A 144,179-nucleotide genomic window follows, 5' to 3' on the forward strand; every position below is an offset into this window, starting at 1 on the left:
ATTTTATTTTTATATGTTTAGTCTTTCGATGTAGTATTGGATTCTTAGCAATAGCAATAGCAGATTTACTATCACAATATATCTTCGTTGGTTGTTTTTGCTCTTCTCCCATTTCTGCTAAAATTCTTCGTAGCCAAATAGTTTGATTTGCAGCAGCACATACGGCAATATACTCTGCTTCCGCTGTTGATTGGGCCACGGTATCTTGCTTTCGACTTAGCCAAGAAAATACTCCATTTCCAAGTAAAAATACATATCCCGATGTACTTCTCATATCATCTATGGATCCAACCCAATCGCTGTCTGAATATCCAATTAGTTCAGACTTTTTAATGGGCTTGTACCATATTCCATAATCTGAGGTTCCTTTTAGATAGCGAAGAACTCTCTTGATTGCTTGTAAGTGTATTTGGCTTGGTTCCTGCGTAAACCTTGCTAACATGCTTACAGCATACATCATATCTGGTCTTGTAGCTGTAAGATATAATAAACTCCCAATTATGCTTCTATATTGTTTAACATCAGCATCTTCGGAATCATCTTCCTTGCTTAACTTTTCATTCTGAGCTAACGGAGTGGAAACCGGTTTGCAATTTTCCATCTTAAACTTTTTCAAGATGTTTTCTGCATATTTCTTTTGACTTATGAAAATCCCTTCTTTGGTTTGTTCAATCTCCATACCAAGAAAATAATTCATTAGACCAAGATCAGTCATTTCAAATTGCTTCATCATGTCTTGCTTAAATGCTTCTATCATTGTTGGATTATTCCAGTAATGATTAGATCATCCACTAAAGTGATAAGATTATGACATTAGTCCATCCATTTTTAGGTATAATGTTGCTTCATTAGGACTCCTCTTGAATCCTTGTTGAATAAAGTAACCATCAATTCGACTATACCAAGCACGTGGAGCTTGTTTGAGCCCATATAGAGCTTTCTTTAGCTTCAGTACTTTATCTTCCTTTCCTTTCACTATGAGGTTGTTCAATATAGATCTCTTCCTCGAGAAATCCATTTAAAAAAGCAGACTTGACATCAAGTTGATAAATTTTCCATTTTCGTTGTGCAGCTAGAGCAAGAATTACTCTAACTGTATCTTGTCTTGACACCGGAGCAAATGTCTCATTATAGTCAATGTCAAATTGTTATGAATATCCTTTTACTACCAGTCTGGCTTTGTGCTTTTGAATTGAGCCATTTGGATTGAATTTTGTCTTGAATATCCATTTTACACCAATGACATCTTTGTTTGGTGGCTTATCTTGCAATTCCCATGTTTGATTTTTCTCAATCATGCGAATTTCTTCTTTCATAGCAACTCTCCATTCTTCATATTGAAAAGCTTGCTCATAGTTTATGGTTCATGAGTAGTAAGACAACAAAATTCACATTGTTCAAGAAAGATTGGATCTTTCAGTAGTGTCATATATGTCAGAGATTCTCGAGTCCTTCTTGGAGGTGATTCTGTAGAGCTACCAAACTCAAATCCATGAGAATCAGATTCATTATTGTCGATCTCCTCCTGCGAGCGTTGACCCGTCTGATTAACAGGAATAGATATTTGTGGTGTAGGATAGTTTTGTTGTTGTTGTGGTACTGATGGTGTTGTCACATATCATTTATCAATGTCATTTTGCTCCCAATTCCATGACGCACCTTCGTCGAACACTACATCCCTGCTAACTTGAATTTTATGAGTATATGGGTTATATACTCTATATCCTTTAGATTGAGAGCTATAGCCAAGGAAAATTCCCTTTTCAGCTTTATCATCAAGTTTGTGACGCTTTTGATCAGGTATATGAGCATAACATATGCATCCAAATACCCTTAAATGACTTACACATGGTTTATATCCAGTCCATGCTTCAATTGGTGTTCGACCTTCTATTGCTTTTGTAGAGAGTCGATTTTGAAGATACACGGATGTATAGACTGCTTCTGCCCAAAATTATCCTTGAGCATTGATCTTGCCATATCCATTACAGTTCTGTTCTTTCTTTCAGTCACGCCATTTTGTTGTGGTGTGTATGGAACAGTAAGTTGATGATGTATACCTTCCACGCACATCACAAAATTTGTTGATTCTGATGAGGTATACTCTGTGCCGTTGTCGCTTCTGAGATTCATGATTTGTGAAGACCTTTCTTTCTCAACATAATTCTTGAATTTATTAAATGTTTAAAGACCTCAGAACGATCTTTCATGAAGTAAACCCATGTCATTCGAGAATAATCATCAATGAATAAGATGAAATACCTGCTATCATCAAGAGAAGGAGTTCTCATTGGACCACATACATCTGTATGTACGAGCTGTAATTTCTTTGTCGCTCTTCGTGCAAGTCCTTTTGGAAAAGGTTGTCTTGTCATTTTTCCCAATTGACAACCACTGCAAACACCAATTATATTTGACATAAATGGTATACCCTTCACCATTTTCCTCTGTGAAAGAAGTTTTAGATTCTGAAAATTACTATGGCCAAAGCGTTTGTGCCATAGCCATGTAGCTTCATCTCCTTGAGCTTGCATTACCTTTTCTTTCCCTTCATATTGCCAATTTAAAGGAAAACATTTATGTTGCATTTTAACATTAGCAACTTAATTTTTTTTTTGGTCCAATATTGCACATGATTCATCCTTAAAATAGACAGAATATCCATTTTGAATCATTTGAGGAACACTAAGTAAATTTTGATTTAAGCTAGGGACATAAAGAACATCTTTAATAAACCTTGTCCCCAGTTTTGTCTGAACAGCAATTGTGCCTTTGCCTTCAGACTTCACCATTGATCCGTTACCCATTTTGATAGAGATTTTAACAGATGTGTAAATGTTGGTGAAAATATCAGATTGCTTTGTCATATGATTTGTGCATCCGCTATCTATAAGCCAATCATCCTTTTTGTTACTATTATTTTGATTAGCATAAAATAGATAACCTTCTTCATCAATTGTCTCTAAAACGCTTGCTTGTTGTTTCTTAAATCTGCATACATTTTCAGTATGACCAAATTTCTCGCAATAATTGCATTGTTGTTTTCCCTTGTGCCAACAATTATTTTCTTCATGATTTGTATTTTTACAAATTTTGCAAGGAGGAAATTTACCCTTTTGATTTCTCTCTCTATTGTTGTATGAATTCTTGTGCTTGAAATTTCCTCTTGAATTATTATGAGGTTTCGACGATGAGGGTTTATGCCTTGATTGGAAAGCTCCCTCTGGACCTTCTGACGATGTTTCATCCTCCCTGATATTCATTCTCTGTTCATGTATTTGTAGAGAACGAAGAAAATCCACAAGAGATAATTTTGTAATATCTTTCGACTTTTCAATTTTTTGTGCTACTAATTTAAATTTTTTTGATAAGGATAATAACATTTTCTGCACAACTCGTTGATCAGTTATATCTTCACCCATGGCTTTTAACTGATTCACAATTTCTATTACTCTTGCAGAGTAATCTTTTATACATTCATCTTTTTTCATCTTCAAATTATCAAACTCAAGTTGAAGAGATTGTAATTTGATAGCCTTCATTTTCCCGGTTCCTTGATAGCATTCATTATTCGAGGAAATACCGAGTCTGTAGTAGCTAAGTGAATTTTGGCTAATGCTTCCGCATCCTTTTTTTGCCAATCAACTCCTCCTACAGCAGATTCTCCTTCATTTGGTGTAGTTGTTGGTATACCTGACTCAACAACTTCCCATACTCCAAAAGCACGTAAAACAGTCTTCATTCGAATGCTCCAATATTCGTAATTGCAACCGTTGAAAAGTGGAACGTGTTGTTGGTTTATTGTGCTTGTCAATGCCATTCTTTTTTTTTTTTTGTAGATAATATTGTATTTTATGAAATATTTCTAACTTTGCGGAAATCGTGCTAGAGCCTTCTTGATCGTTCTAGCTCTGATACCACTGTTAGGATATAGTGCTTATAGTGCATAAATAATATAAGATATATAAATATAAATGTGTAATGAATATTATTCTTAATAATGTTGTTATATCTCTTGAATGATTACAATGCTTATATAGTAGTGTGATTACAACAATAGTATAGTTATATGCTAAATAATTAAAGGTTGTTCTTATTATTCTAACAATAACATAGTAATTAATAGTTATCAAATGCTAAAGATAGATGAGATGAGGAAGGCCTTCAATATTTTTACAGCTCTCTCGATTGTAGCTTGAACCGTTCTTAAAGAAGTTTAACATGAAGCTTCAATTTATTGAGATCTTTCGTCTTATTTATTTCCTTTGATTATATTTTAATTTCTACGATTATATTCTATGATTTTTGCATAATTATGTTAGTAACGTTACTAGTTTAATTGTGTAATTAATCTACTGCTACATCTAAGAATAGAATCGGATTGTTTAATTCTTTAATAAATTTGTTGCAAACTAGGGAGTGACTTGGATGCAAATCATCTCAGTTATTTCTTTGGGAAATTACGTCAATTGTTGAATGTTTAACGTGTGTATGACATTAGAGGGTTTATTGTTCTTTGTGTTTATTGCTGCTATTGGATTGAACTTAGACGTTGATCGAACTAGGTTGTCCTTTAGTTAGGGTTTCATAGTTACGCTGATCGTACTATTCAACTCAGAACATGAGAAAACGAGATTAATTCTCAACAATATGTAATCATGGAAATAATTAAGTTGAGATTCAATGATCGAGAAATAAATCGAAGTGGATGTTAACCGGACTCAAGATCATTCCATTATATTATTGATTTCTCATTTTATTTATTTGCTAATTAGATTTAGTTTAACTATAAATTATTTAAAATTCCCCTGAACTGGTCACTCGACATTTAGAGTATCTATATATTGAACCAAGCTAAATATATAACTGGTCCCCATTTTCCTATGGATATGAACCTTACTTCCTTTTCGTATTTAGTTGTAAAAGAGAGTAAGAGAAATTATTTTTGGATAGGTGCATACGACTAAACACCTTTCCCAGTAGCCTTGATCCTAGTGTTTTGCATATGGATTTATTTTCTCTAATTTATAATTTGACTTCATCCCCGTTTAGCTCATAGTATGTGCCAACAATTTAAAGAAAATCCCCCAAATACCCTTCAACTAGGTAATTAATTTAACTTTGTTTACACTTTAAATAATCAAAATTTTCTTGTGCATGGAATCTCTTGACTTGTCTTTACTATCTTATGAGTATCGGTTTGTTTGGGATTTAAAAATATAGTTTAAAAAGTATTTTTTTTTTTGGTGTCTTAACGACACACCTAAAAGCTCTTGTAAATTGCGAAAATTGGAGAGTCCAATCATGTCATGTTCAAACTAATCACACTTGACTGTACTGAAAATTTTTGGATTGGACATGGACTCAATTTTTGACTCGAAGGGTTTTTAGACTGAACTGAACTGAACTGAGCATAAAGTTTCTCTATTGTAAATATCTCTAATCACTAGTGGAAAAATCTTAAATGACAAAACAAAACTGATCCGATTCTCCCAAAATCGAATCAGTAAATTCGTGTTTTTTTTTCCGCATTTTTTTGGGGTCTTTGAACTGATCCGATTTGGAAAACTGATCCGGTTTTCCTCCAAATCGGGCCAGCTTAAAGGGGGAAAAAAATGTAAAAGCCCAACTAATTCACCACTTAAGCCCAACTCCCTCATAAACCAACCTTCAGCGCTGGCCCAACATCCCCAATAAAACCAGCGCTTCTAATCTCTCTCCCCCCACTTCTCTGTCTCTCTCTTAAATCTAACCGTAAGCCCCCACCTCCCCCCCCCCCACTTCCCACCCTTTTCTCTCCTCACCATCAGACAACCTGCCAGCACCACCATTAATCTTCGTTGCTCTCATCCTCCCTCCTTTCGAATACAACCACCACAAAATCGAAAGAAATTAACGCTCCTCTGACCATCCCTTCATTCGAAAACCCAAGCACCAACCACCAACAAGTACGACGAAGGACTCGTTGCCCAACTTGAAGCCCTCGTCTCCAACCTCGAAGCGCTCGTATCGAAGCTCACATCACCACCAACAAGCTCTCCCAGATCTGATATGATTTTAGGTTTCTTTTTTAGTTTTGTTTTTCCATTTTATTTCTTGGAAAAACTTTGATGTTAGGTTTCCATTTTATTTGTAATTAGGAATAATTTGAGTTGTATTTTTTCGTTTTTAGATTAAATTTTTATTTTCATTAGTTTTAGATCTTGGGTTCTTGTAATAAAATTTAGTTGTTGATTTTTTATTTGATTTTGGAATTTGGTTTTTTATTTGTGTTGGAATTTCTTGCTTTTTTCCATTCTGAATTTCGTAATACGTTTGCGTTTGGAATTCGTACATTCTGAAGTATTTTATTGCATTTGGAATTTCTGGCGTTTTCTTTCCTCTACTTAATTCGAATATCTTCCGTTTTTTGATTTTGTCAAAAGCTAGTTCTTTTTTTTAATACATTTTACCCCATCTGATTAACTGGTTCGGTCATTAGATAAAATCGGACCAGTAAATCAATGAAATCCAGTGAGTAAGTTGGCCTAGATGAGAAACTGATCTGGTTTTGAACAAAATCTGGATCAGTTAATTGGATTAACTGATTTGGTTTTCAAGGAAAACTGGATCGGTTAGTGATTAACTGATCCGGTTTAGGACCGGATTAGCTAATTATTGTTAACTGTTGCTAGCCCATACTATCCAGACCAAAATCGGAGCGGTGTGCCTGGTTTTGACAGGATTAGATGGGTTTTTTTTCACTAGTGAATAATCTACCCTAACAATGAATTATAATCATTTATAAGTTGATGAAACCAGCCTCTTTCATCACTTTACCATTTTTCACTCAGCTGAGCTCTTACCTTGGAAAACATTTCACTTTAATACATTTAATTATGATAGAATTTGTGGCGCATACGGGAGTTTTGATGGACCCGAATAGTATCATAAAATTGAATTTTCATTGATAATTAATTGTACAAGTGTGTTTGTGAGAGCTCATGTCTCTCATTCACCTTGGTAGAATCTCTTGTTTCTACCTTTTCTAATATTTTGTGTGGAGCTCACTTTGTTTGGCTCCCCATCATTTGAGCTCTCTTGCTCACTCTCATTTGAGCTCATCTTGCTCACTCTCATTTGAGCTCATCTTGCTCACTCTCATTTGAGCTCATCTTTCATCTCATACAACTATTACATATTTATACTAGTTACATACTTAACTCTAGAATTTTCTATAAGAATCTAATGCTAGATACTTCTACCTACAAACATCTCTAGATATTTCTACAATTTGATATCTCTAGACTTTTCCACATCATTCTTCCATCTTAATCTAACTTAGAATTTTAACAAGATTTTTCTAGACAATTTAAGACATGCATATAATATTTTTCCTTACATTACATGACCTATCTAGAATTTTCTAGATTAACTTTCATCACTCCCCCTTAATCTTGAAAATTCTTGTACTTCAAAATATTTTTTGTTGATGCCCTTGTCATCAACAGTCTCCGATCTTGATCTTTCTTTCTGTCTTTGTGTTGGTACTCTTGTTACCAACCATCCTACCTTTATTTCTTAGCTTCATCACATTTTCTTCATCTTTATTGTTTTGTGTTGGTACCCATGTTACCAACTCACTCCCCTTAATCTGAACTTTTTCATTTTTCTTCTTCACATATCTTTCTCCAATATCATTCTTTTATTGATGCTCATGTCACCAATCATCTCTGCTAATGCCCATGTCATTAGCAAATTCCAAAATCTTTCTCTTAAACTTCTTTTTCTTCCTTTTCTTTTCATTTTTTTTTTTCAACTATTGGTGCTCTTGTCACCAATATCCTCCCATTTTTTTCATTCTTTCCTTTTCTTCCAATGTTTATTTCATTTGTTGATGTTCATGTCATCAACCTCCCCCATCATTTTTTTTTTGTTAGTGCGCATGTCACTAACTAAACTATTTCTCAATTCTTTTTAATCTTTCTTTCACATATCTTTTCATTTTTAATTTCTCCTCAAGCTTTTATCCTTAATGCATCTTCACAATTTCTTTTTATCTTCACCTTTAATTTAAATTCTTCCACATATTTTAAATTTGACACTTACCTCAACTTCTTTCATCTTGTTTCAAACTTCAACTTGATAATTTGCATCTTCTATCAACTTGATAATTTGCATCTTCTATCTTCTTCTTGCTACTCGGATGTTGGCGTTATTACGTTCCGGCTCTGATACCATGATAGAATTTGTGGCGCATACGGGAGTTTTGATGGACCCGAATAGTATCATAAAATTGAATTTTCATTGATAATTAATTGTACAAGTGTGTTTGTGAGAGCTCATGTCTCTCATTCACCTTGGTAGAATCTCTTGTTTCTACCTTTTCTAATATTTTGTGTGGAGCTCACTTTGTTTGGCTCCCCATCATTTGAGCTCTCTTGCTCACTCTCATTTGAGCTCATCTTGCTCACTCTCATTTGAGCTCATCTTGCTCACTCTCATTTAGCTCATCTTTCATCTCATACAACTATTACATATTTATACTAGTTACATACTTAACTCTAGAATTTTCTATAAGAATCTAATGCTAGATACTTCTACCTACAAACATCTCTAGATATTTCTACAATTTGATATCTCTAGACTTTTCCACATCATTCTTCCATCTTAATCTAACTTAGAATTTTAACAAGATTTTTCTAGACAATTTAAGACATGCATATAAGATTTTTCCTTACATTACATGACCTATCTAGAATTTTCTAGATTAACTTTCATCAAATTATAGTACTTGGTCTGATACTATGTACTTCCATAGAGCGTTGTTCCTTGCCGTCAACACATGGTAGATAGTAGCAGCTAAGGCAACATAACAAACTTTATGCTTCTTCTTGCTCCTATACTTTCTACCCCATTTTTTTCAACAAGTGTAATTCATCAACAGCTATACGAATGCCATTCCATAACAGTAATACAAACATGCATCCTTGCTGAAATAACATATGAAAAAGAAATGGTGACATGAGTCCGGTCCCTAACAACAAATAAGACATTAAACATCACTATACACTTCAGCTGCAACCAATCTTTCTCTCGTTCTCAGTTTACCAAGTGCAACAAGCCAAGCTATAAAGGAATGTTTAAGCACATTAAAGGTGTTCCAAACCCAATGATGCCATCTCACCTTTTCCCCTTCCACTTTAAGCGATTTATACCCCTCTTCTATATTATCAGGATGTCTTATGTCAAGCCACTGCTTGCCATTTCTGTATCCTCCTCTCACAACTTCCTTTATTTTACAAATATTCTACTAGCCAAACTTGCATTCGCAAGAGCATTGTACTCCCACCAGTTTGTGTCTCTAATATAAACTGTGTGCACCCACTTAATCTACAATATGTCTTCCTTCTGTGAGATATGCGAAACATATTTGCCTATTGTGTTCCAGTATTGGCAACCCCTAACACCATGCCCACTACTTTTTGGCCAACAAACTTATCTCCAAGCTATAGAGGGGGGTTTTAAAGTAAATACTTCCCCCCCCCCCCCCCCCCCCCCCCCCCCCCCCTTAAGTATGCTCCGCAGATTTGATTGATCTTAGCAAGCACACCTTTAGGAATAAGGAAAACTTGAGCCCAATAAGTGTGCATACTCATCCAAATTGCTTTAACCATAGTAACTCTAGCCGCATATGATAAATGCCTAGAGCTGCAAATGTTATATGTGTTGTACTTAGCAGGCCCATTCGTATAACATGTGGATAGGGTTGTATACTTATATAGTTATATTGTATTGACTAAAGGCTAATGACAAGGATTAACAATCACTTCAGCCTAATCATACACCCACCGTAGCATAATATCATAGCCTCATCTTGGAACAACGGTTGTTTGAGTTTTCCGTTAGTCGTACAGACCACCCTAGCACCACCCGTGTGACCAGCCAGGGAGGACATAAATCATGGCGAAGAAAAGGAAGATATTTTTGGAGGGAAAGGTGAGTGGAGTGTTAACATCTGTTCTCCCTATTGTCTATGTTCCTGTGATCACCCGAAAATGTCATAACCTACGTGATTTTTCTCCAACGACAATTACATGGGGTGGGTGAGGGAAATGACTTTCTCTCTGTGCTTGCCGCAATTACGGGTTTATTGATGGGTCTATTCGCAAACCCACTAAGCCAAATGCTTTGTTTGATTGGGACACAATTCATTCGATGATCGTGTCGTGGATGTTACGTATTAGTACGGAGTCAAAAATTATTGGTACCATACCTCTTCATGATAATGCTAAGGAGTTGTGGGAATGTCTTGAATGGCGGTTTTGTGTGTGGCGAATGGGCCATGTATCCAACAAATAAAGGCTTCCATTACCAATTTAAAGTAGACCGAATCCATTTTCATTGATGAATATTACACAAAACTCATGGGGCTTTATGATGAACTGACTATCTTGAAGCCACTGCCCTCGTATGAATGCAAAAAATGTGAATGTGAGCTTGCTTTGAAGTCGTCGAAGGATTGGGCTTAAGAAATATTTCACCAGTTATTGATTATCTTGGATAGTAAAGCCTATAGAGAAATGATGAATATCCTCTCACAACAACCCTTGGGGGACCACAACATGGAGTATCAACCCTTGTTCAAGAAGAACAATCTAGAGCACTTGTTCGAGGCAAAACAATCCATGAAAGTGTCTAAGATTTTCTCGTCCAATCAAAACGTGGGATGTGTCTGTTTGATCATGGTTACAAATCAAAAATTGTGTGCTCCTATTGCAAGCAAAGGGGGCATGGGGTAAGTGCGTGCTTTAAAAATTATGGCAATCCCACAATGGTACGAAGAGAGGATTCGTGCGCGGAATGTGGCCCGTGCTAGGGCTTGTTTTTCGAGTGCTAATGATCGATGTATCTCGAGAACTGCTGGGTACACCACTACTGCTGCTAGAGCAGCACATGGTTCAGAAGGGGCGAGAGCCCATTCTATCATTGACGGGAACTTTAGTACTCCTTAGGGAAGTGGAACACCTCTTGAAAGTCTCACGCCTGAGCAAGCGCAAGTCCTAATGAACTTGATCTATTATGAGGAGAGTAATACTAATAGCAATCGTATGACACGTGATTCACTTTGTATGGAGTAATTATTATTAAAGGCGCCTCATATCATACACAAGAACTTTATCATGCTTATATAATATGTAGAGTATTGGTGAATGTCATGTTGGTCTCCCTAATGGGTGCACTGCCCTTGCCACTAAGCAGGGGGCAGTCTAGCTCACTGATATTCTTGTTTTGTGTGATGTTTTGTTTGTTCATGAGTTTCAGTGTAATTTAATTTCTTTATTTGGTAAGTAAGTAAGTTTTATCGCTCAAAAGTACAAATACAACCAAAGGCTACAAACAGCACCAACCCACAACACAACACCACACAACACAACACTAAACCATCAAACCAACAACCTCCAAACACCAGATTACATACTATACAGCCATTGAAGATCTTTATCTATCATATGCCTAGGCAATATAGCCTTAATTCTATGCTTTACAATATATTAATATTTTTAGCAGCTATATCTATAGTATGTACACCTTGATTCCATAACGCATTATTTCTTTCATGCCATACTTTGTACACAGTTGCTAAAATGCTAGCAACTACCACTTGGTTCTTGAATTTGCTTCCTCTCTATCTTCTCTGAAGTCAGCCTAGTAATTGATAGTCAATGCTGGTGATAGCTTTGATCCCTAACTAATTCTTGATTCTATGCAAGCATTGTTTGTTGTAATGACAACCAAAAAATAAGTGTGATTGATCCTCCACCTTAGTAACACATAGGAGGTACATCTGACTTTCACAAATCCCCAAAGCTGCTAGTTTACTCCTGGTCTACAGCCTTTGCTTCATCACTAGTCACCCAACAAAGCTATGTTTAGGAAGACTATGAGCATCCCATATATATATATATATATATATATATATATATATATATATATATATATATATATATATATATATATATATATATATATCTACTCCATTCCAACTTGTCCCCAAGATTTAAAATCTTTTTATTAGTGTAAGCAGTAGTATATTTTAGTTTGTCAAACCAATCATTACCACAAGTGTAGAGGATCACTTGTTTAGCTCTACAAATGAACTTAACCACCCAACTGACACTCCGAGGAGCAAAATAAGATTTACAGTCATGATCCTTGATATATCTATCATTGGACCATTTCACCCACAGGTTATTAACCTTCATGGCTACATCCCAAACAAGCTTACCCACTATAGCCATATTCCAATAAGCCATGGCTCTGAAATCCAAACCCTCATGACCCTTAGGTATGCAGGTGTCTTCCCAGCTACATACCTAAGCTTAGGACTATTGCAAGTGCCTATCCATAAGAATGCTCTATAGATAGAATTAACTTGTTCAAAAGAAGAAGGAAAATTTGAGACCAGTATACACTGATACTCATCTAGAATGAATTTAGTAATTGCTTTCTGCATGCATAAGAATCTTTTTAGAGCTCCATATTCTTATTTTAATAACAATTTTCTCAACAACTTTTCACAATGAGTACCAGAAAGTTTTTTGGTGTTGATTGGAACACCTAAATTCCTAAAGGGTAGAATGCCATGCTTGAAACCAGAATTGACCTTTATTCTCACATTCTCATGCTTAGACAAGCCATAACTATAAAAATCAAACATGGTATGATTGACCTTCAGCCCAGAAGTGTCAGCAAATAGATTGATCCCTTGAAGCATCATTTGAATTGACTTGAAATCTCCCTTGCAAAAAAGGATGACATCATTTGCAAAACACAAGTGGTTGAGGCCAAGTGATTTGCATCTACGATGGAAGGTAAACTCAGGCTGCTTACCAACATATGTCATAAGCCTGGAAAAATATTCCATACATAAGATAAATAGTAGAGGTGACATTGGGTCACCCTCCCTGATCCCTTGTTTTTATATAAAGAATCCAGTTGAAGCTCCATTGATCATCAAGGTGAATGTGGGGCTGTTGACACAAGTCATAACCATATCAACAAATGTTCTTGGAAATTTTAAAGCCAACATCATATCTTCTATGAATTCCCAACTGACTATATCATAGGCCTTCTGAATGTCTATCTTCATAAGACAACACTTTTGAGCTTGTCTACTCTTGTACATCTTCATTATATCTTGGCATAACTGAATATTATGCAAGATACTTCTACCTTCCATAAAAGCTCCTTCAGTTTTTGAAACTAAGCTAGGTAATACTAGTTTTAACTTCTCACACAAGAGTTTAGTTATACACCTATATATAACTGAATAATAGGAGATAGGTCTGAAGTCAATTACACGGGAAGGACTTTTGACCTTTGGGATCAAGGTGATGGAGGTAACATTGACTGATTTAAGTCATTTCCCTGTCTGAAAAAAAAATCAATTACAACAGCAGAGATCTCCTCACCTACAATTTCCCGAGTATACTTGAAAAATAAGCTATTGAATCAATCACTTCCTGGTGCTTTTTCATTAGGAATTGAGAACATAACCTTTTTAACATCTTCAATAGTGAAGTTGCATTGAAAGTGAAAGAGGCTTTGCTGCTCTTTTGTAATCACAAACCCTTCATTAATGACCTACTGCTTCACATTGCATATCTTAGTCATATTTATACCCAACAAGCCTTGATAATAACTAACAAAAGCCTCTTTGATCTGCTGCTCTTCATGCATCCATACACCAGCAGTGTCCTGAATAACATATATCTTATTCATTTGCCTTCTAGCTTTTATGGATTGGTGGAATAGTTTTGTATTATCATCACCTTTCTCTATCGACCCTTCCTTTGTCTTCTGTTTCAAGAAACTCACAAATCTTTCTTAAGCCTTTTTCTAATCTTCAGTGGCTCTCTTCTCAGCATCAATGCAAGCTTCATCTTTCACTTGCACATCAACATTGTCCTGCATTTAAATGATCATAATATAAGCCTTGTTGAGCTTGAGCTTGAATGCCGGAGAAGCCATCTTGGTTGTATTTCTTGAAATCTGTAATTTGATTTATGTCTCACATATGCTCTCTAATAACTCATGTTCTATTCAATTCACTACTTCTATGTGTTCTTTACAGGACTGACCTTCGAGGACACTGATTGGAGCTGGTGAACAAAGAGGGGTCTCTACTATTTCAGCAAGGTGGTTGTGATGCAGGAAGTTGGTGTTCCTGGTTTGAGTGCATATTTTATGTGGCATCAACGGTTAGGTCAACAATCGAAAAGAGTTATGAAGATGCTCCCTGCTATTCGTTCTAGTACGGATAAGAAGAAATTAAATAAAGTATGATGTTTGTCCTATGGCAATACAAACGCGTGACAATTTTATTGCTAGGACTCACAAAGCTAGTCGTTTGTTTGATATAGTTCCTTGTGACTTGTTGGGGGCCTTATACTACTCTTTCCTCTTGTGGAGCTATTTATTTCTTGACTATGGTTCATGATTATTCCCATGGTGTATGCATGTATTTGGTGCATAATAAAATGGTTCACAAATATTTGTCTTCTTTCTTTACGATGGTGGAGCGTTTATTTGAGACTACTGTCAAAATGGTTAGGAGTGATAATGGCTTAATGGGATTAAGTTTAATTTCATGCTTTATTTCTATAAAAAGAGGGGTATCTTGTTTCAAACTTCTTGTACCAGGATGCCTCAACAAAATGGGTGGGTTGAGCGTAAACACCAACATATTTTGAATATGAGTCGTGCTTTGATGTTCCACGCCAACTTGCTTGACCATTTTTGAGGAGAATGTGTATTTATTGATGTGCATTTGATCAACTGCGCTCCTTCTCGAGTGTTGGATAATAAAACACCTTATGACATGATTTATGGTCATGCTCTTGATTTTGATGCTTTGAGTATACGTTTGAGTGTTTATGTTTTTCTCATAATCAAAAGGCGGAAGGAAATATATAAGTTTTCCCTTAGAAGTCGCAAATGCATTTTGGTAGGGTATCTCACAGGGAAAAAGGGGTGGAAGTTGTATGAATTGGGAAAAAGGGGTGGAGATATTTTTGTGTTTTGGGATGTGAAATTTTTTTTGGACTACTTTCCCTTATGTTACCTCATCTACTCACACCTCTACTAAAATTTGTGATTTGGGTGCCTCTGATCCTTTGTCTCATGATGAAGACTTTCCATCTCCTTTTCCTCTTCCTTCTAACAAATGAACTAAACTTTCTCGTCCTTCGGCGCAGTCCAGTGCTCCCTCCTCGGTTTTGCCTCCAAATTTACCTCCAAACTCTCCAGGCCCAACCTTACTTACCTCCACTCTTCCTATTATTCATGGCCCAGACAACACTCTGTTTGTGATGCTATTAAAGCTGGCCTTGTCGTTATTGCACAATTTCCTACTATAGTGCACCTTACAGATACCTTCACCAAAGCTATGGGCGTTCGCTAGTTTTTGTATTTGCATGGAAAGTTGGACATTAGTGATCCCCTTGCTCCAACTTGAGAGAGGGGGGGGGGGGGAGTGTTGGACTATTTATATTAGTTTGGGATCTTGTTTATAAGTTAGTTTGGGCTAATGTTATATGTGTTGTAGTTAGCAGGCCCATTCGTATAACATGTGTGTAGGGTTATATACTTATGTCGTATGACTGAAGGCTAATGACAAGGATTTATAATCACTTCAGCCTAATCATACACCTGTAGAGTCCTTTGTTGGATAGATCACAAAATTGAAGTTTGGTTTCATGAATTTTGGGTTCCTTTGCTTAATTTCATATTAAGAATGACCTGTTGTCTGAATCTTTAGAATCCTAAGTTTTTTCGACAAGGAGAGAGAGACAGAGGAGAAGGAAGTGTGGAAGTGCCTATTGATGAGGCAAGCTACAGTACAGTGCTACGATGAGTTATGTACTGATAACAACAAACAGCCGACGCCAACATAACATTGAGGACTAGCATAGCTACGAAAAGTGAAGCAAAGAAGAACGAGTATAGCGAGCGATGAACATGAGCAAAAAATGACTCCAAGCATAGCAACCCGGGCAGGAGACCCAGGTGCCAAGCGGCAAGTCTTTGGCTAGGGCGAGAAGTTAGTGTTGCAAAGTTTTTGGCCTTGACAATGTTCTGTGCTCGGGCGGGAGCTCGTTCCTTATGCAGGATATTCCTTGGACCGGGCGCGGTAACATGTTAGATCTAGTTTTGTTACACGAATTCTTCGTTTAATTTGGATTATATTTGTGCCCTATTATAAATATATTGACGCATGGATATTCATTATATTAACTAAAATTCGTAAACTGAGAATGCAATTAATCTGGAGAGAATATTGAACTTTAGAGAAAGGTTAGAGAGTCTAGAGAGATCGAATTATCTCCTTGTATCATCATGTTCTCATATTCCAAATTCTAGTGTAGAATTTGTGGTTTTCTCCGTGTGCAAGAGTTTTCACGTAAAATCTTGTGTATTATTTATTTCTTAATTTTTAACTCTGGTTTGTTGAAATCCACACATTATAATTTGATTGCATATTTTGCTGGTGCATATTAATAAGTTTCTTCAACGGGACCATGTAAGTAGAAAACATGCCTTGTGGTTTATACTGCTATAAAATATTCAATAGTTAACACTTTTTACAATACGACAACCATAGTTTGGACAATTATCTATCAAATTGCCCTTTTTATAAAGTTAGTTGAAACAAAGGTAAAACTAGCTATCATGCATTTTGAAATAAACCAAAAACTTACTTGGATAGAGAAGCTGGAAAAAAAACCGTTTCTTTTCCCAATCTGTTGTCAATCAAACAAGGAATTTTGGTTAGTTAACAATATCATATTCTTGAAACAACAAGTTTTTTTAAATATGATAAAGAAAATCTTTGTTTCACCTTTTGTTCTCGCTAACTAAATAAATTTTCTTTTTATTTTGGCTGTTCATGAAATAATATGTTTTGAAATAATATTTATTTTTCTAGACACAATACTACCAGTATATATATTATCAATGAAATTCATAATAGAAAATTGGCAAGCACCACTGCATATATATCATGCATGGATAAATATAAAGTTTAGGTTAAAGGCTAAAAGGATTGAGATATTATTATTAAGACAAGAATATTTATAGTAGATAAAGATACCTAATTATTTATGTAGAACTGTAGATTAGGAAATGACACTCCTAAACTAAATACATACTTTCGAAAATATAACTCAACAGTGAAAACTGTTCATCAAATTTTATTAAGATTTGACCACTAAAAGCTCTGCAAAATCATTTCATTAGCGCCAATAAAGTACAAAGATGCAATACATGTATCAAAACATCCATAATACTTCTGGTAACACTTAGATGAAGGCTAGAATTAGCACTTCCTCCCATATATTTTGGTCATCTTATATCTGCATATTTTACGTTTTACTCTTTTGATAAAAGTATGTGACAACTATGAAAAAAAAATGAAAATTAGTTATGAGGTTAGTTTTGTTTCTTTTTCTTTGATCTTTTGAAAGGTAATAGGTGACATAAGGTGGAGGAAGATAATTAAGGAATTCTAACCCACCCAAAACGACTGGAAGCATTAACCATTCATAACTTAACTATCGACGTAACTTGGGTTTGACTGTGTTAATGTGTGAATTCTTAACAACCCAACTTTTTTTTTAAAAGTGAATATTCATTCAAATACGATATCTAGATATAAGTCAGAAACTGAAAAAATACAAATTAAATTGAAAGAATTTAATTATAATATGGCAAAACCACGATTGTTGAGCGGAAATAATCCTTATAAATACCCTTTTCCATATCATTGTCTGATGCAGCCTTCTACGAGCGGTATAACTATGAGATATAGTTTTGATGTAGAATTAGAGTTAATCCAACCGATTGTATGCGAAACACTAACCACCGTTGCAATCCCACACAAAATCATATCAACAAATCAACCTTCAACTGGAGACGGGGTCCAAACCCCACTAAAAACAAAGAAACCAACCTATTTGGGCCCATTTCGTGGACCGGCCTATCTATGACGAAATTACTAAAATACCCCTACTTCTAGGGGAGATAATCCTCCACCATATGAAGCTGCTCAAATACCCTCATTTATTGGAAATTCCAGCCTCTATAAATAGGGGTTGTCTCATCAATCAAAAGATATTCAATTCTCACCTACAAAAAACTAGAGCATCTCTTTCTACATTTACTCACTTTCTCTCTCTACCTCAGTCACATTTGACTTGAGTGTTGTAGGGGTTTCCGAGGAACACTCCCGGGTCAGTTTTTCATTGTGTTTTGTAGGATTGTCGGAGAACTCTTGCTCTGCACTTCAGACCTTCTTGGAATTTCAAGACTCTTAACACTATACTCATCTTTAACAGTTTCTTGGTAGAAAAAAATTTGGCGCCATATATGGGATGTTACATCTCAAAGTCACATACTGAGAGTAACTTGACAACCGATTGAAGAAAGATAAGAGCTCCTCTCCTGGGTTGAAGAGCTCCCAACTTGTCCTTCACACCACGCTCAGTGTGAAATCAACTCATCAGGAGCATGAGGGGTTTACCTCTCGGGATGAGCAGATTAATCTCAACCTCTTAACTAATTTCCTCTAGTGTACCTACACCTTATCCATCTACAAATCGAAGTCACTGTTCCACCTTTCCATCTGATCCCCCACCACTCCATCATAGTCTGCATACATCTTTTGCTAAAATGACATTCAAAGAAAAGGTGATATATGTTTTCTGGCTGCATTTGGCAAATTAAGTAGATGTCACTATCACATAAGTTCAGGCTCTTCAATCTAGCTCTAGTTTTCAATTTATCTTGGACAACAAGCCAAAAGATATATATGTGTTTTGTCATATTGTATGTATTACGCACACAAGCACTCCACTACTAATGTTGTGAATCCTCCATGAGAATCTTGTAATATTTATTGATAGTGAATGAGCTACAATTCATCCACTGATCATTTTTCATTTGAGCAGTTAGATCATGTTATGCTGCACAAACAAATTTTCAAACCCATCTTGCATAAGAAGAAGCTTCATAGTTGCTCCAATTAGTATCCTTTATATAGATGTAGTTCACCCATTTAACCAAATGATTATCCTTCTTCGAATCAATGCACCAAGCCAATTTGAAGACTACTATTACATTCCATTTCAGTATATTCCTAAAACCTAGTCCACCTGTGCTCTTGGATTTGCAAAGGTCATCCCATGCTATTGCTCCAAATTTGCAGTCATTTGAGGTCCTAGTCCAAAGAAAACTTATGCAAATGTTGTTAACCTCCTTTAGGACACTCTTAGGGAGGATAAAGAGTTGTCACAAGTACACATGAATACTCATGAGTACACTGTTAACAAGCTCGCCTCTAGCTGCAAACAAAAGATTCATAGAGCTCCAGACATTAATCTTGTTCACCATTTTAATGATAAGCGGTTGCCAATCCTTCTTCTTCAGCTTGGTTGTGGAGATCCACACACCGAGATAATTAAATGGAATGCTCCCAATAGAAAAACCACTAACATATATCACTCTTTGGATCTCATTATCCATCATACCAGCAAAATACACCTTTGACTTCTATTTATTAAATTCCAACCCATAAGCATTGGAAAACATCTGAAAGCCTTGGAGTAAGGTATAAATTGATATGAAATCTCAATGGCAAAAACATCAGTAAATCGCCGGCAAAGCAGAGGTGGGAGAGTTTCATCTCTTTACATTTCACATGAAATTTAAATCCCTCTCTTTCACAAGAAAATCTAAGAGTCCTATCCAAGTAATACACATGGCAAAAAGAAGTGGAGACATCGGGTCTCTATCTCAAACCTCCTTGAGCACTATAGAAACAAGTCAAAAAGCCATTTATCATGAAAGAAATTTTTGGAGTGGTGACATAGGTCATAATCATCTCAACGTAAGATTGAGGAAACTCTATACCTTCCAGCATTTGTCTCAAGAAACTCCAGCTAACAGTGTCATATGCTTTCTTAAGATCTAGTTTCATCATACAACAAGGATTAGAGAATTTCCTCTTGCACATTTTAATTAGATCTTAGCAGATTAAAACATTATGGAGGATGCTTCTACAAGTAGGCTTTTTGAAATAATCTCGGGAAGGATTTTATTCAGCCTTTCACTAATAAGTTTAGTGATGCATTTATAAAGAGTGTTGCATCAAGCAATGGGCCTGAACTCAGACATAATTTCAAGGCATTTAACTTTTGGATTCAATGTTAAAGCTGTAACATTCACCATTTTTAGTAGTTTTCAAGTTTTGAAGAAGTAAAGGATTGTATCTGTAACCTCCTCTCCAATGATGTCCCAATGACGTCTACACTTTGTGCCTTGCCATTAGGAGTGCTAAAAATTATTGTCTTCACATCATCTCTAGTGTAATAAGCTTGAAGCAATTAGATGTGCTCATCAGTGAATAGCTTCGCTTTGTTCACTAGAGTAGCAAGAACAACTTCGTTTTGAGGCTAATGGGAGAACATATTAGTGTAAAAAATTGAGAAAAGCCTCATCAACTCTCTCCTTTCGAGTAATCCAAACACCACTCCGATCATGAATAGGATGAATCTTGTAATGATGTCTCCTAGCCTTTATAGCTTGATAGAAGACGTTAGTATTTTTATTTCCACATCTAAGCCAATTCAACTTAGATTTTTTTTGTAACATAGCATATTGATTTTTTAGCCCTTCTCAAATCAGCTTTAGTTTCCTTCTCTCTAGTTATCGGATCAGCATCATCTGTGTGTTTACGTATAGCTCTTTGGGCATTCATGAGGTTATTCTGAGCCTTGATAACACTAGCTTCTACATCACTAAATCCCACCTTGTTCATTTCTCTAAGAGCATCTTTAACTTTTTTTTAGTTTCTGCATAATTTTGTAAATTGCACAACCAGTAATAGCAGTACGCCATGCTCGTGTGATAGTATTCAGTAAAGACTGGTAGTTACACCACATGGTCATAAGGTATGTGCTTTGTCTTTTATGAGTTCACGTCCTCATAGTTTGCTTTCGGCCCATATAGGTGTCTGCTAGCAAACTTTGGTAGTACCCATACAACTAGCCCCTAGCATTTTTTACGGTTGAGACCGTCATGGATGTTGTGATGACGTGGACGAATTTGACATGCTCTCTGGTTGGGCTTTTATTGCCACCACGTGTCAACCCGGGGTGAGTCCTTGATTTTCGAAAAGTGTAATCATTACTTCACTCTGGAATCCCGCTCGTTTTTTCTTTTGTTTTTTAGCGTATGCTGTGCAGGTGACATTTGTCATCAATCTGTAAGAGTAGTTGGTTCGTTTTTAATCTCAACCTCTCGTTTTAGCATTTAAAAGCGAAATCCCTTTTTCTTCTCACTTTTCTCAACTTCTTCTCTTTCCTTCAGACTCTTTAACTGGTTTTCTTCACTTTCCTACGAGCCTTGGGCCCAGATTATTTCTTTTGCTTTAAAACTGCCAAAGCTTGTTACTTTTCTTCATCCCCTTCACAATTTCCGAAAAAGTTCTTTCGTCTTTCGGCGCTTCTCCTGGGTTTGCTTTTGGAAGTTTCTTCGGCTCTGTTGCGACATTTTTTCCGGCGAGCACTTGCTTGAAGGGCGCTTTTTGGGACACTTATTCTGGGCTCTTAACTTTCGCGTGTGTTTCTACTCAGGTACCCTTTCTCATAACTTTTAGCTTTTCTTGCCATCTTTTCTTCCTTGAGATCATGTCGGACCAGTCAGATAGTCAAAACTCTCTAGGCACTAATTTCATGACTGAGAGTGAACCCTCTTCCCCTTCTCTTCATGGCAGACCTAGTTTGTCGGATTCTAGCCCCCTAGATGGGAGAACTCGCCTTTTAGCTAATCTTCCTCTTACCGCCGACAGGGATAGAGAACTTAGATCTTAATTTTTAAATGACCGTTTTTCCCCTGAGCGAGCCAACTTGACTACCCAGTTCTTGACTGCTAGGATGAGTGGGGATAATCAAACACTTAAGGAACTGAGACACCAAATTCTGGCCCGTAGGACCCTTAGGCACCCTCCCCCTGATGCTGTTCCCGGTCTGGATGTTCAACCCTTGAGGGAGCATGCCTGGTTGGAAAGTTTGGCTGATGCTGGCGTCGTGACTGACCCCAGTGTTTTTGATCGCCTTGCCCGAGATTCAACTCCTTCTCATCCTTGTCACCCTCCTGTTGTCAATTTAGGTTCTGATAGTGACTCTATCGCCAGCATGGAGACTGATGCTTCCCCTTCATTCTCCATTCTGGGAGATGGCTGCCTTTGGATTGTAGTGACGGTCCCAAGAAGACTGTCATCTGCAAAAGCTGGCGGGCAGCAGTTTTGGAGCTGAACTATTGTGAGGTTGCTAGGAAACTTTATGGGTTTCCACCCGAGTATAGTCTAGTGATTCCGGCTGAGGGAGCAAAGGTGATCGACTGTCCTGCCGGTCATGTAGCTATGTATGCCCATCACTTTGATTTTGGGCTACGATTTCCGCTAGACCTAGTGTTAGCGAAGATCCTTCAGGCCTTCAATGTCTGCCTTGCTCAGCTGACACCCTTGGCCATGAGGAATATAGTTGCTTACGTCTGGGTTTGCCGCTACCTGGGCTTTCCTGAGACCTTGAACTTGTTCCGGCATTTGCAGTGGCTGAGGCGGAACGGCTCTGCCGAGAAAGGTTGGTGGTCTCTGATGACGTACAAGGACAAAATGACTGTTTATCCGAAGATGAGTAGTCTGAAGAGTTGGCAGGGAGCTTTCTACTGGCTCAAGGTCCCGGATGATTTTCCTCTTCGCTGCCACTATACCAAGCCTTATCCATGGATGGATGACATACCTAAGTATGACTTGTCTGAGGCCGAGAAAGAAGCTTTTAAATACTTTGACTCAGTGGACGTGGCCGTTGAGGGGGAGGAGACTGAGATGAGAATTCCTTGTACTTGGCTTCCTCATGCCAAGTATATTCTTGGTAACGAGCCTTTGTCTGTCGTTTTTCTATGCCGGACTCATCTAGAAGGTGTGTAACATGAATTCTGGTCCGACAAGATCCTTTGGAATTCATGCATGCTTATAGATATATATTTTCTTGATACGCTGACGTACTAGTTGACTTGCGCCTCACTTGTGATTTCCTTTTCAGGTGACGTCAGCTTGGATTTGGAAGACTTGGGTTTAGACGACCAATTGCGTCCAATTACTCAAGCTCCAGAAGAGCCTATTTTTTACTACGACACCATCCATGGGCTTACTGGAAGCCCACGTGGTGCTGACAGGAATCCCGGTCGCGGCGGCCGAGTTGGGAGAACGGTTCGTCGTGCCGGAGGAACTCAAGGCCGGGCTCCCGGTCGAGGGGAGTCAACCCCAACTCGCTCCACCATCCAAGTCCCTATTAACAGAGGTGGTGGTAGCACTTCCCGTCGGCGTCCCAGGGATCCTGAGGTTGAGACCCCTCAGAAGCGTCAGTCTGTAGAAGTTGATTCTATGGACGTGACCATCAATGAAAATCAGGGGCTCTCTATCTCCCCTATACGGGATCCTGTGCCGGAGGTTCAACGGTCATCGGATTCTTTGGCTCGCAGCAAGGAAGCTGCCTTTGGGTCTAGCTCTTCCACCCGCCAGAGGGTGTACGAGATGCTCAGCAGGCCGAGCTTTCTCTCGGACTTAGGTCTGGGAATTTACTGCCGGGCCCAGGAGTGGATAGGGACGAACATCGTCCCTCTTTGCGCCTCTGTCAAACCTGCCCTCTTTCATCCTCCTTCTACTGTCGGCCAGCCGTTCAGACCAGCTCTGGATGTGAGGGAAGATGAATCTATCTTCGCGGACATCCCTACTAATGGCGGTACTCTGGGGTACCGTCTTCTGAAGGGGCTTCAGCTGCCATTTGACCGCCCTGCTGATAAGTTGGTGGCACCTGCTGCTCAATTGGCTCACGACCTTGTTGTGGTAAGTACATATTATTTATTTTATATATATATATATATATATATATATATATATATATATATATATATATAATATATATATATATATATATATATATATATATATATATATATATATATATATATTATATATATATATATATATATATATATATATATATATATATATATATATATATATATATATATAACCCTTTCTCTTGTTGTGTTTTATAGGCCGGGAACTCTGCTGTGGAGCTTATATCTCAATATCTGGAGTACCAGCGCGTAGCTGAGAGCGCCAGTGGGGTCATCAAGGGCTTGGAGGCTGACCGGGACGGTCTTCATTCTCAAATTACTCAGCTGAAGACCGACCTGAAGTCCGAAAAGCGAGCCAAAACTGAAGCCGACAAGGAGCTGGAGGGATTGCGGCAGAAGGCTAAGGACCTGGAGGATCTCAGAGTCAAACATTCTAATTTGGAAACCGCTCTCCAAGCTGCCAAGGACGAGACGAAGAGTGCAGTAGAAGCTGCTGTGGCTGAAGCCCGCCAAACTGCTGTGGCCGGTTTCAAGAAGTCCGACGAATTCGTCGGGCTTCTGGGCGAGCGATATGATGGCGGATGGGTGGCCGCCAAGAGGTGTGTCTGCCATTCTTATCCTGATTTCGATTCGGAGCGAATGGAGACCACTTTTGGTGAAGGCGTCCATCAGCGTCCCTTGGTGGATGAGCCCTACATCTGCCCTGAGGACGTTATTGCCAACATCCTACCCACTATTGAAGATGAGGCGCCTCCTTCCTGAAGACTTTGGCGGTCATGTTCAACCTCTTCTGTAGCGTCAAATAGTTTGTAATAGTTTTTAGTTGTCAGCCTTTAAATGGCATGTAAACTTTTGAACTAAATTTTTGCTACTGAATTCATAAATGTCGTGTTTTGAATGGCTGCCTAATTTTGTTTGTAGTTGGCCGCCATGCCAGTAATTTATGATTCACCTTTTGTGTTCGAAGCACATTGCCTTTTGACATTTATGAACTTTCTTAATTTCTTCAACTTTTGCTTGTTCAGGGCCTGTTATTTAGCCGTTTGTAATTATTTTGCCTATCTGCTGGTTGTTAACAACTATTTTGCTATCCTTTGTTTTGCCTGTCATTTGGATAATATTTGTTTCGCCTGTCATGTGGCCGTTAATGTTTATTACGCCTGTCATGTGGCAGTTAACAATTATTTTGCCTGTCATATGGCTGTTAACCTTTATTGCGCCTGTCATGTGGCAGTTAACAATTATTTTGCCTGTCATATGGCCGCTAACCTTTATTGCGCCTGTCATGTGGCAGTTAATAATTATTTTGCCTGTCATATGGCCGTTAACCTTTATTGCGCCTGTCATGTGGCAGTTAACAATTACTTTGCCTGTCATATGGCCGTTAACCTTTATTATGGCTGTTAATCAGTTAATATTTTGCAATTAAGATGTAGGGAACAACAGAAAGTAAAAAAAAAAACAAAATATATCGGAATGCTGACATAGTGTTATTTATATAATGCAATCAAAGGCTCTCGGCCCATTACATCATTTCTTGACTACACATAGTACTTTTTAAGGACATAAGCATTCCAACAGTTCTTGAGCTCCTTCCCATCCATTCCTTTTAGGATGAAGGATACGGGACCTATCTTCCGAGCTAGGATGTATGGGCCTTCCCAGTTAGCAGTTAGCTTACCCTCAGCATGCGCTTTTCCGGTAGCGGCCGTCCTTCGCGGAACCAGTTCACCCTTAGCTAGCGGCCTTTCCATTACCCTTTTGTTATATGCTTTGCTGATTCAGTCCTTGTATATTGTTGCTCTCAGCTCTGCCTTCAGTCTTATCTCGGGCAAGAAGTCCATATCCTACCTTAATGCATGATCATTCTTCTCTAGGATTTGATGTTTTACTCGGTAAGTGGGCAGCCCTACTTCTACTGGCAGCACTGCTTCTGCTCCAAAGGCTAACTTGAAAGGACTTTCTCCCGTCGCTTCTTTTTCAGTTGTCCTATTTGCCCACAGAACGGCAGGCACCATTTCAACCCATTTTCATTTGAATTCATCTAACTTCTTCTTCAAGGCGTTCAGAATTTGTTTGTTCGCGCTTCTGCTTGGCCATTGCTTTGGGGATGACATACTGCTGAGTACGCAAATTTGACCCGGAAATCCGAGAGGAAAGATCGGATGGGCCGGCAACCAAACTGAACCCTGTGATCAAACACGATTGCGACCGGGATGCCAAACCTAGTCATGATATTTTGCCAGATGAATTTTTTTACTTAATTTGCCTTTATCTTTGATGTCGGCTCTGCCTATATCCACTTTGTAAAATAATCGATTCCCACAATTAGGAAACGTCTTCCTCCTGATGCGGTAGTGAATGGTCCCAAGATATCCATTCCCCACTATGCAAATGGTATCGGACACAGGATTGGTTGCAAATCATTTGGGGGCCTATTTATCACCGGAGCGAATCTCTGGCACTTATCGCATTTTCTCACATAGTTCTGTGCATCTGCTAGCATACTAGGCCAATAAAATCCAGCTCTGAGTTCCTTTAGGGCCAATGCTTTTCCTCCAATGTGATTCCCACAAAATCCTTCGTGAATTTCTTCCATATCTTCATGGCCTCAGCGGCTGTTGTGCATTTTAGTATTGGCAAACTAAACAACTTCTTGTACAACTCATTTTGGTATATTACATACCAATTAGCCTGCTTTTGCAGCTTCTTAGCAGACATGGGATCCGCCGGGAGCGCTCCTGTCAGCTTATATTCTACCAGTTCTGTGAACCATTCTCCTTGCTGATCAATGCTATTTATTACGGCCACCCTCGGGGTGATGCTTTTTTATTTGAGTATATCAATAACTACCATCCCCTCAATATGAACAGAGTCTGAACTGGCAAGCTTGGATAACGCGTCCGCCTTCCTGTTCTCGGCCCTAGGGATTGCCTCAACCTCAAATTGCTCAAGCTGGGCTATTACCTCTTTCGCTTTCTCTACATACTTGACCATATTGGCCTCTCGGACCTCGAACTCTCCTCTAAGCTGGCCGATGACTAGCTGTGAATCTGTTTTCAAGAGGACATTATTGGCTCATGCCGCGATGCACATTCTCAATCCGGCAATGGCCGCCTCATACTTCGATTCGTTCTTTGAGGCTGGGAACGTGAATTTAATCGCATACTCAAAGACATTTCCCTCTGGGCCTGTGATCACAATCCCGACCCCTGCTCCACTCGCGGCCGAAGATCCATCGACTTCCAACAACCACGACTCCTTTTATTTTACTTCATCCTCTTCGTATGCTTCAGTTATGAAGTCTGCCAATGCTTGGGCTTTTATGGCTGTTCGCGGCTTGTATTGGATATCATATTATGACAACTCCACGGCCCATTTCAGCAAACCTCCGGAAGTATCCATCCTTTGCAGTGCTTTTTCCAATGGCTGATTTGTTAACACTTGTATTGGATGACAGTCGAAATAGGGTCTAAGCAATCTGGCCGCTATGACGACTGGTAGCGCCATTTTTTCAATCAGCTAGTAACGGTTCTCATGCCCATTGAGGATGTGACTGACAAAGTATATTGGATGCTTCTCCTTCTCTGTTATCAATACCGCGGCCACGGTCTTGGGAGAGGTCGAGATATATAACTGTAATGTATCTCCTGCTCCGGCCTTGATATTGTTAGCAGTTTTGCGAGGTGCTCTTTGACGGCCGAGAAAGCTTTACTCTGCTCCTCTCCCCATTCAAACTTCTTGTTCCCTCTCAGCAGCGTAAAAAATGGGAGGGCCTTATCGGCCGATTTTGAGATAAATCTTGTTAAGGCTGCCATCCTTCCCGTCAGTCTCTGGATGTCCTTGACTCCTTTCGGCTCGGGGAGACTCAAAATCGCCTGGACTTTGTCCGGGTTCGCATCAATGCCTCTCTTACTCACCATAAACCCCAAGAATTTTCTTGCTCTTACACCAAAGACACACTTTTTTGGGTTCAACTTCATGTTGTACTCTCTTGATGTATTGAACGTTTCCTCCAAATCCGCCAAGTGCTCCCGGTCAGTTTTACTTTTCACTATGGAGTCATCTACGTATACTTCTATATTTCGCCCTTTTTGGTTTGCAAAGACTTTGTCGACCAGCTTTTGATAGGTTGCGCCAGCGTTTCTCAAGCCAAATGGCATTGCCTTATAATTGTATACACCTCCATTCGTAATGAATGTTGTTTTCTTTCGGTCTTCTTTTAACAGACTGATCTGGTGATATCCTGAAAATGCATCCATGAAGCTCAGTAAAGCATGTCCGCTAGTGGAGTCTACTAGCTGGTCTATCCTTGGCAGAGGATAGCAAGCCTTAGGGCATGCCCTATTCAGATTTGTAAAGTCCACGCACATACGCCATTGGCCATTAGCCTTTTATACCATCACTACATTTGCCAGCCATTCTAGATAATCACAAGGTTCGATGAAATCGGCTGTCATCAGTTTTTCTACTTCCTCTTAATGGCTTTGTTCTTCTCAGCTGAAAAAGCCCTTTTCTTCTGCTTTACTGGTCGGACTGCACTATCGACGTTTAGACGATGGACCATCACGGCTGGGTCTATGCCCGGCATCTCATCCGCCGAGAATGTGAATATGTCAGCATTTTCTCTTAGGAGAGTCACCAGGTTGACCCTGACCTCTAGGTCCATGTCCATCCCGACAGCGACCGACCTGGCAGGATCATCCGCTAGCGCTTCTTGTCTGGTTTCTCTGTCTGGCTTTGGTCTCGACTCATCCTCCGGTCGGGACTCCAATTCTTCCAATGGTACTTCCTTACTCAACCTGACGGTATCTACCTCCTCTGCTTCATTATCCTCATGTCCTTCAATTTGGGCTCTCCTCTGGGCCCTCCTCTGCTTTCTTGATGGCGGGTGAGGGTTTTCTATTGGGAATCTCCTGGCAGGCTGCTTCAGTGTTGTTAAATACCATGACCTTGCCATCTCTTGGTTACCCTTTAACCTTGATGTTGATCCGCCATTGGAAACATACAGCATTGTTTGATGGTAAGTTGAGACGACACCTTGGACGTCATGAATGAAAGGACGGCCGATGATGGCGTTATATGCTCCCGGAACATCCACCACTAGGAACTCGGTCATGACATCTCTGGTTGTATCATTTTCCCCAATACGCACTTGGAGGGAAATTAGTCCTTCCGGCACCACTGATGCTCCCGTGAATCCGATGACCGGATATCTGACCGGCTTAAAGTACTTTCGGCCAATCATGAGTTTTTCAAATGTTGACAAGTATAGAATGTTTGCAAAACTGCCTCCGTCCACTAAAACTCGGTGAACCAGGCAGTTTGAGATTTTCATTGTTACTACCAATGGATCGTCATGAGGATAAACGACATGTTTAGTGTCCTCAAGCGTGAATGACATCACTGGCATTGCTGGCGGATTTTTCCATGGCAGACTTGCATTGAAATTGACATGATGCCTGAACTCCTTCAAGCTCGCCTTCGCACCATTAACACTTCCTTCATGGATGGGACCTCCGCTAATAACATGAATCTCGCTGATCCGAGACTGAACATTTCGATTCGCTGGCTTTACCAAATCGCCCTCTTTGGTTTGAGCTTTATACTGACTGAAGTAACCTCTTCTTATCAAATCCTCCAGTTTATCCTTTAGGTGCCAGCAATCTTCAGTTAGATGACCGTGATCCCCATGGAAATCACACCACTTACTCCTGTCACGACTCTTATGAAACATCTGCCTTGGACGCTGCCACTTGTCACTATCTTTGTTCATCAGAAAAATCTGGCTTCTTGAGGTGGTAAGCTGGGTGTACGCATCAAATCTTTCCTTGCGTTCACCTCCCTCTCGGCTGCTTATTTCACGATCTCTGCGATCGCGATCATACTTCTCATTCTCCCTTTCCCGGTCATTTCCTCTTTTGATCATGTTCGATTCTTGCTTTCTTTCATCTCGACCTCGATCCATTTCACGACCTTTCTCCTTTTTCTGCTTATCATCCTTCTTTTCTGACTCTCGGTTGCTTACGGCCTTATCAAACTCTTCCCCTCTTACATAATCGTTGGCCTTGCCAAGGACGGGACCCAGAGATGTATAGGATTTTCGACCCAAGTAGTTCCGGAAGGGTGATCCCTCCTTAAGTCCTGTCATTAAAGCTAAAACGGCCACATCCTGCTCCAATCGAGGTATCGAGACCGCCTCGACATTGAAACGGCCAATACAATCCCTCAAGCTTTCATTGGCACATTGCTTGACCGAGAGCAATTCCCCAGTAGTGCCCTCACGACGCCCGTTACATACAAAATGCGTACTAAACATAGACGATAGCTGAGAGAAATTGGAGATGCTACCTGGTTTGAGGCTTTTAAACCACGTCTGAGCTATTCCCGTCAGAGTTGATGGGAAAACTTTGCACCATATGGCGTCCACCTGAGTATAAAGGAACATGTGTCCCTCATAGGCTGCAACATGATCATCAGGATATGAAGTGCCATCGTACTTGGAGGACGGCATCTTGATTCTCATCATAGGATGATTTAATATCTCCAAAGTGAAGGGGGAGAGCTTGGGCTTGATCAAGAGGTGACCCCCGGGCGAATAGTTACTAGCACCGGCGGTGTTGTACTCACGGCGAGAGTAACCCTGCGTTTCTTCTTCAAAGTGGTATAGCTCCTCCGTTTCTAGAACCTCTTCATCATAGTCAGATCAGTCTATCTTCCTCTCCATCTCACGCCCCTCCCTTCCCAATGATTGCATCTTTCGAAGCGAGGTACCGTCCGCATTTCTACCAGCCATAGCCAGTGGTCGCTTACGGGTGCCGCCAGATGGTTGGGGAGGAATATTTTGTTGAGGATTACCTGTCAGCATCTGGATGAATGACGCTACGATTTGCAATTGTTCGGGAGAGAATTGACTTAGCTGAGCCAGATTGAATGGCACATTGTTGTTTGGGGTTTGCTCTTCGTTCCCCGGTGTCCGGTAATGGAACTGTGGATTTCCCATCTCTCCAGTGATAACTGGCTGCGAGGAAGTCTGACCCTGCTCGAGCTCGGGCTGACCGTGGGTAGTATTGTTTGCATCCTCCATGACTGATACCTTAGAAGGGTGAGAGTCCCCCTCCTTTTAGCGCCAGTTGTTTCGGTATCGAAAACGATGTCGGACTTTAGCAGTGTCCGACAATGAAGTGACTGTCCATGAGGGATGATCTGCAAAGATAACAAACGTGAGCTACCCTCGGGGGTGTTTCGAGGAAACCCCCTCCGACGCTCAAGTCAGCTAATGCCCAAAAGGATTTAAGAGAGAGAGAGATAAACTATTTTTAGTATGAGAGAATGTACCTGCAAGAATAGTACTGATTCGCTATCTATAGGCGTACTATTCACTTAACAGGGTGCGTAATCCTGCAACACTTGTACTGCCGAAGATTCCCTTTGCTTTGTCATTTTCTGCGGATGCGACGGCAGTCTCGGCCAATGGTCAGAAGGTATGTGCTTTGTCTTTTATGAGTTCACGTCCTCATAGTTTGCTTTCGGCCCATATAGGTGTCCGCTAGCAAACTTTGGTAGTACCCATACACTAACCGTCAGGATACACTCTCATAAATACAGGGGTATGATCAAAGTTTCCCTCTGGAAGGAAATTGGCTTCAGCCATATCATAAGTATTAATCCTTTCATGATTAGTAATAATCCTATCAATCCTAGAAAAAACTCTCTGATTTTCCTCATATTTATTATTCCTAGTAAAATGTCTACCTGAGGCTTTCACATCAACCAAATTGCAAAAAGTCATACAATCCACCATAGGCTTAATTTCAGCAATCTTCACCATTGAACCAATGCTTTCTTCAACACTACCTGAGGCATTAATGTCACCAAGTAGAACCCAAGGCTCCTTATTATTCATTGCAATGTGTTTCATCCCATTCTAGAGATCCATCGTAATATTCATGTCATTAAAATGTTTACTGGCCTTGACATATAATTTTGAGGAGAGGCCAAAGTCCCCTTAGGATTATGTTGGATTGGATATTAGAATCGCCTAATTCAAAAGGGAACTAAGTGTATATCTTTTATTATTTCTTTTAAAAAGTTTTAAATCCTTAATTCAAAAATATTATGATAAACATGATAAATTTTACAAACTTTCTATTGTAGAAATCATGTATCGAAACAACGACAACAACAACAACATCAGTTCAGTTTTTAACTTACTTTCACTCCTTGAGAAGGATAAACTAAGAGGTAACAATTTCCTTAATAGGGAGCGAAACCTAAGAATCGTTCTCAGGTATGAAGGTCGAGAGATTTCCTTGAAACCCCAATCTTAACATTATCCTCTACTTCTACTAATAATGTTGAGAAAGCTAAGCAGATCAGAAAAGGTTGGTACTAGCCTTATGCTAGCTTTAATGGAACCAAACCTTCAAAAGAAGTTTTGAGAACATGGATGCTTATAGCATCACCCAACAACATATAATCCATGTTTTAACAAGAAGTTCGGATGGAGAGCTATGAGACTCACATGACTAGCTTTTTTAAGTGTGCATTAGAGGAGGGTAAGCCCTTGTATGGAGATATCATGGCGGTTGATTCTAATGTTCCGATTTCCGTGCATCCTATTTAGCTCCACTAAAGAACCCTCTTACCCCAACTTTAAGTGAATTTGGTGCCTCATTTCCTAGTGCTATGCATGAGAAAGCTTACAACATGATGTTTGCTACTTTGTAAGGGTCCAAATCATTTACAACAAGATTTAAGGGAAGTAGAGGAAAGGTCGTTATCATCATGTTCCACATAAGTTCTAATTGCAAGTTTAAAAGGAAAGGTCGTTATCATCAATGGTTCCAATGACGTCAGCAAAACGGAAAGAAGGACACAATGATGAAAGCGCTAAGGATCGCCAGGTCTAACATGCAAAAATCATATTGCCTAGTGTAAGCTCAAATCCAATCAGAAGTCTGCCAAAGAATCTAAGGTTTTTAGTCGTCGCCACCGTAAATATTCAAGGCCTTGTCCCTCTCCCCTGGTACGGTGTTGATGCAAGCGCAAGTTAGAAGGTTTTATCCCCTCTTATGTGATCTCCTCCCCGTTTAAAAAATTTATTACTAGTATGTGTCTTGTAAAATATGTGGTACGCTTAAGGTGTTGTTAATTTTCAGATTATATGAAAATGGGCCTGGGTAACCCAATAAGGAGGAGGAGAGTTTAGCCCAAGGTCAGAGCAATAATCCTCTTAGGGGCTGGACATCCTGTCGAGGTAAATCCTTATCCAGTAGCTATTAAACACCCATTTTAGACAAGACCCGCAACCCGGGCTCTGATACCATGTTAATTTTCAGATTATATGAAAATGGGCCTGGGTAACCCAATAAGGAGGAGGAGAGTTTAGCCCACTTATAAGTTAGGAGGTTCCATCCTAAAACCAATTGGTGATAGGTGGAGTAACTCCTTATCTTATAAAGTGGTTTATTCTCTCCTCTTTCTCCAATGTGGGACACTCACAAGTGGGCACTTAATGGGTTTCAACAGGTGTAGGCCCAAGGAATGACTTGTTTCCACTCGTCAGCAGTCATGAGTTAGCTTTTATTGTTGTTTGAAATAAATGAGGAGAATTTTGAAATTCGTAAGATGTGATGAATAAATATTTGCTTTAGTTATATTAAATTTCAATTTGGTCCATTCAACATATACTGGAAAAGCAGTTTCACTAAAAAAAAGTCGTTTTTAAGAACTAAATATCATTAATTCCGTGCATAAAAACAATGATGGAGAAAAAATAACACTCTCTTCATATTCAAATAACTGTTTTTGTTTGATTTTCATGGTCCCCAAAGTCAAATGCACTACCTTTAACAATTCACATCATTAATTACATGTATTACTAAAATTGACAATTTTTGTTATGTTGATATTATACATTAATCAAATCTAGTAAGCTTTAAGTACTACGCAATTTTTTATAATTGGTGAGAATTCCCAATGATAAAATTACAAGTTTAACCCAAAGAGTCAAAGAGAAAATTTGAGGATGGATGAAGTCAAGTTTGAGTTTGAATCCTTATAGGATATCGATGTTATAAAAATCAGCTGAAAATAACGATACTTAACTCTTAACTCGATTACTAATTGTGAGACTACTGATCAAAAACAATAACAATCATGCTACTATACCTGAAAACATGTCCTTATTAATCCAATGAAGTACCACCGGGACAGCAGGCATAGGAGCTACAGCTGATTCAAGTGTTGCCAAATAATCCTGACTTATCAAATAAGCCGATCTGCAGTGCTTTAATCCGTTGTGGACGCTCACGCTAATTCTATATTGATCAGACACCATCATGTCTGATATTAGGCAGCAATTGTTAAAGCCATAACATAGGTCCATCCTATCTGGTGTTGAAAGCGAATCCTTGTTATCTGGAGTACAAACTGAGGTGCATCCCCACGAGTCACCATATTGATTGTAGAACAAGGCATATCCATGGCATCCTACAGATACAAAGACATTCTTACTAGGGATCATCAATGAGTCTTGGGAGTAAAATGAAAAGATAGAGTTGCCCAAGTTAGGACCGTTCCATCGAATCTCAGTATCATTACAAGCAGTGACTGATGGGATCTTAACAAATACTGTTCCATAGAACTTTGGGAAATCACTGTTTCGCACCTCGAAAATCTCGAGGTTGAGTTTCTTTAAGAAAGGTATTTGTGATGATGATGAGAAAGAAATACAAGAGACAGCAAAGTCTGGGCTTAAGGAGCAGTAGTCAGGTCCGATTCCAAAAGGATAGGGGATTGCTCTTTCGCCGCATTGATGTATGCAATCTTTATGATTATGCTGGTCAGATAGTTTCCATAAACAAGACGAGATGATTAGTGATACAAGCAATGTCGATGAGTTCAGGATTTTCATTTTGACTATTCATCACATTTCTGAGGATAGAGCTCCACACAAGCTAAGGTCTACCGTTATACTCCTCTTGAGTGCTGTGATTCTTTTCTTTTTCTTTTTCTTTTTCTTTTTCTTTTTCTTTTTCTTTTTGGTACCAATGACATTGACGTTAATTGCTCCGTATACTCACTTTCTTCTACTATCGCTCAAGTCTCAAATTAATTGGGGTGTTCATTATTGGGTACCGGTTTTTCGGATACCCGCTTTTGCGGGTAATCAAAAGGGCCGTGACCCGACCCGCGAAAACCGGGTATCCGACTTTTTCAGGTCGGGTCACAGTGTACCCGGATTCATTTTTGTTCTTTTAGTCTTCCAACTTCATGTGTATAAATGCAGGTTAGATAAGAAGACCAATCAATGTATACAAAAAAATTTCTAACAAATAAATCAACTGAGTCCTAAAAATCTCAATAATTAGTACAAATTTGAACATCATTCAACCAAAACATTGCACAAAGTACCTACTGCTACCTACTGACAAGTGACATCGAATAGGCAAAAAAAAGTTGATTGTTTCATATGAAGAAGACCAACAGTATATAGCAGAGTTGCTTGGACGTTTTGGTCATTGCGACGCCATGTGGGAGCAGAGAACTAGAGAAAGTCAAGGAGATAAAGGAAGGGGTCTTGTAAAGAAATACTTCCTCCGTTTAGAAATAGTTGCACCATTTCTATTTTGTGCACTATTCACATCTTACACTTAGATTGTCTTTAGTGATTTATATTTTAGGAAAAACATAGTCATGTGGGATCTTGTTAGATTCGTCTCGATGTAAATTTTTTTAATATAAACTTTTTATAATTTTTACTTGTTGATAATTAAAAATATTAATGGTTGAAATCATACATCGGCATGCGTGAAAAGTAGAAATGGTGCAACTATTTCTAAACAGAGGAAGTATGTTTTAGGTTGAATTGTTTTGTGTCCTTCTCATTACCGTTTTCGAAGTATATAATACAATACAACCTTGTCAAACAAGGACTCTCTCAAATAAGGAAATACATCAAAGCATATTATATGTTGTCTAATATATGAGATATCTCAATACCCCCTCAGGTTGGAGCATGGGATCGTTAATGCCACTACTACAAAAAGCATCATCAACGACCAAATATTACAACCACACGCGAATCTGGTCGTAAAAAAGTTCATATTACGACCAGATTCTAATTTTGGTCGTAATTGATCACTTCTTTTTACAAGGAGGAAAATTTCTCGTCGTAACTGTTAAAATCTCATGGTAAATGAACCAAAAAAATTCGCCAAAACTTTAGCGGGATTTTTTCCCGGCTTTGTAGTGAAATTACAGTAAGTTAAAATCTATTTACGATAATTATCTGGTCGTAGTTGCTATGTTAGTAAATAAGAAAATGTAAAATTAAATTAAATCCCAAAAAGTACCCAAAAAGCAACCTAAAACCCTAATTTCACGTTTCACCTTCCATTCTCCCACTGACTACCATTTCTTCACTTACTAAGCTCTTCAACCATGTCCATGTCTCAAAACCTAGATTATTTTCTCAAAAATATACAAAAAGCAGTATAATTGAATATACCTAGATTAGTTTCGCCATAATTGAACGAGTTGAAGCTTTGGGTCAATTTTCGCCATAATTGAACAAACCACAATAGCTGACGATTTCAAGCCAACTGTCAAGTGCTTTTTTACAGATTGCAATTTCAGATCCCTCTTTTTCTTCTAAACTTTGCTCTTAGGTATGGGTTGCCTTAATTTTGTTTTAAATCTACTTTTAAATGAGTCAGTTTAGTTTGTTTTTCATTTTTTGTTCTGGGCTTTGAATTTATGCTTGGGATTTGCTCAAATTTCCATAATTTAGTAAAGTAGATTTGTTGTGCAAGTGACTACCTTTGTTTATGTTTGATAATGTTGCTTATACTATTGCTGCTGGTTTCAATGGTGTTTTTTTCTCTTTAGATGTACAATTCTCATTTGCAACCACTTGAATATATAAACCAACCTATTTTTATTTTTTATATCATGATTTGTTTTGATGTTGATTATGGAAAGCAAAGTGTGTTAGTATAATGTTGGCCTTCTACTTCTGCATTCTCCCAATACGGAGGAGGAGAGTTCGGTCCACATACAAGCCCAAAGGAGGTTCCATACTAAAAGCAATTGGCAATAGTAGGAGTAGCTCCTCTAGCTTATATTGTGGTACTTTCTCTCCTCTTTCTCCAATGTGGGACAACTCACATGTGCACAACATACATGGGGTTCAACAGGTAGGTCTACACCCAGGAAAAAGAAAAAGAGCCTGAAAGCAAATTAAACACATACACTAGTAATCATATAACAGAACGAGCTTCATTCGGCACACCAAAAAGCTAAGGGGTTTTCGGGTAACCGATAACAAGACAATACCGACCCATGACACGACCCGGCTTACCTCGGGTCAGATATCCGACCCGGAAATATATGTTTTTTTCCTTTAAATAACTCGACTATTTTAGATCGGGTCACCGAATCGGGTACTTTTGAACACCCCTACTCAAATCTCTCATTTTATTTTTTGAAAATTAATTCTAATAATCCAGCATTGTTCAGTTTGCTAAATCTAATCTTATTGATTATTTTTTCATGATCCCAACAATTCAGAATAGTGTTGGGCCCAAAAATTGCACATTGGCGGCAAGAGGTATTATTTGAAATTGGAAAAGATAAGTTACTTCGGTTATCATGATCACATGAGGGAATAAAGGGAAGCAGTTGTAAAGAAGGTGTGATATGTCCTATTATCAAGGAAACTGTGGCAACGGCTACAGAAGATTTTTTATCATGGTTATATTGTATAAATAGGAAAGTAGTAACCTAATTTACTCTCTCTAGCTACTACATACTCTCAGTACTCCCTAGATGATATTCTATCTCTCCATTAGTATTCTACAAAGCATGTGAGCTAATTGTATCGACACATTTGGATCAACGACGACATCATTATTGTGGATTGGTAATCAAGAGCATCACCCGCGGTTTTTCCCATTCCTTGGGTTTTCCGCATCAACAATTGTTTGCATGTTTCTTCCTTTATTTAAATTCTCGTTAATTGCTATTTATTTCATAGTCATTGATATATTGTTCTTGTTGTTGGCTCTCCAATACCTTTTGCATCATACTTGGTACAAAATCGGCATAAACAATTTGACGCCCACTGTGAGACCCTCAACAAGATCGTTATACATTAATCATCACTTTCTTTTTATCTATTAGTTCGTCTGTGCCTTTTCTTTTTTGGTAAACGCAATGGCAGGAGAATGGGTAACTACTTGAGAGGTTATCAATGAGCTCAATAGTCGCGTCAAGGTTGCTATGGTCGAATTGCAGATTAGCTAATTCGTGTCATGCAAGGAGAATCAGATCTGAAATCTACTCTAAAGTTCAAAGGACCTAAGGGTCGCAACATATATAGGTGATGTCTCTAGAATGCCTAGCTTAGACGGAAGACCATTCGAGGCTCCTGTGGGCCACAACATCCCCATGCATGATGATGATTCAAATGGAGATGTCGATGTCGACGTTGAGCTTAACGTCGACGTGAAGCTCAACGTCGATCGACCCTGTTGGAGAACAGGCTAAGGCGCAGCAGTATTTCATCATTGATGATCCTATCCAGCAGTTTCTTCAACAGATAGAAGACATAATCGCCAGGATCCCGACGTCCCACGCCCTACGGAAAAAGCGACACCAAATAGCTACACAGACTCACCATTTCCTGATGCCAATGCCATGATCGATGTCCCGAAGCGATTTTCAGTCCCTTACATGAAGTTGTACGATGGCACAACAGATCTGAATGATACATGTCACAAATATAAGAAGCAGATGATCACCATCTCATTTCCTCGGAACATGTGCGAAGCATGCATGTGTAAAGGTTTCGAGTCAACGTTGACTGGACCAACCCTTACAATGGTTTATCCACCTTGCCAATGGTACCATCTCTTGCTTTGCTCAATTGATTAATAATTTTTTTGCAATTCGCTAGTAGTCGTGAAAAAGGGAAAATAGGCTAGTGATTTACATAGAATCGTGTAAAAGTCTGATGAATCCTTGAAAGAATTTATCCACAGGTTCAACAAGGAAAATGTGTCGATTCCAAACTGTGATCTCAAGAAGGCGATCGAAGCTTTTCGACAAGGATTGGAAGAGGATTCAGATTTAAATGAGCTTACCAAGTATCCCTATCCAACGTTTGAGGATGCTCAAGCCAAAGCCTTGACCCAGATCTGGTTGTAGGAAGAGATGCAGTCAAGAAAGGAATTCCATGACGTCGACAGCAGGAAGTCGACGCCTAATAAGAAAATTTTGTGGCGTCCAAAGCCTTACGACCATTCATAACAAGTAGTTCATAGCGTCCGTCAGACTCATCTTGCCAACGATTGGTAAAGCAATCCCAGCCTACACCCTACATTCTCTTGGTAACGTTGTCAAATGGTCTTAAGAAGCAAAGGCCCAGATGGACAGTTGACCATTTATTATGTAAGTAAGTCACTTGTTGACACCGAAACAAGGTATTCATCTTTAGAAAACTTGTCTTGGCACTAGTCACCGCTAGCAAAAAGTTGAAATAGTATTTCGAAGCTCATGCAATACATGTCAAAACTAACTATCCTATTAAGTCTAGCTTGAGCCGTCCACAATTGACAGGAAGGATGCGCAAGTGGGCTATTACCCTTAGCAGTTATGATATCACATATCAACTAAGGATGGCGATAAAATAACAGGCGTTAGCAGATTTTGTGGTTGCCTGAAGCCCAAGACTAGAAGCGTCGGCGCAAGGCGAAATGAGTAGGTTAGATATTAACACAGTTAATACTAAATGGGTGCTACATGTAGATGAATCTTGAAACTTTCAAGGAGCCGAACTGGGTATCTTGTTGAAGTCGCCACAAGGAGATATCATTCCCCGAGCCATTAGCTGTGATTTTAAAGCGATAGACGTTGAAGTATATAGAGACTCATCACTGTTAATAGTCAGCCGAATCAAAGGAGAATTCGCCACCAAAGACTCCAAAATGATAGCATACCTAGAAGTAGTCCGTTGGAAGGTAAAAAAATTCAAGTTTCGATATTCATCAAATTCCCATGGACCAAAATACGTAGGCAGACGCACTAGCCATCATTGGATCAGCCATGAGAACATCAGGATTCAAAAGAATACCTATAATTCACTTGGTGACGCTGGCGATTGATCAACCAAAGAACGAGAGAATTTGGGTTAGGGTTTAATCTGCGGGGTGGTTAGGGTTTAATCTGCGGGGTGCAGTGGCGGAGCCAGGATTTCAAAATCGGGAGTCACAAAAAAGATAAAAGATATTCACTATTAAAAATTTTACCACACAAAGAAACATTGTTGAAGACCGGATTGTTTTCCCGTTACTTTTGATTTTTTTATCTAGGTGTATCACTCATAGTTTCCTATATTCATTATTTAATATAAATTACCACATTTCATACCAAAAATATGCATTGAGTCACAGAACAATGCACTCATAAAAATGCAAAATATGCATAGAACAGCTCCACAAGCATCTCTAATCTAATTGAACAACTTATTCACATGAACTGATGAAAGAACAGTATATACCAAAACATCAATTCAATACAGAACTTCACCATATGAGATTCTCAATAATCAATAATCTGCCATAATTTCAGTTCTCCAAATTCAAACAATAAAGCTGCACACAAAACTTCACCATATGAGATTCTCTTCTAAAACACTAAAATAAAGAAATCATGAGATAAACTGCAAAAGATTAGAAATTTAGAATACATTACCTCCTTTAGTCATTCCAACTGTCAATAATAGACAGGGTCTTGTTCACCTTGTCACGCACAAGCTTGATGAACAACTCAGGCATGAGGCATCGAGCTTACTCTTATCCGTCAAACTCTCAAACCTAAATTTATCCAACGACTAATAAAATAGAGCAAAAAAAATCGTCAACCAAACGCAGGAAAAAGAGAAAAAAAACAGAGAGAAAAAGAGCGAAATTGAGAAATTTGACATACATCTGAAGAGTTAGAGATGATTTGTCGAAGAAAAATCTCTTTGTTAGAGTAGAAAGTGTTGATGATGAGACTCAGAAGTTTATTAATTTCTGCCTGAAATGCGAAAGTCTCAGCTTCACGGCTTCACCTATTGTTAGTCCGCCATTGATGCACCTTCAGAAAAAACCCTAGAAATTTCGCAATGAGAGAGGAGAGAGAATGTGGATTGATTGCTTTGGTGTACTGAGGTGTATTGGGAAAGGAAGGAGCGCTAAACTCCTCTTTTCTAGCGCTGACTGTTCACTGTTGTACTTGTTACTGTTTAAATTTTTTTTCCCCCGAAAAATCTTTCAATTTTTTTTTTCAATTCGCGGGGTCACGTGACCCCACGTGACCCAAACTAGCTCCGCCACTAGCGGGGTGTAAGGAAGGAGTAGAAAGGACAGAGATACGAGATATTATTAGGGTTTGATTTTGTAATGAGGGAGGAGAGAGATTAGGATGGGTTGTTTGGTCTGGGGGGCGGTAAATGAGGACTGATCAAATGCATTGGGCCTTAATCAATGCGTTGGGCCTTCATCAACGCGCCGGGCATACAAAGACCGCGTTATTTTGGGCTTGTACAAAGAAGCTCGTTTTTGTTTTTAAAAAAATATAAGAAAATCTGATGCAGTTCTAGAAACCGCATCACTTTTTTAATCTGATGCGGTCCACAAGAGGAATGCATCAGAGTTTCCTCCCAGCTTTCCTTCCCATTTTTTAAATTGATTTTCTAATGCGATTTTGTAAAACCGCATCTGTTACTAAGTGATAGATAAGGTTCTTTCCACTAGTGTAGGCTTCTTCTCATGGAGTGGTTGATAAATTTTGTTTTGGTACAAGTATTCCTCCATTTGCATCTTCCAAAAGACGAAATATTTCCCACAAAACTTCTTCATCTTCGCATCGTCCTCCATGGTTAATTGCTCCAGATCTAGACAATACCCCAACTAAGCTCTTGATGCCAATTGCACATTCTTAGGTATGTCTATAAATCTAGAAATCAGTCTCAAACAATAATAGAATAACGAATTAAAGAAAGCGATAAAAGAGATTACGTAGAAACCGTAGAAAACACATCAACCACGAACTATGCACTAGGAATCAAGATGTTCTTTAATGGTGATTACAAGATCTCGAGATTTCTCTAAAGCTCTCTCTTCTTTCTTATTTTAGAAAAATAATAATCATGATAAGCCAAAACAACTTCTAAACATATTTATGCTTTAGGGTTGAAAGGAATCCGAATGTAGTAAGGAAAACTGCAAAAAAAAAAAAAAAAAAAAAAAAAAAAAAAAAAACAAGCCCAAAATAAGCATCATGTAGTGATCATTGAACACCACGGCCATGTTATGGTCTTTCTCCAACAGCACGGTCAGGTCATGATCTTTCTCCAACACCACGCTTGGCTTCATCGACGCTCTTTCAATGACTGAACAACAAATTCTGTTGAAGGTAGATATGTAGGTCAGGTAAAAAAGAGGTTGAGTTAAAAATGGGTGATGCTAGTAAGGGTCGGGTAAAATATATTTCGTGTTAAATTCAAGTCATATTGGGTTAAATCACGTTTTTAGTCATCACAATATGTTGGGTACAAGTTTTGCTTGAATTTTTACTTATTGATCAAACCAGTGGCGGATTTAGGGGGGTACAGTGGCTACAACCATACCCCCATTCCTTAAAAAGATATGAAGAAAGTAAAGTTGGTATGTGAAAAAAAGAAAAAAAAAAGAAAACAAAGTTGTACTTTAATTACTGAAGTCACTCTCATTTCTCTCTCTTTCTCTCTCCTATGTGAATCCGTCAGTTCACTTTTTTGTTTCTTTTTTTTTTTCACATTTCTCTGTTTTTAACTCTCTTTCTCTCTCTACTTTTTTTTTTCTATTTTCTCAAGTCCTTTATAATCGATTTTCGATAGCCAGAAAATAGGAGGTAAAGTTCTTTTTTCTCGAAAAATATTATTACTTTGTGCCAATTTATGGACCTTTACCTATTGAAAAATATAATTATTTGTTTTCGTAGAAATATGAAGGTATAATCTTGATCTATAGAGCTCTATTTTTAATAGATATTTGTTATTATGAATTGAAATTAGTTTAAGTGAAATTTGAAATTCGAAGTTGTGAAATTAAATTAGATGTTATAAACTAGAATATTTAATTAGAAGTTGCGATATTGAAATTAGATGAATCTAATTCAGATGTTGTGCATCGAAAATAGGTGAATTGAAATAAATTATAGGTTGTGAATGTAAATCAGAGACCTTAGAATGAATCTCTAATGATGTATTTATGTTCTTATAGATGCTAGAATTGGAAGATGAAGAAAAAAAGGTTTAGATCCTTTTGCAAGGAAGCTGGAGGAAAATCACAAAAATCTATAACTTTATCTTCTCCCATCAAAACATCCTCCAATTGAAGATAATAACTTGGAGGTTCCAATAATCAATAAAAAATCATCGGATGTACTTGTAATTTCTATTTATTTATTTGAATCGTTTATTGAATTTTGATATTATTTTTTGTTGAATTGTGAGTCGTAAATTAAACCTAACATCATATTTTGTTTCATTTGATTTTATGTTATCGGTACTCCATCTCAAAAATTTTGGATCCACCTCAGACAAATTATAATGTCACGTCATTTTTGCGGTGGGTGCAGTTTGGTTTTAGATCTCAAATTCTTGAACCAATTCGAATGTCAGGATGATTTTGGATTGGGTCGAGTGATCAGTGTTTCTAGTCCAATCAAATCAAGTCATTTTCGCTTTGTAATAGATTTCTCATATCGGGTCATCTTTTAACAGCGGTAATTGAGCAACAAATTGAAAAGAAATTAACAGTACAAACGGAGCTGGCTGCGTCGTTATTACATATTAATGATATTTGAAACGAAGAAAAGAAACACGGCACGCAATGTAGAACAAAACGGTTGACCATTATATCAATGGTGAAGCTCTAGAAATTGATGAATAGCCAAAATGACAATCCTGAACCCATTCACATTTCTTGTATCAATACTCTTCTCATCTTGTTTATGGAAACTATCTGAGCAACGTAATGAGACAGAATGCATATACCAATGTGGAAAAATTGCAATACCCTACCCATTTGGAATCGGGCCTGACCACTACTCCTTCGAACCAAACTTTGCCGTCTCTTGTAATTCATCCTCTCCAGCATCACCTATACCTTTTCTAAAGAAATTCAATCTGGAGATTCTCAACATAGATTTTGTAGTTAAATTCAAGGACTCAAACGATGATGGTGGTTATGTAACTGTAAAAATTCCATCAATTGTTGCATGCGGTAGTACAAAAGAAATGTGGACGAGCCCCAACCTCAATAATTCGCCCTTCAGATACTTTGCTCGTGGAAATAGTATGGTATCAGTTGGATGCTATGGACACGCCATGTTATACAATGAAACGGGTGGAATCTTAGGAGGATGCACCTCAGTTTGTAGCATAAATCCACCTTCAGCGGTTGTCAGAGAAAACAAATGCTCCGGATATCGATGTTGCTACGTACCCTTCCCTGAATCAGCCGTAATCAAACAATATGGTATAAGCGCAATAAGCACCAACAGTTCGTCGGGAAATTGCAGGTCTGCCTTCTTGACGGCTCATCCCCGGTATGAAACTGGAGCACCATCAATGCCAGGAATCTCTGCCGCCGTACCTGTTGTAATTGAATGGGGATATCATTCACTTACTTTCAGTAAGCACACTAGCCTTATTGTTAATTTGTCTCATCACACTGCTTGTAGATAAAATTACTATTCCTCCCTTCCTCAAATTAAACTTAAATCGAAGTCTACTATAAAATTTAAGTAGGACAGTCTTAAACATATTAAAGGCCCTGTTCTAATCTCAAAATTGGATCCTAATTTTTAAAATGATGTGTAATTATCCTTTAAATGTGAAAAGAATGTGTAATTTTGACAATAAGAAATTATTTTTAAAATATTATGACATTACAATTATATTATCTAAATTGTACATGACAACCCAATACAAGTATACATATAAATATATGATAGTAGAAAAGTATGTACTCACTTAATCTATTAATGAAAGATAAAGAACCTTTAAATAGGCTTTACACCTAACAAAAAAAGCAAATAAAGTTGAGTACATGGACCCACGTTGAAAACACAAAAAACAGAACCTCTAAACTTATGCTAACGAACTAATGACCACTAAACACTTATTCCTAAATATAATGAAAAGTCAACACAAAAACTTTGAAACATAACTGATTTATCCAACATGCTCCCTTGATTCAAAGTTACACACTCCCATTTGCAATCTGAAGTATTCATGGTTTGCTGATGCAAGTGACTTGGTTAGTATATCAGCTACTTGTTGGTGTGTGTTACAATGCTTCACTTCAAGCAATTTCTTTGCCACTAAGTCTCGAATAAAATGATGACGAATGTCAATGTGCTTTGTACGACTATGGAAAACAACATTCTTTGTAAGCTCAATTGCAGACATGTTATCACAATATATCTTGAAGAAAGTATGCCAGTAACCTTCTTATTCATATAACAGGAAGCTGAAGTAATTGTTGTATATTCAGCTTCGGAAGAGGATAGAGCCACAATGCTTTGTTTTTTAGAGGACCAAGAGATGATACTGGAGGCAAGAGTAAAAAGATACCCGGAAGTGCTTTTCCTATCATCATGAGAGCCAGCCCAATCACTGTCACAATAGCCAACCAACTTAATTTCTCGAACAATGCTATATCAAAGACCATTGTCTGTCGTTCCAGCCACATACTGTAGAATTCTCTTCACTGCTCCAAGATGGTGCTTTGTAGGATTCTGCATAAACCTTGAAACAATGCCCACCAAGAGTGCGATGTCTGGTCTAGTGTGTGAGAGATAGTTGAGTCCTCCCACCATGCTTCTATAATATCGTGCATGTGCTACTCCACTGCCATCATTTTCTACCAGCTTCTCATTCACATTCATCGGAGTACACGCAGATTTGTACCTCGTCAAATTAAACCTTTTCACAAGGTCCATTGCAAACTTACGTTGAGAGAGGAAGATACCATCAGGTCCTTGCTTCACCTCTAATCCAAGAAAATAGTGCAACAATCCCAAATCAGACATCTCAAATTTCTTCATCATACATGACTTAAATTCAGATATAATTGACTCACTACACCCCATGTATATTATATCATCAACATATAAGCAAACAACTAAGAACTCGTTCTCACCCTTCTTTTTCAAATAAATATTTGACTCATTATCGCTCCTCTTAAAGCCATTTTCAAGAAAATAAGAGTCAATTTTATTATACCATGCACGCGGGACTTGCTTAAGGCCATACAAAGCGTTGCACAACTTATAGACTTTGTTTTCCTGTCCCGAAACAACAAAGCCTTCAGGTTGTTCAACAAACACTTCCTCATTCAATTCTCCATTCAAAAACGCTGATTTCACATCAAACTGAAAAACAGTCCAGCCAAGTTGAGCAGCTAAAGCTAAAAAAGTTCTCACCGTTTCAAAGCGAGCCACGGGCGAGAAAGTCTCATCATAGTCCACACCGTGCTCTTGTGCATAACCTTTAGCCACCAACCGAGCTTTAAACTTTTAGACACTTCCATCAGCATGATACTTTGTGCGGAACACCCACTTTAGCCCGATTACATTTTTGTCTGCTGGAAGATCAACTAGCTGCCATGTGTTGTTCTTCTCAATGGAGTTTATTTCTTGTGTCATTGCATTCTGCCACATCTGTTCTTTTGCAGCGTCAGAATACAAAACAGGATCAGAAATAGAGAGCGCGAAATCACAGGTTTCATAAATTTCCTTCAATGATCGGAACTTCTTTGGAGGTGTTTCATTGGAAGAAGATGAACTTGTTGTGGATGGTGTGATGTCTGCTGGAGTAGTACTCTGAGAGGATGGTGGTGAGGAGGGTGGTGTTGTCATTCTTTGCATCGACAACATCTGGAACCTCTGAGTTTCCCGTTAACGGAACAGGTATTCCGTCATTATCGAAACTCTAAGACCAACTTCCTGCCTCATTAAATATAACATCTCTACTAATGATAATTTTGCCACTAATTGGATGATACAACCTATAAACCTTAGATTGCAAACTATAACCAACACATATACATTTTTTGATTTTTGTTCAAGTTTGTGACGAGAAGATTTAATTAAGGCATAGGAAATACAACCAAAGACTTTTAAGTGGCTTACCGAAGGCTTAACACCATGCTAAGTTTCATATTGTGTTTGATTTGGTCGGAGAGATGTTACGAACATACATCCACATATGCTTCCATGATCTTACCAATCATGTCCTTAGAGATTGCGTCCATTGCTCGTTGGTACGTAGCTCCAGCAAGACATAGCCACATATTCAAACAAGCCTAGAGACTTTGGACATCTGAAGGCTGTTTTATTACAGTCCTCTTGTGCAATCCATAACTGGTGATATCCTGCATATCCTTCTATAGAAGATATGTATTCATATCTTGATGCTGCATCTATTGGGAGATCAACTACAGGCATTAGATATTGATCCTTAGGTGTTACTTAATTTAAATCCCTAAACTCAATGCAGATTCGTATCTTACCATTTTTCTTAACTATTGGGACTATATTAGAAATCCAGTCAGCATATTGGCAAGCCTTATGAACTTTGTCTTAAGGAGTTTGTTTATTTGCTCTTGTATAGGCTCTATCAATTTAGACACTAGTCTTCTAGGACTTTGTGCCACAGGCTAAAATCCTTCCTTGATATTTTCCTACCAATACCAGGCATTTCATGATATTCCCAAGCAAAACAGTCCTTAAATTCTTTTAGAATTTCTACTATTTCCTGTTTTTCTTGGTTGGTGAGGAGCTTCTTTATGTAAGTAACACGTGGATTTTCATTGTCCCCTAAATTTATTTACTCTAGTGGATCATGAACTTCCTGTTTAATATCCTCACTTTTAGCCCATAATTTTTCATCCTCTTCTTTTAAAGATTCAGTTTCGTGTAAAATTGAGCAACATGTATTATAGTTTATAAAAAAACCCTCTTGGTATTTTCTAAAAACTAAATCTTTCATAATTTGATCAACAACAAGGGTGAACCCTTTACAACATTCTTCTTAATTTAAGACATAATAAACTTTTTCGGTTTTTTCACCAAGTGCTCCTGAGTTTTCAAAAAATTCATGTGGTACCCTCCAACTTTTCAAAATATACAAGGTACCCCTAAGTTTAATAATAATTCAGGTGGTACCCTCAAATACCCTTAATGACTAAAGGTGTTAACCGTCGTTGGTCATTAATCCTATTTTCCTGTTTTAAACCCTAAATAACCCTATAATGCTAACCCTAACTCTTAAACTAAACCTAACCCACCAATCCCTCCATCACCCTCCCACCACCCCTGCCATCGCCCCACCCCACGCAGCCCCTCCCCCACCCCCCGTAGCTCCTCCTTCCTTTGCCCCTCCCTCCCCTACCATGTCGTCCTTAGTGCTGCTACGCCTCCTGGTTCTGGGCTTTCATCGTGCTTGCTACTACAGCTCCCTCACCTGGTTCTGGGCTCTCGTCATGCGTGCTGCCAACGCCTCCCTCACCTGATTTTGGGCTCTCGTCGCGCTTGCTGCTAGCGCCTCCCTCACCTGGTTCTAGGCTCAAATTCGATTTTCGACGAGGGGGGCAGGGGAAACCAAGCTGCGAGGGGTGGGGATGGGGGTTGTGTTGGGTGGGGGAGGGTAGGGGTGGGGGAGGGGGAGGTTTTTGGGGTGGGGGATGGCAGGGGTGGTGGTAGGGTTAAGGAAGGGGTGGTAGGGTGGTGGGAGGGTAGTTGAAGGAGGGTTGCGTGGGGTGTGGGAGGGGAGGGGAGGTTGATGGGGTGGGGGATGGAAGGGGTGGGGGGAGGGTGCGCAAGGGGGTGGTGGGATAGGGTTAGGGCTTGGGTTAGGGTAGGGTTAGCATTATAGGGTTTAAAATAGAAAATTGGGATTTATGACTAACGGCGGTTAATGTCTTTAGTCATTAAGGGTATTTGAGGGTAACACGTAAATTATTATTAAACTTAGGGGTAGCATGTGTATTTTGAAAAGTTGGAGGGTACCACGTGAATTTTTTGAAAAACTCGGGGGGTACTTGGTGAAAAAACCATAAACTTTTATAAGAAAAGTACATTCTAACTCTATAAGCTAAGAAGAGCTAGTGGCTAATCATAGTTCAACGCCTGTTGAATATATTCATATTTTGATTGAATGTCTTCAAATTCTGGGACGTCCTCGACTTCGTCAATGAGAATTGCACTTGAGTCTTCTATCTCTTAGTGAGTTTGTGACTCAAGTTGTAGAGCAACCTCGTTTTTGATAGTAGGAACTGACTTTAGAGATTCCTTGACAAACACATAATCAGGAGATATGATTCGGAAAATTTCATCATCATCGTGTACCATTTCATAGGTGTCACCATCCCATAGGACTAGGACCTGCTGGAGTGATAATGGAATAGCATAATTATTATGTAACCAATCTCTTCCTGGTATGGCATTATAAATAGTACCACTACCGACTATGAAGAAACCAGTATAAGTAGCTTTAGTTCATACCCTTATTTTTAAGATAGTCATTCCTTCCACTTTTTCTAACAAACCAGAAAAACCAGTTATGTTAATTTGTATGTTATGCAAATCTTTTCTACTTCTTCCTAGTTTTCTAAACACGTAGAGTGGCATAATATTAACAGTGGCTCCAGCGTCCACTAATACTTTGCCTAGATGAACTCCCTCAAAATCAACATCAAATGACCCAAAGATTTTATCTATAATCAATTTCTATAGGTTAGCCTTTAAATATGTCTTATTAGGTGCATTCAAATAAGATGGCAAGCTTTGAGAAGAAGTAATTTTTAATTTACATGCCCTCTCTTCCTTATCAACTTTGTCTGCCCATGATGTAGTATTGGTCTGGAATCTTGGCTGGTCTTCTGACTTTCTAAACTCCATTGGTAGCATGACCACATTGCACCGCATGTTTTGGCTCTCTCCCATATCTGTCTGAGGCTCATTCATCAATGGGTCTCCATCCAACACTAAGTCATTGTCTGACACCAGTAAGTCCAAATCCTCATATCCAAACTCTGAATCATAGTCCTCATTTAAGCCATTCCCTGGCGTCTCTTTCACAACAGAATCACCTCCTGGAGGTTGTTGGCCATCATTCTTTGTAAATGATGCACCACATTGTTCTTCTTCCAAACGGGGCAATTTAGTGATGCCAGCTTATAGAGCCTCTTCATCAATTCTTATATTTGCGATAAGGGACTCATGTACATTTTGAGTGCTAATCTGGGCCCTTGCTGCAACAGCTTTTGCACTCAGCTCTTTCATCTTTAATGTCCTACTTTTAGGTAAGTTTTGGACATCTTGTAGTGGCGCTGCACTCACTACTGATTTAATCCGTATATCTCCTTAGCCCATGGGGGTTTACGCTTTTTTAAGAATTTTGGGCACAGGAGTTTGACTTAGCTCCCTTTCTTTTCCTTTTGAGGAAAAGTGTGAGCCGGAACCATTACTTTTTTTTTGGTCCTTGACTTCTAGACCTTTTCTATAATGGACGTAGATAAGCAGGTACATATGCAGTATCATTTGGGATGATCTGAGTTCTAACTATTTCAAAGGTTAGCATATCTGCACATTATAAGCACATTCAACTTCTCAAAGCCTACAACCCTTCTATTGCCCTCATTTGCAATGGGAATTTTTTAGATACCTCTTTATAGGTCTTAGCTCTTTCCTCAGGCATCGCCAGGCTTAGAGCTGGGTTGGAACTAACAGGCGCCTTAGTTTGGCTAAGTTGGTCTAGTAGGCTTCTAGCTCCATGGCATGTTGTTCCACTTCTGAGACAACTAGTCTTTTGAGACTTAGTTGCCTAGTTAAGAATCCTCTGAATACTTGGCATTGGTCTGTTGTATGTGACCCATCCATATGCCATCTGCACATATATTCCAATCCTTCTTCATTGGCTATCTTCGGCATAACGAATATTCCTTCATCAAGCAATCTATTAAGGAGTTGGTTACCTATTTCAGTTGCTTAAGATGACTACAAAGTGATAGTAAACATTATTAATCTCTACCATACCATAGAATATTTCAAATTGTTTGTCCATTCCAACCACATTGACATCTTCATCATCCAGAAACATGATATTTTTCTTATCAATTTCATCCTGGATTTTATTTCTAAAAACAATGCACTTAAACGTGTCATGAGTTACTGCATCAAGCCATTTACAGTATTTTTTACCCTTAACTTCATCAGTAGTTCTTACTTTATGCCTTCCTATCAGTTTTATCTTTTTGTTAGATAATAACCCATCGAAAATAGCATTAAATTTCTTAGCATCAAAAGTATATGTCTTCTTTTGCCCAGATTTCAAATCCTTAGGTGCCAGAAAATCTTTCTTCTCTAGAGGAGAACACTTATAAGGTACTCCATGAATGATTTCTGCCACGTCCACTTCTTGTGCGGTTTCAAAGTAGAAGGGGTTCCTCATTATGAGCGAAGAAACTTTAGTGTCTTACTGCACTTTCAGCTTGTAGGTTTCTCTCATATCTTATAGCTAATCTGCTAGTTCAACAAAATCGCCAAAGGCAAGACCATCAAACCTTTTCCGAAACTGAATTAACATTCCCTCGTGAGCCATTCACTAGTAGAATAAATGCTACTTGATGCGGTTAAAAAGTGCCCTATTGCTACAGTTTGGGGCGTGCAGCAATTAAGGGAGCAGCAATAGGTATTAATTATATTGATGCGGTTTTAAACCGCAGCAATATAGTGTACCATATTGCTACGGTTCCTAGTCAAAACCGCAGCAATATGTACTGGTGCAGGTCAAAAAATTTTTTTTTTTTTTTGCGTTTCGCCATCAAATTTGAAAAAAAAAATGCTGAAAAAAATAAAACATAACAAATTCAGAATAATAATAGATATGCTCTTATAAAAGATATTCAACTCATATTAAAACAAATACATAAAGAAAAAAAAATAAAAAAACATAACATTATATTCATTCTAAAAAACAAAAAAAATACAAAAAACTTAAATATTACTAGATCTGGAAAACAATTAACCAATCAATACTTAAATAAAACTAATTCAAAGAAATTCATCCAAGACATAGCGAATTCAAGCTGCGACTTGCAACCAATTCGAGTTGTTGAATCTGGCGAGGAGAAAGATATAAGGCCGACGGCGAGGAGAAAGACTAAGGCCGACGAGCAACCAATTCGAGTTGTTGAATCTGGCGAGCGACGTCGCGACGAATGAACGGTCGGATCTGGCGACCGACACCGTAGTTTCTTGTCGACCGGCGAAGGACAAGCTACGCGAGAGGAGTGCGAGTGACGAATTTGGCGAGCGACGCTGTTATATCTTGTCGACCGGTGAAGCTACGCGAGAGGACGAGAGAAGGAGAGAGGCTGGCGAATCTGGCGAGACGCCGTTAGTTCTTGTTGACCGACGAAGCTATGCGAGAGGGTGAGGGAAGGAGTGAGAGTGTCGAATCTGAGAGAGTGAAAGGAGGAGTTCGAATCTGGAAGAGAGGAGGAGAGAGATTGAAAGGAGTTTGAATCTGGAAGAGTGAAGGAGAGAGAGTGAGAGGAGGAGGATAGAGTGGAAAAGGGCTTTTTTTTTGCAGGAACGCTGAGTGCGTGAACTGAAAGAGAGGAACCCTAGATGGTTTTTTATATTTTTAATTTTAAAAGCCTATTGTTGCGGTTTTTTGGTAGGAACCGCAGCAATAGGTTAAAATAACATTTTTTTAATATATTGTTGCGGTCCTAAGTGGAAACCGCAGCAATATTTGTTGTTCAGGCGCCCACTTTATTTTTAAAAAGTATCGATTAGACAATATTGCTGCGGTTTTGGGCGGGAACGGCAGCAATATTGTCAATTTCTATTTTTCTTTTTGCGTGTTATATTGCTGCGTATAGGTAAAACCGCATCAATATCACCGCAGCAAATAGCATTTATTCTACTAGTGTTTTGTACAAACTCTTTTCTGGAATGCTAACATGACACCTAATATTAGCCATTTTGAATCTAGATATGTAGTCTTCTACAAACTCTCCTAACTTTTGTTGAATTCTGGCCAGATCACTTAAAGTCACTCCAAGTTCAGTGCATGCAAAATGATTTATAAATTGCACTTGCATGTCCTGCCAGGAGTTAATAGAATTTGGTGGTAAATTAGTATACCTCTGGCTTGATCATACGCAGGATTAGGGTTAGGAATGAAAGGTTAATTTTGACAACTCCCATAGGGATATCCTGGCGCTAGGGCTGGCAATCAGGTCGGGTCAGGTTCAGTCGACCTATTTAGGTAAACAGGTCAGGACCTATGAACCCGAACCCGACCTTTTTAGGTAAACAGGTCAGAAAATTAAACCTGAACCTGACCCATAGTTAATCGGGTTGACCCGAACCCGACCTATTTGACCCGATTGTTGAATAGCTTCAATTTTGACCAAACTAATCCTGATTTTTTACCGATTTTTTTTCTAACACACATCGATCTATTCAAAATTTCCAACCATCCAACATTCAAATTTAAAACAAAAAAATCAGCATCCAATTGTATCCAACTTTCAAGTCAGAAAATTAAAAGTTAAATCCAAGTATCCAACTACACAAGTACCAACATTCAAATTTCAAACAAAGAAACCAGCAGTCCAACAGACTTAAGAGTTAAAAGTAAATATGCTAAAAGTTAATTTGCAACTAAAATATGAATGTCTGTCAATTACAATACAAAATCCATCAAACATCATTATAAAATCAGCATCAAGCTTGGCTAGACATGGGAGCCGCTGGTCTTTAAGGCGTGCTATCCGGTGGGCTAGGGGTCTCATTTTATTCATTCACTTTCATGGTCATTATCTTCCCACATAGTTCCTCCAACTGAGGGTCCATTTGTCCTACAATAAAAGACAAAACAAGACAGTTATAAGAAAACATATTGAACTAAATAACACTATACAAAACAAGATAATTATTGACTCACCTTTACCAAAAGCCCAATCCTTGAGGTAGATGATAGAATCAGTAGTAGAAGGCTTCAAAGAGCTTCTATAACAGTCAAGAATCCGGCCCCCACTACTAAATGTTGATTCGGAAGCTACTGTAGAAATAGGGATGGCGAGAATATCCTTTTCCATCAAAGAAAGAATCGGGTACCTCACCTCATTAGTCCTCCAATGATATAAGATGTCAATGTTGGTCGTGCGAGGGTTTAGTAGTTCCGGTAAGTACACTTCCCAATCAGTCTTGACATCAATGGTAGAATTCTTAGAAGTAAAGCTATCAAAATCCTAAGTAGAAAAAAAAGTATCCAACATTAATGAATATATATGTATATAAATATATAAGAAGAAATGCAAAAAAATAAATGATCAGAGATATAATTGAACATATTAGAGTAGATTAGCGTCATAAACGAATCGGAAGACATGGCAAACTGCTCATCCTCCTGTTGTCCAGCAGTAGAATCATTGTTATTATAGCCTCTTGAAGTTGGTGATGGTATAGAAGACTCTGCCATATACGCATAATATAAGGAATTCAACTTTTCCTTAAACTTAGCCAACTCACTTATATAGTCAACAACCCCATAAACCCTTTCAAATGCCCACTTAGATCATGGATCTAAAACAACTGCCACAGCCATGATTATGCTAAAATGGGACCAATACTTAGAAAATTTATCAAACATCTTAGATGCCATTTTCACCATGAAACTATCAGAACTTTTCATCTCATCTTTTAACAACAAACGTACCTTTAACACATTAGGAGAATACATGTTTGCAGTAGGATACAATGTTCCAGAAAACACATTAGTTACCTCATAAAAAACCTTCAAGAATCTAAAAATTTTCTCAATCCTTACCCACTCTTGTTTACTAGGGCAGTGAGTGTAATTAGCATCTACTTTCTGAAAATGAATAAAAGCCTTCTTAAAATACAACGCACTCTCTAGCATTAAGTAGGTCGAGTTCCATCTTGCAGGCACATCTTGCTTTAATTCTCTAGTAGATTCTAGCTCAACCTGAGCAACAAATGTCAAAAAACGCTGCCTCCTAGCTTGTGATCCTTTACAATACTTCACACTATCTCTCACATTAACTATGGCCCCATCCATTTCCTTAAGCCCATCTTGCACAATTAAGTATGTGCGCACAACACCTCACATGAAATAATTCACCCTCACAAACCAAATCAAGCTCAGATTTAATAACTTCAGCAAACACATCATTAGATGAAGCATTATCAAGAGTAATAGACATAATTTTCTTTTGGATACCCCACTCTTTTAACATACCATAAACTTTATCCGACATATGAACACCCGTATGAGGTGGAGGCATAAAATGGAAATTTATAATTCTTTTCTGTAGTGACCAATGGTTGTCAACATAATGGGCAGTTAAGGAACTATAGCCATCTGTGGAATTGAAGTCCAACAATCAAAAGTAAGTGAAATTCTGCCACGAACTAACTTCAACTCTTCTTTTAACTTTTCTCTCTATCTCTCTCTCTCTCTTAAACATTTTAAGTATATTAGATTTAAGGGTGTTTCTTGTCACAAATTTTACTTCCGGATTAATATAAGTAAAACACCTCTTAAATGCATCATACTCAACAAAGTTAAAGGGCAAGTCATGCTTTACAATCGTAATAGCTAAAAGCTCACGAAAAACAGCACGATCAACAATAGGTAACCTATTTGCAATGAACCAGAAGTATTACTAGAATCTAATATCATTTGACCAACAACCAAAAAAGTTCTTTTCTTGCACTTTTGAACATGACGTTTTAAGTTACCAATGCCTTGACTACTATCAGCATTGTATTTTTTGCCACACTTCTTACATTGGCAAACCAGATTACCTTGTTCATCAGGTTCATCCAAAAAGTTAAAATTTACCCAAAAACCTGAAGTCAGCTTCCTTTGTCGCTTGAAGTGAGGGTTTGGCTTCATGAGTACTGGTTTGCCTTACTTTTTTGCATCAACCTTAGGGGTGGATGGGAGTTCTGTACTTCCTCAGATGAAGCCTCTAAATCAACATGATTAGGAGGGAGGTCAGCCATCTGCATTAACAGATATGTAGCAAAAAATAGGAACAAAGGAACTTAACTAAACTAGTATAGTACTATAGTAACATCACTAACAAGAGAAAAAACAAAGATAAAAAAATGAAGATACAAAAGTAACAAGACGACTATAAAAGAAGAAGAAAAATACAACAAATATCTAGTTGAAAAAAAACAGCAAATTAATAGGTCCAAGCGCTTAACTGATTCCACAGTTAGCATAATATTAGTTGGTCTCACATTAACACTAATGTGAGGCCGTCTTTTTCAAGAATTTGTGCTTAGTTAATACAACTTAAAAGTTAGATTTTCTATGTACCCTTTTTCCTCTTTTAAGGTTGCCCCAATACAGTTTCTTATTTGTCGCTTTGAGTTTCTCTCATACTAAAATTAACCGTTGCAGACCGTAGTTTAACTCTCAGATCCACACTAATTGGTCCATCGCGTTTTTGTCTTTCATGAAAATCCCACCTGGCCAAAGCAAAATGTGAACCAAGTTTAATGGCAAACATTAAGGGGCGGTTGGAGTAAAATACAACAACCACTTAGTTGAAGTGGTTGTCTAGTTCAATGTAAGAATTGTAATTTCCATATAATGCCAAGAAATCTTTTCATTAGAAATATAAAATATATCGGTTTTGAATGGCTAGGCCAATTTCATGGAAATTTTCACTTATATATGAAGACTAGATAAGTTAGTTCCTCTAGCTTACGAGAAGTATAAGTTATTTGTAAATTAACCTTTAAGTGTTATGTCAAACAATCAACTCTAAGAATTTTAACATTTTTTATAAATTTTCAGTTTTCATATGCTATACACGTTATTTATTTCTTTTGAACTGATTATATCTTTGTTGCAGCTTCGTTAAACGTAAGCCTAATTCGGTCCGTCATACTTCTAGGTAAGCTGATTCCTTTTATGATTTTTCACCAAAAACCATCCCTATGTGAAGATTTATTTCAGTAACCACCCCTAACTAAGAAAAAATTAGAATAAATCACCATAAGTGAAGGGTTGATTTGTGTAACCCTAACTAAGTAAATGAATATAAACCACCTCTAAGTGTCTAATTTTATTAGTAATTGTATTATGAAAGCCATCTTTTAGATTTATGATGTACAAACTAGTATTACCCTAAATTAATACTCGATATTTTTATTGGAGCCTAAGATATAATAACTCCATCTTCTATAACTGAATGCGGATGTCATCTACTTTAGTTGGTAAAGTATTGTGAAGGTGATATCGAAACCTGAGATCGAATTCCGCCTAAATTAAATTACTGCACTTAGTCGCTCATTTACACCAAAAACAACTTCTCTAGCTAATTGAAAACCTCTTCCCCACCCCTGAACCCGTACATTCTCTCTCCTCCGATGCACAACCTCCTTTTGACCACAACCACTCCATAAACAACTTTCTTATATCCTTTCCATAACCGAAATTATTACTAATCGAGCTCTCCACTATTAAAACATGAATATCGTTGATTACTAGTTGGTTATGCACAAAAGAACCAACGAGATCTGATTACTGCAAAACTATGTTAAAGGATAAATACAAGTAGCTCAGTTAGTTGTGCTTTTGGAGGAAAAATATAAATCAGTTAGAGTTTGTTATTAGTTTCTTATTTTGTTACAAACTCATATTTAGCTCAACTATAAATATTGAAGTTAGCTACTGTAATAAATGAAGAAATGAAATAATATCCTCTTCCTCCTTTCTCAATCTGTCTCTCTCTCTCTCTCTATGTTTCTCTATTTCTCCTCTGTTTCTCTCTATTCTCTCTCTGTCAATCCCTCTCTATTTCTTTCTTTTCTTGAATTCTCTTGCAAGGAAATCAGTCCTGCAAAATTGGTATCAGAGCCAACTGCTGCTCACTCATAGAATTTCGATCAGTGGAATTTTATTCTGAAAATTCAAACATTCTGGCACCTCTTTCTAGAGCTGTTAGCAAGAAGTTTTCAGATATGGAAGAACAAGTAAAATTGTTGGAAAAGCGTCTCGAAGAGCAATCTAATAACATGCTCCTTTTGATGCAAATGGTGAAGGAGATGAAGGATAGCACCAGTTCTTTTGAAACCTAGAGAAATACTTCTAATAATGAAGTTAATTCTAATAGACCTTAAGGTATGATACCAAAACTGCAATTTTCTACTTTTGATGGATCCAATCCAAGAATTTGGATAAAGAAGTGTAGTAGATATTTTGCTTTGTGTAAAATTGCTGATGAATGTAGAGTAGATTTGGCATCTTTATACATGATTGGTAAAAGCAGAATTGTGGGTTTCGAGTTATTTGGCTGTAAGGAAAAATGTATGATTGGGATGATTTTATTCTTGACTTAAATGCAAGAGTTAAAGATGGGAAGGGAATTAATGCAGTAGAAAATTTTAATAAGCTTGAGCAATCTGGAACTTTAGAGGAATACATTGATGAATTTGAGAATTTGAGGTCTTTGCTAATGCAAAATGGTCATCTACTAACTGATGAGTATGTGTTGGAAAGTTTTGTGAGAGGTATGAAACCTTCTGTTAAACCAATGGTGAGGGCCTTTAACCCTTCATCTATTTCTGAAGCTGTGAGATATGCAAGATTGCAAGAAGAACAATTATTAGCATGTGCTACCAAACCTTCTCCAAAATCATCTTACCCATATTTTTCTGCAAAACCAATACAATCTGTTCCTTATAACAATAATACCAATAAACCTCCTCTTCTTCCTACCCCAAAACCTTCTCAATCTTTGGTAAGATACCAACCCAAACCTTTCAAACACATTCCAGCAGATGTGAGGGCTGAAAAAATAGCAAAGGGTCTTTGTTATTATTATGATCAAAAGTATGATAGAAATCATAAGTGCAATTTTAAAGAAACCCAATTGTTTACTGTTGAAGTCCCTAGTGAAGCAGAAAGTGATGATGAGGGTAATAGTGGAGATGAAGATGTGGAAGCTACAGAAGAACCCTGTATTTCAGTTAATGCCCTTTCTGGTAACCAGAATTTTCACACCATGAGAGTGGTTGGATTGGTGCAATATAAACCTCTTCATATTCTAGTAGATTCTGGTAGTACCCATAACTTCTTAGATCTAGCCTTAGCTAAGAAATTGGGGTGTAAGATTGAACAGATAAGTCCTCAGGCCATTATAGTAGCAGATGGAAACTCTCTAGTATGTCAGCATAGTGTCCTTCTTCTCATTGGACAATGAATAAGAAGGAATTCAGTACTGAAGTGATGTTGATTCCTTTAGGGGGATGTGATATGGTCTTGGGAGTATAATGGTTAAGTACTTTGGGCCGAATTATTTGGGATTTTAAAGAATTATTGATGAAGTTTGAATTGGATGATCATGCTTTTTCTCTAAAAGGTATTCCTCCACAGAAGATAAAAGTAATTGAAGGAACTCCAGGCAGCAAATTAGTAGAGAATGCAGTGCAATTCTGTGTTATGCAAGTCAGTGAGTTGTGTGTGACTCAAGACCAGAAGAATAAAGAGATCTTGGTGTCAGTAGAGTTCCAGTTATTGAAAGAAAAATATGCTGATATTTTTGCTAATCCTGTGGATTTGCCACCTCATAGGGGGTATTTGATCACAGAATACCTTTGCAGCCTGATGCTAGACCAGTGAGCATTAGACCCTACAGATATCCTTTAAAACAAAGGGATATAATTGAACAATTGGTGCAAGAAATGCTTGATAGAGGCATCATACAAAATAATTGTAGCCCCTTTGCTTCACCAGTGGTGTTAGTTGGCAACAAAGATGGGACTTGGAGACTATGTATAGACTATAGGGAATTGAATAGGAAGACTGTCAAGGACAAGTTTCCTATCCCTGTAGTGGAAGAACTCATTGATAAGTTAGCTAGAGCTGCAGTGTTCACCAAGCTAGACTTGAGAGCTGGTTACCACCAACTCAGAGTACACCCATCTGAATTTCTTGTTATGCCTTTTTGGCCTAATAAATGCCCCAGCATCTTTCCAAGGATGGATAAATCAGGTTTTTAAACCTTTACTTAGGAAGTGTGTCCTTGTGTTTTTTGATGATATTCTTATCTATAGCAAATCCATCACTAAACATTGGCAACATTTGGAGCAAGTATTTCTATTAATGAGGCAGTACAAGATGTACATTAAGGAAAGCAAGTGTTCATTTGCAAAAAGTAAAGTGGAGTATCTGGGACATTTCATCTCAGGGTCAGGGGTTGAGACTGATCCTAAGAAGATTGAAGTTGTGTCTAGATGGCCTTCTCTAACTTCAGTCAAAGAATTAAGTTTTCTGTGCTTAACATGATATTACAGAAAATTTGTGCAGAACTATGCTATAATATGTAGGCCCTTGCATGATTTACTTAAGAAGGATGGGTTTGTATGGTCTACAGCAGCACATGAGGCTTTTAATGCTTTGAAACTTGCTCTGGTGTCTTCTCCAGTTTTAGCTGTACTAGATTTTTACTATGCTATAATATGTAGGCCCTTGCATGATTTACTTAAGAAGGATGGGTTTGTATGGTCTACAACAGCACAGGAGGCTTTTAATGCTTTGAAACTTGCTCTGGTGTCTTCTCCAGTTTTAGCTGTACCAGATTTTCCAACATTTTTATTGTTGAAACTGATGCTTCTAACATGGGCATTGGTGCTATTTTAATGCAAGAAGGTCATCCCTTAGCTTATATAAGCAAATCATTGGGGCCTAAATGGCTGAAATTATCAGTTTATGAGAAAGAATTACTTGCAATTGTGTTTTCAGTTCAGAAATGGGAGCAATATCTGACTGGAAATCATTTCATAATTAGGACAGACCATAAAAGTTTGAAATGGTTATTACAGTAGAAAATTTCAACACCATTTCAACAATTTTGGTTGTCCAAACTTATGGGATTTGATTATGAAATCCAGTATAAGAAGGGACAAGACAACCTGGCTGCAGATGCTTTATCAAGGGTCAAAGGTGTTGAAGTGTTGTGCTTAGCTTTATCAGTGGTTGATGCTGATTTGATTACTCACATTAAGAAAAGCTATCACTTAGACTTCAATTTGATCTCTATTATTGAAGAGCTACAAGATTCAGCAAGTTACATGGACTTTAGCATGCAAGGAGGCCTACTAAGGAAGAAAAGAAAGCTTGTCATAGGCCCTGATGCTCAATTAAGGTTGAAATTGCTCACTTGGAAACATGCAACTCCAGATGGTGGTCATTCAGGCAGAAATTTAACTCTTAGAAGATTGAAAGCAGTCTTTTATTGGAAGGGCATGAGTCTAGATGTTAGAAGGTTTATAAGAAATTGTCACATTTGTCAATCTTCTAAACTTGATAATGCAGCAAGCCCTGGTCTTTTGCAGCCCCTACCATTCCCTCAAGAAGTGTGGTATGATATATCTATAGATTTCATTACTAGTCTTCCTTTATCAAATGGCAAGAGTGTCATTTTTGTAATGGTAGATAGGCTTAGCAAGTATGCCCATTTTATACCACTTGCTCATCCCTTCACTGCAGTAGATGTTGCACAAGCCTACTTGGATAATGTATTCAAGCTTCATGGGTGGCCAAGGAGTATAGTTAGTGATAGATATTCAGTATTTCTCAGCAAATTCTGGAAGGCTTTGTTTTCCATTTATGGAACTGAGTTCAATATGTCTTCTGCTTAACATCCTTAGACGGATGGACAAACAGAGGTAGTAAATAGGTGTTTAGAGACTTATCTTAGGTGTATGAGTGGAGATAATCCCAAGAATTGGAGCTTCTGGTTACCTTTGGCTGAGTGGTGGTATAACACCCACTTCCACTCTTCTACTCAATTCACACCCTATGAGGTGGTGTATAACCAACCTCCTCCATTACACTTACCTTACCTTACAGGAGAGTCTATGAATGAAGTGGTTGATAGAAGTTTAATAAAGAGGGAAGCTATGATAAGTAACTCGAAGCATCATTTGACCAGAACTCATATCAGAATGAAAAATCAAGCTGATCAACACAGGTCGGACAGAGAATTTCCGGAAGGTGAATGGGTTTGGCTGAAGTTGCAACCTTACAGACAACAGACTCTTCAGCATAGGGTCAACCAGAAGTTGTCCCAAAAGAATTTTGGCCCTTTTCAAGTATTGGCTAGGATTAGAAAAGTTGCTTACAAATTGTCATTGCCCACAGAAGCTCAAATACATGATGTTTTTCATGTATCTCAATTCAAGAAATTTCATGGTATTCTTCCAGTAACAGTACATATCCCTCCATGGTTACATGGCCAATCTACTTCTACTGTGATTCAACCCAAAGCCATATTAAGGAGGCGGATTGTAAAACATCAGAATAGAGCTATCACTCAGTACTTAGTTCTATTGGAAGGGTTTGAAGAACATGAAGCTTCTTGGGAAAAAGCTGATTCTTTTGAAACCAGATTTCCTGATTTCATTGTATCATAGACTTGAGGACAAGTCTTTTATAAGGGGGAAAGTATGTTAAAGGATAAATACAAGTAGTTCAGTTAGTTGTGCTTTTGGAGGGAAAATATAAATCAGTTAGAGCTTGTTATTTTGTTACAAACTCATATTCAGCTCAACTATAAATATTGAAGTTAGCTACTGTAATAAATGAAGAAATGAAATAATATCCTCTTCCTTCTCTCTCAATCTGTCTCTCTCTCTATGTTTCTCTATTTCTCCTCTGTTTCTTTCTATTCTCTCAGTTAATCCCTCTCTATTTCTTTCTTTTCTTGAATTCTCTTGCAAGGACATCAGTCCTGCAACAAACTGGGATTCGAAACATTCACCGAGTTGTTTATATAGAGAAAGAGAATGGAGGAAGCCGATATTGAGAGGATATATCAGAAAGGAGGGTTACTCGTTAGGCTCGCAGATGAGAAGGGATGATATAGGTGAGTTGTTGGTGGAGATGTTGTGACAAAAAGGAGGGTGGGTGGCATAGTGGAGGAGAGACAATGTAGGGATTTAGGGGTAAGAAAGGGCACTAATTAAAGTATTAAGTGATAATTTAGTGCTATTTACAAGCCTAAGTATATCATAAATATAAAACATGGCTTTGAGTTTACAATTACATATTTAAGGGTAGTTTATTTTAATTTCTTAGTTAGGGGTGTTCATGGGCTCCTTCACTTAAGGGTTTTTTTTATATTTAAAATATTCTTAGTTATTGGTGGTTACAAAAATACACCCTTTACTTGAGGGCGGTTCTTGGTTTAAATATCCCTATTCCCTACTTTTATCCTTATGCAAAAGCTGCTTTGAAGTTTTTTTTTAAGGGGGAAGATGCTTGGAAGCTACAACTATTAAATTCTTGCATGATTGACACTTTGACAGTCAAACTTTTACTAGGGAAAATATAAATTATATTTATTGAAAGAGAAATTTTCTCAAGTACTTCTGAGGTGAGGTAATTCTCAAATTACCCTTCATAATTGGGAAGTTCCTCAAATGCACCTGAATTTTGTGTTTGGGCTCAAAATACCCTTATTATATAGACCGAAATTCAAGTGTATTAATTTTCTAAGGTACTCTTGAAACTTAAACTTTAAACTTCAAAATTTATAAGGGTATTTTGATAATTAAGCCAAACCTCAAAGATACTTCAGGAAATTTTCCTTATTGAAATTAAAATCATACAACATTTAAATAAGTACAAAGAAAAATAAAGCACAATTCAACTTGAGTAAATAAAAATCTTTGTTTTTGTAACTATGTTGACTATGAATTAGATAAGACCGTAAAAAGCATGCACACTATTTATTCATATATACTTTTCTCTGACAATATCTATTATTCTAAGATAGATTTGAGAAGAATTTTTTTACTTAATCATGTACACTGCATGCAAGAATCCAATATTAATTGGAAAATTGTATAACAAATAATCCATTTACTACATCTTTTAATAGAATCATGAATTCCAAACTCTAAACTCTCATAAGAAAGGAGAAAATACTCAAACTCCAATCTCAGACAATAAGAGACAAATAAACCAATCATTGAGCACAAAACTCTAAAAAAAAAAAACAAAAAGGTGGATTATACATTACTCCCTGTTTCTTTTGGACAAATTTAGGAGAAACAATATTGTGGGACATAGAAGGAAAGAGAAATTATTATTTTATGTCAAAGTTGAATGTATGTGTGATGGAAAGTTAGTGGTCTCATTTCAAAAATAGAAACAAAAGAAATGAGTAAACTAATAAGGGACATCCAAAAAAAAATACAGGTAAATTAATTATGACAGTTTAAAAAGATATCAATTTGAATTTGAGAAGTAACTTCCCTCAACTACCGCATACGACACATAGGATATGTATATCATGAGAGATTCTTGCGAAAAAAGAAGTAATGATTGACTCGTGGATCATTAACTTGCATAAGTTGAAAGAACCTAATTTGACTTTTGCCAAAATCACATGTAATTTTTTTTTTTGGATCCATATGAGCCACGAAGGCGGTACAAAGTACAAAGAAAGGGATGGGGAATCGAACCTGTGACCTATCGTTCACAGCACCTCAATCTTAACCACTAGGCCAAGACATCCTTGGTTAAAATCACATGTAATTTTGTTGTTCTTCTCAACTGGTTTGCATCAGAGAACACTTGTGCGTGGTGCAGGCAACTTAGCTAGATTTCACCCAATTCAAACAATGTTACTAAGTGCACATTTTTGTAATCATGAAGTGACACACAAAAGAAACTTTGCAAAGATATATATACACAAAAATGATAATTAAAGAGTACAAATTATCCAAAAAAAAAGGAAGACACTTAAAAACAACTATCTTATAGCTAATAAAGTGTGAAACTTACAAAATTACTCACGACACAAAGGTCTTGTGAAGATATCTAGAACTTGATTTTCACTCTTGCAAAACAATAACTTACCAGACATTTTTCAATTTCACTCTTGCAAAACAATAACTTACCAGACATTTTTCAACCTTGTCCCTAAAAAAATAATGCCTTATCTCAATATGTTCCGTTTTGGAATGTTGGGCATGATTTTTCTGAAATATTAATAGCACTTGTGTTATCACACAAACAAGAACATTTCCAAAAACAACACCCTAAATCTTTTAGCTAGTTCTTTATCCATGAGAGCTGCAAGCAGCAGGCAGCTACTGCTATATATTCAGCTTCTACTATGAATAAGGCTACTAAATTTTGCTTCTTTGATCTCCAAGATATCTAAGATGATCTAGGAAGTCAGACATACCTAAAGTACTCTTTTTATCCACATGGAACCAAGCGTAGTTTTCATTTGTGTACCCAACCAGTTCGATAGAGCTTTGTTTGGGCTACCATAAACACAAATGATATATTCCTACTAAGTAACTTAGAAACCTCCTAATAGCTTTTAGATGAGATTCTTTAGGATTGCTTTGAAATCTTACACACAATCTGACACTACAAACAATGTCAAGCCTGATAGCTGTTAGGTACAAAAGAGAGTCAATCACACCTCTATACAGTGAAACATCTACATCAAATTTGGTAGACATGTAAACAAGTGTATCACAAGTTTGGTAGAGGTGTAAACAAGTGTATCACAAGTTTTACTGTTTTGCATCTATACTTCCTTAGAAGCTCTCTAATTCTGTTGATGAATCATGATTCCGTCACACTTTGCTTGATCCGTAGCCTAAGGAATAATCATAATTCTCCTATTATGCTCGTTTAAAATATACTCTCTTATTTCAAATAGCCGTTAAGAAAAGCAACCTAAACATCCATTTGAAATAACTTCAGATTCATATGAGCAACAAAGGCTATCAGAATTCTTATAGCCTCCAGTCTAGCAACAGGTCTAAAGGTCTCATCATAATAAATTACTTCTTAATGATTATACACTTGCACAACCAGCCGAGCCTTGTTGTACCAAGATTGTCCAATTTATTTCTGAGGGTTCCAATGACTGACGTATCCAGAGGTCTTGGCATAAGATGTTAAACGTGGTTTCTTTCAAACTGATTTAATTCTTCCTGCATAGATACATCCCAATATCGATCTATCAACCTATTTTATAGTCATCTAGTTTTAGCTTAGAAAGAAAAGAAAACAATGCACAAAAGTTTTCATAAACAAATCTTCTAGTTTGAATCCCCTTAGAAATATCATTGATAATTTGATCAAGAGGATGAGAAGATTGATATTTATAATGCCTAATAGAAACATCATTTTGTGCATTGCTCTCAACATCTTCAAATGAACTAGCTTTCATACTGGTTGTAGCACCATTAGTTTACAAAGTGGTTCCTATGAGATTCTTACCTATTGCTCATTAGGGTTTCCACTTGTCTGAGTAATGGTTACCCAAAGCCACTTATCTGGATGTCTTCTAGAGGACCATGAGTAATTGGTCCTCTCCTTTTATCTTTAACTTCAGCCCTAGGTCCTTGATCTTGTCGAGGTTCTCTTCCGTTTGTAGGTGGGGGATCAATGCATAAGCTGGTTCCTCTAGTTATTTGTCCTCACGACCAATGACTTGCATTCTCCTGAAATTTGGCAATACTATGTCAAAATCATCATCTTCAAGCACATTTTGTCAAAACATGTTACATTTATTAAAGACCACAAGAATATTATCCTCAACACATATGATTCTTTTACTAAAAACCCTATATGCTTTACTTTGAGAAAAATATCCATGGAAAAAATTGTCTTATCACTCCAATGATCGAATATATGAGCTGATTCTTCCCATTATTGTGCACTAACATCTCTACATCCAAAAAAATTAAAGCGCGTAATATTGAGCTTTCTTCCTCTTAGGAATTCATAAGGAGTTTTCTTCAACTTAGATCTTAAAAGAGCTCTATTTAATATATATAACATGAAGTGTTAATGGCTTCTCCACAAAAGTTCTTAGCGGGAACACCTTCAATCAGCATTATTCTTGCCATCTCTTCAAGAGTTTTGTTCTTTGTTTCAACCACAAGATTTTGTTAAGGTTTTCTTGGAATAGAGTAATTATTATCCAATCCATGCCCTTTAATGTTCTACAAATAATTATTAAACTCAGTACATTAGAAGACCTTATGGCAACCAGGTCATATGACTTATCTTATTCTAGGGTTGTTTTAGTAAAGCAACAACCTCATTATAGGTTTCATCTTTTGAAGAAAGAAAGATAGTAAATGCATATCTAAAATAATAATCAATCAGTACACAAACATATATCTTATCATTTCGACTTTGTACTCGCATGGACCATACAAATGAATGTGTACAAGTATGAAAGGTCTACTAGTACTTATCTTAAAAGACGTTCGGACCCATTTCCCTTGGACACATTCTGAGCATACCTTATCAACCTCTAATATAATGTTAGGAGATCCTATCACTAAGTTTTTAGAACTAAGTTTGTTCTCAAGTGTCAAGCTAGCATGTTCGAACCTTTTATGCCAAAGCCACTGGTTATTCTCATAAACAACTCTAAAATGGGTAGTCTTGTTCTCATGTATATGCTTTGAATAAGTGATGTAAACATCATCTTTTATGGTTCCCTACCAAGAAAGATCACTTGTTTGAGGATTGACCATGTAACAAAGACTGGCTTGAAATTCCACTCTATTTTCTTTGTCACATAGTTGAGAAATACTCAAGAGGTTATATTTCAAACTTTCAACATAATAAACATCATAAATCGAATGAGAGTGAGAATTACCAACCGTACTTACTCCTTGGATGGATCCTTTACTATTATCTCCAAAGGTCACACTCCCACCATCCAATGTTTTTAGGATCGGGTTTCCACTTACGATCAGTAAGACGGATAGGATCGAATCGGTAGAATCTGACCGTGGGATCATAAGACCCTGCCAAATTGCAAAAAAGAGTAACGAAAATTCGTCCAAATGACTAAATACAGATATTTTAAACAATATCGATGCCAAGTACCTAGTGTTTCTCACATAATATTGATATTTCAAAGTTAATATGGCTTCATAATAAAGATTATAGAAAAAAAATATTTGCGTGTATGAAGTTAGGTTATCAATTATTGGGATTAAAGAATAACTAAGTTGCTTTCAGGATCAATTTAATAAGTAACGAAGTAGGATCTTCCTATCCCAACAGATCCTGACCGATCCTAATCGATCCTACTCTAATCTTGATCGATCCTGCAACATTATAAATGAAAGATAGGATCGTCTCGTCCTACTCCGATCCTACCGATCCTATATGATCCTGCTATGATCCTGACTAATCCTACTGCGATTTTACCAACCTTGCAATTTTGCTTATGATCTTAATCATTTTGCTAAACCGAGATTGTGGAATTGTACGATCCTAAGATCCGAATTGCAATTCCAACAAAAATACAACAATCATTTCCTTTGTCGTATAAGTGAAAAGAATTGATCTTTATCCTCGTACATGCGTATTAAACAATCACTGTCCAAATACCAAAAGGTATATCCCTTCACCTTAGCCTATAAGAGCAGTTCAAACATTAGTTTTGGGAATCCAAACTTGTTTGGGTCCTTTTTTACAAACAATGGACTTAAGCAAGTCTTTTCTTACATAACCTTAGCATGTCTACTATTTTTGGAAACACTTTATTTCCTAACCATGCATTTGTGCAACTTGTAGTCATTTTTACCACAGTGATAGCACACATGCATATTTGTTGCAAGGACATATTTTTACCTCTTTAAATTCCTTAATCTAAGTGGTTTCTTTGGGCCAGTAGTCGGATATGTTCCTTTCACCAGTATAAGCAAGACATATACTTCCTCCATTTTCTCTGATTAAGGTTATCTTATCCATGGTTTTTCTGTTATTTAGTACTTTGTTGACATGCTTATTATAATTTTCATGTTCATTTTCTTTAGATTCAAGCATTTTGCACACAGTTGATGTTATTCTTTGCAGCAATGAAATCCAAATTTAATTTTTCAAGATTTTTTTAAAGTTTGAAACCGCTAAATCATTTTGCACAATAGAACGAACATGTTTTTCCTTTTTCAGCTATTGCAACTAAATTTGCGAATCACAAATACTTATCTCATAATTATCAACCAAGTGACACGCATCCACATTAAGAACATCATTAGAAATAGTTGGATGTGAAGCTTTAGTTAGATGAATTCTTTATGTAATTCTTCACCGTCATCAATCAGAAGATTGAATGCACACAACAATCCAAATTTACTTAAAGCTTTTTCAATAACTTTAGCTTCCTCAAAGTTAATTAGATCATTCGAGTATTTTGAAGAGTTAGGCGGGGGAAACAATTGAATCTTCTTCACTGTCACTAGGAAAATCCACATCCTTATTTAGTGCAGACGATTTAATAGTTCCCAACTCAACTCTACATTTATCTCGACAAACTTCTAATTCAACAACTTCATCATTTATATTAATGTCAATTTCTTCTAACTGATCATAACTAGCACTAGCAATTTCACACTCATACGTTCTTGTAAAAATCTTGACCCAAAGTGGCTTCAAGATATTCAAGCTTATTATCAAAATTATATTGATACATATCTTCACGAATTTAAGAGATATTTAGATATTTACATGATGGTCTCTTACGCTATCTTTCTTTGTCATAGAGCATAAGTCACACGATCTAGTTTCCAATCTAGTTTTGCATGGGGAACTAGTTGACTTGTTTATGAGGTATCTTAGTCAAGAAATTGGTTTATGACTTAGATGACTCTTTTCATCATCATATTCTAAATCAATGTCGATCACCCCAAAACAGATGCTACCACATGGCCTTTTTGAAAGCCCTTTTGTCATTGTACTTTTACTGTTTGTTGGTCCATTTTGGACAATCCTCAATTAGATGTCTAGTGTCACCATATTTGAAGCAACCTGCACTTGAATAATTAGTTTTTGGAAAACCTTTACCTTTCATGAACATTTGTCATTGATCCCTGAAGCGTCTCTCAAAATGTTAAGCCATCATAATTATTTCATCTCCTTCTTCATCAACTGTTTCTTTCAAATAAATGCCTTTAGTTGATACCTTCTCAATCTATGCGTCAACCAGCATCTCATGGATCATAAGAGATCATATTAGTTGCTCCAAGGACTGAGTGAGATTATAGGCTTGATAAACATTTGTCACTTTTGTTGTTTATGCATCTGTCAGACTTCTTAATAATTTTTACACCAAATTCTCACATCAAAAAAAAAACTTTACCATGATATTAAGGTCATTAACAATAGCCATAATCTACCAAAGCAAGTATTAAAACTTTCATCTTTGAACATATTAAAAGCTTCATATTTAGACATCCAAAAATCAATTTAGACCTTTTACCTCATTGGTTCACTCGTAATTAAGCAAGTGCAAGAGTACCCCGGATTTCCTTGGCTGGTGAGGAAGCTGAGATCATGTTTGTCTCATTCTCTTCAATGGCGTAATAAAGAATTGACATGGCTTTTGCATTCTTCTTTAACTTTTTTTATTTAGAAGAGGCATATTCATTTCTTGCTTGGGCACCTATATCCCTTCAGCATTCCTTTTGGAAACAGCTAGTGGCCCATTGTTCACGATCATCTAGCATTCATAGTCAACTCCAGTTATGACGTTGTTTTAGTATGTTTTTCCACCAAGCATAGTTTTTCTCGTTGAACTTCGGGGTCTTATTGTCGAATCTCATAGCGTTCATCTCTTGATTATTCATGATCTTACTTTTCTAATTGTTACCCTTATAAGAAAAACCTACTCTGATCCCAATTGAATGTTCACCTAATACTCAAGATGGAAGGGTTGAATTGAGTATGCTAACATACAATGCATTTTAATACTTTTTCGGTATAGGGAACCAGCTGAACTAGTTATTGCAGTGGAAACACTTGAATGATGAAAACACAGAGTCTACATCCTCCACCACTTAGTCACTTATATTAATTTACTTTGAAGAACAAAAGAAACAAGCTCAAGAACAATTTGTCCTGCTCTGGAAAAATAGCTTCCCCCATACCTAACTCTGGATGTGTTAATTCGCACTTGAACTCACAAGCACTAACCTATTAGTGGTTCAATTACAAATTCAAAGATTTTTCTCTCAATAATGATTCCACACAGAGCTAAGTAAGAGATATTGAAATCCTAGTATGGTGTACACTCGAAATAGGGAAATTTTTGAGGTGCTCTTCAAAATAATACTCGATTTTCTGACGAAGAGCAACAACTAATAATATAATATCTATAAGCTTTTAGACGAATGATTTCATGACCTAGAATTAGGTCATATCTTACTTGGTTGCAAGATACTTCCCAATGATACACAAGCATAAGGAAAGTATCTAGCATATTGTCTAGTTTCCATAAAGGAAAAAAGATAACATCCAAGATATTATTATGAAATCTCTCATCTAAATATTGTGATTATATTCCCATTGAGTTGGACATATTTTTACCAAAATAATTTTAGGAAAGTATCTTCATTAATTTATGAAATCATTTAAAATGGTCAACTCTAAAGTAGGCAAGTTTACAGTTTTGGCAAACTGTTTTCTTTACATGGTAGTATTATGAATACTGACAATAATGGGTTCCCGTATTCATAACTCTAGGGGTGCTAACGAGCCAGGACGGCTCGCAAACTATTCGGATTCGAAACGGAGGGATTCGAGTTCAAGATCGGCTCAAGACCTTAACGAGCCAAGACCTTAACGGCCTGATAGAGTTCGGCTCGAAAGCTCACAAACACGTTCGATAAAATTTACAAACTATTTATATTTTTTTTTTTTAGGGGAACAAACTATTTATTTTTCAATACTACGTAATCCAATTTGGACCTCAAATAGTACTCCACTAGGCACTAAAGTCCCACATTGGTTAAGAAAACAAGCATCAATCTTATTTTCTTTATAAGTAGCTATTATTCCTTACCTCAACTTAGAGTTAGATTTTGTACCTCTGTGGTTGGAAAACAAACTTTATACTCTATTTCCTTCACAAAAGGAATGAAGTATATATTTTTAAATATTTGATTATTCCGTTTTTTCACCAAATACCCCCGACAAATCAAATAATTCACAATATACCCTCAATGTTTCAGAAATGTACCGTATATCCTTGAGTTTTCGGAAACGTGCACCAGATACCCTTTTGCCTAACTGCCGTTAACCCACAGTTAGCTTTATTTACAATTTTGCCAGCATTAACCCTAAACCCTAATCTAACCTAACCCTAACCCTAATCCAATCCTAACCCTTACTCAAATCCTACCCCTAAACCCTAACCCTAACTCTTTGGCAGCCCCCACCCCCTTCCCTCCACCCCACCCCAGCCGCCGACTTCCCAGCCCCGCCGAATTCCTAGCCCTGACTTCACAACCCTTCGAACACCAAACCCCAACCCTTCCCCCTCAAACGCCAAACCCCCACCCCTCCCCCTAGAACGCCAAACCCATTCCCCTCCCCTTCGAACGCTGGCGACCTTCGAAAAATCGAACTTATTTCATGGGCGACGAACCTTTGAACCCTCCGTTTTATTGTACGACGCCAGTGAGCAGGAGCGAAAGTGAGAGACGAATCAGCGGCAAATTTCCGACAGCGACGGAGACATCGGCGCGTATGAGAGAGAAAAAACGAAAAAAACTTAAAAAGTTCGTAAGAAATGAAGAAAGAGAACATGTGAGAGAGTGTCTGAAGTTGCGAGGGGGAGGGGGTGGGAGACTGCGACGGGAGGACGGGGAGGGGGTGGGAGTTGCGACGGAGGGAGGGGTTGGGGGCTGCGGCGGGGGAGGGGTGGAGGTTGCGGCAGAGGGAGGGTGGGTGGGGGGATGGTGGAGGGATGGTGGAGGGGGGGCTGGGTTGGGCTGGGTAGGGCTTAGGATTAAGGGTTAGGGTTTAGATTTTAGGGTTAGTAATTAGATTAGGGTTAGGGATTAGGTTTAGATTTTAGGGTTAGGAGTTAATTGTGGCAAAATGGTAAATAAAGTTAACGGGGAGTTAACGGCAGTTAAAAAAAGGGTATTTGGTGCACAAAAATGAAAAGTCAGGGGTATATGGTGAATTGTTGAAACATTGAGGGTATATTGTGAATTTTTTGATTTGTCGGGGGTATTTGGTGAAATAATCGTTGATTATTTGATAATTAAACTATTTAATAATTTATTATTTAAATGCACTTAGAGTCTTGTTGTTACAAGGTTGAAAGTTTTTTAAATAAAACATAAAGTCCCACATTGAAATTTTAGTGAAGTTAAGAGGGAAACCAAGTTATAAAAGAATATGTAAGGAGAGTTTTTCTCTTAAACAAAACATGGGGTCCCACATTGAAATTTTAGCAATGCTAAGATGGAAACTAAGTTATAAAAATATATGTAGGATGACTTAAACAAAACATGGAGTTTCACATTAAAAACTTAGCAATGCTAAGAGGGAAACCAATTTATAAAAGCATAGACATGATGTGTTTGTTTTCCTTCAACAAACCATGGAGTCCCACATTGAAAATTTAGCAATGCTAAGAGGGAAACCAAGTTATAAAAGCATATGTGGATGAGTGAACAAGCTCACCTACTTTCTTAGGCATACTTGGCGTATACGATTGGACCTACCGCCTAAGCGTAGCTTTAGTTGTTTACTTGGGCCTACGTGGTTGGGTCTAAGCCCAACTTTTTCAACTAAGTTACGAGCCGAGCCTTGAGTCGAGCTTAGACTTTGTCCTGTCGAGCTCGAGCCGAGCCCAAATATTGGAGGCTCTTCGAGCTTCGAGCTCGAGCCGAGCTTCACTTCCATTAGTTTCAAGCCGAGCGGAGCTTGAGCATGTTCGGTCTCAGTTCGCCCCGGCTCGTTAACACCCCTACATAACACTATTGATACCTTATTAAGAACAATCTAGTATTTTATCTACTTATCATGCCCACAATATTACATAGAGGCTGATAAGATTTACAGCCTTCATATCTTCATGCCCTTTAAGACTTAAGTTTCTCCCTTGAAGATATCCTGATCTTCATGGGTAGAGTTTCATTAAACTTTGTCTTGAAAAGGATATGTTTGCTATACGACAACAGACTAGCAGTTTGTAGAATAGCAGTTTAGATGCAACATATGCCTTTTTGGTGAGTGGATTAAAATAATCAAATGTCGCATCTCAAAGAAAACGGAGGTAGTATAATAGTTATTGGAACAATAAACATAGTTTTGGCTATTCATGTTAATTATTCCTCTTCCTTTTCTGCAATCCATGATATGTTCCATGTTTGCAATGTAGTTCTGGGCACACCACTTGTAATATTTGGAGCTTGTTGTGTGTGGTGGCAATGTAAAACTAAAAAACGAAGAAAGGAGGTAAAACTTCGAGCAAAATACTTCAAGGAACAACTAGAAGTACAAGGGTTTTCTAATGAAGATGTCGCTCATAACACTAAATTGTTCACGCTAAGTGAACTGAAGAGATCCACTGACAACTTTAACAACGATCTTGTACTTGGAAAAGGAGGTCAAGGTACTGTTTACAAAGGTATGCTTAAGCATGGACAAGTTGTAGCAGTAAAAAAATCAAGAGCCCTTGACGAAAGCCAATGGAGCCAGTTCATCAATGAGGTACTTCTTTTATCACAAATCAAACATAGACATGTGGTGAAGACTCTTGGATGTTGCGTGGAGGATGACAATCCTCTAGTAGTTTACGAGTTCGTTTGCAATGGAACTCTTTCTGAACATATCAAAAATTCCCTTGACGAGCTCCTATTCACATGGGAAATGCGTTTGAGAATCGCTTTTGAAGCTGCTATGGCAATTGCTTATTTGCATTCAGAATTTTCAACACCAATCTACCATAGGGACATTAAAACTAGCAACATACTTCTAGACGATAAGTTCAGAGCTAAACTATCGGATTTTGGAATTTCTAGAGAAGTCTCTATCGAGCAAACTCATTTGACAACTGATGTTCAAGGAACATTTGGTTATTTGGATCCTGAATATTTCTATTTAGGCCAATATTCGGAGAAGAGTGATGTTTATAGCTTTGGTGTAGTATTGGTTGAGCTTTTAACCGGACAAAAACCAATTCGTACACTAATAACAGTTGATGAAGAGACAGAAATTATTGAAGATGAAAAAGACAGAACTTTGGTAACGTATTTCATTTCATCAATGAATGATTCCACTTTGTTAAACATCGTTGATCCTATCATTTTAGAAGGTGGTAGAGAAGAGGAAATTATGGAATTTGCAAATCTTGCCAAACAATGCTTGCACCCTACTGGACTAGAAAGGCCAACGATGAAGGAAGTTACAACCGTACTACAGGGCCTAAGGTGTCAAAGTTCGTCTTGTGTGACTCTTACACCAAATGATCAGGTCGATGATTGGGAGACAGAAAGTTCTGTGATGACGGAAGCGGAATCAAGCAATGCTTATCTAAGATCAGTCACTTGTGATGTCGATAGTAATTTTTATAGAGCTGAAGTCGAGATGCGGTTGCTTCATACATCATGATGAAGAAGGCATTTCAGGGTGTGAGATGTTGGTTCTAAAAACATCATGTCATATCTAATTTTATGGGATTACGTCTTTGTATGGTATGATACAGCATGTATAATCATGGATTTGGCAATTTTGTTTTTGTTGGGATTTTAGGATTTATGGTAATCACACTCCATCATTAGTGAGCCAAAACATTAGAATGGAAGTGTAAAAACTTATTTCATATGTGGATAATGCCTTTGTTTGGTGAATCAAAGGTTTGTAGACTATATAAGAATGTAGCCAAAGTGTCCCTTGAGAGGAAAAAAAAAATAAACAATGCAGCCAAAGTGTGGCAATGTTTATATCGGATAAATTTCTTTCTTTACTTATGAGCTATGTAGACTTTTAGAGCATGTTTGTTTCGTGATTTTTAAGCTCCAAGAAGGAATCAATTACTGACTTCCTTTTTCTTGTTTGGTTCAACCCCTCATCAATTCATTACCCTTACTTGGTGGTAATGGACTCCCGTAATTTGTTATCCTTGCCTATCATTAACAAAATACATTAGTTAGTTGTAATGATTACTATTTCATTTCCATTACATGGCTTGAATCCAAACATCTAATAAAGCTAATCATTTTTGTTACCATTCCTCTCCTTTATTTGTTTCAATTCACTTTCTATTCCATACCTTTAACCAAACGACCCTTAAATTAGTAAGGTTCTACTAGTGTAAAGATTTATGTGACGGGTCAAAGTCGATCTTTTATCATACATTGCAAATGGTTCACCATTCCAACCGGTGGCCCTATCAGTAATAAACTACATCCTGTTATGTTACTAATAAAGACAATTAGGAACGGGCCTTGCACTACACTTGTTGCAAATAGTGCTCATATACACGTATAGTGGTCTAGTAGTATATAACTATATATTATGTTAATCGCACTCTAAGGATCCTTGAATCCAATGATATGTTTTCCTATCTTCCAAAAAGAAGCCCAAATATACCAACAAAATTTGTTAGAATCTACTACATTTTACGTCACCTTTTTTTTTTTTTTTTGAAAACCACATCTATAAAAATAAAAATAAAAAGCAACGAAACCGCGTTTCATTAAAAAAGAGATTGTCCCCCCTAAAAATAATTTGTTTGTAAGATGAAATTTGTCATTGAATTTCGGCTATCAAGTTTCATTTTCCGTTCCCTTTTCTTCTAGATTTTCCCATGATGAAGTCTGAAAATGGAAACACGGAAAAAGAAAATGGTAATAGGGGGGAATGTGTGGAAAAGGAAGATATTAGGAGTTGAGGTGGTAAACAGGTGATTCGAGTCGGGACATATTTGAGTTAAGTTTGTGTTCACGTTAAGTTATGTCGGGGTGGGTTCTTTCGGGTTTGGTCCATCTCGGATTTATGTAATTCCGATCCCGATCAGATGCATGTTTGATTGGTTTCGATTGATTTGGATCGGGTCAACTCAGGTATGATCGACCTTGAATGTACGAAATGTCTAAAAATGACACCAAGAATTACACACATGCACAAAAAGACACAATTGCACTTTTTTAAGCTTCATAAGGGTTGATAAGAGGCGGCAAGGGGGTAAGGCTCGGCCCATAATTTTTGAGTAACTTTAGGTCGTGTAGATTTGGTTCAGCTTATCTTCGTTTACGAATTGCATTTCAGGTTTAGTTGAATATGTGCATGGTTCACGTCTGTTCAGGTTATTTCAGGATCCGATTCTATATTTTTGGTTACTTTCCGATGAAAATCAAGTGCAGGTGTGTTTTGCAAGCTCTAATTGGAAGGCTAAATGGTACCGTACGGTACGTGTACGAGTCAATTTAAGAAATTGGCTTGAATTTGATGCCAAATTTCATCCCGCAATAAAAATTCATAAAAAGTGATTTTGTGTCAAGATTGATATGTGGTTTCCTACAAAAGCTGGCCATTAAAGTCCCGTTCTTTGGATTGAGATAATCTGAACTGAATTGAGAGAAACTAAAATGCTGGGAGTAACTGAACTGAGCGGAACGGAATTGTAAATAAGTCCAAAAGAACATCGCCTAAATGTGATTTAATTTTTCTACATTTTTTAGTCAAAAGGTAACCGGGTTAAAGAAAGATAGAGGAAAACAGCTGAAGCAACGGCTGAGAGAAGGCTACACCACCACTCCAGCAGCTATACAAATATACAATAGCACTCCCATCGCCACACACCATAGACATTGGACACCACCTTTAGTCAGCCAAAAAGTCGTTATCTCCATCATTCGATAAGCTACATTACTTTGCCAAAACTTTTTGATTTTTAAAGGATGAGAATCATGAGAGTTTATCCCTTTTATGGCAAATATTGCGGCAGCTATAGATGTGTACGGTATTATAAAGTCCGAAACTGAGCAATGAATGTAGTGCACCATTGTATGCCCAACTATTCATTGATTCTATGTAAGTTGTCCAACTTGTGTCCTCTATAAATCCCTCAATTCATTGTTCAATTTTGTCCATTTAAAGCTCAAAATGTTCATCTCTTTGCAAGGAACAAGTAGAGGAAAATTTTGAGCAATTTGGAGCACTGAGTAGGGAGATTTCAGCCTTCAAAGTAGGATCCTCAAATCTGAAAATTTAACCTGAAGAAGTGAAATTGAGTGAACTTTGTGAGTTACACTTCTTTAGGAAAGATCCGGAACTTATGCATGACGTGCTCGAGAGGTTTAAGTAGGGGTGAAAGTTATTCGGATAAAATCCAAAATCCAATCCAATCCAAATTAGTAATTCGGATCGGATTCGAACTGTGTTCGGATTGGATTCGGATTGAGAATTTTTGAAAAATTGGATTTTTGGATCGGATTGGATTGAGGGTAATTGGATCCAAAAATCCAATATAATCGAATAGTAATATGCCTTGTATTATGTATCTGGATTGGGCCTAAGTGCTTAATTGAATTTTATTATAAAAAACCCTACTCCATAGTCCAATACACATAGAACTTCAATCCTTCCCCTAAAGCACTAACTGCACTTAATTCCTCATTTCCTAAATCTACTAGGCTGCTGTTGTGCTTAATTTATTTCATCGAAAAATTAAAGTTTTTAAAAAATCGGATTTTCGGATCGGATCCAATCTGAGTATGAAATTTCGGATTGGATTGGATCGGATTCAAACCCTAATTGGTTTGGATTCGGATTGAAAAATTGAAATCCAAATTTTATTCGGATCGGATTGGATTAGGCCCTAATCCAAACCGCACACCGAACTTTCACCCCTAGGTTTAAGTATGAACCATTTAATTTTCAGTCCAGCGGGCCTAGAGAGCCAAAGCCCAATCCTTTTTGCAGGCTAATATATGTTGTCCATACCTGCCTTTTTGAATAGGACATGCGAGTTCACAGGTTAATGTGCTTGAAAACTTTTTTTAGTTTCCCCCTAATTGATGGCAAATTTAAGTAAGGTTTTGTTTGGCAATTAATGATTAGCGGTTAGTTGTTAGCTGTTAGCTGATTGTATAAGCTAATTTGACTATCTGATTCTATAAGCTAATTTGACTAGCTGATTATATTAGTTGTTTGTATAAAGGTGTTTGTTAAATAGCTCATAGCTAATTGATATATAATTGTGTAAAATGACCAATAAAGACATGTGCATAATGTGTTGTTGTACTTTTTATTGTTTATCCACACATTCTTAAGCCTCTAATGTTAAAAGGCTCGTCCCCCCCCCCCACCCCCCCACCCCAACTTTTTCAAAAAGAGCTTTTTGGGCCCAATCAACTAAATGAAACTTGTCTTTACCAGAAACTCAAATTAGAGTATTGACTAGTTAAATCCTCTAATATAAGTATAAATCTGTAGTTTTGCCCCAAACTTCTCTTTACCAAACAAGGCCTAAATTGACATTAAAACACTAACGTTAACATATCACTTTTACAAATATTCATCTTACACATATTGTTGTCATTACTCATTAGGGGTGTGCAAAGTCCTGGGTCGGGCCTGAATTTAGATTGTATTGAACTGAAAATTTAGATTCGATCCTCGATCCGTGAAAAATCCCAATTCTGAATTTCCGGTCTTGTCCAAATCGGAATCCCGAATTTTTTTTAGTTTCTATGAAAAAAGTCTGTCTTTTTACTTGCTTAATTCCCCTCCCCCAAATTTTCAATGACACGTTAAGCCACTTTTTTGAACTCCTTACCTCCCCTCTCCTTTCTCTAAGAGGTCCAAAAAAATATGAGACGATTAAAATCGAAATTCAAGTCTAAGATGATTTTTATGTCCCTAATTTTATTTTTTTTCACACGCTCGTAATTGTCATGCATCAAAATAAGCCACTCCTATAGCATAGTAACGCAAACAATTTAAAAACATTAGGCTCATATATTTAACTTTCTCTAGAAGAAAAATATTATATATATTTTTAAAAATTTAACAGGTTACCCGAGTGAAAGCCCCGATTACAATTTCGACTTGTCGTATCCAACCCATCAATGAGGCCAGGCTCTCCCCATCAAGATCTAGTTTTAGAACATTGTTCAAGTCCGTTTTAATAACAAGTCGAGCAGGTTGAGCCTAGCTGGGAAAAATCCCTACCAAAGTTTGGTTGATGTTGATATTATCTTAGGAGTAATTAGTTTTAATTACCCTTATTTTTCGTTTCATATACTTCCTCCGTTTCATAATACTCGCGGGAAGTTTTACATTACTTGCTATATTTCTATTTTGGGTAATAAACTCTTTTTATCTCTCTCCACTCACATGGATCCCTTTTCTTTTTTACTCTCTATCTCTTTCTTCTCCAAAAATTGTTTAAGAATCCGTGAATTAAGAAGTATAGCGAATAATATGAAACGGATGAAGTACTTACTTTTCTTCTCGTGTAAATCTTCCTCAGATTCTTTTATAGCATATACCTTGACCAACTTTAAATAAGTTTGTTATTGAAATTATCACCACCAAACCTAAAACTTGGACCACCTTTCCCCAAAAATAAATTTCAACAAACTCAATTGCGTAAGAAAACATCTACCATTATATTGTTCCCAATTCTCTCGCCTACGGTCTACCCACGCACACGGATAGTCCAACTTACACACAGCTGTTCTTCCCTTTCCCCCATTTTTTTATATCCAAACAATCCCTCCCACGCCTACCCACATCCACTCTCTTATCTTCATATTCAAACTTTCAACTTCCCCCCTTTGACTAATCACTCACCTCATTCTCTGACCTTTGACTTTTTGACCACCACCCCCCTCATGGTCATATAAAACTCTACCTTCTCTCTCCTCAACAATTCATAAATCTAAAATCATACAATTTCCCAGCCTTGAGTCTTTTAGAGGTTTCCTTGTTTCATAACATAATAATGGCGAAAAATGAGAATGAGCTGTGTGTAAGCATACCAAGCTACTTTCAATGTCCGATCTCAATGGAAGTGATGAAATCTCCTGTTTCTCTCACCACTGGAGTTACCTACGATCGTTCAAGCATCCAAGCATGGCTCGATGGCGGTAACACAACTTGTCCTGCTACTATGCAATCTCTCTCCTCACCTTCATTCGTCCCTAACCTTACGCTTCACCGTCTCATCCACCTCTGGTCTATTTCTCATTCTCTCTCTCCTCCTTCTCCTCGCCTTCATCTTCCCTCTCTCAACCTCCAAAACCCTCACGATCTTCCGATATCTCTCAGAAAAATCCACGATCGAGCTAGCAAATCCAAGGAAAATCGAACAGTTTTGGCGAAATCTGACGAATTCTTGAGTTCGATCGTTGAATTGATGGTGAAATCTGATGAAATTGAGATTCTCGAGTTGATTTCGTTGATTTTGAATCTATGCGGAGCAGAGAAAATCGTTAAATTGATAAGGAGTTTCAATTGCTTGCCTAAATTCGTCGTTGTTCTGCGAAACGGAAGCGTCGAATCGAAGATTGCAGTCGCGAAGATCTTGCGTAAGATCGCGATTGATAAAGAAACAACGAAACGATCGTTGATCGAAACGCCGAATTTGATAGTTGATCTTTTCAATTTAGTCAAGTTTGGTTCAGATTCATCGATTGAAGCTGGATTATCGGCGTTGATCGCAATTTCAACCTCGAAATCAGCTAAAACGGAGATGGTGAGACTAGGGATGGTGCGAAGAGTGGCTGAGATCCTCTGCGACGCGGAGAGAGAAAATAAGATGATGGTGATTGAACGATCTATGGAGATGTTAGAGGTGATGGCCACGTGTACGGAGGGGAGGACAGCAATATGTGAGGAGGAGAAATGTGTGGCTGAGATCGTAAGAAAATTGATGAAAGTATCGGCGAAAGCAACGGAGCACGGTGTTACGGTTTTGTGGAGTGTAGGGTATCTTTTCCGGGATGAGAAGGTGAAGGAAATATTGGGGAAGAATAATGGGTTGGGGAAGTGTTTGTTGTTGCTTCAAAGTAATTGTTCACCTATTGTGAAGCAAATGTGTGGTGATTTGGTGAAGGTTTTGAGGGTGAATTATAAGTCTTGTTTGGGTGTTTATGATACTAAGACTACCCATATTATGCCTTATTAAATGCTAAAAAAAAAAAAGAATTGTAGTACAATTAGTGAATTTACTCATTTAATTAGTGTAGGATTTGGTGATAGGTTGTAGGATAGTGTTAGATACTTGGAATTGGAGTTGCATGAAATTGTGTCAACAGAGATTCATAGATTTTGTTGTTTGGGAGAAGTTGTAAATTTGATACACATTTGATCAAAAGAATGTACACAGTATACATGAATATTGAATATACCTAAATTAAAGGAAATAGTTATAATTTTTGTCCTTTTTTTTAGTGTAAATAAGCGACTAAACTTAGTAATTTTATTGTGTTGTGAGATTGGTGTAACGTATGAAGGTGATTTCAAATGTTTAATTTAGGGTTTTGCTATTTTTTTGGGTCTCCTTTCGGGAACCTGCGGTAAGATGAATAATCTCTGGGCTGCCCTCGCACAGGGCTACTCACCCAGAGGCCCAACAAGTCCTATTCCTCTACAGGTATCATAAGAAAGCTACTAAACGAGTCAAAAAACATGTCAAAACTCAATAGAAGAAAACAAACATATAAGCTTAACTCAATCAAGACCCTACAGATTAGAAGTCTGGTGTCTTGACTATGATGAAGTGAAGCTAATAATCCAACAAGAATGGATAAATAACGTTGAATGATCTAGTGCCTTCAAACTGCAGAGAAAGCTGCAAAATACTCTAAGGAAGATAAGGACTTGGTGTCTTGAATATAAAAAGAAAAACAACATCAACTGGGACATCATCAACAACAAACTCAACAAAGCTCAAAAGAGAATTAAGTCTACAGATCAAGCAGATGATAATAATAGCCTAAAGGAATACATAAAGGCAGACATAAAAGACAAAGCTGCTTACTGGAAACAAAGAGTAAAATCAAGATGGGACACTATAGGAGACCAAACTACAAGCTTCTTTTACAAAAGTGTAAAAACAAGAAGCTGTAGAAACGAGATTAGAGCAATGAAAACTCTACAAGGAAACTAGTGCACCAACAAGAGTGAAATAAAGGACCTATTATTTGCTAATTTTAAAGAACTATTCAAAAGCAACCTCCCAGAAGTCAATGTCACCTCACCTCATGATCCAATACTGGAACCCATGCCTACACTCACGGAAGAGCATATCCAATTCTTATCTCGACCCTTCTCAGACAATGAAATTCAAGAAGCCACTTTCAGCCCACATCCTCTCAAATCTCCAGGACCAGATGGTATGCCACCAATCTTTTATCAAAAAAACTGGGAGGAATTCAAACAAGATGTGTGTGAATAGTGTAAGATCGTTCCTTTCAGGAGGTCACATCCTCAGGGAGCAAAACCATACGTTCATCACTCTTGTCCCAAACAATGATCGTACAGAAACAAAAAATCAACGAATTCAGACCAATAAGCCTCTGCAACACATCCTATAAAATCATCTCCAAAATCCTGGTTAACAAACTAAAATCTATACTAGGGGATCTGGTAGATGACTTCCAGAATGCCTTTGTCCCTGAGAGACAAATGATGGATAACTACTTTATCTCCCATGAGATTATAAGTTGGGTGAGAAATAGGAAGACAGGAAAAAACTATGCAAGCATCCTCAAAATAGACTTAAGCAAAGCCTATGATAGAATTAGATGGGACTATGTCCATGCTATCCTAAGAAAAATGAACTTCCCAGAGATATGGATCAACTGGATAATGTAATGTATCACAACGGTCTCATATGCAGTTTTAGTCAACGAAGAAGCTTCTGAAAGGTTCTATCCAAAATCAGGCCTACGACAGGGTGATCCCCTATCCTCCTATGTGTTTATCTTATGCATGGAAGTACTCTCTAGAAACCTTTCCAAACTTCAAAATAATAAACTGCAAGGCCTGAAAATTGCTAGGTCAGCTCCAGACTTCTCTCATTTTTTCTTCGCAGATGACTCCCTAATCTTCTTTGAAGCAAAACTAGAAAACTGTTGGGCAATCAAAAAACAATTACAAGAATTTTGCCAAGAATAAGGAGAAATGATCAACTTTGACAAGTCACATGTAATCTTCAGCCCAAATACTCCCTCAACCTTTGTCAGAATGATGAGAAACCCCTTAGGAGTGGTCAATAAATTGCATTTACGGACCTATCTGGGTGGTCCTATGGAAGTTGATGGGAGAACATCCTCTCTCTTCAGTAACATAATCTCAAAGACTACAAACAAAATTCTATCATGGAAATTTGTTAATTGGTCACAAGCAGGAAAACTTTTTCTCCTGAATACCATTCTGACTAACCTAGCGTCCCACATTCTCTCAATTTACCTCCTCCCTAAGACAATCACAAAAAACCAATCTATTGGAGATCCAAAGAAGTCCTCGAGAAGCATAAGCTAGATGGTGGCTTAGAACTTTTAAATATCAACCACATAAACCAAGCCCTACTGTTCAACTAAGCGTGGAGACTCCACAAAAACAAGGCCTCTCTCATTCATACACTCTATGTGGCAAAATACAAAAATGATCCTATTAGCCTCTTTATAGAAGATTCTAAACCTAGGAACTGTTCCTTCACTTTTAGAAGTCTTCTCAAAGCTTCAGAAACTTTCAAACAAGGTTTAAGGAAAAGATTGGGAAATGGTAGGAACATTAACCTCTATACAGAAGCCTGGAACGACAACAACCCAACAATTCCTACCATAATAGCCGCAAACATCAATAAGGTTGCAGACTTGATAAATGAGAGCGGTAACTAGAGAACGAACCTAATTTGGAACTCCTTCTCAATTATGGACGCTCGGAAAATCTTGGCAACTCATATTCCGAAAGAAGGAACTGAAGACAACATAGATTGGAAGTTTACTACTTCAGGCAACCCACTCTCGACACAACAAATCCACCGAGTCGTCGCAACCCTTCCTCGTTCGTTCATTCGTTCAGATCTCCGGCCATCAACACTGATGAGAGCGGCGTTGGCGAGAAATGGATTTTCACTTCGAATCCGGTTCGTTCATCAAAATCCGATAGGTTCGTTCATCGAAATCCAGTAGGTTCGTTCATCGTTAGCGAGGATGAATGACCAAGCAAAACCGGTGGTTGATGCGAACGGAGACACTGATGCTAAGATCTTTTTTTTTTCTTTTTTTTTTTGTTTCTGTATTCTTTTTTTTTTTCTGATTTCGTTTTTTCCATTTTTTAGATATGTTTGTAGATTTTTGTTTTAGGATTTTTTTGATTTTCAGTTTCTTTTTTTTAATATATTTTTTGTTTTTTATACATTGTGTTGCTTTAGTTGTGTTCATCTTGTGATGTCTATTTGATATATGTTGTATTGCTTTAGTTATGTTTATCTTGAAGTCATTGTTACATTTTTTTATGAATGATTGAGTGATGCTTGCATTAATTTTACATAATAAATTTGTGTTTGAAATTGGTATTGCAAATATTTGAGAAAGTTTTATTTATCATTACTTTGAATTTGATGACAAAATGAAAAAAAAAAAAATCTTTTACCTGTATTAGGACCTATTGCTGCGATTTTTGCGAGGAACCGCATCAATATGCCTATTTTTATTATTAACTACAGCCTAATGCTGCGGTTTTCCTTAGAAACCGCAGCAATATGCTTTATAAATCTGATATACATTAAATATATTGCCGCGGTTTTACCCAGAATATGCAGCAATATGTTCAAATATTGTTGCGGTTTAAAACTGCAACAATATATTAATTACCTATTGTTGCCCCCTTAATTGTTGCACGGTCAAAACTGCCGCAATAGGCCATTTAATGACCGCAACAATAAGCATTTATTCTACTAGTGGGATACCCCCATCAAAGATTGGATTCGGAACTTCCTGAATTTATTTAGGAAAAAAAAGAGGAGAAATTTGTCGAGCTACGCAGAAACTTCTTTGCAACGCTTTGGAGTAACTGGCTACATAGGAATGAGCTAGTGTTCAAAGGAGGAGCCACGAATCCTATGAGCATCATGGAAATATACAAGGAAAGCAAGGAGAAACACGTTAAAGTAACAAGAAAATGGGAAATAAACAAAAGGCAAGTTCGCATAACAAATAAACAAGCAGAAGAGTGGAGCACAGGACAGCCAAACCAACAAATTATACAGGTCATATGCACAGATGGATCATGGAAGGAAAAGCCGAAGAAGAATGAGTGGCAAGCTGCAATTACATGGACATTGCAAGACGACAACAAAATAACAAACCATATAGTCAAATAATATTCGTCATCTCTCGACTACAAGCAGAAGCTAAAGCAGTTCTACAAGCAACAAAGGACTTCCGGTGGACATGCGCAAATATCCAAATCAAAACGGACTACTAGGAAATAATAAACTCACTCAAGGATCAATCTTCGTGTAACAAGGACATAACGTCAATCATTAAAGAACTAAAAGAGATTGCTAATACGTTCCAGCTGTTCAAATGTACCAAAGCTACAAGAGAAGAAGTTAGAACAACCCATGTGCTAGCTAATGGGAGAAGAAAGAACTAATTATTTTGTTTTATCCGCTATCAAAAAAAAAAAAAAGCTTAACTCAGTCAGGGATAATCAAAAGGTATACTTAAAATGGGAAGACCGCGTAAAGGTTGACTTATTTAAAATATTTTTTTCCTTTAAATAAAGCATTTTCGTTTAGATTTGAAAAAATATGGTGCTTAAGAAAGGACTTGGATACGCTTATTAAGAAAACGTGGTGTACTCAGTTTGATGGGTCTTTTATGTTCACATTAGTTAATAAATGTAAGCTTCTTAAAATTAAAGCCAAAGAGTTGAATAGAACTCGATTTGGTAATATAGCTCGGCAAATCAATGATGTTGATGCTAAGCTTGAAATTATTCAAAAGAGGATAGAGATTGATAGGGATAATATTAATCTTCAAATCTTCAAGATCGATTTTTAGAAAAAAAGGCGTAATATTTAATTTTCAAGAAAAATTTTGGCATCAAAGGCTAAATCTATTAATTTTGCCAAAGGGGATGCTAACTCTAAATATTTCCATGCTTGTGATACAATTAAGAAAAATAGGAGTAGTATTAACTCGTTTACTACTAAGGATTGGTATATTCTTTCAAATCCTAATTATATTTCTAATGCTATTTCTATGGAGTTTAAGGAAAGATTCATTTCAGATACTTGTTGCTCATTTAATTCAAATATTGATTTTTCCCTAAATACTAATATAATTTCGGAAGAAGATAATGATTTTTTATGCCAAGTTGTGTTCGGGGATGAAATCAAAGCTGTGCTCTTTGATTTAGCATGCACCAGATAAATCTCCGGGCCCTGATGGTAATCCGCCTTTCTTTTTTCAAAAATATTGGGGTCTTGTCGGTAATTTGGTTATTAAAGTCGTTCAAACTTTTTTCCATTCAGGTCATCTTTTAGTTGAGATTAATCACATTTTTATCACTTTGATTCCAAAAATTGATAATCCCTCAACAGCTAGCCATTTCCGACCTATTAGTCTTTGTTCTACACTATATGAAATTATTGCTAAGTTGTTAGCTAATCGTCTCAAACTTGTCACTAGTGGAAAAAAGCCATCTGATGCGGTCAAAATCAGGCTTACTGGTGAGGTTTTGGGCCGCATCGATTGGGATCGCAGCATTTCCCAAATATTAACTGATTCGGTCCTGAATCGGATCAGTTAATCATTTATCGCCGCGGTTATAAGTTAAAACCGCGGTGGTAAGCAAGTCAACCACGGCGGTAAGCAAGTCAACCGCGGCGGTTTTGACCCAAAACTGCAGCGGTTGACTACCCAAAATCCAATTTTTTTTTAACATTTTTCTTTCTAAATTACAGCAAAAAGTACATTTTGATAATTTGAAATCCTCTCTTACACAATTGCAGCCAATCACACAAATGATTTATATAACAAACAAATTGATAGAATTTTATTTTATACAATTGCAGCGAATCACATAAACAGAGCAAACAAAATTAACAGAATTTAAACAATAGAAAAGAAGCAAAAAACGAGAGCAGGGCCATTGAAGAGACAATTAAATCAATAGATCCAAACTTATACAACTTTACAGCAGACGAAATAAAAAATGGAAAAAAAACAAGAATGCAAAGAAAAAACGAAACCCTAATTAAAAATAAGAAACTCTAAATAAAAAAACGAAAACAGTCGAAAGTTAAACTCTAAAATTACAAACAAAAATAATAAAGTGGAACAAAAATGAAAATTAAAAACAAAAAAAATAAACCCAACCCTAGATCTGGAACAAAAATGAAAATTAAAAACAAGAATGCTCTCTCTTCGGATTGTTCGATCCTTCAGGCTGAGGCTTGGGGGCTCCAGAAAGGGTTGAGGGCTACTATTTTTCTTGGGATTGGCTCTCTTGAGGTGGAAGGTTTTAATTTAGTGGTTATTAATGAGATCCGGCAATGTTGGAAGGTTTCTTGGGCTATTCGTTCTCTGGTGATGGACTCTCTTGTGGATTTGCGGTCTTTCAATGCAGTCTCCATCAATCATTGTTTTCGGAAGCGAATCAAGCGGCGGATTATATGCCTCACCAAGATCATTCTTTTTTGTCCTTGGTTTATTGGTTTTCTTCTAATGATGATGTTTTTTCTTCCATCATCCGAAAGGATGATGTAGGTTGGTCCTATGTTAGGAGTCATGCCTAGTTTGTTTCTGTCTTCAAAAACAATATTACAAATACTTTTTGAAAAGCCAACACGATTGCCTTAAAACCTAGATTTATCTGAAGAAAGGGAAAAAAACTGCGATAAATTAGCTAACCAAGTTCTTTCTTGGCTTACAGTTGCCAAAGCTGGTCTGATTGAGAAAATCTACAAAGTAAAGCTTCTTTTAATCAAATAGATTTTGTATTAACCCATACAATGAATGTGTTGTTACAATGTGGTTATATGTCTCAATATAAATTAAGCATTATATTGTTAGAATCATGATGTGTCTATTTTATATAGAATTTTACCCCCGTTCCCCATGAATTATTGGTATTAATTGCGCTCTTCGGAGCCCTTTTTAGTACTAATGTGTGCCTTGTAGTGTGGTTGTGTTTTCAGATTGACTTTTGTAGGAATAACCATATTTTGGTGCATTTCCTAATCTTTGATATCGCTACATGAGACAAGAAGTCGGGACGTGCAAAAATCTCACATTGAGCCCAAAAACCTGGTAATCGCCCGACCGGGCAACATCTGCCCCGGCTGGTCGGGCGATTCTTACTTAGTCAGAAATCGGATGCTGAAACTCCAAGTGAAATTGCTCCCGCGCCCGACTGGGCGAATGTACTTAGCCAAATTTCAGAAAATTAAAGCAGCCAAAAGAGCATTACTTGCGGGCCCGACCGGGCGAAATCCGCCCGGGTCGGTCGGGCGAGGCGAACGAAGACCTGCTGAAAGGCGCCCGGTCAGGCGCGACGAAGAATTATAATACCTGACGACCGCCCGACCGGTCGGGCGAGACGATCTTTGAGCGTTTTAAGCGCGTGTTGCGCCACTTTTACGAGACATATAAATACTATTTTCATAGAATTAAAAAGTAGGCCTTTTTACTAGAGAATACATTTTATAACTTTTTAGAGAGCTTTTGAGTTTACTCCATTGTTGAACATTGATTACTACGCTTTGATTCCTTCAAGTAAAGACTAAGTTTTCTTAATCTCTTCTTTCCTTCATTATTATATGTCTTTTAATTTGTTCATTATTTGTTTTGTTATTTCAATTATGTGTGAGTAGTCTATTAATCTAGGGTTAAGTTAAACCCTAGCAATGATTTAATACGTGAATTCCTCCATTAATCCCATGTTTATGTGATCAATTGTTCTTGTTTGATTGGATTGTTCTTATGTTCGTTATCATACTAGGGATAGAGGATTTTGATTTGACTCCATATATCTTGTTTTCAATGGGAATTGAATCTAGATGGTTTTGTTGATTCAATCAATGGTATGAATATCTCTATGGGAATAAGTAGATAGGATTGCAAGGAATTTAATTGTAATGCTATGCTTAATGTCTCTTTCTTGCATGATTCCACGGGAGTAGGTTTGATTGCTTGGTTAGAGTAGCCATTGGTACTCGGGAGAGGTCTTTGGTAGTTATAGGGTGCATTACTCCTCTTGAATCGTTGATTATGTTTATTTGGGATGGAAATTATTCATGTATTGGTCATGCTAGTGGTGATGCTTAATTCTAGATGTTTTAATTAATTGATATACCTTGTGTGTTTCTAGTAATTGTCATAGTTTAGCATTAGTCTTAGTTCAACATCCTTTCCATCATCGTTTGTCACTTGTTTAGTTAGATTGAGTCAAGATACCTAGTGTTTGATACTGTTTGTCCCTGTGGATTCGACCCTGACTTGCCCTGCTACATAGTTAGGAGGTTAGTTAGGAATTTACTTTTGATAGGTGCGCGACACGCCTACCAAATCATTTTCCGAATAATGGAGGTTTTAGTTACATTAGGAACCCTCGACTTCACATTTGGTTCGAGGAACTCGTTTATGCCCAAATACGTTTGGTTGGATGTTGGAGGAACATGATTTTAAGTCTAGTTATAGACTAAACAAGGTTTTATAACATTCAACCGCATGTAAAGTTCGCATGGAGGTAGGGGTAATAATGAGCCCAATTGGCCCGTAAACTATCCAAGTTCAACTCAAAGTTTTCATGAGATGAGTATACCTAATACTACCTCCGTTTCATATTAATAGTTACACTTTCACTTTTGACACTATTCACAAATTTCTCTTTGACTATCATTTGTGAGTTATGGTTAAGAGAAAATATAGTCATGTGGGGTCTTGTTTGATTCGTCTTGATATGTAGTTTTAGAATATCGACTTTTTATATTTTTTACAAATACAAAGTTAGAGATATAAAGGCTCAAAGTAGTACATCTCGAGAAACTCGTGAAGACGTTCAAAGTAAAAATATAAGTTTGTCCTTCCTCTGTTTCATTTTACTCGCTACACTTCTCAATTCAAGGATTCCTAGGCAGTTTTTGGAGAAGAGAGAGGTAGAGAGTAAAAAGAAAAGGGACCCATGTGGGAGGAGAAACATGGAGAGAGTTTATTGCCCAAAAAAAAAGTGTAACAAGTAATGTGAAACTTCCCATAATGGAAAGTATAGCGAGTATTTTGAAACGGAGGAAGTATATGAATTTTTTATGCTTTAAAAACTAAAGACGTCAATTTTAAGTGTCACGAGTACTTGAGCCGAGCAACCTCATGTTGGGTTTATGGTAGTATATGAAGCTCATGGAGGTGTATGGGTGTGGAGATGAGGTTACGTAGAAGGAAAACGTCATTTGGGACATAGGGCTAACTTTGAATGGACATATCTTTCAATCTATAAATGATTTTGAGGTGATTCAAAGTGGAGGGGATAGCTTGTTCCGAGAGCTTTCCAATGATAGGTCATATGTCCAATTCCGGTGAGAAACGAGAAAGTTATGACGGTTTTACGAAGAACTGATGATACTGACGAGTTTCTTCAGTGTTTCTGTCCGCCCGCGGGCGAGGACCCTGCGCCCGCACGTCGTCGAGCTGCGGGGATGCGAATTTTCCGGTTTTTTTGTTTAATGAGGGTTTTAATAGGTGCCCTAATTAAGATTATTGTATTCTTCATCTTTAAAACACATATTTGAGAGAGAAAAAGCTGTAGAGAGAGTTCTTGAGTGCTTTTGTAATCTTTCTTGAATATTCATCGATTCCTAGTGCAGATTCGTGGTTTTTCTCCCAGTTCTTGGGTTTCCACGTAAAAGTTCTGGTGTGTTCTTTCCTGCTTTATTATTTGATATTCTATTATTGTTTGATATTATTCTTAGATTGATAGTCAATAGAACTTACAAGTGGTATCAAGAGCTAGGTTTGATTATTGTCTAGATCTAGAATAATTAACAATGGAGGATTCAAAGATTAGAATTGAGAAGTTTGATGGGACAGATTTTGGATATTGGAAGATGCAAATAGAGGACATCTTATATCAGAAAAATCTGTATCAACCTTTGTCTGAAAAGCCTCTGAGATTGAGAGGCTAAGTGGAAAGTACTGGATAGCAGGCACTAGCGGTGGTGCGTTTGACATTGGCTCGGACTGTGGCTTCAATGTCAAGGATATCAAAACAACGGCGGATAATCAAAGCCTGTCAGATATGTATGAGAAGCCCTCGCAATGAATAAGGTATATCTGATGCGCGTTTGTTTGATTTAGAGATGAATAATGGTAGTTCTGCTGCTGAACATATTAATGAATTTAATTCATTAATAAGTCAGTTATCTTCGGTTAATATTGTCTTTGAGGATGAAGTGAAAGCCCTAATTTTGTTGTCCTCTTTACCTACTGCTTGGGAAACTGTTGTAACTGCTGTTAGTAATTCCTCTGGTAAAGAGAAATTGGTTTATGATGTTGTCCGTGATCTGATTTTGAGTGAGAGCATTCGAAGGAAGGAGAGTGGAGAATCATCTGGAGCATACAGTGCAGAAGGTAGAGGGAGGGGAAAAGGGAGGAACTTTCAGGGAAAATCGGAGTCAAAGGGGACCGGAGTAAGTCAAAAGGCAGGGCTAGTGTTACTTGTGGGGTGTGGTAATGAAGGACATTTAAAGAGAGATTGTCCTAGGAAAGAGAATGGGAAAGGGAAGAAGAAGGTTCAAGAAAGTGATGATGAAGAAGAAGCATCAACTAACTTGATTTCTGAGTACGATTCCGATGCTTTGATGGTAAGCATGGATGATCAGGAAGAGTTGGTTGGGTGCTCGGGATCATGGGTCTTGGATTCGGGTTCTTCTCATCATTCCTCACCATGCAAGGAGTTGTTTCGGAATTTCAAATCCGGAAAACTTGAAAAGGTCTATCTTGCGGATGGCAAGGCAGTGCAAGTCATGGGGAAAGGTGATGTGAGTGTGAAACTCACTCATGGTGGCTCGTTGGAGTTGAAGAATGTCAAGTTTATCCCAAGGTTGAAAAAAGCTTGATATCGGTAGCCCAACTTGCTACATCGGGTTACAAGGTTGTGTTTGATGGTGGTTCTTGGAAGATTGTCAAGGGAGCAATGATCATAGCTCGTGGGCAAGGATGGAACACTTTACACCATGGGGAGCACAGTGAAGGGGCCGGGAATTGGGATGAGAACTTCATGTAAAGTGTCGTTTGGTCGGAAAACTATCGATAGTGGGCCAAGGGATGAGAACCGTGGTGAAGCGGTATCCCGGTGGCAAATTGACCGGTAAGCGCACAAGGTGAAGGACGGCACACAAGCATGTTGTGCCGGAAATCCTAAGTGGAACAAAGGGTGTATTGTTCGAGTGGGAGCAATGTGAGTTTGCTTTTGGACAATAGAGAAGCTTCTTTGGCTTAGGTGGTAATTGGTTTTATTGAAGTTTGATGAGACTTCAATGTGCTTCTTTGGTTGGAGAGGAAGTGATTATCTTCCTTAGTTGTAGAGGAAGGGATCTTCATTTGGTTGTGCTTGTCTCTAAGGTGATCCGACCTCCGGGGTAGGAGGGTGTGTAGGTTCATGGAGTGAGGTGCAATGATTTAGAGTTTAGTTATTAAGAATCAAAGTCGGTGTAGACTTTGATATCTTTTGTATTGGAGTTGGTGCAAACTTCAATGTTATTTTCTTGGTATAGAGGAGATGTGTTGTCATGGGATGCTTTAGGTATGTCATGGTTTGGACACGACTCGAGATTGCTTTTGCAGTGGGAGTTGTGTGTAGGATGATGAATGAGAGGATGATGAAGGTATGAAGTTTTCTTCACTTACACCTATCTCCAAGTGGGAGTTGTTGGGTATATGGTAGTATATGAAGCTCATGGAGGTGTATGGGTGTGAAGATGAGGTTGCGTAGAAGGAAAACGTCATTTGGGACATAAGGCTAACTTTGAATGGACATATCTTTCAATCTATAAATGATTTTGAGGTGATTCAAAGTGGAGGTGATAGCTTGTTCCGAGAGCTTTCCAATGATAGGTCATATGTCCAATTCCGGTGAGAAACGAGAAAGTTATGACGGTTTTACGAAGAACTGACGAAACTGACGAGTTTCTTCAGTGTTTCTGTCCGCCCGCGGGCGAGGACCCTGCGACCGCACGTCGTCGAGCTGCGGGGATGCGAATTTTCCGGTTTTTTTGTTTAATAAGGGTATAAATAGGTGCCCTAATTACGATTATTGTATTCTTCATCTTTAAAACACATATTTGAGAGAGAAAAAGTTGTAGAGAGAGTTCTTGAGTGCTTTTGTAATCTTTCTTGAATATTCATCGATTCCTAGTGCAGATTCGTGGTTTTTTTCCCAGTTCTTGGGTTTCCACGTAAAAGTTCTGGTGTGTTCTTTCCTACTTTATTATTTGATATTCTATAATTGTTTGATATTATTCTTAGAACTTACACCTCAAGCTTGCATTGGATTTGGCTCGTTCACACGGTTACACCCCAACATGGAGACAAACAAGGTGGGATCCTTTAAAGCTTTTTCAACTGTGGAGTGCTCAAACTCTGAGGATGAGAGTTGAACATCAAGGCTGAGCTTCCGAATGGGTTTGAAGCACTGTCATGTAAGAATCAACATTAGTGGTAAATTTTTTTTGTTTTGTCTTGGATTCAGATATTTATTAGATATAGAAATGTCATGGATTAGCTTTGGTCTTTACCGTAAGGTTGTCGGTTATGTTGATCTATAAAATTAATTGGAGAATCAATTGAAGACAATCGTCTTTTTGGACTGTTGTATCTGATAAAGGGAGTGTTATTCTAGCAAATGGTGTTGAAGTCTATTGAACAAGGGCTATTAGGCCTAATTAAGTGTTCTTTTTTAGAGTGATTTAATGTTGTTCTCTATCTCATCTTTTTCCATGTTGATTCTATGCTGATTCATTATTATGTACTTCTTTTGTCCTATAATATAGTGCTTGTTTCATTTTTAGTGAGTCAAACTCTAAATTTTTTTACCAAAACTAACATTACATCGTGTCTTGCATGTAGCCACGCGTGCACGCATGTCAGCCAACCAACTCATTTTCAAATGTCATATCTCACTTGTTTCTCATTGAAATCGAGCTTTTGACCGGGCTTTGGAAAGATATCGAGCCAAGTTTTCATTTCTAACTTGAATTTTACAAAGATATTGAGTATGTTATGAGATATGGCATTTTAAAGTTCACCCTTGTGAACAAACATTTATGAACAAATGGAGTTACTCTTGTGAGCAAATGAAGTTACTTGTATGAATATGTGGTTGCTCTTAACAATAAAATGGTGTCACTCCTATAAATAAATGTGGTTACTTTTATAACAAAAGTGAATACTAAACAGTTTACTCTTTATGAACGAATGAAGTTACTCGTATTAATAAATGAGGTTACTTTTGTGAACAATTAGAGTTACTCGTATGATTAAATGAGGTTACTCATGTGAGCGAATGATGTTACTCATATGAATACATGAGGTCACATTTGTGAATAATTGGGGTTACTCATATGATTAAATAGGATTTTCCAGTAATTAAGTGAGGTTACTAATATGAATAAATGAGGTTACTCATAAGATTAAACTAGATTATTTGTACAATTAAAATAGGTTACTCATAGGATTAAACAAGGTTAGTCCTAAAACTAAATGAAGCTACTGTAAAAAATAATAAATGGGGCACATAATATTTTAAGGTTACACGTAACAGTAGAAGGGGTTAGTCTTATAAGCAAAATAGGGTAACCTATGTGAACAAAATAGGGTTACTCTTATGATTAAATGATTTTACTAGTATAAATAAATGAGGTTACTCTTTATAACGAATGAGGTTACTCGTATTAATAAATGGGGGTTTACTTGTATGAACAATTAGGTTACTGATATGAATAAAATGGGGTTACTTATTTGAAAAAAATGAGGTTACTTATATGATTAAATGGGGTTACTATTATGAATAAATAGGGTTACTCCTAATGAACGAATCGGATTACTCGTATTAATAAATAAAGGTCACTTGTGTGAACAATTATGGTTACTCGTATGATTAAATGAGGTTACTCGTATAAATAAATGTGGTTACCAGTATGATTAAACGAGGTTACTCATAAGATTCTTAAGATTAGAGGAAAAATTAAATTTTCATTAAGAATAACCTTTGCTTGATCTAGCTTTTAGAGTTATTCTTAATGACAAAATACAAGGTTAACATACACCACACTATTTTGTTAACCAACACCACAACATACAACCATCGTCAACCCAACCAACTCCCTTGTTTTCAACAGCCACCCTCTCCTTACCAAACACCACCACCACCACTCCAACCCCTACTTAGTTCAAACGAATGCGATTTACTAATACTCTACTCCACTCCACACCCTCCCACACCACCCTTTATTCCCTCCCTTCGGCCGTCTCCTTAGCACCACTCTGCCACCCCATGCCTAGAGAACTCCCGTTTTCCACCGTTCTTACTCTCTTTCTCACTGCTCGTCATCGACCACCTTTAACAGATTTCCAGCACCTCCTTCACTCCTCTACAATCTTCGGCCCCTACATCGTTATTGCTCGCCATCGTCTTTAACGAAATCGACCCCTCAATTGTCACTCGCTTGCAACTGCGTTTGTTGGCTGCGTTCTTCAGATCTCCCGTGTTAGGCATCTTGATGAATGGTGATAGCATACAAAATTGAGTTTCTAGGCATTCTAGCTGGATCAGTTTTTACTTTTACTCTTTGATACTTTTATCTTCTGCCTGGGCCTTATATATAGGCTGGCCACATCTATATTATAGGTATGGCTAGCCACATATAAGAATTTGTTTTATCATTAATATATACAAAAAAAATAGTCATGTGAGATCTTGTTTGGAACACCCCAACAATTCTTTCTTTTCCAAAATACCTTTTTCAAATATAAAACTTAGAGAATAATCAAAGCATTATTGCCCGTATGATAACGTATCGGCTTATTTTGAATTTTTCAGCGGAAAACATAATAAATAAACTTAGTCAACTCCAAAAGTCAAACCAACAAAGTCACTGTCAACGACAATAGTCAACTACGAAAATTAAAAGTCAAGGTATGATAAAACAATCAACACAAGCTCTTCAATCTCGAACCCATGATGCATCATCTTCAAAACTATAGATTGACGATACACTGTTGATCCCTGGAGACAGATCACCAAAATGGGTCATCACATGATAATTAAGGCATAGTCATAATCAACACACACACACATACAAAGCACATAATCAGCAAATTAAAGCTGGGTACTACATGGAAAATAAATAAACAATCCTAACTTGATACTAATAAATAATAAACCAAAGTAAATATTACCCTTGCAGAAAATAAATTTTACAGAACTAAACTTTACAACCAATAATTTAATTACTTTAGATGGAATAATCAATGGCATGAGCTGTCTAACTAAAACCAATCTTCCCTCTGGAAGAAGAAATACGGGCGCGACTTCGTATTTCCATAACCTACGATATTGAGGAACCTTTAAAATAAAAAATAGGACACAGTGATCAATCGGGTTCCTGATAAAAGGTTTTTATTGTGTCGTTAAGATACCAAAAATCACTTTTCAAACAATATTTATAAATCCTAACAAGCAATTACTAAGAAAATAGTAAGGGCAAGTCAAGGGTCGATCCACAGGGAAAATGGGATTAATTAAAGTTGATTAAGTCTAAATTACCTAATTGAAGGGTATTTGGGGGTTTGAAAAGATTTGGTAACAACTATGACTAGCTAAAAACTAGAACTAGCAAATAACACGAGTTAAATTATCAAATAGACAGACACTGGAGTTAAGGTTACTAGTATTAATAAGAATCGACAATTAATATTAATGCGATTGTGATGTACGGAGATGATTATGCAAGGTTTAGTTTTCCTCTAAAATACTCGAGTCCTCTCTTGAATGGTCCTCAAGAATAATTACTTAATCAATCAACTAAATCCTCTCTCGAATGGTCTTTAGTCAATTGATTAAGAGATTCGATAAAGTCGAAAACCCCTGATAAAGGACCCCCTTAATTTCTACCCAATATCTTGGCCTAGAAATTAAGTTGATTCTTGGGGATGATAAAATAGTTCAAAATTCGATTCAAAAATATTTGAATTCAAATTCCAAAGTATAAATATGATCAATATCTATCCTAAGGTTTCTAAACACCAAAATCAATGCATAAACTTCTTTAAAACATCACAATCTTATCAACAAAACATTTAAAACCCTAATTCATACTTTCACCTTAACCCTAGATATGAAATTACTCACTGATTATGGATTCTAAGCAACTAAATATAAAATCTATGACTAATCTAAGGCTAAACATGATTAAGAGATAATTAAACTAATAGAAATCACAATTACGAGACTATGATAATGAAGATCTAAGAATAACTAAGAACAAGAACAAACACGAAAAGAATGAAATAAAAATAAACTGAAACTTCAAATTAAATTAAATGAAAGGTACCTTGAATGTTATCGGAATCACAAACTATGATTAATAATCTCAAATCTCAATAAAACTCAAGTGTATATCTCTCTAGTATGAACCCTAATAATACTCTCTAAAAACTCCTAGAAAAAATAGCATAAGTTCAAACTAAAAACAAAACTATCATTTCTAATGAAGGCTCGATTTTTTTCTTTATGGAAACGAAGGGTGTGGGCACACCAAAAATAGGTGCGGGCGCACCAAAATCAGGTGCGGTCCCACCTCACCCTTCTGCCTCAAACTTGGACAGTTCAACGTAAAACGAGCATAACTTCTTCGTTTTATATCCAAATCAAGCTTATGACCAGTTGTTGGAAAGATATCGAAACAAGATTTCACCTCCAACTTGAATTACCTTCATCCAATTTGTGGTTTGAAAGTTATGTCTATTTGAAGTTCTCTGTTCAAGATTCTATTGTGCAATGTGCTCCTTTGTGCGAGCGAACATGGGGAATGGTGCAAGCGCACCATTTCTCAATGTGTGCTTTGTTTTCATTGCTACCTTTTCCAACTTTACAAATCGTAGCCATCTTAGTAGTTTCACCTATATCAAGAACATGGCAAAACAAGGTGAAAGCAAATGTACTAGAAATTCGGTCAAAAATGACTAAAAATCTAGCAAAATGTCACTATGATCAAGTGAATGAAATAGAAGGGGAAACGGAGAAGAAAGAAGGAAGAAAGGGGAGAAAGAGGATCAAAATAAATGAGCTAAAAGGAGTCCATAAAGTACGTTTGAAATACACTTATCAGTCCCAAGAAAAGCCATGGGCAACCACCATGTATGTCAACTCATACTTGTCCAACACTTAAAACGTGCAAAAGTTTAAAGTTATTGATATTCATGTTTCACTTTACATGATTAATAGTTTATTCACTTGTTCAGACTCACAAGTAGCACAAACATATAATCATCAAACATTCATACACTTCCATTTTTATCTTAGGATTAGATAAGGTGATCAACAACAACTTAACAATCCAAGATTAATTCCAACTTTAATTCATAACCTTCCTTTATTTGTTGAACCTAGTCAACAATTAACCCATCTTTATTGGTGTAATAATCAACTTATCAAATAAGGCCATTGCTCCTCATAAAGTAATTAAATAATCAAAAGGGAACAACATGATTCAATCATAATCCAAACCAACATATATATTAATCCCTTATATGAAGTAAGATAAAGTTCTCAAATCTCATATGCTTGCATGAATCTTCCATACAAACATAATATAAATATCATAAACCAACATGTTTCACATAACAACATAAAACATGCAAATCCAACTTAATAGAAATCACATATGAGCTAGCAATAGTTCCCTATATATACACGATACTACATAATTCTCATCCAATCATGATACTTATCCAATCAACACATAGGTATGTACGTACCTTATGTAGACAAATCGAGATGCCACTTTCACAACCTTAAAAGTCGCCTAAAAAAACCAATAATAAATCCACAATCAATCCCTTATAAAATTACAGCAATAATAAAATACTTTAAACCCCTCTTAAAAGTGTTTAAAACTTTTCCCATCATTAAACTTTGATTTTTAAAACCTCGTAGCATAGTACTACTACACTAGTTGTTAAAAACTCTCAAAACTCATGTTTTAAATGCATAAAACTCCATCATCAATACCCTCTTTAAATTTTCAACAACATATTATATCTTAAAACTCCTTTTAAGCATATTTAAAATCATAAGAATAATCAATTTCATAAACTCTAACATACTACTATATATGATTTTCCAATCTTTAAAACCCTAAACATTCATGTTTTGATAATTAAAAATCCAATTCAAACATAATAAGTAAATCTGAGTTTTTGTTTCTTCAATAATAAATTATATAAACTTAGATTCACAATTAAATCATCAAACTGTAACTTTTAAACATAATCTTATTGAAACAAATCTTAAAAATATAAACTTTGTATTAAAATAAAACTTGAGGAGGAAGAAATTAACCAAAGCAAGAAGAGGAGGGAAGAAGGACCGGCAGCAGCACATCGACGGTCGGCGAGTCGGCCGGATGGTCGGTCGGTGTGGAAGAGAGTGAAGGCCGAAGGAAGAGGAAGCTAGAAAGAAAAGAAAAGAAAGAGAGAGAAGAGGTGGCCGAAATTCTTGGGGAAAAGGAGGAGGGAGAAAATAAAGTTGTCTAGAAAAAATTGAGGTTTATGGGGGGTTTTTATAGTCACTACTACAAAAAAGGCCAAAGAGACTACCCATAAGAGACTGGTTGAGATTACTAACCCATTTCTTAGATATAGAAAATCGTTGATTATCCAAAACCGGTCTCTTAAGTTGAACTATTTCACTTAATAAAAAAAGTTATCGTGAAATAAGAGACTACTTCTATGTAAAACCGGTTTCCTTGAAATATTTTTAATTTTTAATTCAATTTTTTTTCAATATAATCTTATAATGTACGTATATATTCTTGTTGTGAGATAGGAGACTATTTCTAAGTAAAACTGATTTTCTTGAAATATTTTAATTTTTAAATTTAATATCTTTTTAAATTAGTGGCTGATTTACCTACTAACACGCTCAAGCAATAAAAAAAATAAAAAATTTCAAACAGTTGATGCACGATTTTTTTTCAGTTTTCACTCTCAACTTTCTTTTCTCTCAGCTCACCACCTCGCAAACCTTCTCCCTTTCTCTCTCATAAAATCTCAGACCTTCACTTCTCCCTCCAGTCATACGGCCTCACTAGCGGCGGCTTTGTGGACTCGGACTCTCGGAACTCCTGCTGTTGCCTGGTGGTTCGTGCCTTCATATCGCATAATTGCCACTGGATGTTGACGTGTCGTGCCTCCCAGACTCGCTGTCGCCGACCTGCAGCTGCAGAAGTGGTCGGAATTGGTGCCTTGGTGGACGACGGTGGACGGAAAAGTTTCAAGAGTCGTGACTCATGACTAGGTACATCGTAATCTACTTAATTTGCTTGATTTCTTGTTTTACTTAATAGATTAGGGTTTATCAATTTCATGAGGATTGGAAAATAAATTGCAATTTCAGTTGTTATGGGTGTTTATATATCAGATTATATGATTTAGAATTGTTATAAATGTTGATTTCCTTGTTGTTGTTGCTCTAGGAATATAATAATTGATTATATATGTTGTTTCGAAATTTCAGCAATCTTTTCAACTCCTTTATTTGATACAAGCAAGGCAGCTTTGAAGGTAAATAACTCTTTAGTTTGGATCGAAATTCTGTTTGTATATGCATAAAGTTACAAAATTTTATATACTTTGATGATGATCATGAAGGGTTATAACTATATTATACTATTCTGATATGAACAAATTGATGTAATTGCAGAATTTGTTGCCTTCAATCAGTTTCTTTTAAAGGTTAATATTTTCTAATATGATGATACATTAGTCATGTAATGAAGAATGAGAGCAACATAGACTTGTAGTGATCCCTTGCTTGACTTGGCCTCGATATATATTTTTGCTGGATTTAGGGAAAAAAAAAAACATTTTTAAGGGTGTGCTTCTTTTATGGCTAAAAGAGTGGTTGCAAGCTCATTGACTTATGTTTGCTGTTGTTTCTGAATTCTGACATATGAGAAGCATATTGACTTGGGCATTTGTACTCTGAGATTGCTTGTTACCTCCTTTTTCATGAAGTTGCATGATGATCCAGACTTCTCTCAACTGCTTTTTTTGTATAGCATCACTTTTGAATTCTTTGAAGTTTGATTGTTTCTTGTTAAGTGTTAGAATAGATTTAGGAGTATTTACTAAATCTATCTATCAAGAAGTGTTTATCTAGACATATCTAAAAGTGTTTATCGAGAGATAATATTTTTTAGTATTATATTTGGTTTAGGATATGTTTTCCTAGTTGGATATGTTTTCCTAGTTCTACTTAAGTTAGATTTTATATGATGTACTATAAATACCCTTTTGGGTTAATAATAATGCCAACCTTTTCCTTCAATCCATTTTGTCATTAAGCTAGCCTCTTGTGCTTGTTCATAATCAGTATTTTTCTTCTTTATCAGCAGGCTAAGTACAGACTGGTCCAAGATTGAATATGAGTCTCGCTTGTCTTGTGCGCCATGGCGTAGAAATTCCATCACATTCATTCAGAAGTTACTCCGTCTCTAGCTCAGACAATGATGGGCGATGTTCAGCTATGGCTAACTGTTTGATCGGGAAGCTTTTTGTTCCTCCTCCTTGGGGAAACTCAGTCATGTCATCATCTAAAATGACTCTGCAGCCGAATTTATCAAACTGTGTTGATATTTCAGGCACTCCACGACTAATTAGGAGCCGTGTTGTTAGAAGGGACCAAGTCAGAGACTGGAACTTCGAGGTGATTGAGCTAGAGCAGTAGTTTAGCTAATATGACCAAGAGAATAAGCTGCTTCTCTGGAGTTGTGTTTATATATAGTTAGACTCCCCCTTCTCTGCCCTCCCTTTTTGTTTCTTTACTCCCTAGTTATTCTCCTATTGTCTACATTTTTTCCCACTAGCTTCTAAATGAATCTGGTTAGAGTAATGTTCGTCTTTTTATATATAGTCTATGTGATGCATATCTTCTTTGTTTGACCTGATTGACTTTCCTTCTTATGTGTCTTTACTTGTTTCACTTTCCTTTTGCTGGCAGGCAACTTCGGAGAAGTAGTAAATGTTGAGCTTGCTATGGATCGCATTGTAAGTTTTATTAATGCCTGTTGTCAACTTATGCACTCGTGCCTTCAGTAGCTAACTTTGACATGATGGTATACAAAGGTCAATCTTCCCAAAGAATATGCATATGTCGAATTCAAGACAAGAGCTGATGCTGAAAACGCATAAGTGTACATGGGTGGAGTATGTTTATAGCATACTTGAATGATATTTTGTATCAAATATTTGAACATGGCCAGTTAATATACTTGAATGATAGAAATCAACTTTTGTCAATTTTTGCTCTTATTTTCTACATTCATTTGGACTTCTTGGTGTTCATACACTTGGAAAAAAATGTGTTATTTAAGCACCATTTGTTACATCTTTGGCTATGTTAATAAAACATACTTGCTTGTTATTGAAATGAAAGCAATTTTAGGTTGGTTGCAATTGGATTTCACAATGCCTAGTTTTAATCGATTTGTTTTTTATGAGTTTTTGTAGAGAAATCTTATATAATATATATATCCTAGTTCTAATTATAATTATCTGAATTTTTTTGTAGTACTTTCTTGGGATTCTGAGCATTTATTCACAAGAGATGATTGACGAGCTAAGAGATATGTGGGTGAAATATTGAAACAGCAAAACACAAGACGATGGAGATTGAAGACGACTATCAAGTTTGAATTGTACATATTATTATATTATTATAGAATTTTAGTTTTAGTAGATAGCATTAGATCATAGAAAATTTGTTTTAAAAACATTATTGGAAGAAATAGATGCTGTGAGAGATTGTTTTTGGATATAAATTTAAATGTAGTAATTTTATTTACAAGATGAATAAAGCAAGTAGAAATTTTGTTTATAATATTGTTGTAGCTATTTTAATATATTTATTATTAAAAAAGAACGTATAAAAAGGAGCCACAAATACAGGAGTAGTTACAAGATAATTATGTATGTATACTGTAACATTCTAATTTCTAAAAAAAATATGTATCAAAACCTAAGAAACCGGTTATGCTCAATAACTGGTTTTAAAGGTAAGATAAAGAGACTGGTTTTGAATGTTAAATGGTCTCTTAACCTCTTTATGTATTATATATAGGCTTACCTAAGAAATCGGTTTTACTTGTCAACTGGTCTTCCAAATAAACAAAGAAACCAGGCATTATAACCGGTCTCTTAACCTAGGACACATGTGAGATGGAGATTTGTTATAGTCCGGTTTCCTAGGCCATTTTCAACCGGTCTCCTAGGCCTTTTTTGTAGTAGTGAGTTTCCCCTATGGGCTCAGGAAAAGGTGATTGAGCTCAAACTAGAGTTTAATAATAAATGAAATTAGTGTTTGTGTTCCTCATACCCGATTAGGAATCATTTTCCAAATCCAAAAAGTGTTTTAAGCTTTTCAAATATTTCTCACAGCATGTCTAGACAAAATGTTTAACTTCTTTAAATCATTAAAATAATTCCTTTGACTTTCAAATAGTCAACCTTTGAAGAAATATATCATTTAAATACTACAATATATTTAAATATAAATAACTATACTTTAAAATATACTTATAAAATTCATAAATTTATACATTGTTTGATTTGTCTCAATGTATATGTTGGAGTTCAAGGTGACACTCAAGAAGGGGGGGAAGCTGAATTGAGTGACAAAAACTAATCGTTTTTCGCAAAAATACTCCTATGGCACAGTGCCTTACACTGTGATGTTCACTCGTAAACTCTCCGATTTATGTTTTTGCGAAACTAACTTGTATCAAAACACGAAAACAATGAATTCAAATAATAGACACATGAAATACTATGGTTCAATCTCACCTCTGAGATCTACGTTTGCACAAACAACTTCGTTTATTATTTGAATACTAAAATATCAAACTCTTAATACAATACGATTTCCCCACTACTAACTCTAGTAGCGCTCCCCAACACTTAACTCTAATTGTTGCTAGTCTCTATAATGATTGAAATTACAGAAAGGATAAATCTTCAAAAGCGAACTTCTTATTCACGCAAAATAGAGGAATGTTACAAATGTTGGATAGTAACCTACACTGACTAGAACTCTATGCCACATTCTGTGCTTTGGGAATCAGTTTTCAGCTCAAAATCTCCAAAATTAAACCTGAAAACATGAGTTCTTATTTTGAGTTTCTATCCCTTATATAATATGTTTACTGAACGAAAATCCTTCTCCAAGATATGATTGTCTTTTATTCCTAAGATTAAGGGATAAAATTTTTTCTTTTAAAAAACAAATTTTATCTTTCATAAAGTTGATTTTTCAATCCTTATGAGATAAGAATTCTCCAAGTCAACGTAGTAATCAACTTTTATCTAACAAACATGTTATCAAAAATCAGTTTCCTTTTTTTCTTTTTCTTTATTTTCTTTAATAAAAATCCTTTTGTTTTCAAAATTCTTTTACAAAACGTTTTCTTTAAATAAGTTTTATAAAACCTTTTTTTTCGAAGTCTTTTAAAAAAAACAGTTTTCTTTAATAAACTAAATTTCGAAACTAAAACTCCCCTTTTTATATCGACACATGAAATTAACATACTTACCTATTTTCTTGACTTCAAGAAATTAGATAGCCATCCTAATTTCACATTTCTAATTTAGCACAAAGTTTAGCACAAGGTTACAATACTTTACGTTGCATAATTATGACTAACGGTCTGTTTGGTAGTCGTTAATAAATTGCGGTAATGGGAATGAATTTTTAAGTGTAATTTTATTATGTAAGTACCCTTAAAATCTCCACGAGGAGGCTTTTTTCTCCATAGGCAAGCAATCTCACCCCTAAACTTGTGTTTTTGTCTCCAAAGAGAAGCAATTTTCATTACCACTCATTACCACCTACAAGGAGGTATTGGATGGGAATGAAAATTCAAGAAGAAAAGTGGACACTTTAGGATAAATTAGCATTACCATGGGAATGAACAATGTTATTCTTCACAAATTTATACACAAATTCATTCCCATTACCACCATTTATAACTAACTACCAAACGGGCCGTTAAGAGTAACAAAATCTAAGCTTCCATATCTTCAAGTTCTTTAATCTTTCACGAACGTCCAATCTTGATGGCTTTCTTAGATCACTATTACACACATACATATTATGGCCTAGGAGACAAGGTATTACACACATACATATTATGGCCTAGGAGACAAAATCTAAGCTTCCACATAATCAATTTTTTGTATTTTTTTAATACAGAATTAAAGATATCAAAGGTCAAACACCTTGGAGACAAGGTAAAAAGAAACAAGCACTATATTATGGGATAGAGGGAGTAGTGCCTAGGAATTACTATAATTTTTTCTGTTCACAGCTCCACTTAGTCGATCTATTACCGGCTGCAATATAATTATACTAACAACGGGCATTTCTCTCTCTATTTAGGCCATATTCTTTGCAGCTCACTTTTGTTCAACTAGTTTCTTTTACGGTTTAGTTTAATTCAACCCAAAAGAACAAGGCTTTAGCAGAGTTGAGTGCAAAGTATATACACAAAAAATATGAATGAAAACTTTTAGTTCAAACACAAATTGCAAGCTCTCAAGAAACGTCGTTCATGACAGCTTAATCATCAAAGTTTCCTTGTTTGTAATCTCTTGGAGGAGCAAAAAACATAATAAGATCCTTAATTAATAGAAAGTTGAATATTTTAGATCCTTGAGAGGTGGTTAACTCAATCATATTACACACACTAAAACAAGTGTGCGTAACGTGAATTACAGCCAATTTGGGGGATTGCCATCAAATATGGGGGGTTCATCACTAAGGCCTAAGGGGTTCAAAATTAAAACGCGTTTCATTATTCAATATTTGACCCAATCCTTCATTTGTCTTTTCTTGATTTGTAGTGGGGCTAGTGGCGCATAGAATTCCTTTCACATTGAGTAATGTGTTGAAACTAGTAGAGGCACATACAGAATTGTTCCAGTATGGGACAAGTTTGAGGGTACGAACCGGGATATCTTTAGTCAGTCAAGCCGGTTCGAATTCCTGCAAGAGAGAACACGTAAACTAGCCTTGGGGGTTGATCCGAGGAACGCCCCTCCAATGCCTAAGTCAGTTATGGGTAAATCGGTAGGTCTCAAGTATAGATCCTTGGGATTCGTGAACGTAGCTTATAACTCAGATCAACGGGGTATTTATAAGGAACCCGGATAGGCCCGTATACAGGTTGGGCCCTGTATTTAGGGGGGATATTCTATGTATATTCCCTTAGGATATACTTTTATCTCATAAGCAACCTTTATCTTTAGGCCCGTAGGCGCTGGTGAATGAGACTGGATCAGGCCCAAGTCCTTGGCAAAGGGCCGGAGATAGATGCCGGCTAAACATCGTAAGGGAACCGGCATGACGAAGTCAACAGCCCAGTAATAAGCTTGTGTGACCACAGCCATGTACATCGGTCTAGTTAGACCGGTATGGAACTTAGTCAGCCCCCATACAACTTGCCCCCAAGCCGGTATGTCTACCATAGACGTATCCTGCTTAAATATTTTGTAAACCGTCTTGGGTGAAGCTGACTTGAGCTGAAGTGGGAAGATGAAACGTTAGCCAGGGAATTTTTCAAATGTCGCCTTGATATTCGCGCCTGTTGTCAGAGCTCATTAAGGGCAACTGCATCACAACTGGAAGCCATTCAAAACCACGTGGCATGATCTGGACGGGAAGACAAAGAGTCGCCTAATCCCAGCCGCGATTTCTTATATAAATACGCCTTGAGTGAGAACTATTTTTCACTTCCCACAATTTTGCATTTGCTCTTCCAATCACAACGGACTTTCTCTCTCTAAGCTCCTCCCTTGCATCCCTGACGGTTGTGACCAAACTCTCTTTCCGGCCTCATGCTACTTGCTGATACCGGTTCATTCTTCATATATACTCTTCCTTTTAGGTATTTCTTTCAAGTCTTTCTTTTGTCTTTCATACCGTCTTATTTATAATGTCTTCATATTCTAATTCACAAAACATCTCTAGAACTCCTTCTGCCCTGTCTGAAAGTGACGTTAATTCTGATAGCGTTTCCTCTAGTTCCATAGAACTTAGCAATTCACCGGTAATAGATACTGCTAGAGAACATAGAACCAAAACCCAGCATGACTGTAGTACCTCTGGCCGGCCTATTGACGAACCGGCAATACGGGCCTCTCCTTTAGGGATGGTAGTAGGACAGGCAGAGGCCTTGGGAGTAAATGTTTACGGACAATAGGGACCATGAACGCTCCCCTGAATTGTTCCCTCCCGGTACTTCATCTGCCCCTAAACCGGTTTTAGAGATTGGGGAAACCTCAGGTAGGCCGGGACCCAAAGAGATAAGGGTGTCTCCCGTGCACTTGGATGCAGTAGATAGCGTAGTCCCATTTCCGGAGGAATCTGATGAGGAATCCGTCACTCTGGAGGCGGAGGATGATTCTGACCAGGAGGACCCTCCGGAAGTTATCCCAGAAGAGTGAGATGAAGAGGGCTTGGCTGAGTTATTTATGCCCCCCAATGAGCCCGGCAGTGCCACGGTCGTGCAGGTAGACAGAGGTTGGGCCGATATTTGCCGGGGAAATAAATTTTTGGTAAAAGGACCCTGATACTTTGCCTTTCTGGACAAATACAAACTAGTGCTCCCGGTTAAAGGGAGCCGTGTGACCGATTTTCCTACCGGTCACATTGATATTTATGCCCATATGCTAGATTTTGGGCTGCGATTTCCCTTGGATCCCTTCTTTGTTAAAATTTTCAAGGCCTGGAATATCTGCCTAGCCCAGCTGACCCCCTTAGGATGACGAAATTTGGTGGCATACGCCTGGGTGGTCCATTACAAAGGCTTCCCGGAAACCTTGAACCTCTTCCGCAAGCTGCATTGGATCAAGGAGGACGGTTCCGCCAAAGGGAAATGAGCAGGGAGGAAGAGGAGATCCCGGGCCGATGAAGATGAGGGCCGGGGTGGCTGGATGTCTTTATACACGAAGGCCGACAAGCTGACAGTGTACCCTAAGCCTACTTCTCTTAAGCATTGGAGGGAGAGATTTTTGTCCTTGGGTGTTTGTCCTCAGGCCGGGATTTTCTGATACGCCAAAGGGAGGCATCTTCCTTGGGTGTTTGTCCTCAGGCCGGGATTTTCAGATACGCGAGGCTTTACAAGTCGACCGTCACTACCGTCCTCTTAGCAATATGCCTCCCAAGCCCGCTCACCGCTTTGTTTCTATCCCAGCGTCTGCTGGAGGCCGAGGAGGCAGAGGGGGGCGTGGAGCCGGTAGGGGTTCCAGCCCTGATGAGGAGGACAAGGACTCGATGCCTCTGATTCATCATCGGCCCGCTACGGTCTCCTCAAAGAGAAAAGTTGAGCCGACCAAAGAGCAGCCGGCTGCTAAGAAGGCAGTAGTGGAAGTTACCCCTTCCGTTTACAAGGTACCGGAGGCTACCGGCCTTATTTCTAGCAGGGTGGCAGAGGGTGGCAGTTCTTCACTGCGACCTAAAATATATAAGCAACTCACCCTGCCTGAAATGGTGCCGGGGCTGGAGCTATTTGCCAAACCGAGGAAGGTTGGCTTTTAAGAACGCTCCCGGCTCGAGGTGCCGGAGGTACTAAAGAAGCAATGGTCCCGTGCTCCAGTTAAGGACGGCGAGAAGTTCGAGCCCAAGCTCAACGTCTTGGACGATGAGTCCCTGCTGCTGGACCGTCCCCTGGAGGGCGGGAACTCAGGCTACCGTATTTTGAAGGCTATGCAGCTGAAATACGATATACCTGGGGACGAGATCCACGCGCTGGCGGCTGTGCACGCACATAACCTGGCTCTGGTAAGTTTCCAACTTCTCACCTTTTTTCTGTACAAGTGTGCTGTCGGTTTTTTCCCAATATTAATTTGTTTGTTTTGTGCCTCCTGCAGTCAGCCCAATCCGGTAAGGAGCTCTGTGATCTCTACAGGTGCTTCCAGACCTCTTACTTTCAGGAGGTTCGGGATCACAGAGGAAGGGCAAGATGGCCGTCAAGGAGCGGGAGCTACTGGCGGCCCAGACTGAAATGAATGACGCCCTGGCTTCGGAAAAGAAGGCGGATGAGGCTCTCACCAAAGCCGTCAAGGATCATTCCCTTGTTTTGTCCAACAAGGATCAGTAGATTCGTCTTCTTCGGGATCAGATTGCTGAGGCCAAGACCAATGAGCGCGAGGCCGTCAAGGAGTATCAGAAGTCCATGGACTTTGTGTCTCGTTTGCTCAACCGATACAACGGTGGCTGGTCGGCCGCCATAAGGTGTGTCCGCCACAACTTTCCGGACTTCGATGGGTCCAAGGTTGAGGCAGCTCATCTCCGTGGCGACTTCGAGCTCCCGGTTGAGGGTGAGGTCTTGGATATTGGCCTAACGGAGGCCGACATTGCCAATGTTGATCCCAGGGCCGAGTTCGCAGAGGATCAGGGGACTGTCGATGCTGCTGCTCGTGCTGAGGAGCAGGTAGTTGCCAACACTCCTATCGGCACTGACAAGTCGGAGGAGCCGGTCGCGGTAATCGATGGTTCTGAGGAAGAGGAACGTACTAAGTAGATTTTTATCTTTCTTCCTTCTTTCCTGTAAATCTAGTAGCCTGTGGCCAGTTATTTGTCTTTTACTTTTGCGGTCATGCTGCCTGGAGCTGACTGCTTAAATCTAGTAGGGCTGTAATCATTTTTTAACATTAATGTGAATACCATATTGCTACTCAACTTTGATGTCGTCTTTTTAATGTATTTGAGTCCCTTTTAAGCTTACCGGTGTAGTTTATTACTTAGTGTCGTAGATCCTGTTAAAGTCTTTCACTGATTAATAATGTTAACTTCGATTTACCCGGCAGATCCACGAAGGTCATTGACCGGTTTAGTTAACAATGCTAATTAATTTTACCCAGCAGATCCACGAAGGTCATTGACCAGTTTCGCACTTTAATCTATTCAGCAGATCCACTAAGGTCATTGGTTGAATAGTTAACAATGCTAATTAATTTTACCCGGTAGATCCACAAAGGTCGTTGACCGGCATAGCTTGTGGATTAATTCAGCAGATCCACTAAGGTCGTTGACTGATTAATCCATAATGCTGATTTAGTTTATCCGGCAGATCCACGAAGGTCGTTGACCTGTTTCGCACTTTTAATCTATTCAGCAGATCCACGAAGGTCATTGACTGAATAGTTTACAATGCTAATTAATTTTACCCGGCAGATCCACGAAGGTCATTGACCGGCATATTGAGATAGTTAAGGAATCGGACGTAGAAGATGCTCATTTTATTAAAAATATAAAGGCTCTTCCCGGCTGTGCCGGATTTATGGCCAACAATCACTGAAATAAAAATGCTAAGGAAGATTAAATCCTACTGGAAACAATGCCTGTTTAATTGACTACACATAGTATCTTTTGAGGACACTAGCGTTCCAGCTGTTCTTCAGTAGCTTGCCCGACATGTCCTCGAGCCGGTAGCCCCCTGGTACTATCTCCTCTTTCACCAGATAAGGCCCTTCCTAGTTGGCCGTGAGTTTCCCATCCTCGTGGGCCTTCCCGGTTGCTGTCGTGCGTCTGAATACGAAGTCCCCTTTGGAGATCGGTCGGCTCCGCACTCGCTTGTTATAGGCTTTGCTTATCCAGTCTTTATATGCGACTGACTTGAGTTCAGCTGCCAGCCTTACCTCGGGTAGTAGGTCTAGCTCCTCTTTATGTAGTCGCTCGTTTAATTCTGGGTCATAGTTCAGGATTCGCCAGTTTGGCAGACCTACCTCTACCGGTAACACTGCTTCTGCCCCAAAGGCCAACCTGAATGGCGTTTCGCCGGTAGCTTCCTTCTCAGTGGTCCTGTTGGACCATAATACGGCCGGGACCATGTCGGCCCATGCTCCTTTTAGCTCGTCCAACCTCTTCTTTAGTGCATTGAGGATCTGCTTATTGGCGGCTTCTGCTTGTCTGTTACGCTGAGGATGGCAAACCGATGAGTAGGTGAACTTGATGTTGTACGGCCGCAAGAAGTCTCGTATAGGGCCGCAATCGAACTGGACGCCATGATCCATCACTATTCCCATAGGAATCCCGTACTTAGTGATGATGTTTTGCCAAATGAACTTCTTCACTTGGTTGGCCGTTATCTTAGCAGTCCGCTCTGCCTCAATCCATTTCGTGAAGTAGTCGATACCCACAATTAGGAACTTTCTTCCCCCAGATGCCGGTGTAAAAGGTCCTATTATGTCCATCCCATGCAGATCGTTTGCCGGCTGGTTTATTATTGGTGCGAACCATTGACACTTATCGAACTTCTTGACGTAAGCTTGGGCCTCCGTCAGCATACTTGGCCAGTAGAAACTAGCTCTTAGTGCTTTTAGTGCCAGCACTTTTCCACCGATATGATTCCCGCAGACTCCCTCATGGATCTCTTCTATTATCTTTGTGGCCTCATAGGCCGTTACACACCTTAATAGAGAAAGAGAGAAACCTTTTTTGTACATCTGGCCTTGGAAGATACAGTACCAGGACGAGTCCCTTTTAAGCTTTTTGGCCGCTATCTTCTCCTCTGGGAGGGTTCCTGCCAGCTTGTATGCTACTATTCCGTCATACCACTCCGGACTCTGAACTATGGTGTTGACGACCGGTGCTGGAGTGTCTATGCTCCGTTCCCCCAACGTCTCCACCATGACATTTCGCTTCTTATCACTGACACTCAAGCTTGCTAGCTTTGACAAGGCGTCGGCCGCCATATTTTCTGTTCTTGGTACCAGTTTGACCTCGAAGCTGTGTAATCCGGTTGTCATGCTCTTCAGCTTACTGAGATACTTCTGCATTGCCGGCTCCCGTGCTTCATACGCTCCCTCTATCTGACTCGATACCGGCTGCGAGTCCGTGGTCATGAGGATCTTTTTGGCGCCAGGCGCAATGCTCAGACTTAATCCGGCCAGGGCTGCTTCATATTCCGCCTCGTTATTCAACGCCTTGAAGCCGGACCTTATGGCGTATTCAAAGATCTCCCCTTCTGGGGACGTCATCACCACTCCTACCCCAGCTCCATTCTGGGCCGCTGAACCGTCGACTCTCTATTTTCCAGATGTCGGTCAACTCTAACGATTTCGTATAAGTGGTTTCGACAATGAAGTCGGCCAGCGCTTGGGCTTTGATGGCCGTACGAGGCCGGTATTCGATGTCGAACTCAGAGAGTTCTATTGCGCATTTCAGGAGTCTACCGGTTGTATCGAGCTTTTTCCAGAGGTTGATTAGTGAGTACCTGGACGGTATGGGAGTCGAATATGGCCTCAACTTTCGTGCCGCGATCAAGACGGCATACGCCATTTTTTCCAATAGCTCATATCTTTGTTCTGCTCCGACCAGGACATGACTCACAAAGTATATGGCGCTCTGCTGCTCTTTCTTGTTTACCAACAACACAGCTGCCACCGTCTTCTCAGATACCGAGACGTAGAGCTGTAATTTATCTCCCAGATCTGGCCGGGTTATTGTCGGTAGCTTTTTAAAGTGCGCTTTTACTTCCTCGAAAGCCTGCTTCTGTTCATCCCCCCATTCAAATTTCTTGTTTCCTCTAAGGATTTTGAAGAAAGGCAGTGCCCTTTCTGCTGATTTGGAGATGAACCTGGTAAGGGTCGCCATCCTTCCTATCATCCTTTGAATGTCTCGGATGCTCTTCGGCTCCGGGAGGTCGCTAATGGCCTTGACTTTATCGGGGTTGGCGTCTATGCCTCTCTTGCTAACCATGAACCCCAGGAACTTGCCGGATCTTACCCCGAACACGCATTTTTTGGGGTTCAGCTTCATTTGATGCTGTCGGAGTGTGGCGAAGGTTTCTTCCAGGTCGACAACATGCTCTTCTTCTGTCAAGCTTTTCACTATACTGTCGTCGACGTATACTTCTACATTCCGGCCCTTCTGGTGCTCGAAAATCCTGCCTACCAACTTTTGATAGGTCGCACCGGCATTTTTGAGCCCGAAAGGCATGGCTTTGTATGCATAAACCCCTGCCTCCATGATGAAGGCCGCCTTGTTTCTGTCGGACTTTAGCAGGCTGATCTGATGGTAACCTTAGAAGGCGTCCATGAAGCTCAGTACGGCGTGGTCGCTAGTAGAGTCCACCAACTGATTTATTCTGGGTAGGGGGTAGCAGTCCTTTGGGCAGGCCTTGTTGAGGTCGGTGAAGTCAACGCACATCCGCCACGATCCATTGGCTTTTTTCACCATGATCACATTTGCCAGCCACTCAGGGTAATCGCAGGGCTCAATAAAGTCTGCTGCCAGCAGCTTGTCCACCTCCTCTTTGATGGCTGCGTTTTTCTCGCTGGAGAAATTTCTCTTTTTCAGCTTTACCGGTCTGACGTCTTCATTAACGTTCAGCCGGTGCACCATGAATTCTGGGTCGATGCCCGACATCTCGTCCGCAAAGAATGCGAAGATGTCTGCGTGACCTCTTAGCAAGGTGATCACGTTGCCCTTGACTTCCTCTGCCAAATCCGCTCCAATCCTTACGGTCCTTTCCGGGCTGGGTATCCGCTGATCTGCCGACCTTCCCTCGAAATTTTCCATTGATAGGTCTTTTTTGGCCTTATTCTCCAGCCTTCGTCTCTTCCGCTCTGACGGTGATGTATCAGCGGGACGCTTATGGTCGGAGTGCCTGAGGGCGGTCAAGTAACAGGCACTTACCGACTCTTAATTCCCCCTGAGCTTCTCGAGGTTACCGTCGTTGGAGGTATAGACCATTGTAAGGTGGTGGGTAGATACCACATCTTGGGCGTCATGAACTAGGGGTCGTCCTATGATCGCATTGTACGCTGCCGGTACATCTACAACGAGGAATTCTACTAGCAGATCTCGCGAATGAGATCCTTCCCCCAGCTTTACTGCCAGCTTGATGGTTCCTTCCGGGACGACAGATGCCCCTGTGAAACCGATAATAGGATACGAGACCGGCTTGAGACATGTCGTGTCGAAGCCCATTTTCTCGAATGTCTCCTTATACAAGATATTGGCAGAACTTCCTCCATCTACCAGCACCCGATGCACCATTGCGGTTGATATCTGCAGAGATACTACCAGGGGATCGTCATGGGGGTAGATAATGCCCTTGGTGTCCTCTGACGTGAAAGCTACGGACGGCATAGCTGGGGGTGCCGGCAATTTTCCTGCATTGTGGTAATTCACTTGGTGTCTTACCTCCTTCAGGCTAGCTTTGGCACCATGTATGCTTCCACCTCTAGTTGGTCCACCGGATATGACATGGATTTCAGTGATCCTGTCTTTCACCGCCCTTCTACTAACATTTTCATCCTCTCTGGATGGAGACTTCCGGTCGGTTCTCGCCTGGTATTGGGTGAAGTAGCCTCGTCTGATGAGGTCTTTGATCCCGTCCTTGAGGTCTTTGTAGTCATCGGTTATGTGGCCGTAATCTCTGTGAAATTCGCACCACTTTGATTCATCCCGACCCTTGTAGTTTATCTTCCTAGGCCTCCGCCATCTATCGTCATCTTTGTGCAACTCGTATATCTGAGCCCGAGATGTGGTGAGAGGAGTATAATTGTGGTACTTGTCAGGCCGGCCTTCATGGCCTTTCTTCAAAGAGTTGCTTTCTTCCTTTCTGTTGGAAGTGTCCGGCTTCTTGTCTTCCGGTACCTGTAGTCCTTGCGAACTTTCTCTTTCTCCTTATCCTTCTCCTCTGCTATTGGCCTTTTGGCATTTGATGCCTTATCGAACTCTTCCCCCCGAATAAAGTCGTTTGCCTTGCTTAAGACTTCTGTTAGGTTGGTTAGCTTTTTACGGCCCAGATAACTTCTGAAAGGAGTTCCTTCCTTTAAGCCTGTCATGAGAGCTAGGACGGCAACCTCCTGCTGGAGAGTAGGGATGGTGACAGCTTCTGCGTTAAAACGCCCTACGTAGTCTCTTAGGCTTTCTGTCTCCCCCTGCTTGACCGACATCAGCTCGCCGGTAGTCTTTTCTCTACGCTTGTTGCTAACAAAGTGCGTAACATTGATGTGAGCTGGTGGAAGTCAAAGACGGTTGCCGGTGGTATGCTCTTGAACCAGGTCTGGCCCAGTCCAGCCAATGTAGAGGGGAACACCTTACACCATACTGAGTCAGTGTCGGTGTATAGTAACATGTGCCCCTCATAGGCCAATATGTGATCCTCTAGGTCAGTCTTACCGTCATACTTGTATGTCGGCATTTTGATTTTCTCCATGGGCTCTTGGAGGATAGCAGTGGAAAACGGTGAGTTTCGCAAGGATACCGGCGCTCGTCGCCTGTACTCACTTCCTTTCCTGAGGTGAGAAGATTGTTGCTGGACTTCTGTGTCCTGACCTTCTTCGTCCTCTCTTTTCCCCCATACGCTCTGTGGGGGTCTTGGAGTAGGCCACCTGCTCCTGGTCCTGCCGGCCCCGTTCTCCCTGGCGGCCCGTCCCCAGTGAACAGAGCTTTCTCACTGGGCTATGGGCTCTGCTAAGTGGTTGCTTGGGAGGCGGACCGGTAGGCGGAGTATGGCTCGCCATGGCCTGGAAGACCTCTGCAGCACTCCGGAGTTGTTCTGGGGTGAACATGTACTGCAGGGTATGGAAGATGTTCTCTTGAGGAGTCTCAGGAGTTTTTCTCCCCTTGTCGGTAGGGGTGTAAGTTATTTGGTTAAAAACCGAAAACCAAACCAAACCAAACCGAATTAGTAATTTGGTTTGGTTTTTTTTGAAATTCGGTTTGGTTTGGATTCAAAAAAATTATTTTTTCGGTTTTTCGGTTTGGATTGGTTTTGGTTTTTGAAAACCGAAAAAACCGAATTATTGTCACTTAACATATTAATTTTGTCTATTATTTTTTTGTGTTTCTTTTTTTTAATATTAATTACGAAAATGAAAATAAAAAAAAATATTGTCACTTAAAATACAAATTATCAAAAAGTTTGGTTTAAATTCGGTTTGGTTTTTATCTTGGTTTGATTTAATTTCATTTCGGTTTGGTTTGGATTTTGGAATATGAAAAAAAATTGGTTTGTTTTGGTTTGGATTTTAAAAGATAAAAAAATCCGGTTTAGTTTGGTTTGGTTTGGTTTTTGGTTTCATATTTTGGTTTGGTTTGGTTTGGATTGAGTCGAATTTTGGTTTGGATTTGGTTTGGAAATTTCAAAACCGAATTTATTTCGGTTTGGTTTGGTTTTGACCTAAAACCAAACCAAAACCGAACTTACACCCCTACTTGTCGGTGGGTGGCCGACCTTGCTTTGCGGCCGGCAGCGGAGTGGAGAATCCTGGGGGAGTTTTCTCAACAGGCACATTGTTTTCGTCAGTTTCCGGCATCCCAAATTGCTGATTAGGATCCATGAGGGTTGTTTTGTTTGCAAGAAATGGCTTAGACTACAAGGTATTGTTCGCCCCTCCTTCTAGAGCCACTTGTTCCGATATGGGACAAGTTTGAGGGTACGAACCGGGATATCTTTAGTCAGTCAAGCCGGTTCGAATTCCTACAAGAGAGAACACGTAAACTAGCCTCGGGGGTTGATCCAAGGAGCGCCCCTCCAATGCCTAAGTCAGTTATGGGTAAATCGGTAGGTCTCAAGTATAGATTCTTGGGATTCGTGAACGTACCTTATGACTCAGATCAACGGGGTATTTATAAGGAACCCGGATAGGCCCGTATACAGGTTGGGCCCTGTATTTACGGGGGATATTCTACGTATATTCCCTTAGGATATACTTTTATCTCATAAGCAACCTTTATCTTTAGGCCCGTAGGCGCTGGTGAATGAGACTGGATCAGGCCCAAGCCCTTGACAGAGGGCCCGGAGATAGATGCCGGCTAAACATCGTAATGGAACCGGCATGACGAAGTCAACAGCCCAGTAATAAGCTTGTATGACCACAACCATGTACATCGGTCTAGTTAGACTATTAGTGATCATTTTGGCCCGGCCCGCTTTTGGGCCGGGTTTTGGGCAGAATTTTTCGGCCCCGATCCGACCCGCCCGTATTTTTTTGGCTTTGGGCGGGCTTTAGGCAAGCCAAAAACGACTTTTTAGTCTATTTTTTGGCCCGCAAAAGCCCGCTAATTTAGGTCCGAAATAGCGAGCTTTGGACACAAAAATCCGGCCCGAATTTAGGCCCGGCCCAACCAATGGGCAAAAATTTTTGGCCGCGGCCCAGCCCATGATCACCTCTAAGTTAGACCGGTATGGAACTTAGTCAGCCCCCATACAAAAATGATAGATAAGGTCTTGACATTACCTATTTGGCTGATCTTTTATAGCTGCTTCAAAACTCAAAACTCCAGAATTTTCACATTTTGTTTATTGTGCTCTCTTTCATCCCAACAACGATGGATGCAACTGATCAAAGTCCACTCTTGGTTATGTGGAGGGATTATGCTTCCGGTTCCGACTATTTCAAGGGGGATCCTGGTCCATTAATTGAATCTTACACTTCTTACATGTGGGTGCGAAAGATGGGATTGCAGTTGTCGGATAACGTTGAGAAATTAGGAGATTCCATACGGAAATGATACAACTCGCCCACCTCTATATCTCTTATAGTAACCACCTCAAGTGCTTGCCTAACACCAACAAGAAGTTGCACAAGTTGGAAGTGTAAAGTATTCTGAATTGTAAAGAATTTCAGTACCCGTCAAACTTGGATCAATTCGTCAGCCTTCGACATCTTTCTCTTCAGGTTAGCAACATGAGATCCCTTCCTGATAGCATGTTTGAGCTATCTGACTTGGAAATGTGTGATATGCGAACAATGTCTGATTCTGATTCCCTTACAGAATTGCCAGAAAATTTAGATCCATTAATTAGCCTTAGATGCCTATCACTTTGGTATCTTGAAATTATGTCAATTCCTCAGAGCATTGCAAAGCTATCACACTTGGAAACTTTAAATCTCTATTACTCTTATTTTCACTCACCATTGCTAGAAAGTCCTAAGCTCTTGAAACTTAAGCTTAGTAATTCCTGCATCGATTCACTACCTACACGTTTATGAAACCTGGAAATCGATATATATTCTGAGAAGCCAACCGAACTGATATCCTTGAACAACATTTCAATCAGTTAGCCACCCTAGAGACACTCTCGAACTCATGTTTCAACCTCCGAGAATTGCCGACAAATTTGAATGAGTTAGTTAATTTGAGCACCCTCAACATAAACGGCACCAGAATCCAAATCCACCCCATCTAGCATTACAAAGCTAAACAACTTGCGAGAATTCATTCTCAAAGGATGTCAAATTAAGCACCGTCATCATTAGCGGTACCAAATCAAGTCCCTCCCCTTTAGCATCATGAAGCTACCCAATTTGCTGCACCTAAGCCTCCCCAAGTATTTCAGACCTGAAACGTTATCAAAAAATCTGTACAAGTTTGTCTTGCTATCTATTGATGGCTTGGACTTGGACATGGAATTGAAGTACAGTTGCGATAAAGGGAATCGGAGTGCATTAGGGTCAAAGGAGGAAGTCCATGAATCAATTTCAGAAGAACCAACAACAAGCATCAGTACAACCGAGCATACATCAACTAACAAACCACTATAGCTACCTGATGACTCTCAAGTACTTAAGGTAGGGTACTTACTGTAGTCAATACAGTAGCTCTAAGCCCCACTACAGGATTCTCACATAGTTCTTAGAGCTTCCAAAAATAAGTTACTTTTATTCAATTGATACTTAGGTTTATGTTTGTTGTGCAAACAGAATCTTATTGCATTGGAAGAAAAGATGCAATTAATGGAAACGGTGACAATGCTTCTAACAGTTCACTTCAGCAAATAAAGATTCAATATCAGCCTCAGTTGGTGAAGTAACTAATGCGGTCATATTAGACTATTTCCCGATGCGAAAATATTAATAATTTTTGAAATATTAATTATGAAGGTGAAAGTGATTTTGAGATGGCTTGAATTTTAGAAAAAGAAAAAATAGATTTGTAAAACGTGAAATAAGAAACAAACTTGGGTGGCTTAAAAATGTAGATCAATATTTTGTCCCTGTATTCTTTATTCTTATGAATAAAAATTTGAATCATTCTCTTAATTTTGTACAAATTTTTTTAAGCTACTAGAGCGAGACTGAAGCCCGTGAACTCCATACCCTTCGCTCCCCAAATCTGTTTTGGGATGTCACCAAAGTTTGCCTCACAAAAGACAAATGGTGGGACTAAAACGGAGGTAGTATTTCACATACATAAGAGGGATGATAGATGATAATTCCTTGACAGGTAGGGGCCAACTTCCCTCCAATTACAAAATCATACAGTTTATATTATGGGATATATATACATACTGTTTATGTTGATACCACAGTAGTATTTGCAAACATTTTCTTTCAATTTGCTGTACAAACACTAAGCTATTAACATAAACACTATCCCAAAACATAAAGACTATGAATTTGAGTTAGGGATCAAGCTGCCCCTTATCCGTTATGGATTTACCACTCCTCTAAACATAATAATTGCTCCTTGTAACTTTTACCAAACAGCAATTTTGGAAAAGTTAAATAACGTCATCAAAAAATTAAGGTAAACCAACATATAACTATACAAGCAAAATAAGATACTCAAACTAACAAAGTTCAATAAGCTTACTACTGCTTTTTCCATAAAGAGTACATAATAGGACGTTTGTAACAGCAATTACTCGTTATTCTTCATGTACTTTTCAGTACTAATATAGAAGTAACCAGAGACGCAGCGATATCAAGGCAGCTGGCAAAACTCGCTAAACCGACTCTTTCAAATCAATACTACCTCCAAACCCATGGTGAGATAGTCCCACTGTAGCATTTCTCTGGATAATGATCTTCGACTGTATGTTCAGTATGTCACCGTTCAGAACACAAAATTCACTACTTTAGTTTTTGGAACGCTTTGAAGTGATGCACCTTCATCTTCTAGAAATAAGCCGATCCCCCCTCGGACACAACAAATATAAATCCAAGTAGCCAACCTCGACTCGACTAAACAGGAGCACTTTGAAACATCAAAATGCAGTTTATTAAAATAACTAGAAAAGCCAACGACTTCCATGTCAATGAGGGGCAAGAGAGCATAATAGCCAACAAAGGAGACCTCCAAACATCACCGTGCTTTCTGATTCATTTACAATATAAATGAAGAGTTGCTAACTAATATCAAGGAAATGATGTTTTATTATTGCATGACAATGAAAATTCCAAGGCTATCCAGAAAAAAATGTGATTCAAAAATTGTGAAAAAGAAAAAACAAAATTTATAGCACAACCCCATCCAGAACAAGCATGTCAAACAGTGCATCAAAATCAACCCATAATCACATACTCATTCAGTATATTTAAAGAAAGGGCCAGCAACTTTAATCAGAACCAATGCAACCTTTCTTACAAAACAAATGCGCACTATTGCAAATAAAATCAGGAAGTCCAAGAATTTAGCATGCCAATTGATGCATTTAACAAACACTACAACTACGTACCTAAACTAGTCACGTATGGAGTCATAGGAGTACAAAATAAAACACATAAATCATGATATTTAAACAAAAGGGACATGGCAATCCATATTATGCACCAAGCAAATCAAAGAAAACCAAATATGAAGAGAAGAGAGGGAAGTATATCAGTTTGCAGTTAGCCATGTAAAAGTCACCTGCAAGAAACAGCACTAAAAAGTACTCAGGAAAATGAATAACCAAACACCTCACCATTACACTCTACTGCATTGCATGAGCCCATACCCTACGAGAACTGAGACGATGACACATTACTCAACCATAGACACTAAAAAACACCTTCTCCCACTTCTGTAACTGTGATTATAAGTCGCATTCTCAGTAGGAACTGAACAAGCAGAATCCCCGAAAAGATCATTGCAGACTGATTCCCAGGGCAATTTGTGATTCTTTATATCAAGTCCACGAGCCTAATAGGAACATAGAACAGGGAGACAAGGTCCAAACCGCATGAACTACCCACTGGTTAGGACCTTGTTAGCAAACAAGTTTGCATGATAGCAAGGGTATAGGCATGACCTTAAAAGAGCCACAATCTCTTCATATTGAACAGCCTTTAAAATCACGGACCTAGGAAAGACCAGAGGTTCCATTCCATCTACAGCTGTTTATAAAGGAACACCCAGCACCCCTCAATAATCATCTTGATGGAATCCCAAAGAGCTTGGTTTTTCCGTAACTTACTACCAAAACACAGTAGAACACTACAAGCAACAATGGAACCCAACCATGTACCAAAAAAAGGACCACAAAAGGCCAATTATAGCCTGCCAAAAGCACAAAACAATTAATACCACAGAACATTAAAGAAATATAAACGAACAGCAAATGGGATAGGAAATTACCCAGGTTCAATCCTTTTTCCAAAATTTGTTTTAAAAAGCGCACTAGAAAGAGCAAAGGGATAATGCCACAAGAACAAAAGAGCTTGTACCCTTCCATTGACACGTATAGACAGCTCATAGCAATCGAAATGGACATATACTCGGGAACATTCCGCTCAACCAGTCATATGTCTCACAAATCCACACCAAAACCAAATGGCAGCGAAGAAAGAGCAAAGCACGTGCATGAAAATCAACCAGGTATGGCAGCGAAAACAAGATTCATATTTCTAAAGAGCCAAATCAGATGTCACCATCAAGCAAGCATAAGATCGCATCATAACATCAGTGAGCACCTGAAACAGAAAGTACTCCCATAGTGGGACAAATGGCTTTCTTGATGTAGAAACAGAAAATATTGCAACTCTAATTACGCATTCCAAGTCTGAAACCACATAAGATGTCTTCCACTAGGTACAACTCAGTAAAAAGCTCCCCCTCTCTTTGACGAGTATCTTGTAGAGCCAACATCCTCTGCACAGCTGAAATTGAGATGATAAATGTTGTAAGTGCAGGTTTTAAAGTAAATAATAAACCACAAGCAGAAAGACTCTGACATACCTTTCCCAACCTTAGCGATAGCTACCAGCTCCTGGCCTCTCATATGGGCCAGAACGATCACGGCTATACCTATCATTTCCATACCCTCCACGACTACCAGAATCTCTGTAACGTCCACCCCCACCTCCACCGCCTCCACTGTACCGATCTCCACCGCGATCTCCACCACGATCAGGTCCATAGTGGCCGCCACCTTTTCTTTCCCCTCTACCCCCATACCTACCACCGCCCCTGCCTCCATCATCAGATGGACATTCACGAGCAAAGTGTCCAGGCTTACCACACTTAAAACAGTCACCACCACCCCCAGATCCCCTTGAACCTCCTCCATATCCACGAGGGCGTTCACGATCTCGGTCACGATCACGGCCACGGTCACGGCCGCGGTCACGATCATAGTCTCCATCTCGGTCTCTAGAAGAGCCTTGGGTAGGTTGAGCCCTTTCCACAGTGATGGGGCGCCCATCTAAGTCCATGCCATTCATTTCCTCAATAGCTTCTTCCATAGCTCTCTTGTCATCAAAAGAAACAAAACCAAATCCACGTGATCGTCCAGAAAACTTGTCCAAAACAACCTGCGTTCAAAGTGTAATTTAAACGTCAGAAATAAATGATGGCATGAACAAACGAAGTAACTGTAGTTCTCAAATACTCATTCACATGCAAATAAAAAACACAATGCTGACTCTGAATCATTTTGCTAACTAAACATGCTTACACGACCTGTGATTAAGAGAACTACTTTCAAAGTAGCAAAAAGGAATACTCTCTACACTGCAACTCAGTGAATGAAGGTCGGTTCAGAAATTAATGAAAATCAACAGGCTACACCCATCATCAAAACACGAGCAGATAAAAGAAAGGTTACAAAGAATCCCTTCCAATCCCTCTTTCACTCACTCAAGTAGAGGTAAAGCACATTAAAATAAGCAGTGGGAATATTGAAGAGGACAACACAAGAAATTCGAATAATGAGCCGCCCATAAATCAAAACATGTTATCATAATGCATGCCACAGATCACATGCTCAACAAGAAATTGTTTCCTTTCCAACCACAAGCTACCCATTAACATGACTACCATCATTATTCAATGATCTACATAAAGATCAAGATAAGATCTCAAATTCACAATGGATTATATTAAAAAGGCATAAGAGAACAAACAAAGCTTACTTTTGCTTCAAGCAAACGACCATACTTCTCAAATGCATCTTTTAAACCTCTATCAGTAGTAGACCATGAAAGGCTTCCCACAAAACAGCGAAATTCATCCACATCTCCCATTATTTTACCTATGAAAACAAAATAGTCAAACAATTATTCCATTAGAAATCTTCAAATTAAACACATAAAGAAACCCAAAAGAACAGCAGTAACAGAAACATAATATCCAGCCCCATATTCAAAATTCAAATTCCCTGACCCCAAACCTACGAAAGTATCCCTGATGATGTCTACAACCAATCTCCTAACAGAGAAATCAGCACACTGGAGAAGTCTATTAACAGGTCATCAAACCTATCTTTTTTAAAACACATGATGTTCTATTTAAATATAGATGAATGAACTGCAAAACAGATGAAGTAATAAACCATTAAGTTCCAATGACAACAAAAACAACAATATACAAAACTCAATTCTTGTATTCATTCTAATAAGCTCTCGCATTCCTTGTGGCTCAGATAGATATCTGTCACTAATACTGCTTAACCGACACCAGCAAAACCATTCAATAAAGTGTAAGTCCACAACATTGGCGCGCCCATTCCAATACTCGTCTTTTCGAACTCCTAATTCCCCCAACCCCCCTCCTCTCTCCTCTCCTCTCTCAGAAGGAAAAAAGAGCTTGAAGCCGCAGTAAAATCATAAAATAATCTTCTTTTGTTTTCCTCAACCCCAATTCTCTCTTTAAAGACCCAGTTCTAAGACCTACCGCATGTTAATCGGGCTTCAACAACAAATAAAAAAATGAATAAGGTAACGATTTCATCAGATTGTTAACCGCTCACAAGCACATAATATCTACGCAACCATAAAATTAAATCATATAAACATCATTGATTCATATGGCTAGCAAAATTAAAAACCGAAATCAAAGTATTCAGAACAAATTCCTTCAAAGGAACAAAAAAAAAAACATAAAATAAACGCTAGAAATACCTAACGTGCAAATGAAATCGATCAATCCATAAAAAAGATAACAATTTTAACACAGATCTGACGTAGTTCGTAGCAACGGAATTGTATCAGAGACGAAATAACAATCAATCGACAATTGATGATAAAATTCAGATCTAATCAATGATCTAACAACGAAAATACATAATTATAGAATGGTGCGATACATATGAGATGAAGGGAAAGAGAGAGAGAGAGAGAGAGATGACCTTAAAAGCTGACTTCAGGATAAACCCTAATTGGCCAGAGTCGCGCACAAAACACAGATTGGAACTTGGAGGAAGATATGCGTTGGGTGAGGGGATATAAATATCTAAAAGCGACTACAAATTGTTTTCTATCAAGCGTTTATTAGACCTAGTAAAAGACTACAAGAGGCCTGGGCGTATTTCTGGTCCAGACTCCAGACTAGGGTAATAATGAGCCTAACAAGCTCGCGAGCAGCTCGGATTCGGCTCAGCTCGGTCAAAGCTCGGCTCAAGACTTAAACGAGCCGAGGCTCGGCTCGTAAAGCTTGTGAACAGCTCGATTATTATTTTCTATTTAAAAAATTATTTATATTAAAAAAATATTTTATATTAAAAAAATATTTTTATATATTAAAAATTATATTAAGTATTTCTTTTAAGATATTAACTAAGGTATATAATAGAAGAAAGATAAAAAGAAAACGTAAAAACAATTAAAAAAGGGTATTTTTCATTAAGGTGTGATTGTTTGATCATTAAAGTGGGAATAATTACTGGAGAGAATTCACGCGTGGACAATGGGGAGCAATGTTGCAAGATGGAAGCAAGTGAGAAAGAAATTTGGCTTTTTAGAGTCCCACATCGGTAGAATAGGATGAGGGTGTGAGTTAGAGGCTTTATAAAAGAAACCTTTCACTACGTAACTCCCTACCATTGGCCGGCCTGCTATTACTTTCTTGACTATGCAATAACAAGTGTTAGTTATTGGGTCTTCGAACTACTAAATGTTCGGGCCTAATGAACTATGAACCTTGAAGTTATATTCGAACTCGAGCCGAGTTGCAATTTTTGGACTCGAGATCGAGCCTAAGTAGGTTCGGTTTTGGTTTGGGTCATTAACACCCCTAGCCGAGTCTAAACGAGCTCACAAGCCGAGCCTAAACGAGCTCCCAAGCCGAGCCTAAACGAGCTCACGAGCCGAGCTCGAGCCGCAAATTCTAATCACGAGCTCGAGTCGAGCTCGGCTCCCCCAAGCTCGACGAGCTCACGAGCCGAGCCGACTATTCGGGTTCGGCTCGCTCGATAAGCACCCTTAGTCCAGACCATGGACCAAACCAAACCGGTTTGACCTCTGGTCCCGAGTGGCTTGCAACCTTTGTGTAGTTCTAAGGCCTCATTCTTTTGAAACAAACTGAATTGAATTGAATTGAAATGAAATAATAATAATACTACTTAATATTAATAAAAAAATGTAATAATTAATATAATAATAATAATAATGATAATAATAATAATAATAATAATAATAATAACAATAATAATAATGATGACGACGATTATAATAATAATAATAATAATAATAATAATGACTGAACTAAAAATAAGTCCAAAAGAACAGGGCCTAAGAGTGACAGTTCTTGATTTGGACAAAGTTTAACTAAAAGTGGAAAACGAAAGCTTGGTTTTGCACCCTATTAACAATTCTAATCTTTTTAAAAAATTATTATTGTGTATATACATACTATATGCGCGCAATATTTTTTGATATTTAAATCAATTCATTAACTTGAAATACATACAATATCTACAATAAAATAAAAACAAAGATTTACTTATCAAATTGCATCACGTACAGGTCCGCTATGGCATAATCACAATCGTTGATGAGATTTTGGTATTACACAAACTTTCTTTCACATTGTCTTTTCTGCACCTTTCCACGAGGAGGTTTATCGATCTATTGTAGTTTTGGATTAGTATTTGATTTTGAGTCACTTGATTGTAGAAGGATTGACAATTGTCGTGTCACTGTAGAAACTCTCATCAACAAATCAATTTGTAGTTGGAAATGGAACACGCGCAAAAGAAGGTTCACAATGTCTTACAACAAATAGAGATAAAGTCTAATATATATGGGTAGAAAAATCTCTTCTTTTTAGAAAGAATGAGATTTGATTATAAACAACAACTTAGAACTAGTAATTGAGAAGAAAAATGGTTTATCATTGCTTAAAATGGTAGTAATAGTCTATAGATCCAAAATCTAGGGCTTTGTGAAAGAATAATAGAGAAAATAGGGGGCAAGTAGAGATGAAACTACATATATCGATAGATTAAAGTGTACCCAATTCATTATATTTAAAATGGCACATAACTATAACCTTTTTAACACTATGTATATCTGACTCATTATTTAAACATAGCTGCATTGAGTAATAATTACTTATTTATTTGTTAAATGATCTTTTTTAACATTATAACCTTTCCAAGTTAATTGCAACATGGCCGCATGGGGGATGAGGCTCATTATTCAAGGAGTGCTTATGAGAACGAGGAAGACAGAGAGAAATAATAAGAGGGGTCAATGTGATAAGAAGAGAGATTGAGATATCTGCTACTAAAAAAAAGTAATGTTGCAACTTATTCATGCTTTTCGAAAAAGAAAGTGTTGGAACTAATTTGAAAAGACATACAAACTAATACAATTTAACTATATTATAAACCCCTAAGATGAGCCCCCCTCCCCCCCCCCCTTACAAACCTTTATTACTAGGGGTGTTCATAAATGTCGGATTCGGTCGATCGGATATCCGATCCGTTTTTCTAGTTTTCGGATTGAATATTCAAAAAATTGGGGACATAAATTTTTATTTTCGGATATTCGAAACATTAGAACTTTTTCGGATACCCAATCTAAAATATCAGAAAATATTTTTTTTGACCGGATATTCGATGGTTGGATCTGATCGAAAACTTATATTATGAATTTTCCTTGTTAAGTTTTTGGATATCTGACCCCAACCGAATTTAAGATATCCGGTTATTCGATTTGATTGTTTGTATAGATTATTTAGCCCAATTCCCTTAGCTTTGAGAGTCGATTTAAGCTCTTTTGAGCTCAATTGTTGTGTGATTATTTGATATGTTTGGACTTGTTTCCGTGTGTTAGATGTTTTTGGGCAGATTAGGCATCTAGTACCTTTATTTGGGTTGCAGAACGGAAGTGCAATGATCACATATGACCAATAGAAGATCCGAGAGGTTTCACAAGTGATTAGGACGAAGATTGCACGGAAAAAGCCGAGGGATCACTCTCCCCCGGTTAACCGGGCGGTTTGGCCGTACCGGGTGAGCCAAAAAGTTCAGCTCCAAGCCATGTGTCGCCTGGTCAACCAAGCGAAGAAGGGGCCAAAATTGCTTACATGCCAGAGCGGGCGGCCCTGCTCGATTGACCGAACAGAAGTTCTCCTTAGCTCGTAAAATTAAATCGTCTCCCTTCAGGAACGTTAATTTTTTATTTTTTTAGCCGGTTTTGTAAAAACTAAAAATAGGTTTTTAGTATCTTCGATTAGGATCTTTAATTCTTAGTTTTTAGGTTTAAACGCTTAGTTTTATCTCTCTACTTTTGTATTAACTCTTTGCTTTGAAGATTATAAAGATCGTTGATTCGTTTTCATTGATTTTCAATCATTCATTATTCCTTAATTTGTTTACTTTGATGTATTCTTCTACTTGCATTATGTTTATTGAGTTTATTATTATCATGAGTGAGTAGTCGTTTTCTAGGGTTTAGTGAGGGAAGCCATGTTATACCTATTTGATCGTGGTTTAAAGTTCTTCGATACTTGGATTGAATTAGAGTAATTCCTATTCATTGGTTATGCCTGTTTAATTCATGTAATTGCGCAATATAATGGGTTATGTTTAGCTAATAGGACTTAGAATCGAAAGATCGTACTCATTAGAGGCTTGTTACAATTGGTAGATCTGATTATGTTGAGCGACCGTACTAGCATATGTTGATCTAAGAGTGTTGAGACCCGACCGTACTATTAACAAAATAGTCTAATTATTCGAACGTCAATCCAAGTATTGTTGAATTATATTGTAGTGATTAAATTCGTATAAGCATGATGGACCGATCGATTGCCCTAGGTTTTTAATTATTTGATAAATAACTTCCATCTTTTTGTGTTCTAGTCTATTCTAGTTTAGTTATTAATTAATCAATCAAATTCCTCTCTTGAAGTAGTTAAATAATTCAGCACAAATCTATAGAACTCCTCTCCATGTGGATCGACTCGTATTTGTCAGTTTATGCTAACAACAAATTACCGTGCACTTGCGGTATATATTTTAAAACCCATCAAGTTGTTGGCACCGTTGTCGGGGAGACGGTTAGTGTCTGTAGCTTTTTGATTGATTATTTGAACTATTTCTACTTTCCTATTCGAACTTCAAGTTCTAGTTGAGGCAATCTCACTGCTCATTTTTCTTTGTTTCTTTTATGCCCAAGTCTAAAAGAACAGGTACTCCAAGTTCCAACTAATCTTGATCTTGAGAAAACCATCCGAAAACTCAAAAGGCAACAAAACAAGAAGAAGTTGTCTGCTAATCATGGAAAATCCACGGAAGAACCATCAGAATCAGTCATGTCTCCTAAGTCATTGAAGCCTTATGGGGTAACTTCCCCTAGCAATGTTCCCACAGTCCCTACTATGCCTGATATACAAGCGGCCAACTTTCATATCAAGCCTGCCCTCATTAATATGATCCAACAAAACTAGTTTGGAGGGCATCCATTTGAAGACTCTGCAAATCATTTACAATGGTTTAAACAACTTTGTCGTATCGTTATGCATCAAGGGGTCACTCATGATCAATTGAAGGTCATATATTTGAGTATTCTTTGAAACACAAAGCGTAGAATTGGTTGAATGATGTGACAATAACTGAACTGAGTGTTATTTCTGAAGCATCCCAAAAAGAGTACTACCTTCCTACCAAAACTGTAGAATTCAACATAATTTTGCTACCTTCCAACAAGAACTTGATGAGACACTGAAGGAAGCATGGAATAGGTTCAAAGACTTGCAGAGAGAATGCCCTCACCATAACCTTGATAGTTCTTCTAACTTAGCAGCAGATGATCATAGTTCTTATAGGACTATTATAAAGAAAATGTTGGATGCTGATGCATATGCATTATTTTCCTCACTAGTCGCCCGGTTAACCATGAAGATGGATGCATTAAAATCTTCGCATGTCTTCCATGACACCTATTACCTCTTTCTACTGTGAAGTGTGTGGTATTCAAGGCCACTTTGCTCATGATTGTTCCTATAATCAACCTGACCTGAACTAGATGGAGCATGCAAATGCATTTCAGCAGAGACCTCCACACAACCTATACTTTAACACAGTCAACCCAAAGTTGGAAGGATGATCCTAATTTTTTTCTACAAAATATGATTACTAAGAAGAAAGATTTTGGTGGCATAAATAGAAAAGATCTAACTGAAGAGTGCAGTGTTGTTCTGCAAAAAAAAAATCCCCCCCAAACTAAAAGATTCTGGTAGTTTTTTCCATCCCTTGTCATGTGGGTGCATTGTTTATAAGATAAGGCTTTATGTGATCTAGGTGCTAGTGTATATGTTATTCCTTTATCTATCTGTAACTGAACTTGGGAGTTTGAAATTGCACAAAGATTAGTTTGCAAATGACAAATCGTTCTGTGAAATATCCTTTGGGTATTTTAGAGGTGCATGTCAGGGTTGAAAATTTCTACAATCCTGTCGATTTTGTAGTACTTGATATGGAAGAAGATAGTCAGATTCCCATTATTTTTGGTAGACCTTTCTTATGTACTGCAAGTGCTGTTATTGATGTAAAATTTGGCTCTCTGACTTTAAGTGTTGGTGATGATATTATTACTTTTAAACTAACCAATGTTATTAAGTCTCTTATGTTTGAGCACACATGCTGCAAAATTCATGTACTAGATGAGATTTCTGGAGGTGCTTTTCAACAATTCATGTCAAATGATTTATTGGAGACAACTCATGATTTGGATGACCTTGACATTAATGAGATATCAGACTATAAGGTAATGGAGACTATTTGCTCTACTTTCGAGTCATAGGTAAAGAAGTTAGAATTTAATTAAGCCTTTACCTTCTCACCTCAAATATGCATTTCTTGATGATAATGAGGAATGCCCTGCGATTGTTAGTACTAAACTCATAGTTAGCCAGCTTTCATAGCTTCTTACAGTGCTTCGCATGCACAAAAGGGCTATTAGGTATAGTATTGATGATTTAAAGGGTATTAATCTTGATTTCAGTATGCATGGAATAAATTTGGAAGAGAATCACCGCCCTTCCATACAACCCCGAAGAAGTTTGAGTCCTAATATGCAAGAGGTAGTGAAGAAGGAAATAATGAAACTACTTGACGCGGGCTTCATCTACCTTATCTCATATTCTAAATGGGTGAGCCCAGTTTAAGTTGTTCCTAAAGGGGGGGGGGGTACTGCTGTTAAGAATGATTGGGATGAACTAATTCCTACTCATATTGTTACAAGTTGGTGAATGTTGTATTGACTATCTCAGATTAAGCACAAGCACTTTGAAAGATCACTTCCCCCTCCCTTTTATTGATCAGATGTTAGAAAGATTAGCAAAACATAACTTTTTCTGTTATTTGAATGAATATTCAGGTTTCTTTCAGATTCCATTCACCAGAGATCAGGAGAAGACGACGTTCACTTGCCCTAGACACTTTTGCATATCGCAGAATGCCATTTGGTTTGTGCAACGCCCTGCCACATTTAGAGATGTATGATGGCCATTTTTTCTGATTTCATCGAGAATATCATGGAGGTATTTATGGATGATTTTAGTGTTTATGGTTCTGACTTTGTAGTGTGTTTGCATAACTCTCTAAATTCTGAAATGTTCTGAGGTTAACTTGTTCTTAATTGGGAAAAGTGCACTTCATGGTGAATGAGGAGTGGTACTTGGACACCTCATATCTGACGTGGCATCCAGGTGGACAGAGCAAAAATTGAGGTGATTGAGAAACTTCCTCCTCCTGTGAATGTCAAGGGAGGGAGGAGTTTTGTGGGTCACGTGGGGTTCTATCGCAGATTTATAAAAGATTTTTCAAAAATTACGAAACCCCATACTCAATTGTTGCTCAAGGATGCCACTTTTAATTTTACTTATGCTTGTGTGGAGTCTTTTGACAGGATTAAGGAAGCATTGACCACTGCCACTAGGGGATAACCTCCATATTGGACTCTTCCCTTCGAGATCATATGTGATGCTAGTGATTATGCAGTTGGTGTTGTGCTTGGACATCGGAAGAACAAGGTCCTCTATGCTATCTATTATACCAGCAAGACATTGGATGAAGCTCAGGTCAACTTGCTACTACAAAGAAGGAGTTATTGGCCATTGTTCATGCTCTTGACAAGTTTCAAACCTACCTCATAGGTTCAAAAGTGATTGTCTACACCGATCATGCTGCACTGAAGTATCTATTGGCTAAGAAGGAAGCAAAGCCTCGACTTATTCGATGGATACTCTTATTACAAGAGTTTGATTTGGAGATCCGTGACAAGAAAGGTGCTGAGAATGTAGTTGCAGATGATCTTTCTAGATTGAGATTTGAGTCAAGTGTTGATGACCCCATAGATGATTCTTTTCTCGGTAATCATCTTTTTGATGTGTCTACTCAATCCCCATGGTATGCAAATTTTGCTAACTATCGTGTTGGTGGTTCTATCCTCCTGATTTGACTTACCAACAACGCAAGAAGTTTTATCATGATGTTAAGCATTACTATTGGAAAGACCCACTTCTATACAAGAAGTACTCAAATGGCTTGTTTAGAAGATGTGTTGCTGATTGGGAAATAGTGGGGATCCTACAACACTGTCATAATATCCTTGTAGTGGGCATCTTGGCTCACAGGCCACAGCTTATAGAGTTATTTAGAGTGGTTTCTACTGGCCTACTATTTTCAAAGATGCCCGTGCCTTTTGCCTTTTCTGCAACGAGTGTCAAAGAACGAGAAATATTTCAAAGAGATAGGAGATGCCATAGATGGGAATTTTGGATATTGAGCCCTTTGATGCGTGGGGCATTGATTTCATGGGACCTTTACCTTCTTCTTGTGTGGATTATGTGACTGAGTGCGTTGAAGTTGTGGTTTCACCTACTAATGATTCTAAGGTGGTCATGAAGCTCTTTCAGAAGATTATTTTTCCTCGATTCGAAGTCCCAAGAGTCTTGATCAATGATGGGAAGGTCTCATTTTCATCAGAGAACCTTCAAAGCTTTACTAAAGAAATATAAAGTCACTCATAAGGTTTGATTGGCTTATCATCCTCAGACTAGTGGCCAAGTTGAAGTCTCCAATCATCAGATTAAGCGCATCCTAGAGAAGATGGTCAATAGGTCAAGGAAAGATTGGTCACAAAAGTTGGATGATACTTTATGGGTACTACGAACTGCTTTTAAGACACCTCTAGGAACCACCACATATCAGATGGTCTATGGCAAAGCTTGTCATTTACCAGTTGAAATGGAGTATCTCTCAGCTTGGGAAGTTAAAGAAATCAACATTGATTTAGAGGCTGTAGGTGAGGCAAGAATTCTTTAGTTGAATGAGTTAGATGAGCTTCGACTAGAAGCATAAGAGAACCACAAGCTTTACAAGGACCAGACAAAGAGGTTTCATGAAAAGATGATTGAGAAGCACGAGTTTCATGTTGATGACAAGGTTTTATTATATAATTCTAGACTAAGGCTGTTTCCTGGACCTTTTGATGTCACTGATGTGAAGGCACATGGAGCCATTGAAGTGGCTAATGCAGAGGGGACAAAGTTTAAAGTGAATGTTCAACGTCTGAAGTTGTACCATGAGGGTGCTTTCATAGGCCAAGTGGAGGTTATCTACTTCCATGCTCCCCCACTTTGAAATCTAAGATACTATACGGTCGTGTGGGACCTTTATAAACTAGCATTTTACGGAAGGCAACCCGTCTTTTCTTTTCTTTCTCTGACAACTAGTCTACAACATATTGATCTTTGGACGAGCTTAGTGTGTGCACGGGATCAATATCATAACATCGGAAAAATTTGACGAAAAATAACTAAAAAATAAACCGCCTGGTCAACCGGGCGATTTCGCCCCACCGAGCCACTGAACTTGCCCCACCTGGCGAGTTTGTCGGATACTGCACCTAGCTATTTCAGGAGGCCGGGAAACGAAAAATTCAGAAAAAAGGCTAAGTGATTTTCCCCGGTCAACCGGGCAAGGCTGTCTGACCGGGCGCACAAGCAATTTTGAGGTTTCTTTTACCCGGTTAACCGAGCAACATTGCCTTGGATATGTCGAAGATTTGGAATTCGCCCGACCAGGCTGTAGTACTTCACCCCACTAGCTACCTGCGTTACGCTGCGGGGAAAAAGAAGAAATTTTTTTGCTCGGTTGAATACCTGAATCAGCAATTTTTACCCTCTTGTTTTATGCGCCGAAGCGCTTTTTTCCTCTTCACTTCTTTCATTCTCTTTCACTCTTCATTCTATCAAGCCCTATCTTTCTCTCTCTCCTCAAAACCTCCATAACCACCCTTCATCCTACCTTTCTTCACTCAAAAATTCCATCTTCCCAGTCAATTTTCTCATCTTTGATGGGTTTTAAAATATACTGCAAGTGCACGATGTCTGTTTAGCAAAAACTGGCAAATACGAGTCGATCCACAGGGAGAGGAGTTCTACAGATTTATGCTCAATTATTTAACTACTTCAAGAGAGGAAATTGATTGAAGAATTAATAACTAAACTAGAATAAACTAGAAAAAATATGGAAGTTTATCAAATAATTAAAAACCTAGGGCAATCGATCGGTCCACCATGCTTATACCAATTTAATCGCTACAATATAGTTCAGCAATACTTGGATTGAGGTTCGAATAATTAGAGTATTTCGTTAATTCTACAGTCGGGCATTAACAACTCTTAGATTAACATATGCCAGTACGGTCGCTCAACATAATCAAATCTACATATTCTAACAAGCCTTTAATGAATACGATCTTTCGATTCTAACTCCTATTAGCTAAACATAACTCATGATATTGCGCAATTACATGAATGAAACAAATAACAAATCAATAGGAGTTATTCTAATTCAATCCAAATATTGAAGAACTTTAAACCACAATCATAAAGGTATAAACATGGCTTCCCTCCCTAAGCCTTAGAAAAAAACTACTCACTCATGATAATAATAAACTCAATAAACATAATGCAAGTAGAAGAATTCATTAAATAAAACAAAGTAAAGAGGAATACCGAATGATCGAGGAACGATGAAAATGAAATCAACGATCTCTATAATCTTCAAAGGCAAAAGTTCATACAAAGCTGAGAGAGAAAAACTAAGTGTTCAAACCTAAAAACGCAGAAATTAAGATAGTCTAATCGAAAATACTAAAAACCTATTTATACTTTTTTACAAAACCGGCTAAAGAAGGCAAAAATAACTGTCCCGAAATATCACCCGGTCGACCAGGCGAAATCCGCCTGGTCACTCGGTGGTTTTCGGGAACGTTAATTTTTTCCTTTTTTAGTCGGTTTGTAAAAACTATAAATAGATTTTTAGTATTTTCGATTAGGCATCTTTAATTCTTGGTTTTTAGGTTTAAACACTTAGTTTTCTCTCTCTATTTTTGTATTAACACTTTGCTTTGAAGATTATAAAGATCGTTGATTTCGTTTTCATTAATCTTCAATCATTCGATATTCTTTCTTACTTTGTTTACTTTGATGTATTCTTCTATATGTACTATGTTTATTGAGTTTATTATTATCTCGAGTGAGTAGTCTTTTTCTAGATCTTAGTGAGGGAAGCCATGTTTATACATATTTGATTGTGGTTTAAAGTTCTTCGATACTTGGATTGGATTAGAGTAATTCCTATTGATTTGTTATGCTTGTTTAATTCATGTAATTGCGCAATACCATGGGTTATGTTTAGCTAATATGAGTTAGAATGGAAAGATCGTACCCATTTTAGGCTTGTTATAATTGGTAGATATGATTATGTTGAGCGAGCGTACTAGCATATGTTGATCTAAGAGTATTAAGACCCGATCGCACTATTAACAAAATACTCTAATTATTCGAACGTCAATCCAAGTATTGCTGAATTATATTATAGTGATTAAATTGGTATAAGCATGGTGGACCGATCGATTGCCCTAGGTCTTTAATTATTTAATAAACTTCCATCCTTTTGTGTTCCAGTTTATTCTAGTTTGGTTATTAATTATTCAATTAAATTCCTCTCTTGAAGTAGTTAAATAATTCAACACAAATGTATAGAAGTCTTCTCCCTATGGATCGACCCATATTTTCCAGTTTTCGCTAACAACAAACACCATGCACCTGCGATATATATTTTAAAACTCATCATTACTCGGGACGGATTCGGGTCGTATTTTCCTTGGTCCGAAAATTTCGCATCGACTTATCTAAAATGAACATCCTAGTTATTACCACTTTGCTAGCCTCCCTTTCTAATAGCACCATTCCTTTTGTAAGTATCCTCTTTATCCCTTCACAACAACCTTGATTTTCTTTTTTTTCCACAAGCTCATTACCATTACTAGCCTACCTAAGGATCCTGAGTGAGCATAACTTGATGTATTATGTATAACACCCGCAATTTCACCTAGTTGGAGCATCTTTTGGTATTATTTTTGTGGATGTTAGGTAGATTTAAATTTGGAACTCATACCCTGTATAAGTATTAGATAGATGGTTAATTGGAGATTCCAGAATTTAGGTTTAAAGGGACATCCAAGTTATATCGACGGTACAAGCACTGCGAAGTATATGTGAAATATAATTGCTTTTTAATTTCCAAAAACTTTTGATGAAATCTATATGGGATGAAAGAAGAAATCCTTTATGTGATGGTTGAGATAGAGTTAAGAATACAATAAGGACCTGGATTTTTGGATTTTTCACCGTTGAAGACTTACAACTCTATTTTTCACCGTTTGGGACATCAATTTATTTTCTGCTGAATTTTGACTATTGTGATGTTAAAAGGGTGGGTCCTTGAGTTAAAGATTTTTTTTTAAAAATAAAACAATAAAGAAATTATTCTTAAAAAGATATTCATCTTCTTCATCTATTTAATCATTAGTTTTTATATGCACGCGATGCGTGCGAACATACGTACAAAATTATTTTTTTAGGAGATGAAAAAAATTAAATTAATTATTAATTATTTCTAATAAATTAGGAATATTTGAATTCTTGATGGTTTTCTTTTTGTAATATTTTTTTATTTTTTAAATTAATTAGGTAGTTTTCTTTTTTATTTTTTCATTAAAGGAAGTAGTTATAATAGAGATGTTATGAGGGTAAAATGGGGTTTCTAATATTTTGGTGTCCTACCCCTCTTCCCATATAGAATAGAGATACTCATAACATGTCCACCCTAAAATCCACCACAACCACCCCCAAAGGCCAAAACCACTGTATAAACCACGAACCGCTTCAAAAATCACCCAAATCGCCACCATAACTACCCATAACACCTCGAAACCAATCCTAGACTAAACCACCACCACTACCTCAAAAACAAACCTAGTTCCCAAAATGACCAATCCAACTCAAGAAAACCACCAGTGCTACCACAAAATACCCCTTACCACTAGAAAATTCACCCTATTGAAGTTGAAGTCCCACTCACTCAAGTTAAAAACCATCGTAAATAGCCATTAAAACCATCCCAAGACAATTAGATCTAGTGAGAGATGAAAGAGAGAAGTAAAGAACTTCGGAGAGTGTGAAGTAAAGCGACAACAGTGGTGTTGATAAAATGGTCATTTGTACCACATACGTGAAGTAAAGAGGTGTTGTCTATTATTTGAGACTTTGAGGGAAGAGTTGTGATGGTGGTATTATTGGTGATTCAATCCCCAAAAGGGTGAAGAGTACCACACTACTAATATTTTGAATGAAGAGGGTATTTTATTTTATTTTTCTTTTCTTGAAAAAACCATGATTAACTAATGTTGTGAAAAAAAATATTTTTTTATTGTATGGTGTGCTTAATGGTGGGTTTATAGTGGGTTAGTTAACTGGAAAATAGGACAGAGGTCTTAAAGGCTAAAAAAAAGTTACAAGTCCTTAAGAGTGAAATGCTTGGGAGTTTGGGTCCTAATTGTAACCTTAACTCTATTGAGATAGGACACCCTTTTATAGAAATTTGAGGGCCAATTCTCCAAGACACTTGCAAAACTAAGAGTACTCATGTTCAAAACAGACACAAACATGAGAAACAACTATGTGTAAAAGAGTGATTGTGTGATATATATTGTCTTGGTTACACGAAAGATCAACAATTCAGAGTTATTGCAACTATCGGATGGACCAATAAATATGATATATAGTCATAAGGGAGAGTTCGAAATCTATGGTACTTATTATCGTGCAATTAGTTTTCATTGAGTAATCTTGCGTTGTATGGTTTGCATTTGCGTTTGAAAAGCCTATTCCTCATTCAAGTGGTGAAATAGTGTTAAATTAGGTTGTAAGTTCCGTCATCCTTCTCATTCATCACCAAAATATATTTATACAACCTAAGAGTCCTATTGTAACACCCCGATAAATTTTTTTTTTCAAAATACCTTTTCAATATAAAACTTAGAGAATCATCAAAGTATTATCTCCCGTATGATAACGTATCAACTTATTCAGAATTTTGCAGCAGAAAACATAATAAATAACTTTATAAATAAAACTTAGACAACTCCAAAAGTCAACCCAATAAAGTGAGAGTGAAACTTAAAACGAAAACCAACTTATAGAAAGTATAAACTCAAAGTATGATAAACTGACTACACAAGCTCTCCGATGCATCATCCTCAGACCTGTAGATGGACAAATGCACTATTGATCCCTAGAGACTGCTCATAAAAATGGGTCATCACAGGATTAATAAGGCATAGCCATGATCATCACATACAAACATGATACTACTACATAACAAACAAAAATAAATAATAATATAATAACCTTGCAGATAACTTGTACTAAACTAAACTTCACAACCAATAATTTAATTACTTTAAATGGAATAGTCAATGGAACGAGTTGTTTGACTAAAAACCAGCCTTCCCTTTGGAAGATAAAATACGGGCAGGACTCCGTATTCCCATGACCTATGATATCGAGGAACCTTTTAAATAAAAATAGGACACTGTGATCAATCCGCTCCCAGGAAAAGGCATGGGCTACTATCATGTACTCCAACTCTGTACTTGTCCAACACTTCAGACTTACACAAGTCTAAAGCTATTGCTATCAACGTTTCGCTTTACATGATTAACCATTTATTACTTGTTATGACTCACAAGCAATACAGATAATACAATTATCAAACAATCATAAACTTTCATTTTTATCTTAGGATTAGATAAGTGATCAAACAACTTAACAACCCAAGATTAATTCTAACTTCAATTCAATCTTTCTTATTTGTTAAACCTAGCCAACAACCAACCAACCTTTCAAAGGTATAAAATATAAACTTTCCAAACAAGCTCCTCGATCCTTATAAAGCAGTGAAATATTCAAAAAGGAACAACATGATCAATCATGATCCAGCTAATATACATATATTAATTCCCGCATGTGAATTAATAAAATAAAGTTCTCAACCATATGCTTGCATCAATCTTCCATATAAACATAATATAAATCTCATAATCAACATGTTTCACACAACGACATAAGACATGTAAATCCAACACAATATAAATCATATGTGAACTCAAAATAGATCTTATACATGATACTACATAATTCTCATCCTTAAAATCATGATACTAATCCAATCAACACATAGGTATGTACGTATCTTGTGTAGACGAAATGAGTGGCCACTTTCACAACCTTAAAGGTCGCCTACAGAGAATTATCCGCTTAAAACAACCAATATACATTCACAATCAATCCTTTATGAATTTATAGCAATAATGAAATACTTTAAACCCTTCTTAAAAGTGTTTGAAAACCTTTCCCATCATTAGAACTTAAGTATAAAAGCCTCCTAGTATAGTGCTACTATTCTAGTTGCCAACGACTCTCAAAACCTATGTTTAAAAATCATAAATCTCCATTAACAATACACTTTTTAAATTTTCAGCAACATATTATATATTAAAGCTCTTTTCAAACATGCCTAGACATATCTAAAATCATAATAAGAATAACCAATTTCATAAACTATAATATACTACTATGATTTTCAACCTTTGAAACCCTTAAAATTTCATGCTTTGATAATTAAAAATCTAAGTCCAATATAATAAATAAATATATATTTTTATTTCTTCAATACATAAATTATATAATCTGAGATTCATAATTAAATCATCGAACCATAACTTTTGAACATAAACATATTAAAACAAACCCTAAAAATATAATCTTTGCATTAAAATAAAAACTTGAGGAGGAAGAAAGATAACCAAACAAGAAGAGAAGGAACACGCCGGCGGGGAGGTCGGCGCGACGGCAGGTGGTGGTCGGTGCTGCCGGCAGTTGACGGTGCCTATTAGGTGCAACGGTGGTTGACGAGGAAGAAAGAGAAGAAGAAACCGAGAGAGATAAGGAAGAGAGAGGGAAAGCCAAAATTCTTGGGAGGAACAGAGAGAAAATAAAGTTGTGTGGGGAAATTTTGGGTTTATGGGAGTTTATATAGGTTTCCCCTTGTGGGCTTAGGAAAAGGTGATTCGACTCAAATAGAGTTTAATGATTAATAAAATTAGTGTTTGGACTCCCCATAATTAGGAGTTCTTTTCCTAATCCAAATAGTGTTCGGTGTTCCTCATACCCACTTAGAAATCATTTTCCAAATCCATGAAGTGTTTTAAGCTTTTCAAATATTTTTCAAAGCATGACTAAACAAAATATTTTAACTTCTTTATATCATTAAAATAATTCCTTCGACTTTCATATAGTCAACCTTTGAAGAAATGAATCGTTTAAATGCTAAAATATATATAAATATAAATAACTATACATTAAAATATATTTATAAAATTCATAAAATTTACGGCGGATTATAAACTACCCCTCTTAAAAGAAGTTTCGTCCTGAAATTCGACACGAAAACTCCCAAATGTCAAAAGTTTTTAACTCAACTTCTTTTTGAGAAATACTTGTGTCACCTCATTTGCACGCTTTTACGAACTTTAAAATCACTTGTGTTACTCATGAACACACTTTCCATGCAGATAATCTATTTATTTTGCCTCAATTATGTGCAAATCGCCAAAATAAGCATAAAATTGCATAAAAATATCATAAAAATAGGTAAAAAGCGCGAAATTCTATTGCATTCTACCCTCCTTAAAGAAAACGAGTTACGCCCTCATAACGTACCTCAAGGAACAAATCTGGATACTTCTTCTTCATTTCATCTTCGGCTTCCTACATCGCCTCTTCAGACTCATGGTTAGACCAAAAAACTTTCACGATATTTACATCCTTATTACGTGTACTACATACGCACTTTGATCTTATCAAGAATTTTCAGAGGCCTTTCTTCGTATGTGAGGCTACTATCAATCTGGATCCTTTCAGGCTCCAAAACGTGACGCTCATCAGAAATATAACGCTTGAGTTTGGAAGTATGAAACACATCGTGCATCTTCTCAAACTCCATTGGCAAAGGCAACCTATAAGCTTCCTTACAACTTTGCAAAATCTCATATGAGCCTACATATTTGGCACTTAATTTGCCCTTTTTTCCCAAATCTCATCACCCCCTTAGTTGGTGATACTCTCAAAGCATACCTAAACAAAATATTTTAACTTTTTTAAATCAAAAATAATTCCCTTTGACTTTCAAATAGCGAACCTTTGAAGAAATGAATCATTTAAATGCTAAAATATATACAAATATAAATAACTATACATTAAAATATATTTATAAAATTCATAAATTTAACGGGGGTTACACCTACTTCATCAAAAACTAGGAATAATAATTGCACTCCTACTATACATCATATATGAGTCCTAACACCCTCCCTCAAATTGGAGCATGCAAATTGTGAACGCCCAACTTGGATAACAAAAAATCAAACTGAGTCCTACCAAGTGCTTTAGTAAAAATGTCTGCCAACTGAAACTTAGTAGGAACATATGATGGACTCACTGGACCTGCAGTCACTGCATCACGAGCAAAAATGACAATCAACCTCAATATGTTTAGTATACTCATGGAACACTAGATTCTTGGCAATGTACAATACATATTGACTATCACAATATAACCTCTTTTCTACAGGATATTGAACTCCCAATCACCTAGCAGCTGCTTGAGCCACTTTAATTCACACACTAGAGTAGCCATAGAATGATATTCTGCCTCTGTAGAAGAGCGAGACACAATACATGGCTTCTTAGTCTTCCAAGAAACAAGAGAATACCCCAAAAATATAACCTAACCACTTAGGGATCTCCGAATAAGAGGACCGAAAAATATAACCCAACTACTCAGGGATCTCCGAGTAAGAGGACAACTAGTCCAATCAGAATCACACTATCCCTTAGGCGGGGAGCACTAGTAGAACTAAATAATACTCCTTGTCCTGGATTTTTCTTCAAATATCTAACCACTCTAAGATCTGCCTCCCAATGAACAACTTTAGGTGCCTCCATACACTGTGACAAATTATGAACATGATATGCTAATCTAGTCTAGTAATCGCAAGATAAATCAAACTGTCCATCAATCTACGATACTACTCTACATCATCAAGCAGAGGGCCATCAACTAAAGTGAGCTGACGGTGTTGTTCCATAGGGAACTTAACTGGCTTGGTCCCAAGAAATCTGACCTAAGATATAATATCTAAGACATCTTCCGTTGACTCATAAATATTCCCAGAGGTCCCCTGGCAATCTCCAAACCAAGGAAATTTTTCAAAGCTCCAAAATATTTCATTTTAAAACAAATTCCCAGATAAGCTTTGAAGTTTAGCAAAGCTTCCTGATTATTCCCTGCAATAATCATATCATCAACATATATAAGGACATCCAGCTGAATATTTTTCCTGATCAAATTAGTAAACATGGAATAGTCAGAAAAGACTGATGATATCCATAAGCCTTCAGAGCAGTAGCCAGTTTCGCAAACCAACACCTGGGTACTTGCTTCAATCCATATAATGACTTTTTCATCCGACATGCCAGATTAGTCTAACCAACCTGAAAACGTGGTAGGATTTTCATATATACTTCTTTTTCCAAACACCATGTTGGAAAAGCATTATGCACACCCATCTTATGAATCTCCCAATTTCTCACAGCTGCAATAGAAAGGAGAGTGCAAACTGTTGTCATTTTTGCTACAGGAGCAAAAGTCTCATAATAATCAATTCCCTCCACCTGATGATGACCAAATATAACAAGGTCTTGCCTCCAATTCTGCAATTTTCCCTGATCATCATATTTTTTTGTATACACCCACTTACTCCCGAAGGCTTTCTTGCCAAGAGAAAGAGGTTTTAATTCCCACGTCGTTCCTTGATCCTCCAAAGCTTTGATCTCATCATCCAGCCTTGCGCCACCCTTCATGTTTCATAGCTTCTTTAAAAGACTTTGGAGGGTTCCCTACAATTATAGTAGCTAGATATCTGCGATGTTTGTTACAAAACTATTCACAACTAACATAATGTGTAATAGGATAGGGAGTACCTACGTACAATGATGAAACGGGTACCTGAGCAGACGAGTTTTCTTTTTTACTACAGTATGAGTCACATAGTCTAGCAACTTTTTATTGGGAATTTTTGTTCGT

The 144,179-nt window shown here is 37.8% G+C and overlaps 6 protein-coding genes and 1 non-coding gene across 11 annotated transcripts in view; 3 read left to right on the top strand and 4 right to left on the bottom strand.

Moving 5' to 3' along the window:
- LOC104885439 (wall-associated receptor kinase-like 1) overlaps positions 1-35,387 on the bottom strand; it is a 50,360-nt gene extending 14,973 nt beyond the window's left edge. The window contains exons 1-3 of one of the 2 annotated variants that reach the window (XM_048643868.2): positions 34,637-34,777; positions 34,138-34,458; positions 16,743-16,784 (exon numbers count right to left, since the gene is read on the bottom strand). In XM_048643868.2, the coding sequence (XP_048499825.1) occupies positions 16,743-16,784; positions 34,138-34,354 (259 nt within the window). In that variant the 5' untranslated portion in view covers positions 34,355-34,458; positions 34,637-34,777. Of the gene's footprint in view, positions 1-16,742; positions 16,785-34,137 lie in introns of both variants that reach the window. The other variant, XM_048643863.1, reaches the window with a different exon arrangement.
- Positions 35,388-43,846: 8,459 nt separating this feature from the next.
- On the top strand, positions 43,847-75,890 carry LOC104895469 (putative wall-associated receptor kinase-like 11). Of its 3 annotated transcripts, XM_048643857.2 has the most exons (4): positions 44,554-44,693; positions 45,530-46,974; positions 56,976-57,017; positions 74,304-75,890. In XM_048643857.2, exons 2-4 carry the CDS (start codon positions 46,896-46,898, stop codon positions 75,533-75,535), a joined length of 1,353 nt encoding a protein of 450 aa, XP_048499814.1. In that variant the 5' UTR covers positions 44,554-44,693; positions 45,530-46,895; the 3' UTR covers positions 75,536-75,890. The 3 variants fall into 3 exon arrangements, with proteins under 3 accessions (XP_057249330.1, XP_010680291.2, XP_048499814.1); XM_010681989.4 differs by lacking the exon at positions 45,530-46,974 and having other exon boundaries at positions 43,848-44,693; XM_057393347.1 differs by lacking the exons at positions 45,530-46,974; positions 56,976-57,017 and having other exon boundaries at positions 43,847-44,693.
- A 4,758-nt stretch (positions 75,891-80,648) lies between these two features.
- LOC104895459 (U-box domain-containing protein 27) lies at positions 80,649-82,299 on the top strand. The gene has a single exon (XM_010681977.4). The coding sequence runs from the start codon at positions 80,877-80,879 to the stop codon at positions 82,059-82,061; it is 1,185 nt and encodes a 394-aa protein (XP_010680279.2). The 5' UTR covers positions 80,649-80,876; the 3' UTR covers positions 82,062-82,299.
- A 20,296-nt stretch (positions 82,300-102,595) lies between these two features.
- LOC104903448 (hypothetical protein) lies at positions 102,596-102,898 on the top strand. The gene has a single exon (XM_048633695.2). The coding sequence runs from the start codon at positions 102,596-102,598 to the stop codon at positions 102,896-102,898; it is 303 nt and encodes a 100-aa protein (XP_048489652.1).
- An 11,973-nt stretch (positions 102,899-114,871) lies between these two features.
- Positions 114,872-116,133, bottom strand: LOC125492701 (uncharacterized). Its single transcript, XM_048635413.1, has 2 exons — positions 115,832-116,133; positions 114,872-115,610 (listed from the first exon to the last, which is right to left on the bottom strand). Exons 1-2 carry the CDS (start codon positions 116,131-116,133, stop codon positions 114,872-114,874), a joined length of 1,041 nt encoding a protein of 346 aa, XP_048491370.1.
- Positions 116,134-122,749: 6,616 nt separating this feature from the next.
- LOC104895448 (glycine-rich RNA-binding protein RZ1A) lies at positions 122,750-125,673 on the bottom strand. 2 transcript variants are annotated; one of them, XM_010681966.4, is made up of 4 exons: positions 125,517-125,673; positions 124,303-124,421; positions 123,128-123,702; positions 122,750-123,048 (listed from the first exon to the last, which is right to left on the bottom strand). In XM_010681966.4, exons 2-3 carry the CDS (start codon positions 124,411-124,413, stop codon positions 123,139-123,141), a joined length of 675 nt encoding a protein of 224 aa, XP_010680268.2. In that variant the 5' UTR covers positions 124,414-124,421; positions 125,517-125,673; the 3' UTR covers positions 122,750-123,048; positions 123,128-123,138. The 2 variants fall into 2 exon arrangements, with proteins under 2 accessions (XP_010680268.2, XP_048499809.1); XM_048643852.2 differs by lacking the exon at positions 125,517-125,673 and adding an exon at positions 125,290-125,441.
- Positions 125,674-130,289: 4,616 nt separating this feature from the next.
- LOC125494475 (small nucleolar RNA R71) lies at positions 130,290-130,396 on the bottom strand. Its single transcript, XR_007270723.1, has one exon. It is a non-coding gene; the product is annotated as a small nucleolar RNA R71 (small nucleolar RNA).
- Between the last annotated feature and the right edge of the window lie 13,783 nt (positions 130,397-144,179).

The sequence above is a fragment of the Beta vulgaris genome, chromosome 1, assembly GCF_026745355.1.
Source record: "Beta vulgaris subsp. vulgaris cultivar EL10 chromosome 1, EL10.2, whole genome shotgun sequence".
NCBI classification, from domain to species: domain Eukaryota; kingdom Viridiplantae; phylum Streptophyta; class Magnoliopsida; order Caryophyllales; family Amaranthaceae; genus Beta; species Beta vulgaris.

Bases quoted from the DNA above. Each gene is read 5' to 3' on its own strand.
- LOC104895469 (XM_010681989.4), top strand. From the start codon at position 43,955: ATGACAATCCTGAACCCATTCACATTTCTTGTATCAATACTCTTCTCA. The intron at 44,694-56,975 runs GTAAGCACACTA...TCTTTGTTGCAG, and splicing joins ATATCATTCACTTACTTTCA to CTTCGTTAAACGTAAGCCTA. The intron at 57,018-74,303 runs GTAAGCTGATTC...TTTGCAATGTAG, and splicing joins TCGGTCCGTCATACTTCTAG to TTCTGGGCACACCACTTGTA.
- LOC104895459 (XM_010681977.4), top strand. From the start codon at position 80,877: ATGGCGAAAAATGAGAATGAGCTGTGTGTAAGCATACCAAGCTACTTT.
- LOC104903448 (XM_048633695.2), top strand. From the start codon at position 102,596: ATGAGTCTCGCTTGTCTTGTGCGCCATGGCGTAGAAATTCCATCACAT.
- LOC125492701 (XM_048635413.1), bottom strand. From the start codon at position 116,133: ATGTCGGTCAAGCAGGGGGAGACAGAAAGCCTAAGAGACTACGTAGGG. The intron at 115,611-115,831 runs GTACCGGAAGAC...CGAATTTCACAG, and splicing joins AAAGTTCGCAAGGACTACAG to AGATTACGGCCACATAACCG.
- LOC104895448 (XM_010681966.4), bottom strand. From the start codon at position 124,413: ATGGGAGATGTGGATGAATTTCGCTGTTTTGTGGGAAGCCTTTCATGG. The intron at 123,703-124,302 runs GTAAGCTTTGTT...CTTTGAACGCAG, and splicing joins GTCGTTTGCTTGAAGCAAAA to GTTGTTTTGGACAAGTTTTC.